Source organism: Haemaphysalis longicornis, unplaced genomic scaffold (assembly GCF_048455015.1).
Source record: "Haemaphysalis longicornis isolate Haplotype H1 unplaced genomic scaffold, Haemaphysalis longicornis Haplotype H1 scaffold_7, whole genome shotgun sequence".
Classification (NCBI taxonomy): domain Eukaryota; kingdom Metazoa; phylum Arthropoda; class Arachnida; order Ixodida; family Ixodidae; genus Haemaphysalis; species Haemaphysalis longicornis.
Window position 1 is genome coordinate 114,942,671 of NW_027526422.1, and position 144,179 is coordinate 115,086,849.

The following is a 144,179-nucleotide window of genomic DNA, read 5'->3' on the forward strand; positions in this document are numbered from 1 at the left end:
CTGGGTGGAGAGAGTGTTGCGAGCCAGTCCATACGCTTTGGTAATCTCTTGTTTGGTGACTGCATGTAAAAAATCCAACACTGGCTCATCACTTCCAATTAGCCGGCCCTATTCGTGGAGCTATTCCTAAATGCTGTGACGCCAGCTTATTCGTGTTTCTGAAAAAAAGTGACTACAAGACTTTATCGACCTGGCAGTGCCTCCGGACAAATTTCTTGAGGTGCAGGGCCTAATTAATATGGCTAGGATTTGAGACAAGCCAGATAAGCAGCTTGCTATCAGTTTGTACGCTACAGAATTAAGGATTCGCCTCCCTACTTCTCGTTTGCATAAAAAGTATTTTCTGTGCACTTTCGCGGCACATTCAGCAGCAGGTTGTCACAATAATACTAGACTGACCTTACTGTGAACTGACCTTATTTGTGAAGGCTGCCAAAAGATAGCCCACAGCACCAAGACCTGCCGATATAGCCCCAGAAAAAGTGTGAGTGCGGTTCGTGCTGTTGTGCGAACGACAGCACAACAAAAAATGGACGATGAAGCATATAAAGACTAAGCCGAAAAAGCACCACCACGTACGACAATGAATCATTTCTACAGAACGCTGATTAATGTGGAGAAATGCCAAGCCCAAGACCGCTGCGTTGAGCGATAGCGGAGCGAATACAGCACTCCTTGGAATGGGCTTTGCACGTGAAGAAGTTCTTACAGAAAAGATGTCACCCGTTATTGCAGTTGACAAAGCCATCATGCGGCTACACGAAGCCATCATAGATAACTCGACATTGTATTAGCCTGGCAAAATAGGATTTAATAGCTAAAGACCTCACATGTATCTTGAAATTGTCGAACTTAAAGGGGGTGTTCCACGTGGAGGCCGTCCAAATGGACTTAAAGGGCGAAAAACCACAAAAATGTTCTAGCATCAGCACGACAGACCCAGCCAAGAGTAATAGTTCGCCGCTCAGAAGCAACCCTGAAGCATAAATATCAGCTGCTATAAAAGAATAGACACAGGGAAGGAGATAAAGGTCGCACTCCAAGTTCCACCCATCTTCATGTAAGCAACAACTTTGCATGGGTTAGCAGGACGGCAGGTAAGGTAGCAATGTTTGAAAAACTGCCATTGACAAGTGGAATTTCTTGAAAACGCAATCCTACAGTTCACGAGTTACAAATTTATGAACTTGACATGCTTCTCCTAAGATGCCTATTCAACTCCAGCTCAGGACGAGAAGCTATGGAAGTGGTCGTACTGCAATATATGCACAGAATCTTCGACATTGGCGCATCAAAAATAGCAGGCCACAGAGGGATAGGTCAAACTATCAGTAGAGTCGCTGAAGAGTTGTTTTGGCCGGGTATTCAAAGCTATATTAGGCAATTCGTAATGCCGTTTTTGGGCTGCTAACGCTGATTACTTTTCGCGCACGTTTGAGGCGGAACAGGCAATGCCATGGACGGGTGCGACGTAATCACTGAATATTGGTAACCTGTGGTCTATTTTTTAATTGATAGACAGGTCTTTCTTTCTCGGGGAACCGGCGGATTAACCTTTGAATACTTTTAGTCGCTTCTACAGCTTGCGTCTTATTCATTGAGCCACCAGATGGGATTCAAACTAAATAGCTTAAATTTTGTGCTTGAATAGTTGGAATAAAATACTGGTGGCACCTATGTAATGACACCATGTTAGCTAGGGCTTAGTTTGTATGCATGTTCTATGACATTTAATTACAAGTACTGTATTGGGTGAAGAAACTAAAAGCAAGATATGCTACACTAGCCACCCAAGTACGTTTTTTTCGATTCCCCGCAGCTACTATTACTAATAGCGTGACAGTGCATTCACACACAAAAAAGGAAAGCTTGAAGTCACCACAAACATTTGGAAGCAAAAAGCCCACCTACGAATCAATAATCATGCACCAATTAGATATCCTAAGAAAATATACAAATAAATATTTATTTCTCATAGTTGTCACGTGAGGAATTATGGTAAGGGGGTATTGAGCAGTAGAGAGATGGACGCAGGAAAGCCGTTGACGGGTTTACCAAAACACACATTTTAATACACACTTGGAGAACCCCTAAGGCAAACCACAAAAGAAATTCCACACAATTGATAAACACTCAAACTCCAAACTACAGATCACAAAATACCATTCAAATTCAAACCCAGAAAATTCTACAATGAAGTTCTACAGAAGTAGTCCATAGAAACTTATTACATCATGTCCCAGTTGATGTCTGTCCCACTACGACTCCTTAGTTGTGTCCTACGACTATGTCCATATTATACTAGCCTACCGCGGTCGTCAGGGCTAACGTGCCGCGCGTGTTGGCTGGCCGCGACTCGGTGGTAGCCGTCCTCGTCTCACTCCGGTGCCGGCGTCGGATGCGCGCGGTCGTTCCTTGAACGGCGTGGGCTCCGCACGTCCCGACGTGTTTCCTCGGTGGCTACTCATCGGTAGCCGCTGCCGCTGGAAGTCCAGGTAGGTCTCGGCGCGAACGCAGCCCTTCAGGGCCGTCGACGCGAAGGCCGACGGAGCGTGGACGTTGGCCGTCGGTGCCCGACCGCCGCCACTGGGGCCACGAAGACACAGGTTCGTGGTGCGCCTAGGATGCTGCAGCCGATGAGAAGTCGGCCCGCTACCACCCAGGCTGGGTAGGCATAGTCTGTGGCCTGGCCGCGTCCCCATGGCTCGTTCCCCGCGTACTTTTTCCGCCTTCTGGTATCGTGCCTTCCCCCTTCACATTGTGCGCCCGGTCTTTAACCCCACTGGGCTTGATCGCGGCATATTCTAATTGGCTCTTTGCCTTTCCGTGTCCATATTAGATGCGGCGCATCTCTTGCTCTGAGGCATGTCCCTCCTGCGTCGTCGGCGTCTGTCCGCACGCCACCTGCGCATGCGCGACTCTCCTCCGTTTGTCTCTCCCACAGCTGTGCGCAACATTCCACTCCGGCGCATTAGCATAACGACAGCTGGCGCGCTTGGTTGGCGAGCGCTTCGCTGCGTTAACGCTGCGTTAACAGGTGCTCCGGTGCGCATGTGCGCGCATGCGCGACTCTCTTCAGCGGTCTCCTTTCCTTCAAGCGCTGTGAATATAAAGCGGGTATCGCTCCGCGACGGTTCAGTCAGCGCTCGCTCTCGTTCTTCTGGAACGTCGACGATGAAACCAAGATTCGACCACTGCTGTGGCAAGTGGTCACTGTGCACTTTACTGACCATCACGTCATCATTCTTAAATGTAATCAAGAGCTGGGTGGTGGTCGCTAAAACACGTGTACTCTATCATTTCGCGTATGCATGCGCCGCATCACACCAGGGTTCCCTCGCGGGGAGATGGGGGTAATTTTTGTTATCAAGCCACTTGCCTCCTGCATGGCGTTCTCTGATTGGCTGACCAGTGCGCTACGATATTTGGCCATGATGCCTCGGTGTTTAGACGCGGCGTTCGTTTATTGGTGCGTTTCTGGAGCGCACTTCAAATTTTTGTTTCTTTGTTCTTGTTTTTCTTTTATCTCTCGGAAGGTTTTGATGCTTCCCCTCCTCCTGGGTGCCATCGATACAAGACACTAGTGACGAGACAATGTTACCAAATTACCAGATAATTAATGCGAACAGCAACAGTTGTATTTGTTACTTATCTCTGTTGAGCTTCCAACCAAGAAAGATGGTCACATTCTTCGGCCAAGCTTATGCATCTTCGCCCTACGCCCAAAAATGTGTCGCTTGTACACGTGTTCCGAAGAGCTTAAAAGATAGATCTTGCACTAATCTACATATATAACTAGGCACCTCGTTGACCCCGCACGGGGCACCTTGAGTATTTATGGTGACGGTGAGCAGCGACACCGCGGACCCCGAGCTCCCAAACATAAGCCGTGTCCAACCGTGGCGAGGTGTTGAAAGGTGAAGGGTAGAAGCCGTAAACGGTGGCCGTCGGAGCCTTGGTCAAGCTCCGGCCGATGGGCTCCTTGCCTGTCTACCAGGCAGGGAGCTCCGGGACCTTTTTGACTACCAGGGTAAGGTCAAAGGAGAAAGTACCCCCGTCTCCGTGTTTTCCAATGTATCATATGCAATTTTCAACCCCCCCATCCCAAACGTGATCGGTCCCTGAAAAGGGGCCGCACCAAATTATCTTTTCCTCCTTTGTCTTCAATCTCCATTCCAAAGGCAGATAATTTCTCGCGCTTGCTGGTAATGGAATCCATGAATAAATCAAAACCCATCCCTTCCCAGTCTTTCTTTCTCATTTCCAAGTTTCTTGAAAGCCTTGTAGGCAAATCGTGCAAGGCTTTTTTAAAAAGCTCACAACCACAGAAGTCCTAATTGAAGTCCAAAACAAACAACAATCCTGTAACCACTTGAAGCAAACGCGCATGGTCGATGTTGACATCAAGATCACGCCCCATCGCAGTCTAAGTAGCTGCCAGGGCGTCATCTCTGATAGAGGTCTAATAAATGAGACTGAAGCAGATCTGCTCGACGGCCGCAGCGATCAGGCCATGACAGCAGCGCCGCGAAGCCTGCGGTGAACGCAGGCTTCATGAGATGTCTGGTCCGTCCCTACGTGCCAAACCCGCGCCGCTGCTTCAAGTGTCAGCGGTTTGGGCACGGCACAACCTCTTGCCGTGGTAAACCGACGTGCGCAAAATGTGCAGCACACGATCACCTAACCGACAAATGCGAATCCGAGAGCTTCACCTGTGCGAACTGCCAGGGACCACACGCTCCCTATTCCAGGAGCTGCGAAAAATTCAAACAAGAAAAACAGATCATTGCCTTGAAAGTAAACGAGAACATCACCTTCCCAGAGGCGCGAAAGAGGTTCGCCTCTTTCCCCCTGGGCAGGTGCGCCAACGCAGCTCGCCGGGGGGCGGAGCGGCGTCTTGTTTCCGCGGGGACCCAGTACCGCGAGTCGGACCTGGTCCCGCTCCCCCCCCCCCCCCTGGGTTTCCTCCGGCGGCCCAACTCGCCTCCGCACCGCTTGAGCCAGCAGCGGCTGTAGTGGCAACCACGTCGGCTGGGGATGCTGCTGCGCCCACTGTCTCCTCCCCTCCACCGGCCCGAAGCATATGCGAGGAGATGGAGCTTGAGGAAACCGCAGCAGTTCCCACCTCCGCCGCACCGCCTGTGCCACCCGGGGCGCTCCTGACGCCCTCGGCGGTCGTGCCCAAAACGAAGGGCACTGCAAAGGGTGCCCAGTCCAAGTCTAGGGGGCCCAGTCCGCTGGGCACCCCTTCCCTTCAGATGACGACCTAGACGTCGAGCCATTCCGGCATGCACCACAGCGGAAGAAACGGGCTCCGGCGTCCAGGTCAGTAGAGAGAATCAAAAAGCCCCTTCCAAGAGTACAAGCCGCGAAAGCCGACACATAAACACACACACATACTCCAGTAGCTCTAAACTTCAATAATGGGAAGAGAAAATATCATGCAATGGAACTGCAGAGGCCTTCTTAAAAATCTTGATGATGTCTATGAGTTACTGCATTCCAACCAGCCAAGTGTGATGTGTCTCCAAGAGACCCATTTAAACCCCAAGCACACAAATTTCTTGAATAGTTACATGGTATTTAGGAGGGATAGAGATGGTGGTGGCACATCCTCAGGCGGTGTGGCCATCATTGCCCGAAAAACCTTGGCGTGCCACCCTGTCCAACTACAGACCATTCTAGAGGCTGTTGTCATTCGAACGATAATTTTTAATAGGCTTATAACACTATGTTCTCTTTACATCCCTCCTGACTTCCAACTATCGAGCACAGATTTCGAGTGTCTGCTAGATCAGTTACCCCAACCTTTCATTCTTTTAGGCGACCTCAACGCACATAACTCTCTTTGGGGCTCTGCTCGCACGGATGCCCGAGGTCGTCTAATTTAGAAATTTTAACATCGTCGGGAGCATGTCTTTTCAACCAAAAAAAGCCAACATATTATAATATAGGACACAACACTTATTCACAGCTTGACTTCGCTTTTGGATCTGCATTTCTCTTTCCATGTCTTGAGTGTGGTGTGGGCACTGATCCATATGGTAGTGACCACTTCCCCACCTCACTAACATATATAGGTAATGGCCCGAGCAGTCCATCTTCCCAAAACAGGTTTAATGAAGCAAGAGCAAACTGGAATATATTTACAGATTCATCTAAACTGCACTACACGTCCATAACACAACTACACGTTGAGCAGGCAACCCAACTACTAACGGCGCACATCCTCGACGCCGCCGAAAAGTCCATTCCCCACGCCTCTGTTGCCCCGCGCAACCAGCGGAGGCCCTGGTGGAATGAGGGCTGTAGGCGGGTGCGAGAGGCCCAGAACAAGGCGTGGGGTATCCTTCGTCGGTACCCCACGTCGAGTAACCTCCTCTTGTTCAAACGGGCCAAGGCGTCTGGAAAACGTGTGGGCCGTGAGGCAAAACGCGATAGTTGGCGTGCATTCATAACATCAATTAACTCCTACAGAGACACATGGAAAGTATGGACACAAATACGCACACCCAAGGGACAGCAAACACACAGCCTGCCTCTGGTCAGCACAACAGGGGATACGCTCGAAGACCAGGCTGACGCACTCGCACAACACTTCCAACACGTTTCCAGTTCAGCACACTAAACAAACACTTTCATTAAACACAAACGCGTGGCCGAAAAGAAGCCTTTACGTGACAATGACAGGTCAGCCACTTCTCTTAACTCTGAGTTCACACTTAATGAGCTGAGGGGTGCTCTGAGCACGTGTAAACCCTCAGCTCCAGGCCCAGACAACATTACATATACAATAATACAGAACTTACACACAGACACTCTTGTAACACTTCTTCACCTTTTCAACAAGATATGGCTTTCGGGGCACATTCCAAAGTCTTGTAGGGATGCCATAGTTGTAGCATTCTTGAAACAAGGAAAGGACTCTTCTTCTCCCGCTAGCTATCGACCCTTTGCCCTGACCAGCTGCCTGAGCAAGCGTCTCGAGAAGATGATAAACCGGAGGCTTGTGCACTTTTTGGAGTACAACAGTCTTTTCGAGAGCTGCCAGGCAGGCTTCAGGGCGGGGAGATCCACAAACAATCAACTTGTGACATTAGAGTCACATATTTAGGATGCCTTCATTCACAAACAGTTCTCTTTAACTGTGTTTTTCGACCTAGAAAAGGCCTATGACACCGCGTAGCGTTATGGGATCCTTACTGATCTGAAAGCATTCGGTGTTTCAGGTAATATGTTTAACACCCTTGCTAGTTATTTGTAGGAGGGAACCTTTCGCGTCAGAGTTGGTTCTGCACTGTCAAAGGTACACGTGCAAGAAAATGGCGTGCCGCAAGGCGGAGTTCTAAGCTGCACTCTCTTCATAGCAAAAATGAACTCTCTTATGAAGGCACTGCCGCCTACAATTTCTTACTCCATGTATGTAGATGACGTGCAGATGTCTTTTAAATCATGTATTATATCAATGTGCGAACGCCAAGTCCAGCTCGGCGTCAAGAAACGTGCCAGCTGGGCAGACAAGAATGGTTTTAAATTGAATCCTGTAAAAAATTCCCCCGCATTTCCCCGAGGGGGAGAATGTGAAAGTGCGAATGCACGGTTGTCGGCCCGCTTGCGGCGCTTGCGCTCGGCCCCCGCAGCCCACCGCCTCGCCGCCTTCTCTTCCATCTCTTCCAGCGGGTTTGTAGTATCACGTGTACACCACGCAGTTATCAAGCCGCTATAACGCCGCTGAGTCGCCAACGCACGCCGCTGACGACGTAGTTTGAATGCGTTAAAGATATAAGGCGCGTTACTCACACTGATATCAGCGTGGCGTCCGTGGCTTAGTTGGTAGAGCGTCGCGCTGCGGCCGCAAAGTCCTCGGATCGAAACCTGGCGCCGGATGCTGTTTCTTTTTTAAATATAGAGGAGCACTGCGGACGCCGCCGCCGCCGCCGCCGCCGGCGGTGGATGGTTTGGGGTCGCTTATAAAGTGCATTCGCACTTAAAAGCTCCTGCGTTGTGTTCTCTAGGAAGCGCGGGGTCCATCCGGACCCAGACATTACTCTTAATGGCGTGTTGCTTCCTGTGAGCAAGGAGCACGAGTTTTTAGGTGTTGTGTTTGACCACAAACTCACATTCATTCCACACATCAAGGAACTTAAACATAAATGTCTAAAACAATGAATATACTTAGGGTTCTCTCCCACCAATCGTATGGTTCCGACAAAGAACTCCTACTACGGCTCTATACTGCTTTGGTTGGGTCTCGTTTAGACTATGGCAGTGTGGTATATGGGTCGGCGACTAAAACAGCGTTGCGAATGCTTGACCGAGTGCTACACTTGGGGCTACGGCTTGCGTCGGGCGCTTTTCGCACTAGCCCTGTCGAGAGTCTGTGTGCCGAGTGTAATAAGTGGAGCCTGAAGAACCAACGGACGTACATGGACTTACTTTATGCTTTTGAAATTTCGTCGCTGAATAATCATCTTTTTTATCCTGTCTTTAACGATACATCAACATCTCTGCTCTTTGTAAATCGCCCATCCGTTCCTCTGCCCTTTTCACTTAGAGTGAGAGAGCGAGCCTCGGATCTCAGTGCTTCGTTTTTAGATGTGTACAGGTCGTCCTTTTCTAACAGCTTACCGCCTTGGCAAGTTCGCCCTGTGTCGTGCGGCCTTTCTTTTATGAGACTTGACAAAAATCGTGTATCACGAGCTGCAATACTGCAACACTTCCTGTCCTTGCAGTTTAAATACACATGTGCAGCATTTTATAGTGACGCCTCTAAAACCTCCACTATGGTGTCGTGTGCTGCTCATGGTCCAAATTTCAATGCAGCCAGAACCATGAGCGTCCACACGACAATTTTTTCAGCAGACGCGTATGGAATTTTACTGATTCTACGACACATTCTTGAAAATCAAATTCCCAATTTCGTCATCTATACAGATTTTTTGAGTGTTATTCGCGCACTGTCATCGCACAAGCCCCCCCCCCCCCCCCCAAAACCACATAGTTAATCTTGTATTCAACAGTACACACAAAACAAAAGTTAGCCTGAATGGGAGTTTCTTGGTTGGAATGCGTCTTTTAAACTCCTCACGACAGACGGCCTGCTCCCACGTGTGGTAGTATGATGGTGGAAAAACTGCCAGTTAACACCGGGGGCCACAAGCCGTCGTAAATAAGCGCATTTACCACGGTTGTACCTCTTCACAAAACGCAGTATCTGGCTGTGATTACTGTGTTTGTCCTAATGGGAGTATTAAAAACTCCCACGCCACCTCCATTTCCTTCTCCTCCTCCTTCAACCCTTCCTCCTCTACGCGTCCTTACAAAATGGCTGCCAGTTGGTGTCGTGTGTCGTGTGAGCTCCAGCGTCCCCGAAAATGTATTGCCGGTGTGAACTTGCGGCCGGACGAACGGATGTGAAGTGCTTCCCAACAACCGAAGCTCGTTGCGAACATTGTGGAACCAGCCTGGACTGACGTGCGACGGACTGCAACGTCGCCTCCGTGTCACCGACCTTCGAGCCGACGGAATACGCCAGCGAGCCGACGCGAGGCCTAAATGCAGTGATCGCTGAGAGTGGCTCGTTAAAAACAACGCGGTTGTGCCTCTGCGAGGTGGTTGAAGGTAAGATTTTCACATTTTTTATTGTACGCAACATTTTGGGAGACTTGTGCCCCTTCTAGCGTCAAATAAACTCAACGTGTTTCCCGCGCCACTGCACGGGCGATTCTCCGCCACTGGAGGTGAGCGTTGTGCGTGAAAGGCGGCACCATGCCCGGAACGTCATTGGGGAGGCCGAACAGTGTGAAAGCAATGCGTATTTGCGCGGGTCTCGAGCAGAACACTCACTCATTTACACTCGCAAGCAGAATGAAAACTGTCCGAACTCTGGACGGCTGTTAGGTGTTTTTGTTAGGCTGTGTCTGTGGCTTACTGGCAAGCGAGGGTGAAGTTGGCCGGTCAAACGTCGCAGGGCTGCCGCTTTTCTTGAGAAATAGGTGTGGTGCCAACCGCGCCTGCTACGAGGAGGGTGACTGCCGCGTGCCGCCGGCGAATAATTGCTTTCACTGGAAAGGGAGAAGGTCGGGGCCCTGTGGGAGCTCTCCGTACGCTAGGCGCGTGTAACTATAACCAGCAAACGCCATTCGAGGGAGCATTCTGTAGAGTGGACAGAGGACTGCTTATTATTAATTTTTTTTTTGAAGGGGGGCACGCGCAGGCGTCACACCGACCGAAATTTTTCCGTAACTTTCGGTGAGGGGAGAGAGGGGCAGTGCGGGGGATAAAACCTGAAGCTCGTTCCCAGAACACTACACGCAAGGAAAAGAGGGAAAGGAAGCATTTTGAGAAGTTGGTCGCCACAAGGGTCGCGCATTTTTTTGAACAGCAGAACACTTCGTTTTGACGAACTAGTGAGCGCAGGTGTCTCGGACAGAAGTGCAATTTTGCGTAGCGTTAAACAAACATTCAGACATTACGGAAAGTTGGACACAAGAGTGACAAGTTCAGCGTCTTTACGGTGCCGTTTCTTTTCTTTTTTTTTCAGGTCAGATGCCCAATATGCTTATGTATTTGTTACCGCAGATTTAAAGCGTTTTGCTATCCCTCTAATGAATGTGATGCTGTGGCTTCCAGAAGAACGTGCCAGGGGGTGCGGCAACGTCAGCGTTTGGGAGGCACGTGCAAGCAAACAGCGCACCGACGACATGCTGACCTCATTGTTTGCAAATGGCTTAAATTTTTTTTGTTGAGGAGTGTTGTAGTAGATAAAGTTCTTACCAAGATACCTTGTGTTCTCGATGTAGGTGTTTTGTTGATTCAGTGTTTTTATTGTCTTATTGACGTGTTCACACGTATATCGTATTCATGTAATTTTTATGCAATAAATTGGCTGTGCAGAAAACAAACTTTTCACGTTTCGCCATTCAACGTTTGAAGCGGAAAAAGACTAGAAATTACGTGGTCCCCAACAAAAAATAAAAATGCGGCCTGTGCCCTTATTAAGAACTCCCAAATGCAGTAATAAATTCCACTGCAGCGCATATATATGAAGCGCACAAAAACACACAAAAAAAACCTCGAATGCAGGTCAACACTGCTCCCAATGCGCCCCCTGAAAACTCCCAGTTGGAGGAAACAATACACTCCCAATGGTACCCCTGGAAACTCCCATTGTAGTGGCAGTAAAATGAAACTCCCATATGCTACTGAAAAAACTGCCGAAATAATGGGAGTAAGGCGAAACTCCCATTGGAAGGAGTTTTGAAAACTCCGAATTGGTACTGAGTTATGACACAAGCCATTTACTCCCATTCCGGCTTATTTGTGTTCTGTGTGTATCATGTCCGTGTATGCACAAAAGCATGAGCTGGTCCTCTGCTGGGTCCCAGGACACGCTGGGATCGCTGGGGACGAGTTGGCAGACGAGAGCTGCTTTACTCAGGAACACTGTAGACATTACAACGATACCCTACACAGACCTCAAGCCACACATAAGGCAACACTTGCGCAGAACATGGCAAACACACTAGGACGAACCGACAGACAACAAACTACATATAATAAAGCCACACTTGGGACGGTACACATCTGACTCACACAACAGACACACGGATGTTGCCTTGGGTAGGCTACGGATAGGGCACACGCATGCAACTCACTCGTATCTGCTGACGGGATCTCCTAGACCCCAGTGCAACAGGTGCGGAGAGGCCCTATCCGTAGTGCACATACTAATAACATGCAAGGCACTTCACACAACACTACACAAACACTTCAGAGAACTCTACAGACAACATATCCCCCTACATCCATCGCTGTTTCTTCAGCGATGGATGTAGGGGGATTCAGCGCTGCGCTAAGACGAGGTACGGAAACAGAATAAAAAAGCGCACTCTGGTTTTCTTTGCGTTTTGTACCTTTTCTTTTTGCACCACTTTTAAACCTTTGCTGTCATAGAAACATGACTAGAAGGGAACCTGTGCAGGTAAAAAAGGTACCAGCCTTCAGTAAACGGATTGGGAAATTGCCCTTTCCGTGTCACAAACACTCTTCTAAGCACAATTCCCATCCCGCCGAATAGTTGGTGGCTAGGCAAATACGCCGCCTTCGAGCTACACAATTGGTACCCGATAGCTACTGGAAATACAAAAATTAGTACTTTCTCCATCAATAATAACCAGAAAGTAGCCCAATTTAATTCACTGGTTATCCACTACTCTCTAGCACTGTTTGCACATAACAAACTTGCCACTCACCTAAAACTTTCTACTAGACCGGCCAGAGGGATTAAAACTCCCAAATTGATCATACGCATGTTTGCAGTTCAGGGTTGTAATCGATACGAGAGGCTTTGGCGATACCAGTTGATCTGAAAAATCTATTGCATAGACCAGTTGGTTTTGTGAGTTTTACGTAAGGGTTATCCGGAAACCATATGTGCCGAAACTATTTCGAATCGCAATTTCTACACAGCACAATTCCTGTAAATAGCGGCTAGCACAATAAACGCGGCAGACAAAGAATGAAGTCAAAGATAAAAGAACAAAGCACTCGCCAATAATACCGACGGAAACAACAGTAAGAAACCCGCATTTAGCTTGCCTATAGAAACGTGGCAGTCCCTATTCGTACGATAAATGTTTCACGAAGGGTACATACTTTTGCGGCCAAGTCACGTTAAATACATTTAAAGTAGCCGTCGCAGGAGTAAGAGGAAACTTCTATACGGGGTTCTATAGTAGATTGATTGATTGATTGATAAATCTTTATTTGCGAGCATGAGGCGCAGTTGTTAGGGTGCCCGCCCGGAGGAGGGCATCCTTAGTGCAGGATACCCTGGCTGCAGCTGGCTGTCCGGGCCCTCGTCACCAGGTCTTGCTGGATCCTGAGGTCCGGGTAGAAGAATAAAGGACACGGCACACATTCGCCCTTCCAGATGCACGTCTAGAGTAAGCAGTTTAGGACTATGGTCTATGTTCGAAGGAGCCATTCTTTTGTATCACAGCCCAAGGTGTGATGCATCTATTGTGCCGCCGATCCCGGCGTTGAACAAGGCGCCTGAGAATAAATCTACGCACCATTTGTAACCACATTTTTAAATATCAGGTTATCATCAACCTGACTACGTTCTCATTTCCCTAAAGCCGACGTCTTTTATAGCACACAAACGATCGCTAACTGTTCACACACTCGGTGCTGCGTCCTCCTTGAAAGTCTCCTGGAGAGCTGAGTTTTCGCCTGCGCTTGATTGTTCAAAGCCTGGTTGTTGCCTTTGGGAGGGGGTCCTGGAGGGAAACGTTTTTAGGTATCCTTACCCCTTTAGCGACGCGCACGTTAGAAGACTCCATCCGCGTATTCACAATCCACTTCCCTAGGGGGTCGCATCATGTTTGACAGCAGACACCTACCCAAACGCAGACTAAATACCTCCGAAGTAAAATAACAAGAGGCACAAGCAACCTCAGGAGGACAAAACAATGCAAAAACATACCGAAGCAAGCCTTTTCTCAGCAAGCCACAGGCAGTTGAAACGCACTTAAAGGATACAAAACCCCAACTTAAAACAAATTGCGTCCAACTCACCCCCCCCCCCCCTCTTATACACTTACGCGAATGTTCAAAACGACTCAAGAAAAGTAGAGGACCCCGGCATAACAGGGACCAAACGACTGAAAAATAAAACACTAGTGCTGGACCTGACCTCAAGGGATAAACCATTTTAATTTTTGTTTATATTGCAGATATGTTCTATAATTTACGTCACGCGTGATAAATATTTTTTGGAAGTATAAAACTATGAAAAAATTAGCTGGCGATTGGGATACTCCCTAAAGCGATGTTTGGGCGCAGCTGTTTCGCTGTTTTGACTGTGTTGAGGCAAGGAGTTTCAGGCGGATATTTTTGTATGTTTGCAGAAGGCGTTTTTGCAGTGGCTGACGAAGCACATTCCCCGGTTGCTTCGCTCATTGTTCCGCACTCAATCGGGGTTCTGGCGTCGGCGGTGCTGGGCCTCCGCTATGGCTGCTCGTTTAGCTGCAGCGGCTGACGAAGTGCACGACCAGTTGCCTCGCTCGTAGTTTAGAGCTCACTGGTAATGGCTCCAGTGCGCTGAGGCATCACTCACTGGTGGGTTCTCTCGACGGCAGCTATGGTGAGCTTCAGCGGTGGCAGCGCGAGGTGCATCTCAGGAAGGGAACATGTACTGCGTCTTAAACGAATGTGCACAGTAATCTCGTGCACGCACCCCTCACGTTATCACCAAACATCGCGCCGTCGAGTGCCTCGTGGTGGCACAGCGTACTTCCCCTCCTCTCCCCCACCGCACACCATCGGAGAGCGCTGGCTTGGGCCGCCACGGCGAAGTGCCCTACCTCCCAATTTCGCTAGACACTCCTCGTCTGTTTCTTTCACTCGTCGTTCTTCCCATCGTTTCACTCGTCGGTCTTCCCACCACTCGCTCGGTCACAACGATGCCGACGCGGTTGAGTTCAGGGACGGGCGCCAAAGAGCTGCGCCCTCAAAATACTGCGCTTGAGGTATTAAAACCTCGTTCGTCTGACTGCTGGCCAGAAATGGATTCTCTATATCACGAGGCCCCCAGGCACTTGTGTTTTGGAACAGGGCGTAATAAACGCGTATATATATGCTCAAACGTGCCCATAGATGGCTTTACGCATCATAGGCCTCCACGGGATATGTAATGTATCCACATTCACGCTCCTTCCTTTCCCTTCTATGTATCCACACCCCTTCCATTTATGCAAACAGGGAACGCTTGAGGCTCGAATGTCCACCGAGGCGAAAGATCCACTGCGATGGAAGGTCAACTCGAGCCTGAATGTTCACCGAGGCGAAAGATCCACCGCGACGAAAGGTCAAATGGAGTCTGAATGCCCATCGAGATTAAAGATCCACAGAGACGAAAGGTCTAACAATAACACATGCTTAGTGTGCTGAATCCAATAAAGCGGATAACGATGGGTTTCCACCAGTTGTGTAAAATTTTACCTCATCAGACGTAACTGGCCGTTTCGACAATTGTGTCAGTTTTATGCATACAGGACTCAGTTTTCAGTCTAGGTAACCTGTTGCACGTGAACGCGTTGTCCCGCGATGTTCGTGTCAATTTCAGCGATATCGTTTGCGGCGGTACACAAAGAGTAGAGCTTCGTTTTCAGTACCGCAGTTCATAAGGGCCTGATCGTTATTTTCCTTACACACTGTGTGGTCGCAGCCCGAAATACACGTCATGATTGGCGTTACGAAATTACATTTCGATTATTACAAACGTGCTAAAAAACAGACTTCCTGCACTTACCATTTGATTTAAATTGAACCAATGATCTATCCTGTTGAGTTGGCCCGCGCACTGCTAAAACGTGACTCAACTTAGCCTTGACGGGAATAAACATGCAGACAAAAGCAGCTCGAAGGTTTCGGAATACATATTTGAATCTGTGCAGCATCGGCGACGAGCACTGTCACTATCTATTTCGCTGCATCGTTTAAAGTAAAGCTGTTTAATATTGTAGAGTTTGAGCGTAATGCATGAGCGGAAAAGTGATCCGAAGACGGAAATCATATTCGAAGTTTTAAAATTCCGTTGACACTGCAAATGTCCGAGTAAAAGCTGGGGTGAATCATTGTGGACAGCCCTGGTAGGAGAAGGAGACCGAACAATTTATGACGCCTAATTTATTTCAACCCGCGAAAAACTCGAGGTACATAGTCATTTTGGCTTTGCTACTTCATCGTTCTGCTGCCTTGTTTTACTTGTTGGGAGAGTGACTGTTGTTGCAGGAGCGAAGACGAACTTTTTATTCACCAGCGCAGTACCATACTCATGCACTCATCTGCCGTATTCTAGAGGTACCATTGTTTCAAAGCAGATTGTTGTATATATCATTCATTGACTATGCGATTTAACGCACCTACACTGCAGAGGCGATGAGGCGCGCCGTAGTGGAGGGCTCCGGGTTAATTTTGACCACTTCGGGATTTTTCACGTGCGCAGAAATCTCGAACAAACGGGCGTTTTCGATTTTCGCCTCCATCGGATAAGCGGCCGCCGCGACCTTCAATCGAGCCCGCATCCTTGGGTTCAGCTCCAGAACGCCTTAGCCACTGAGCCAGCGAAACGGGTGATTGTTATATAAATGCGTTTCTGATATCAACGTTTGGAATGACAGCAATACCATTACACTATTCTGAGCTCCCCGCCGAAGGGTGGCGCCAACTTGTGACTTCATTTCATTTACGGACAATCATTGATCTTCTCTTTGAAAGTAGATCCTATGAAGAGTCACATGAACATTGCACACGCCAAGAAAAAAAAACAAGTTGGAATTTTTAGAGTAGTAAACAACCTAGTGAATCAGGGTTCAAAAGTCCTAGCCAACCGCTTTATTATCTCTTTAACGTGTGTTTGTGTTTCCATCGCATAGGCTGGCGCAAATAAACAAGGTTTTCATCGCTTATGTCCTCGCTAATGCCACATATAGGTTTTAAAGCCGAAAAGAAGAAAAAATACCAATCCAGTTCTGCTCCGGAAGCACCAAGTGCGGCACTGACGCGAAAGGACGCGAACTCATCTTGCGATCTAATGGTAGACGACCAAGATTGTACAGTTCAGGCATACGCACCTGTGTTCGTGCAAAGGATGTTTTTAAGGAAATACTTTCGTGCACTACGCAACAACCATTGGTCGGAATAAAGTTATTGTAGTTTGTTTTCGGGGAATTTGAACTAGTTTCGGTTTCTCTTCCGCAGTGCAACATGTCATGTCTACCACCGATATATGTGATCGCACATTAGCCATACTTTAGGGGTTACCATGACCCCCTGGCCACATGTTTTTGACTTCAGTCGCAGGCCGGATAAACCTTCCGTCGCCGTTTGTAGCGAGCCAGTATCGTTTTATATTATTGACGTAACACGCTTCGCGGTGAGCTACACATACTTAAGCGATGGTTGCGCTTCTAGAAAATCTAGAGACATAAAAAATAGCTCCAATTCATTGTGTGAAGCTGCTTGTAAAGCAAAGCTTCGAACGACACCCCTAACTATTGCCCATGCAGCGTCAGTTAAATTCACACACGTGGCTGAGTGTAACCGAAAACTTTGCCAGCCGTTACCTGGAATTCGCGGGGGCAGCGTCCCGAACGCAGCAGTAGCGTCGGCCACAGCCGTGCTAGAGCGGCGGATGCCGCTGCTATACACCATTTTCCTTGCTTGAAAACCATCTCCCACGGTGGCGCCGCACCGCTGGGGTGAGTCAGCGCTGCAACAGCTCCCCACGGTGGCGCCGCACCGCTGGGGTGAGTAAGCGCTGCAACAGCTCCCCACGGTGGCGCCGCACCAATGGGGTGAGTCAGCGCTGCAACAGCTTCCCACGGTGGCGCCGCACCGCTGGGGGGAGTCAGCGCTGCAACAGCTTCCCACGGTGGCGCCGCACCGCTGGGGTGAGTCAGCGCTGCAGCCATCCCCGCTGTGGCTGTTCTCTGCTGTGTGCCTCTGGCCATTACCTCGTGGTTTCCGATTGTCGGACCCCACGCCTGCGAACAGCGCTGCCTTCCTGGCTCGCTGCGTTGCTCTCGTCCAGTGGGAGCTCGGCTGGTTTCGCCCGGAGGGGGCCTGCATTATGCACGCACAGGAAGGCTCTAAGCACGCCTCTTTAGGCGGTGGCGGTTGTTAAGATTCCGTGCCATCAGCGAAGCTTGTATGGCTGTGGCCTCCTTTGCCAGGTCATCGAAGTCGGAGAACCGCCGGGATCGCACGTACGGCTGGAACCCCGGGTGGCACTGTCTGACGACCCGGAAAACCTTTTCCGCCTCGGGTGCTGCCGGTTCCGCTCGCTCGTACAGGTCCTGCATACAACGCACATATTCGCGAAGGCTTTCACCATCTCCATGTGTCCGTGCGCGAAGTTCGTCTTTGACGCGGTACTCATACCCGGGAGGCAGAAACTACAGCTTAAAGCGCTCCTTGAAGTCCATCATATGCTCAAATGGCTTCTGGTGACGTCTCCAAGCACCGGCTGCCTACCGCAAAGCAACTGGCAAGATCCTGCTTATCAATAAGCACGCTATCTGAAATTGCCATGGCTTGTTGGTAGTCCGACAATTCATAAAGAAAGTCGATAACAGACTTCTTGTCTGTGTAGCCTATGTACGTTGGCATGGCTAAGTTTTACCGCAACGACGCATTGCAGTGACAGCTGCATTGATTAACTTGTGGCGCCCGTTAACTGCACAATGCCTCAGTGTTAAGCCTGCTAGCCTGAAGCGACAACAGTTGCTTTTCAAACTCGGCCTTCGATGCTATGAGTTGGGTCATCAAGTCAAGAATTCGCTTTGTGTTGTCTAACAGCTGTTCAGTCTGTGCAGTACTATACGGGAGAAGTGCGGGGGCATTTCCGCTTAACCGAAAAGCAGCATTCTCGTCCGTCGACATAGTTGTAGCTGCAAAATACTGTCAACCCTACCTGAAATACAGCCTTTCTGACCATCGCAGAAATAGAGAATGCTTCGAAGTGGGCGCGCACGGTTAATCAGCGGTTACACTTTGTCGATAAGCGCGAATTCTGTGGCGAGTCACTCACAGGGTTTGGTGCGCAGCTTTCGGCCGCTCTTTTTTCACGACAGCTTCGTCGTTAAACGTTCGCTTGTGGTAAGCGATTGGAAGCATCCTCCGCTGGCCAAGTGAAGCTCGCAAAGTAGGCACGGCCGGCTTTTGGGGCACTTAATCCGCCGGTCACTGCTGCGTGAAAAAAGGTTAGCGAACCGAACAAAGCATACACACTTCGGAAGCATTCTGCAAGCATTCCCACAAGCAGGTGGCAGTGTAGCTCGTGGGGTGAGTCAAAGCTCGAAGACGATAACAGGAAAAAAAAGAAAGAAATCACGTTGGGCGCCATTGAAGGATCCCCCTTGGAGCGTAAAGAGTTCGCGAGCCAGAACCCGCCCGACGAAGTAACACCGATCCGCATGAGAACGAATCACCGGTTTATTCCGGGAAAACCAAGGCAGGAAAAAACAAACAAAGCAAGTTGGGAGGCAATATAAAAAGAGTACAGCAAGCAAGCACGGAAAGTGCGTAAAGAAAACCTTGCGGCGGTTGAAGCACTGCTTGTCCAGAAAGTTACAGCATGGTGCTGTACACTCACGACGACGTCCTCAGTCACTTGTGCCGACGTCGGGTGAAGAGCGTCCGCCGCGGACGCTGGTTGCTTCTCGCTGTCCGGGCGTCATAGTCGTGGCTCGCGGCCGCCCGCGGCCGCAGCTGCTCTCGCGTGTCCCCCGGTGCGCACTCCCCCCACTCCTCTTGTGAGCGCCGCTTTAAAGCCACTCGGTTGGTTGTGCGCATGCTCCGGGTTTGGTCGCCCTACACGTGTTCGTTGCGGCTCACTGTTCATTGCACACGCGCGCACGGGCACATGACGCACTGACGCCACTATCGGTGTTTGACGGGCACGCACCGCAGTTTAATAACCCTACGCGGGCGCACGTAGAGGCTGCGTCCGTACAACTTATAACTCAAAATGGACTCAAAACTCAAAGTGAACTCGGAACTCAAATGGACTCAAAACTCGAAAGGAACTCAAAACTCAGAATGGACTCAGAACTCACTCGCTCTCAGGCGTACTCGAACTCAGTCAGACTCTAACTCTCTCGTGCTCAGACCCACCATACCGCACTAGCCTCGCGCTCACTCAAACTCAAACTCATGCGTTAGTTTGAGTCACAATGAGTGAGTGACTTGACTCATGAGTGATTCCCCCGACCTCTCGTTACGGTACACATGGGAATGTTTTAATTCGACATAGCTTAATATGTACACCGAAGTGAAACAAACGAGACAAAGCTTCATAAAAAGCGCCACAACAATTAATTTCAACTGCGTTCACTCGAGATCCTGCACTGGCTACTTCTAATCTCTCTTGTGGGCCTATAAAACCCAGCAATACTTTTTTCTCACTTCCCATTTTCTCAACTACCGAAAATATATCTCTGGTTTAATTTATTCACAACATAACTACAAATAACGGAGGCAGAGATAATCAGAAGGATAACAATGAGGTGTAGTGCATTCGGCAGGCATTCTCAGATAACGAATGGCAGCTTATTATTTTCTCTGAAGAAGAAAGTGTATGACAGCTCCATCTTACCAGGCACGTAGCCAGGACTTTTTTTCGGCGGGCTGAGGGAAGGGGGGGGGGGGAGGGGGCGTGGTCGACCAACAGATGGAACGGGGAAATATGTAGGCAAGGCTTCTTGCACGTTGTTTTTCAAACGAAGCTTCAAATACCTGACTTTAACATACGATTTGTGTATGCTGAACGCTAACAGTAAAGCCCACAGTAGATGATGATGGTAATAATTATGATCACCTAAATTCCCGTTGGCCGGTCTATGGGTAGGCCACGGGTGCTTCGTTCGTCCGTAGAGCAGGCAGTTATGTGGGCACGCGCTCGTGAACGTGATCATAAGAGTGCTCCTTACTGACGCGCGGTCCCCGAAGTTCGTCAGGCGGAAGTGGAGGCCCACACTGGGTGTTTACTATCAAGATTCACGTGCTTTATATTTTCCTTTATGAGGGGCGGTAAGGCAATTGCAAACGCTGGAAAAACTATCTGCTTTTTTCAATAAACAGCCTTCTCTCTCTCCTTTAGAAAAGGGACAACTAAGTTTTCTTATCAGCTATGAAGTACAGTCGAGCAGGATTTGAACGTTATCGCCCCAGCATCGAGCGGCCGCGTGCCACTGTCCTACGGTTTGAACCATGAAAATCAACATTTCGCCCTCTTCTCTCCCTTGCTGGCTGTTCTATGTTACAAAAATGGCCCGCACGACTGACTTGCTTTCCTTTGGGTTTCAAGTTTTACATTCATTGTCATCAAGCACACACTTGGTTGCCTTTTATATACGCCGATGAAAACGAGATTTTCATGGAAGATTTGCTAAAGCTGGTGCAATATCCACTTTTGAAATCAGCGGCCAAGCGCCCGGGCTGCGCGTGAGAACCCGCCACTCTGTCTGGGGGCTCAGCACTGTTGACTCTACGCCGCAGCCGTCACCAATTTGTCACGGCGCGCACGGGAAACGTATTGTCTGGCCCACCGAATACCACAGGGATAATCCCCCACTGAGACAGCAGACGGCGCCGCCGGATTCCGAGAATCGTCGATGTGACGCGCGGAGGTGGTGGAATTACAGGCGTCGAAGCGCGCGCCCCGCAAGACACCATTGTAAACGCGCCCCGCACGGCACAGTGCACTGTCACCGCCTTTCGCTCTCACCCCGCGGGGTAGCCCGCACATCCTCCTCCGCGAGCGTGCCGTTGACCCAAAGAAGGCGGCGCTTCATTGAATATTCCATAGCACGCTAAGTGACAGCTGTCTACGTGAATTTGGGCACTCCCTTACGCGTGTACGAACGCTACAGGGGCGTTCCCGATACAGTGTGATCTCCAGGCATTATAAGGGCGAACTTGGCTGTTAGAAATCGTTCTTGTCTGAGCGCCGAGCTGGGCAGTTCCCGGCGGGACAAGGAGTCTCGACCGTTAAAGCTAGGTTGGGATTTGTGAGCCCCCTAGGTTAGAGGTTATATCAGCTTATATATCAGGTTATATCAGGTTATATCAGACAGATAGAGGTTCTGTAAGCTGACAGAATAGAACTAGCGGAGCTCTCGAAGTTATCAATAAGCGTAATACCGCTGACATACGGAAGTAAAATATGGAGAGGATCGAATACGCTGTAAAGAACGGAGGTAGCCTGAAAGCAGTGAAGAGACTTCTTGGCGTGGGGAAAAATCAAATGTATGCACTTAAGGATAACTAAGGCAATGTCACCACAAATAGGGATAAAACAGTCACAGTGTCCGAGGAGTTCTATAGGGATCTCTACAGTGGCCGGGACATCCAGGATAATGCCGAACGAGACAGTAGTTCAGAGGAGATAGATATCCCACCAGTAACGACCGAAGAAGTAAGGAAGGCTTTGAAAGAAATAAAAGGGGGCAAAGCACCTGGTGAGGATCAGATAACAGCAGACCTCTTCAAGGATGGCAGAAAAATTGCACTTGAAAAACTGGCAAACCTGTATATGTAAGGCCTAATGACCGCAATAGTACCGGAATCTTGGAAGAACGCGAACATCATCCTGATCCATAAGAAAGGCGACATGAAGCACTTAAAAATTTACAGGCCGATCAGCTTACTGCAAGTCGTCTACAAGGTACTTACCAAGGTAATCGCTAACCGAATTTCTGCAACCTTAGATTTCAGTCAACCTAAAGAACAAGCAGGGTTCCGTAAAGATTATTCAACAATGAACCATATGCACACGATCAATCAGGCGATAGAGAAGTGCGCTGAGTATACCGAACCCCTATATATAGCCTTCATAGATTATGAGAAAGCATTTGACTCGGTAGAAACCGTAGCAGTCATTCAGGCATTACGGAACCAGGGGATAGATGAGCATTATGTAAGAATACTATAGGATATCTACAATGGGTGTACAGCTACCAACATCCTCCATAGGGAGAGCAGTAAAATACCTATAAGGAAGGGTGTCAGACAAGGAGACACAATCTCTCCAATGTTATTCACAGCATGTTTGCAACAAGTATTGAGAACGATGGATTGGGAACAGGTGGAAGTAAGGGTTAATGGAGAATACCTCAGTAACCTCAGATTTGCTGATAACGTTGCCTTGCTAGGTAACTCGGGGGACGAATTGCAAAGCATGCTTTCTACACTGGGCGAACAGAGTAGAACCGTGGGCCTGAAAATTAATATGCAGAAAATAAAGTAATGATCAATAACCTAGGGACAGCACAGCGGTTTGAGATAGCTGGCGAGGCAGTGGAAGTGGTAAGCGAATGTATCTACTTTGGCCAAGTTGTGACCCCACATCCCAACCATGAGGCAGAGATAATTAGAAGGCTCAGAATGGGGTACGGTGCATACGGCAGACATTCTCAGATAATGAATAGCAGCCAACCATTGTCGAAGAACAAGAAAGTGTATGACAGCTGCATCTTACCAGTACTCACCTACGGGGCAGCAACCTGGAGGCTTACTAAGAGGGTTCAACTTAAATTGAGAACGACTCTGCGGGCAATGGAGCGGAAAATGATAGGTGTAACATTAAGGCACAAGAAGAGAGCGGAGTGGGTCAGGGAGAAAACTGGTGTTAAAGACATATTAGTAGAAATTAAGAAAAAAATGGACGTGGGCAGGGCATGTAATGCGAAGGCAAGAAACCGCTGGTCATTAAGGGTAACAGAGTGGATCCCTAGAGTAGGCAAGCGTTGCAGGGGGCGGCAGAAAGTTAGATGGGCAGATGAGATCAAGAAGTTTGCGGGGATAAGTTGGTCACAGTTGGCACAGGACCGAGGGAATTGGAGAATAATGGCAGAGGCCTTTGCCCTGTAGTGGGCGTAGATAGGCTGGTGATGAGGCTAGAGGTTAAGATCGCGCCGGAGGTTTAGGGTACAGAACCGTACCGGGCAACTAGACGGATGTTGCGGCGAGACGGAGTCTCGGCCGTTGTTTCTCGAGCGGTTTGGGTACTCTCCGAGAATAGGCGACTTAGACGAAGTTCAGGAGCTCGAGTGATTTGTGCGCACTCGGAGCTAGCATCTAGGTGAAGTTTGAAGTTCTTCGTTTTTCTACTTATGTACCCAGTTTTTTTACTGTAAATAGGTGTATATAAACACTTCGTTTTATTTAATCAACCTCAACGCCTCGAGTTCGTCAATTCGACCGCCGTCTCCAATAACTTCAACACCATCGCCCTGCCAGCCTCCTGCCAAATCAACCGGAGCCGGGGCGATTGGGTTCCTGATCGACACCGGACTTCGGGGAAACGAACCACAGCCATCTTTAGTGCTGGTGTTCTGTCTTCTTGATTTGAAAGAGTAGCTTTCCCGCGTTAATCTTCGAATCACAGTGGACTGTACGTGCGGCACATTCGTATATTATGGCGGTGAAGCTGGCAAACGTGCGGCTTCGTCCTTAATTAAGCGCCTTTTTATTATTTTTGTGCTAGTAACGTGAATAGTAGACTTACGCTTAGCGGAACACTTTTTTCAACTGATGTTGAACGTTGAGCTTGTCGCGCGTTTCTTGAATCTCATGCTATTTTTATCCTTTAAATCGAACAGACATGGCTTCAGTGAAATTCCAGGTAAGCAAATACAGGATGCTGATTCTAACCAAGACGGAAATCAATCAAACACAGGAATATTGCCAAAAGAGAAAGCTCCGCAATAAAAAGAATTCCACACTTTTGTTGATGTGGAGGAAATACAAGACGGGCAGAGCAATGCTTTCATACTGCAGGCATTATGGAACTGCAATTATCAATAAAATGAGATGTCGGTAGAAAAATAAACATATCAAGGATTGATAGTTGACTGAACAAAATACATGACACGCTCTGTCATGTTTTTACACTTTGTACCAGTGTAAAGACAAGGAATGACACGCTAAAGCCCAGACCACATGTATGCCTATATGAGGCTTTTCATGCGGTTGTGCCATTTCCCGTTCGTGCTGTTCCGCCAGAGAAACAGCAGGACTGCCTCGACCGGCTCGCGGCAGGTTCCCGGCTCAGCTCGGTGTATCCGCCGCGAAATGCAGCCGGGCTGTATATGTTGACATGTACTGCTTATGGAGCGGTAGCATGGATCAGACATTGACGGAGCCCTTGTTTTCAGCTTTATATGAGCAAGAATGTCCTTAAAACTGCAGGTTCTGCGCCTGTAGGCGACTCCCGGTGGCTCTTCAGGCTATTTAAACCGTACCCCAGCCTCGAACGAAACATTTCAGGGGAGCACGGGCCCGGTGTGTCGTTTCCCCCCCCCCCTGGCTACCCCCCTGCGTCTTACCCGTACTCACCTACGCGACCGAAACTGGGAGACTTACAAAAGGGGTTCAACTAAAATTGAGGATGACTCAGCGGGCAATGAAACGGGAGATGATAGGTATAATATTAAGGCACAAGAAGAGAGCGGAGTGGGTCAGGGAAGGAACGCGTGTTAAGTACATTATAGTAGAAATTAAGAAGGAGAAATTGAGTTGGCAGGCCATGTTATGCGAAGGCAAGATAACCGTTGGTCTGTCTTTCACAAAATCTTTCATCACAACCCCATTTTAAAAAAACAGCTTTTCATCAACCCCTCGTATATTTCATCACATTTGAATCATGGTTTAAAAGTTGGTGTGCCATCTAGTCGAACTAACCTTTATCATGACTTTCATAACACGAACTAGCGGGCACTGGAACCACCTTCCAGCCGCCATCGCCTCCATCACGGAAGTAAACAACGTCAATGACATCACCCATCAAGAAGGGCTTTGAATGTATTGTTTGCAAATTTTTGTTCTCAAATACCACTCCTTTCTGTAATGCCCTCGGGCCCTGAAAGTAAATAAATGAGTTGACATGAAATGAAATGAAATGAAATGAAATGAAAGGGTAACAGAGTAGATCCTTGGAGAAGGCAAGTGTGGCAGGTGTCGGCAGAGTGTGAGTGAGTGAAAAACTTTAACTGAGCTTCAAATGACGATTGGTGCGCGCAGGCACCAGATGGGGTGGTACCCTATTCGCGGGACGCATATGTGTCCAGTAATTCTTCTCCTCGAGCCACCAGCTGTTGCTGAATGGCGAGGTCAGAGCTGGACAGTAAGGTCTCCCATCGCTCGAGCGGGTTAGAATTGGGGGAAGGGAGAAGGGTGTAGGGGAGTGTCTTGCGTTTTTTGCATTTCCAATAATGTGCGCGAGAGTGCAGTCTCCCCGGCAGAACGGTCATGTGTTGTCGTGTTCTGCAGGGTACATTTTGTGCAGAAGCGTCGGGTGTGCGAGCGACCCTGCCTGTAAGCGGCGCAATATCGTCTGCTGCCGTCTGCTTAGTTGCATGTGTGGCTCCGGAAGCCTCGTTCTACTTTCTTTGTATAGGCGGACGATCTCCTTATAACTCGTGACGGGGTGCGGTTGCTCTTCCTTGGTCCGGATGGCTAGTTCTCGGGCATAGTGGTCGCCGGGGACGTTGCCTTCAACGAGCGAGTGAGCCGGGACCCACACGAGCTCGCTGAGTCGTCCCGGTGTTGTGGGATGTTTCTCGAGTATAGTTGCTGCCGCAGAGGGGGCGATCCTCTTCCGATAGCTTCCGTACGCTTTCTTGGAGTCGGTAACCACCGTGCTGACCTCCGGCATGGCTAGGGCCAGCGCTATGGCTACCTCTTCTGCCACGGTCGGGTCCGTAGTCTTCACCGACGCGCAGGTCTTCAGCTCGTCGATGTCCGTTACGGCCACCACGGCCTTTGTTCCGTGTTTTCAGAGTGAGGCGTCCAAGTACCAGACCTGAGGGTCCTCCTCCAGCTTCCGGGCCAGGGCTTTGGCCCGCGCCGTCCGCCTGCCTTCGTGCCGTTCCACTGTCAAGTTGCGCGGTAACAGATTGGTTGTGATGGAGTCACGCCATCCCTGAGGGAGTGGTGCCTCTTCCATCTGTGGTTCAGCCTGCCATCCTATCTTGTGTAGAATGGCTCTTCCGTGTTCTGTCCTGCTCAGACGAACTCTCTGGGTGGACAAGTGTGGTTCGATAAGTTCGTCCGTGGTGTTGAGGGTGCCCATGTCCATCAATCTTTTTGTTGACGATTACATTGGCAGACCCATGGCTATCTTGGTGGCTTTACGCATCGCCGTGTCCAGCGCTTCCCTCTCCGCCTTCGTTAGCCAGGGGTACGGGGCGGAGTAGGTTACGCGGGATACGACGAACGCCTGCACTAGCCGCAGGGTGTCTTCTTCTTTCAGTCCGCGGTTGCGGTTCGCAAATCTACGTATCATGCTTGCGATCTGTTCAGTCGAGTGCTTGATCTTGGTGACGGCGGCCGAGGCTTTTCTGTCTCCCCTGAGTAGCAGGGCCAGGATCTGAATCTGTTCAGTCGGTATGATTTGCGTTCCGTTGATGGTTACGGTTACGCTCGGGGGTGCTTGCTTCTTTGGCCTGCCCGGTTGGGCGATGAGCAGTTCTGACTTCTGCGGGGTGCAGCTCAGGCCGCAAGTCTTGGAGTATCCGTGGACAGTCTCCGCCGCTCTCTGCAGCACTCCTTCCATTCAGGCGTCAGAGCCCGCGCGGTTGGTCCACACCGTGATGTCATCGGCGTATAATACGTGGCTCACACCGTCTATTCGCTCGAGTAACGAGGGTAGGGGAAGGATTGCCAGGTTGAACAGCAGAGGCGACAGGACAGACCCCTGAGGGGTGCCCCTGTCCCCGAGCTCCACGGGTTCTCACTTCTCTTTGCCAATCCTGATCATTGCCGCCCTTTTGGTCAGGAAGTCTTTGATGTAGCCGAACGTACGCCGGCCGCACCCCGTCCTTCCTAGATTTTCCAGCACGGCCGCGTGCGACACGTTATCGAACGCCCCCTTTCAGATCTAGGGCCAGTATCGCTCGCAGTGCTGTTTTCGTTGCTTCCTTCACCACCAGTTCACTGAGCTGGATCATCACGTCTTGCGTGCTTAGATGTTGTGTGAAGCCGTACATCGTGGCCGGCATCTGTCCCGTCTTATCTAGATGAGCTTGCAGCCTCTTGAACACCATGCGCTCGACCACCTTTCCCACGCAGGAGATCCGCAATATCGGACGCATGTTTTCGATCTTGAGCGGTTTGCCGGGCCTCGGTATGAACTTGACTTCGGCCGCTTTGAACTTGACTTCGGTAGCCGCGACTTCTCCCAGGCCTTGTTGATGTGACCCAGCAGTTCTCTTGTCACCACATTGCTCATGTTACCGAGCAATATGTAGGTGATCGTGTTCGTACCGGGAGCACTCCTCTTGTTACCTTCGTCTACTGCGGACCAAAGCTCAGCCGTGGTGAAAGGTTCGTCGAGGTCCGGGTTCTGCTGCCCCGAATACTCGTCAGGGATCGGAAACTAGCCTTTCTCTGTTTTGAAGTACGTCCGTTCCAGGTCGTTCAGCAGGCGCTGTCCGTACCCGTTGAAGGCGTTCAGTGTCTTGATCATATTGCGATTGCCGGCCGTCTTGCTGCCCAGCGGGTCGATGAGATGTCTCAGGAGACACCACGTCTTCCGCGTCGACAGCTTGCCCTGCAGGCCATCACACACGCTGAGCCAGTTTTCACGGCATAGCTTGCTCGAGTACTTCGCTATTTCCTTATTCAACCTCGCTATTCTTTTCACTAACTTCTTATTGTGACGCTGCCGTTCCACCTTCGCGTGAGCGAGTGGCGCGCCGCCCACATGTGCGCGAGGCGGGCGTCCCCTAAGGGTGTTTGCGCAGTCGTCACAATTTCCTTAGTGAACTTGTCGAGCGTTGTCTTTTGCTCGCGGGCCCAATCGGCGTACGTTCGGTTGCTTTTTTCGTCCCGGCCTTGTTCGGTGTCCGAGTCTTCTCTTCATTTGCTTTGTCTTCGGTGTGGTTTCGCATCCTGTCCCAGTCCATTACCCTGACCTTGCCCAGTGTTGCCCGGTAACTCGGTCCTTCAATTTGAATGTAGATAAGGTAGTGGTCGGACCCGAAGTCTTGGGCCTCGCACTGCCAGGACACCGGTGCCGTTCCCCAGAGCCACGATAGGTCCGGCGTGGTGTCTCGGCAGGCGTTGTTGCCTCTCCGGGTGACCGTCCCCGGCTCGTTCAGGAGTACCATGTCTTGGTCTTCCATTACTTGCGCTAATTTTGTCCCTCCCTTGGTTTGATGCTTGTAGCCCCATTTCTGATGAGGAGCGTTAAAGTTGCCGAGTATCAGGAGCGTCCTGTTCCCGGCACTCTTTTTCGCTTCTCGCACCATCTTGTCGAAATCGTACTGTTTTTGCGAGGGTCTGCAGTACGCGCTCTAATAAACATGTTTCCGGCATTGCCAATCGTTCTCGAATGTACCTTCACCAGCGTGTGCTCGCAGCCGCTCTGGGCAGTTATATGCTGCGATGTGGCCACGTTGTTTCGTACAAGCACCGCCGTGCCGCGCTCCGTCGGGTCCGTGTAGGTCACGTACCCCGGCAGGCGCGGTTTGGCGTGCGTTTCTTGCAACGCAATCACGTCTGGTTTCTGGTGTACGCTTTCAATGTAAAGTAATAGTTCACTGTCTTTGTTGCGAATTCCTCGGCAGTTCTATTGGTACACTATCGTGGTGTCTCCCCCCTATTATTCTTTCCGTTATTGGTTCTCTTCATCTTCTTCCGCCGTTTCTAGGCGGCCACGTCTGTTCGCGACCGATGCTTTGAGTCTTTCGTTTCGCTTCTTACGTAGTGAGGCGAGCCAAAGTTAGATGGGCAGATGAGATCAAGGCGTTTGCAGGGATTAATTTGGCCGTAGGTAGCACGTACAGAACCGAGATAATTGGAGAATAATAAGGGAGACCTTGGCCCTGCAATGGGAATAGATAGGCTGGTGATGATGATCATGACAAAGAGCTGGAAATAAATGATTTATGTAGGACAAGGCGGTTAGAAATTTGAGATAGCTGATTTGCTTTATTTATGGCCTTACACAATATTTATGGCCTTACACAATGTATTTCAGAACACTCGATCGCTATCACTCATATTCGTCGCACATCTCTCATCGCTTATATGTTACCGCATCTTTTCGCTCATATTCGTCACTTCCGAGTGGGATACCAGGCCGTGCACAGACACCATCGTAGTTTTCGATGCCAAACATACTCGCTGGGACGCACTCGCAACTTCGGAGGGTATACAGCGACAATCTTGTGCATGAATAGCGGTCTTCTGGGTTACACTGTGGAAGAAAAAGGATTGCGGGGGGAATATTAACATCTCTTGTCAGTATTTTACTTAATTGAGAATTTTTGCAACTGTTGCGCACAAAATACTTTAAAGCGGTGTGTACAGCGAATATTAAAGGTCGCTTCAAACTCATCAATATGCCGGGGAAACCCCCGCTACGCGGCGAAATTAGAAGCAAACATGCATCCCCACAATTTTTTCACGAAAATTATTCCCAAGCTCGATACATGACAAAAAACACTTTTACCATGTCGGGTGCGTGTCGGCACTTTTATAGCCTCTTTTTCACGGCAACGTGGCCCAAGGCAGATTTCGGCGAAAGCAACAGGTATCAGAAATCGACGGTTCAACGAATGCTTTCGCAAGTGATTACTTGAAAAAGGCTTCAAGTTTTCAATGTAAATACTTTTGTTTTAGATTAGACTAAAAGATATACAAACAAAAATGCGAACACTCACTCGCATTTAGCTTTACTAGAGGCGTAATAGAGGCCCATATGTTTCTATTTCTGTTCATAGCGTAGGTAAATATGCTTGAAAACGGACACTGAAACGCATAGAATGCAACCAGATTGTTTGCTTCCCTACAGATATTCCGTGTGTGCTATGCACCATGGCCGGTGGTGTGTGTAGGGTCGGGTTGTCTTAATTCGGTATACGCATTCCTCAATAAAGAGAAAAGGAAAAACCACAAGGTGTCGCGGGCACCTCAACGAACTGTCAATACTAAAACGGAAAGAAAAGGCAAACGCTGCACTGTGATTTATTTACAGTAGTGTAACAGTTTGCACGGCCCGATTGATTTCTAGGCCCATTCGTAACACTTAGGGAGCCCCAGAAAAGTTTAACACATTATACTTGAGATTTTAGTGTTTTTGTTTTGTGTTTTGTGTTTTTAGTGTTTTTTAGTATGCTTAGTGGTTAGCGAATTTTAGTGTTTTTGAGTGGAATATTTAAGGCATTTACGTGATCCACGGTAGCGTTGCTCCTTTGAAAGTCAAATCGATATCCCGTCCTTATTTCCCGCCTATCCTGATTCTTTTCGACGTATTTTTAATATCTGTTGGTTTCATTTCGGTTTATTTTAACATAACCAATCGTACATATACGTTTTATAAGGATACTGTATGGGCCACGGTTACGTGTTCCCGTTGTGTGTAAATTTCTCAAGTGTTTGTTTACCCCCGATATTTTTGGCACATATTTACCATACACCAGAAACGGATTCACCTATTACTTGAAGATAGATGCTACACAAATTTGCCTAAACCATCCAATGGACGCTTCCGGAAAAGTAAATCAGAAAACTGTGTACGTATCCTGTTTAATTTTGTTTCGTTAAGAGATGTGTACAGAACTTTCCCACGAACAAACATAGTCCCATTATAGCTTGTTTCTCGATCTAACTGAAGAAACTAAAGGTTTTCAAGCATTGAGAGGTTCACGCGCTGCAAAACAAGAGAAAAATGTTTTCACGGATGACGCGCGAAACCCCACAACCGTAAGATAGAATAGCATTTATTAGCGGTGAGACAATGGTTGCCCTAAATGAGTCTTTTAAAGCTACACACGCGCACAAGCCTTCTCTTTCTCTTCTTTTTCTGATGAAGTTCACTCCTAGTGCCCCCCCCCCCCACTTGGCAAAGCGGTGGGATATGCGGGTACGGGAGTTCGTGCATGAACGTTCATAGGACGGCTTAAGCCGGACGCCGTAAACCACTTCAATCTTCGGTGCCCCGTGGGAACTCTGGCACAAGGGGAAGTGTTGATCACGATGACAGAGGTTGTAGTGACTAGCGTCGAGATATTGTTGTTGAATTCTGGATCTAGCGAGTTTCAGTGCGTTCCCCGCATGCTTGCATATTAGTTCCGCATCTTCGTGGGCAGAGTAACTCGGCAGTTGAGGCAACTTTGCCTCGAGAGAGGTAGAGAGAGAAACGTTATTTTGAGGAAGTGTATCATGGAGAATCGAAGTCCGAATGGTGGTGGCAGGTAACGGGCTGAAGGTCCGCCCCCTCCTGCACGTCTTCTCCTTGACTTAGGTTGGTGGTCCCGTGTGGCCGTAGGGTGGCGGATTGTGGCGACCTCTTCTGCCCTCTTGACCAGGCGGACCTGCAGGTCCGGGTCGGGGCTGCGAAGCGAGGCCTCCCACCTTTCCTCAGAGGGGATTTCGGAGAAAGCGTCCTGGAGGCATGCCCATGTGATTTCGGCCAGGTTGGCATTGGCGCTACATAAGGAGCACGCCGAGGTTGGATACAGGCTGGGGTGGACATGGGTCATGGTGGCCGGTTTGGGAGAGACTCCCGTCTGGAGTTGGCGCCAGGCGTGGTTTTGCTCTAATGTCAGGTATTTGTCCGCCCGAGGATAGATCCGGTGGGAGAGGAGGTAGTAGGTAGTAGTATCATGAAAACCGATCAGACGGTCCCGCGTGGACCGGGCTCGGTGGCAAGGGGTTCGGCCGAGCCCGGATACTAAATCCTCGGTCTAGATAATGGCCCGCCTCGTTTCCCTCGAGCCAAAAATGCTCGGGGGTCCAGATCAGTTGTACTGGGCATTGGGGTGGCTTCCTGAGCAAACGTTTTAGTGCTGTTGGGGATATGCGTCGAGCGGCAAAATCTTGGAGAGCAGTTACAGAATCTGTAATGATTGTTGCGGGTGGGGGGGTGAGCGAAAGAGCGAGCACAATTGCTGCCTCTCCCGCCGGTTCTCGGATGGGCGTCCCGATTGTTATAAAATCGAGAATGCTGGTGTTGGGTAGTTTTGAACGGCGATTGCAGTGGAAGCCTCCTTGTGTCTGTACTCCGCTGTATCGACGTACATGACTTGCGGATCATTTTCATACTTGTGCAGGGCGTGCGCTCGTTGTTTCCTGCACTTGGAGTGATACGGGGGGTGCATGTTACGGGGAAGCGGTTTGGATCTAATATGAGAGTAAATACTAGGGGTACTGGGGATTGGGGTGGCTTCATGAGCAAACGTTTTAGTGCTGTTGGGGATATGCGTCGAGCGGCAAAATCTTGGAGAGCAGTTACAGAATCTGTAATGATTGTTGCGGGTGGGGGGGTGAGCGAAAGAGCGAGCACAATTGCTGCCTCTCCCGCCGGTTCTCGGATGGGCGTCCCGATTGTTATAAAATCGAGAATGCTGGTGTTGGGTAGTTTTGAACGGCGATTGCGGTGGAAGCCTCCTTGTGTCTGTACTCCGCTGTATCGACGTACATGACTTGCGGATCATTTTCATACTTCTTGTGCAGGGCGTGCGCTCGTTGTTTCCTGCACTTGGAGTGATACGGGGGGTGCATGTTACGGGGAAGCGGCTTGGATCTAATATGAGAGTAAATACTAGGGGTACTGGGGATTGGGGTGGCTTCATGAGCAAACGTTTTAGTGCTGTTGGGGATATGCGTCGAGCGGCAAAATCTTGGAGAGCAGTTACAGAATCTGTAATGATTGTTGCGGGTGGGGGGGTGAGCGAAAGAGCGAGCACAATTGCTGCCTCTCCCGCCGGTTCTCGGATGGGCGTCCCGATTGTTATAAAATCGAGAATGCTGGTGTTGGGTAGTTTTGAACGGCGATTGCGGTGGAAGCCTCCTTGTGTCTGTACTCCGCTGTATCGACGTACATGACTTGCGGATCATTTTCATACTTCTTGTGCAGGGCGTGCGCTCGTTGTTTCCTGCACTTGGAGTGATACGGGGGGTGCACGTTACGGGGAAGCGGTTTGGATCTAATATGAGAGTAAATACTAGGGGTACTGGGGATTGGGGTGGCTTCATGAGCAAACGTTTTAGTGCTGTTGGGGATATGCGTCGAGCGGCAAAATCTTGGAGAGCAGTTACAGAATCTGTAATGATTGTTGCGGGTGGGGGGGTGAGCGAAAGAGCGAGCACAATTGCTGCCTCTCCCGCCGGTTCTCGGATGGGCGTCCCGATTGTTATAAAATCGAGAATGCTGGTGTTGGGTAGTTTTGAACGGCGATTGCGGTGGAAGCCTCCTTGTGTCTGTACTCCGCTGTATCGACGTACATGACTTGCGGATCATTTTCATACTTCTTGTGCAGGGCGTGCGCTCGTTGTTTCCTGCACTTGGAGTGATACGGGGGGTGCATGTTACGGGGAAGCGGTTTGGATCTAATATGAGAGTAAATACTAGGGGTACTGGGGATTGGGGTGGCTTCATGAGCAAACGTTTTAGTGCTGTTGGGGATATGCGTCGAGCGGCAAAATCTTGGAGAGCAGTTACAGAATCTGTAATGATTGTTGCGGGTGGGGGGGTGAGCGAAAGAGCGAGCGCAATTGCTGCCTCTCCCGCCGGTTCTCGGATGGGCGTCCCGATTGTTATAAAATCGAGAATGCTGGTGTTGGGTAGTTTTGAACGGCGATTGCGGTGGAAGCCTCCTTGTGTCTGTACTCCGCTGTATGAACGTACACGACTTGCGGATCATTTTCATACTTCTTGTGCAGGGCGTGCGCTCGTTGTTTCCTGCACTTGGAGTGATACGGGGGGTGCATGTTAAGGGGAAGCGGTTTGGATCTAATATGAGAGTAAATACTAGGGGTACTGGGGATTGGGGTGGCTTCATGAGCAAACGTTTTAGTGCTGTTGGGGATATGTGTCGAGCGGCAAAATCTTGGAGAGCAGTTACAGAATCTGTAATGATTGTTGCGGGTGGGGGGGTGAGCGAAAGAGCGAGCACAATTGCTGCCTCTCCCGCCGGTTCTCGGATGGGCGTCCCGATTGTTATAAAATCGAGAATGCTGGTGTTGGGTAGTTTTGAACGGCGATTGCGGTGGAAGCCTCCTTGTGTCTGTACTCCGCTGTATGGACGTACACGACTTGCGGATCATTTTCATACTTCTTGTGCAGGGCGTGCGCTCGTTGTTTCCTGCACTTGGAGTGATACGGGGGGTGCATGTTAAGGGGAAGCGGTTTGGATCTAATATTAGAGTAAATACTAGGGGTACTGGGGATTGGGGTGGCTTCATGAGCAAACGTTTTAGTGCTGTTGGGGATATGTGTCGAGCGGCAAAATCTTGGAGAGCAGTTATAGAATCTGTAATGATTGTTGCGGGTGGGGGGGTGAGCAAAAGAGCGAGCACAATTGCTGCCTCTCCCGCCGGTTCTCGGATGGGCATCCGGACTGTTATAGAATCGAGAATGCTGGTGTTGGGGTAGTTTTGAACGGCGATTGCGGTGGAAGCCTCCTTGTGTCTGTACTCCGCTGTATGGACGTACACGACTTGCGGATCATTTTCATACTTCTTGTGCAGGGCGCGCGCTCGTTGTTTCCTGCGCTCGGAGTGATACGGGGGGTGCATGGTGCGGGGAAGCGTTTTGGATTTAATATGAGAGTAAATACTAGGGGTACTGGGGATTGGGGTGGCTTCATGAGCAAACGTTTTAGTGCTGTTGGGGATATGTGTCGAGCGGCAAAATCTTGGAGAGCAGTTACAGAATCTGTAATGATTGTTGCGGGTGGGGGGGTGAGCAAAAGAGCGAGCACAATTGCTGCCTCTCCCGCCGGATCTCGGATGGGCGTCCCGATTGTTATAAAATCGAGAATGCTGGTGTTGGGTAGTTTTGAACGGCGATTGCGGTGGAAGCCTCCTTGTGTCTGTACTCCGCTGTATGGACGTACACGACTTGCGGATCATTTTCATACTTCTTGTGCAGGGCGCGCGCTCGTTGTTTCCTGCACTTGGAGTGATACGGGGGGTGTATGTTAAGGGGAAGCGGTTTGGATCTAATATTAGAGTAAATACTAGGGGTACTGGGGATTGGGGTGGCTTCATGAGCAAACGTTTTAGTGCTGTTGGGGATATGTGTCGAGCGGCAAAATCTTGGAGAGCAGTTATAGAATCTGTAATGATTGTTGCGGGTGGGGGGGTGAGCAAAAGAGCGAGCACAATTGCTGCCTCTCCCGCCGGTTCTCGGATGGGCATCCGGACTGTTATAGAATCGAGAATGCTGGTGTTGGGGTAGTTTTGAACGGCGATTGCGGTGGAAGCCTCCTTGTGTCTGTACTCCGCTGTATGGACGTACACGACTTGCGGATCATTTTCATACTTCTTGTGCAGGGCGCGCGCTCGTTGTTTCCTGCGCTCGGAGTGATACGGGGTGTGCATGGTGCGGGGAAGCGTTTTGGATTTAATATGAGAGTAAATACTAGGGGGAACTGTTTTCACGTCCTTATATAGTGTGTGATATCCTCTTCCTAGTTGGCTGAGTGTGTGTCTCCCTGTGGGTGTGGGAGCGAGGCGTTCGTATTGTCCCATTAGGTGGGCTTCAACTAGTTCGCTGGCCTTTCTGTGAAGGCCTAACCCCTGCAGTTTGGCAGTGGACGTGCCGTCTAATGAGAACATCAATTTTGTTGGCTTCAGCAGCACCATTTATTTTAAAGTATAGAATCGAGTAAAGTATTCTGCTCGAGACGAATGCTTGGATTAGGCGAACACTGTTCTGCTCGGTCAAACCTGAGTTTCTATTGCTGACCCTCTTGAGCAGACGAATGGTTTGGTTTACGTGTCGTTGTATTGTTTTATTTATTTTTAATTTTTAATTTAATTTAATTTTTAATTTTTTTAATTTTTTTATTTTTTCTAGTGGATTGTATGTGCAGCACTAGGTCTTCGACGGTCGGGACCTCTGGGATCTCTCTGTCTTCAATGTGGAAATTGCTGCTGGGGTGCATTGCTCTGTTGTGTGCGTACGTCACAAACGAAAGCAACTCGTATAACGTTCGCTGCTCTTTGTCTATGTACAGAGTGATCATATTGTTACGAGGAAGGCGCAAGGAATACTGGTGTATTAGCAGGTATTTACAGGAAAACCAGTCCGAGTGGAAAGAGTCACCAGTCCAGCAAGGTGGCCGCAATACGAGCGAGAGACCAATCCTCGTCTTCCTCTTCGTTCCCTCTCAGCGCTAGGCGCATAGCCGGTATGGCGCAGGCACATTGTCCCACGGTCTCTCAGGTGGCAACCATGAGGTTTCACCACATCATCCTCGCAACACAACCCCCTGGACGAGAAGCACCGTCCCGGTGCTAGGTAGCAGGAAGAGGTGTGGGGGCGTGGTAGGGCTTGAGTCGTGTCACATGGACGATGTCTGATTGACGGCCACTTGGTGAACCCGTTGGAAGTACTGGCGAAATCTCGTAGGTCACATCTGTTACCTGGCGCAAAACACGGTACGGACCGTTGTAGCACCACAGAAGTTTCTCAGACAGGCCCAAACGACGATTGGGTGACCACAACAAAACGAGTGCTCCAGGGGAATAGCTAATACTCCTGTGGCTGCGATCATACCGGATCTTTTGCGACGTTTGGGACGCTGAGAGTTTTGCACGAGCCACTTCGCGTGCGAGATGTGCCCGTGTGATTGCTTCATTAGCGTATTCCGTAGCAACCGGGCAAGAAGGAAGCAATGTGTCCATCGGTAATGTCGGCTCACGTCCGTAAAGAAGATAAAACGGTGAGAATCCAGTCGTGTCATGCCGGGAAGAGTTGTAGGCAAATGTTACATAAGGTAAGGCATTGTCCCAGTCTCGATGGTCAGCTGACACGTACTTCGAAAGCATGTCCGTGAGTGTTCGGTTAAGACGTTCCGTAAGACCATTTGTTTGAGGATGGTAGGCGGTCGAAATCTTATGGGCGGTAGAGCAGGAACGAAGAATGTCGCTGACAACTCGAGACAGAAAGTACCGACCTCAGTCGGTAAGAAGCTGTCGAGGGGCGCCATGCTGGAGAATGACGTCACGGAGTAGAAAATCTGCAACGTCAGTCGCACAGCTTGTCGGAAGGGCACGGGTAATGGCGAAACGCGTGGTGTAATCCGTTGCAACCGCAACCCATTTGTTGCCCGAGGTAGATTCCGGAAAAGGACCTAGTAAGTCGACGCCAACCCGATGGAACGGTTCATTGGGGACGTCTATCGGTTTTAGCAGCCCGGCTGGCGGCACAGGCGGGGTCTTGCGCCGTTGACAGGAGTCACATGCTTGGATGTAGCGGCGCACTGACTTGTACAGACCAGGCCAGTAGAAGCGCCGGCGTGTGCGGTCATAGGTGCGGGTTAAACCAAGGTGACCAGCTGTGGGAACGTCATGGAGCTGCTGTAGTACCGACAACTGCATGTGCTCGGGAACAGCAAGGAGCAAGGCGGGACCATCAGAGCGAAAGTTCCGGCGGTACAGCACGCCATCCTGGAGTAAGAAGGCGTGAAGCGACGGGTCGGAATTTGCAGACTCAATCTGTTCAATTATGCGTCGCAATGAAGGGTCGCGGCGTTGCTCCTGCCCTATGTGCAGGAAATCAGATAAGGCCATGACACACGCGTCGGAATCAAACGTGCACGTATCAGGTGGGTCGACGGGGAGGCGGGAGAGACAGTCGGCATCTTGGTGTAGACGGCCAGACTTGTACTCGACGGAGAAGGTGTATTCTTGAAGGCTTAAAGCCCAGCGGCCCAGACGTCCTGTCGGATCCTTCAACGAGGAAAGCCAGCACAGTGCATGGTGGTCCGTTACAACAGAGAAAGGTCGGCCGTAAAGGTAGGCGCGAAATTTGGCAACTGCCCACACCAAGGCGAGACACTCGCGCTCGGTGATCGAGTAATTTTGCTCGGATGTGGACAGGAGACGACTCGCATAGGCAATAACGCGCTCGCGACCATGTTGTTTTTGTGCTAGAACGGCACCTATGCCGTGGCCACTGGCGTCTGTCCGGACCTCCGTTTGTGCGGATGGGTCGAAATGCCCCAATATAGGGGATGCTGTAAGCAGAGAAACCAAGGTTGAGAATGCTTCTGCTTGATCGGGGCCCCAAGAAAAAGTCGCGTTTTTTCGGAGAAGCTCGGTGAGGGGACGGGCGATAGTGGCGAAGTCCGCTATAAAGCGGCGAAAGTATGAGCACAGGCCGACAAAGCTGCGAACATCTTTAGTCGACTGCGGCTTGGGAAAGTGCTGGACGGCGCGAACTTTCTCAGGATCAGGTCTGACTCCATTGGCGTCAACAAGGTGGCCAAGAATGGTTATTTCGCGGTGCGCAAACCGACATTTCTTCGAGTTTAACTGAAGACCCGCCCGTCGGAACACGTCAAGTACGTCGGCAAGTCGGTGAAGGTGAGTGTCGAAATCGGGGGAAAATACGACGACATCATCTAGGTAACAGAGGCATGTGGACCACTTTAAGCCATGTAATAGGGAGTCCATCATGCGTTCGAATGTGGCGGGCGCATTGCAGAGGCCGAACGGCATGACTTTGAATTGATAGAGGCCATCTGGTGTTACAAAGGCTGTCTTCTCTCGGTCAAGGTCGTCAATCGCAATCTGCCAGTATCCCGATCGGAGGTCGATGGAGGAGAAGTATTTTGCACCATGGAGGCAATCAAGGGCATCATCTATACGGGGCAGAGGGTACACGTCTTTCTTGGTAATCTTGTTTAAGTGGCGGTAATCGACACAAAAACGCCAGCTGCCATCTTTCTTCTTTACTAAGACGACGGTAGAAGCCCAAGGGCTCGAAGAAGGCTCTACTATATCTCGGCGGAGCATGGTGTCCACTTCCTCCTGGATGATTTTACGTTCAGTGTGGGACACGCGGTAAGGCCTTCGGTGAATGGGGCTGGCATCGCCGGTGTTGATGCGATGTTTCACAGCGGTTGCCTTACCGAGTGGACGGTTGTCAAGGTCAAAAATGTCTCGGTAAGAGTATAGGAGATTTAGGAGCTCACCGGCGTGTGCGGGTGGTAAGTCGGTGGAAATCATCGCAGCGTAATGGTGGTCGGGTTTTGGAGTTCGTGATTCGTCGTTCGAATGATGAAGGTTATCATCGATGGTCAGGGCGGCAACGTGGTAGTCTTCGAGAAGGGAAATCGTTGCGAGAGACATGCCCTCGGGTAGGAGCTGCGCAGAGGAGCCGAAGTTGATGAACAGTAGCTCAACGTGGTTGTCAATTATAGTGACCAGGGTGTGAGGCAGCGCCACATTCCGCGTGAGGAACACCTCAACAATGGGCGAAACCTCGTATACGCCGTCTGCAACCGGAGGGCTCGGTGTCAATGGGACATAAGCGGCAGAATGCGGTGGTAACCGGGTGTGGTCCGCGGATACGCACCGTGGCTTCTGCTGAATTTCGTCAATCGCGGCGTCGGAACAGGGTAGCTCAAGATGGAGTAGGCCTTCGGAACAGTCAATTAGGGCAGAGTGGGCGGAAAGGAAATCAAGACCGAGAATAAGGTCATATGGGCATTGGTCCAACACTGTGAATAGAACAACAGTTTGTTGGTCAGCGATGTTGACACGGGCAGCACATACTCCGGCAACCGAAGGCGTACCTCCGTCAGCAACACGCACAGCACAAGAAGGGGCAGGGGTCAGTACTTTACGAAGACGACGACGAAGGGCAGCACTCATAATACAAATTTGCGCACCAGTGTCAATGAGGGCCTTGACGGGCACACCATCTACCTGTACTTCAAGTAAGCTATGTTGAGCCGGTATCGTAAGAAGAGGATTTCGGTCAGGGGTCGAAAATGCAGCGTCACCTCCGGGAGCTGCATTTCTCAGTTTTCCGAGGAGGTGCGTCCGCCCGGAACCGATGACTGGAAACGGCGAGGCTGCGGCGAGCGGGACTGGTGGCGCTGCGGAGACGGAGAACGGCTGAATCGGGAAGCGTGGACGGAAGTTTCGGCATACGGCGACGATTCGGGATTCATGAAGCGGCGAGGTCTGGCGTCGACGGGAGAAGAATCAACAGGGGGCTGTAGGCGCGACGAAAACCAGCGGGACCGGCAGTAACGGGCCACATGACCGACTCGACGGCAGTTAAAGCAAATGGGCCTATCGTCCGCTGTGCGCCATTCAGCGAGGTTTCTTGTCCGAGAGCGAGGAAAGCCGAAATCAGCCCGCGGTTCGGCGAAGGCGGAGTTGGGGCGGACATTGCGGCAATTCGCGGCGCAGGTGGTAGGAATGCCCATGGTCGCAATTTCTTGGCGCACGACGGCCTGAATAAGGGGCAGCATATGCATGCCGCTATCAGGCGCTTGGGTGGAAAGTGCCGGGGCCATTGCCTCCAGCTCCCGACGCACGACCTGAGTAATACTTGGAGTTCGGGTAGGGCTAACCTCAGCCGCCGAAGCAGGGCGTGGGGAAAGGTCCTCACACGACGAAGTCGCGGCAGTGTTGGGGAGGCGGGCGTACTGCGGCGTGATGCGGCGACTTTTTGCCTGCTCGAAGCGACGGCACTCTTTAATTATTGCGTCGACACTCGTGCAGTCCTTGCAGACAAGCAGGTGGAAAGCGTCGTCGGCGATGCCCTTCAACACATTCGCTACTTTGTCGTCTTCAGACATCTGGTTGTCGGCCTTTTGACACAGGGCGAGAACGTCCTGAATGTACGCAACATACGATTCAGTAGACGTTTGCGCACGGGAGGCCAACTTGTTTTTGGCAGCAAGGCGGTTAGCTTCGGGCTGGCCAAAAATGGCGCGGAGCTTCTGCTTGAAGTCGTCCCAGCTTGTTACCGTGGCCTCATTGGTATCGAACCAAGTCTCTGCTGCGCCCCTCAAAGAATAGGCGACGTTCGCCAGCATCAAAGTGTCGTCCCAGCGATTGTGAGAACTAACTCGCTCATACCGGCGGAGCCAGTCTTCAACGTCGAGGCTCTCTGTTCCATTGAACGTACCGGGTTCTCTTGGAGGGGACACGATGACGACCAGTGCCGTGGCAGCCGGTGCTTGAGTCGATGACATGGTCTGTAGACCGATGTGGCGACCGCTACGCAGCTCCGTGTCTGGTGAATTCTACTGATAGGGATCGGACCGCAACCTCCACCACAAGATGTTACGAGGAAGGCGCAAGGAATACTGGTGTATTAGCAGATATTTACAGGAAAACCAGTCCGAGTGGAAAGAGTCACCAGTCCAGCAAGGTGGCCGCAATACGAGCGAGAGACCAATCCTCGTCTTCCTCTTCGTTCCCTCTCAGCGCTAGGCGCATAGCCGGTATGGCGCAGGCACATAGTCCCACGGTCTCTCAGGTGGCAACCATGAGGTTTCACCACATCATCCTCGCAACAATATCTGTCGTTCTCTTATTGAGCCGTTCTGAGTCCATTTGTTTGGGGTTGGATGGAATTACTCAATAGGAGTATTTTCTGAGTCAGCTCGGACGTGAATGTAGAACTCCGGTCAGTGATGACCACTTTAGGAGCACCATGCAGCAAAATAATGCACTAGACGAGAAACTTCGTATTTCACCTCTAGATCCGAATGGGGGGTAGGCGGAGGCAGGAGGACGGGGCTTTAGGCTGCGCATAGCCGGTCAAATAGACCGACGCTACTATAATCTTATAATCCATTGATTTCTTCAGTACGAAACTGAAAGTAGGGGCAAGGATATGTATGCTTGTTAGCCAGGATGGCGTAATCTGTGGATCTATAGGTATAAGAAATATGGCTAGCGGGGAAGGCGGTTTCTTTCGCCTCTGGCGATTCCGGCAGGTTTTTGTGTAGTGATGTACTTACACGGCCGTTGGATGAAAGGCGCAACGTGCGGCCTGCTGCGTGCCTCCAAAGAAGCGTGAGTGCGCCTAGAGCCAAATACTGCCACCGCGGCGCCACCGTTCCGGGACGGCTTGCGGCGAGCGCGGCCCTCGGGACGCCGGCTTTCGGGCCGCTTATTTCGAAGTGTGGGCTTATCATCGGCATTCCGCGCTCCACTTAAGGCATCGACCACCACCAATGTTACGCCTGTTAAAAGACAAACACGATTAGCGGCTGCCGAGCTTCATTTGGTCAAGATGGAAGTTAAATTCCGTTCGCAGCAGCAGCATTACGCGTTGATAATGTGCCTTCTGTGTCGCATTGCTCTGTCGTTGTGTCTTACATCGCCCGGCAGAGATTTACGTTTTGTCTGCAAGCTGCGACTGCAGAGAACATGTCAAAATTCCGGACAAAGACGAACAATGTTTTTGTGACGGTGCTTGTTATTTATGTGTACCAACACTTCTCAATGTTTAAGACATAACCAACTTTTATGTAGGTTTTTCCTCGTGCACTAAATAAAACACGACAATTCGTATTAATCTCACGGCACATATGACTTGGTTACACGTTGTTTAGTTATGAAGTAATACTACTATCACAGCTACGTCGGCCCTTTTTTATTTTCACAATATATATATATATATATATATATATATATATATATATATATATATTGTGAGCATTTGTGTGTAAGCTACGATAGTGCTCGCTTCAAGGACACATGGAAGGTGCCTGCTACTTTCGTGTACAATCCACCTTGCACTCCGTCTGCTTCTCAAGACAATTATCATCACCATGTCACACCTCATCTGTTTCTCATACCCATACACATCATCATTCCTCGGGCTGGTATTCTCGGTTGCCTCTCGGAATAAACGCGCCGTCCCGACTGACTCTGCGACGTCTCTTCTGGGTGACGGCTGCCTTTGACGTCTCCCTCAATATATTTACTGTTGATTTTTATTTATTTATTTATTTATTTATTTATTTATTTATTTATTTATTCAATACTGCACGCTTGAAAGCCCAAGCAGGAGTGGACAAGAAACTACAAAATACAAGAATACTTGAGTCACAATTGCAAGTAACAATACAAGGTACAAAGATAAAAACAAAAAAAACAGGTAGAACAATGCATTTAACAAGGGCAAGGCATCAGCTCAGCACTGTGGCATTTAGGCTAAAATAAGCTTCGAGGCATTCAACAGTAGAAAGTGCAGAAACGGGTAACGAATTCCATTCTTCAATTGTTCAGGGAAAAAATGAAAATTTGAAAATGTTAGTCCTAGCAAAATATGGGGTTAGAGATTTGTCATGGGTGTGACGGGATCTGGATGAGAGTGGATTCACATACAAACTACTATCTAATCCGAAGTTTTTATTAACCAGTTGGTGCAGAAACTTCAAGCGAAGAAATTTGCGCCTCAGTGCGAGGGTTTGGATGTTATTCGTGTTCATTGGTTGAGATACGGAATCAAGGCGGCTATATTTGGAATAGATGAAACGTACAGCTCTTCTTTGGATTTTCTCGAGATTGGTAATGTTAACTTTAGTGTGCGAAGCCCAAACTGTGCAAGCATATTCTAATTTAGGTCTTATGAGGGTTGTGTAGGCCAGGTATTTAACATGAGAGGGAGCATCTTTAAGTTTATGCCTCAGTTGACATAACTTACGGAACGCTGAAGTGCAAATGTTCCTGATATGGGTATTCTAGCTTAAGTTGTTAGTAATTGTAACACCGAGATACTTATATTCATTAACCTCGGCTAAGGGATTGTTGGAAATCATGTAGGAAAACTTGAGGGGGTGAGTTTTATTGGTAAATTCTAAGATAAACTGATTTCTCGTAAGTAATTCTCATACCCCATTGCGTACACCAAGAAATAATACTGTTAAGAGAAGAATTTAGGGCTGTCTGGTCATCTAAAGAGTGGATGTTATTAAACAAAATGCAATCATCGGCAAACAGACGTATTTGTACAGGTTCAGCAACAACATCAACAATATCATTACAATGGATAAGAAAAAGTAGGGGCCCAAGTACGCTACCCTGTGGAACACCAGATGAAACTGGGAGGACATCGGAAAAGTGGTCATTAAATCTCACATACTGCTTACGGTTAGTGAGATAGGGAGAAACCCATGCCACAAGGAAAGGAGGAATGCCAATTATTCGTAGCTTATTAATTAGTTTGTCATGTGGAACGCAGTCGAAGGCCTTACGGAAATCAAGAAAAATGACGTCAACCTGGCCGCGCTTATCTAGACTGGAAGCAATATAGTGAATTACTGTGGATAGTTGAGTGACTGTAGACTGGCATTTTCGGAATCCGTGTTGGAAAGGGGTCAATATTTTGTGCTGGTCCAGGAAATCAGAGATGCAAGTTGCTACAATATGTTAAAGAAGTTTACAGGCTGAAGAGACTATTGAAATAGGCCGATAGTTAGGAATGATAAGAGGATCACCCTTTTATGAACGGCAACAACACGGGCTATCTTGAAGTCAGGAGGCAAGGTAGCTGATCTAAGTGAAGCCTGGAATATGGGAACGAAAAAACTAGCCAAGGTTTCTGCGTAACGCCGAAGGAAGGTGTTAGGTATATTATCGGGATCAGGGGATCATTTTGTTTTCAATCTAAGAAGCATGTTCAGGACACCAGAATAGGAGATAACTTGAGAACTGGAGGAAAACAAAGCGTGCTTATTTTCGACTGGCAGGGAAGAATGTGAAACAACCCTGTGGAAGTAGCTATTGAAGTGGTCAGCAATAACTTTGGGATCGGCGAGGAGGTGACCATTATGCGAAATGTGGCTAACCCTTTTTTTCCGAGCAGCAATGAAACGCCAGAATTTATGTGGGTTATCTTTTGTGAAGCTAGTCAAATTAGTGTTAAAATAGTGCCCTTTTGCATGTTTAATAGCATCTGACAGAGCAGCGCGAATGTCGGTAAGCTTAGGCGAGGTTTTGCATTTGCGACGTAGGCGCTTAGCCTTGCGTTTCAGATGTATAATCGACCTGGTTATCCATGGTGTATACTTCGCAGTTTTTTTAACTTTGCTAGGAATGAAGTGGTTGATGCATTGTAAACAGATATTTTTAAATTCGATTCCAGTTTCTACCTGATATTACTACTTCTTCCCTGTAGCCTCGAAAAAAATTAAGGAGAGCACATGGGATGTCCGGGTACATAAAAAACTTTCAAAAATATCTGGCCAGCTCGGCAAGCTAAATTTTTGCCCGGACTCAAAATAAAAAAGCGAAATTGTACAGAAATTCTAACAATTGCCGAATAATGCGTAAGCATTCAACACCGTTTTTCCATTTCACATTTTCTTTTTTTTCTTTGCTATTTTAAACCAACAATCTACATCTTGAATATCATAATTATTAATTGCTCTAACTGCGTGAATTACGCATTTTTTGTGCAGATACAAGGCCTTACACTTCTTGCATTACGTAGAGATGTACTCAAAAAAGAAAGCTGAGGTAATAATAACATATGTGAAAATTTTCCTACGCTACGAAAATTGATTCGAATTGAAGCGCAGTATGTTCACAGAGCAAAACTATCGCAACGTCTTTAGAGCGCGCTAATTTGAGCACATACTTGTGCTGCTCCAGGAGCCCGACCGCTAGCTTCAGGGAAAAATGCAGATGGGTTGGAAACGGCGCTGAATTAACGGAGGAAATGTACGTAGCGCTAGTTCTCATCGCAAAGTTCAAAAAATGCTTAGCAGCTGGGAGAGTGGACCGTACGCACTGTCTCTTGAACACAGCGCGGCGCATTTATTTTTCTTTCTATACAACCTCGGTCATTAAGTTTTCAGTAGCGTGTTTAATGGCATTGTCGTGCCTGCAAAAAGAAACAACCCGAATCTCTATGCGCGACAAGACATGATCGAGCCAGTATAAGAGTATCAAAATCCTTTTTCAAACATTCTATCGCGTGTCCTCGTTTTATGAGGTGCGCATTCCACCCGGCAAACATTTTTTTTCAAAGAAGTGTGTTTAAGGCAATCTTTAATCCATCGCCGGAAAATATTCATCGCTCTCCCGTGTGTCAGCACCGCGTTTCACAAGAAAAGGTGACATTTTTGAAAGTTCGGACGAATAAATTCCCACCATATACCTGACGCTTGAACTGTAACTAATCAACTTGCGGCTTTAAACTGTGCAACGCGGTTTATGTGCTGTGTGTGAGACGTTTTCAGACAAAGCTAACCCACGGTTATTATCTTTTTGTTGAATATTATCTTTTTTTAACAATGTTGTTGAATATGGGGCATCTTTTTAGATTTTTAGATATAAAATGTATTGCCTATATCTCATTCAAGAATTATTTTAACTTCTGGCTGCTTCAGTCACGGCCGGGTGGTTGGATAGAGTGACAGACTGGCAGACATACATACAGACAGAGAATTTTCGCGGTTGAGTAGCCCAGGAATGCCAACAACATCTTTTAAAACCCGTGCGCTGGCTGTCTCTCAGTCGGCGCAAGCGCTCGCCGACGGGGACCACACCGCTCCGTCCCGAAACCAGTCCCCGAACGCTAGCGCCACTAGGGAGACAAGTGCGGCAAACGTAAACACGGCCACTCACGCCCTCGCCTGTTGAAATGCGGGCGACGCGGCAGGCCGCGCCTTGCGTGTGCTCTCATCCAGCGGCCGTGGTAGTTACGTGGGAAGACGACGTCCGTAACCGTTTTTTTTTTTTCGTATATGTCAGTGTGTCGAAACGAAAAAAATAGCTGTTCGATTATGGTTCGGGTTAGGGTGAATTCATTTCGTTCCGGTTCAGTTCCGGTTCTACAAAATCTCAACCCGAACCGGTTCGCGTACAGTTTCGGAAGCTTGAACCGGTTCGCGAACCAATAGTTTGATTGATTGATTGATTGATTGATTGATTGATTGATTGATTGATTGATTGATTGATTGATTGATTGATTGATTGATTGATTGATTGATTGATTGCGACCAGCCGCGGCGGTCGATACTTTAAGGTGCACTGCTTTACTAATATGTGGCCGTGTCTAACTAAAACCACAAGAATTTGCTCAGCATACCTTTCTCAAGCACTTGCGGTGACGATACCAATTTCCCCGAAACTCGTCAGTGTGGCTCCCGGTGTCATCTCTGTATGTAACTTTGGTGTAGCGTCGACCTCTGATGCGAGTAAGAGTTACATTACCAGCGTATGGATTATCACCGTATGGATTCCATCTGCAACATTGAAGACAATTCAACTGTTTATACAAAACGTGGAAGGTATACAAAACATACAAATTAAGATCTTATTACACCATAGCAAGTGTTTGTATGAAAATGGTGCAATGGGTGTTCATCACAATGATCAAACATTTAATTAAATAATTGATAACTGCACATCATATGGTTGGGAACTCCTCTATATGTAGATAGGTTTTTGCATTTGGCCAATAAACCACTCCAATTCACTGCTTTTTCTTGCTATTGTGTTATAATTGGTAAATAAAAAGCTGTGTGAAGGAAGCGATGACATAAATAAATGAACACTTTTTTTCAAGACAATTTCAGTCAATAAGGCTTTGAGGTGTTTGTTTAAGACTGAAACAAAGACTGTGACTTTCGCACCAAGAAAAACATTTAGGTATTAATTCGCAGAAACATCAGTAACCAAAAGTGGATTTTAACATTGTAAGAACAAACCACCCTTTGTCCTCGGAACGTACTTCTCCATGGTCATAAAGTCACTGGATATTTTTAGAACGATCGTCTTTAAATGCCCTTTGAGAAATATTAAGTCCTTAAAAGAACGGCTTCCCTCAGCAACAGGAGGTCCCAAGAGGTCCCACCGCAGTGCCGCACTACGGGACCTCTTTCTGTAATATCAATCACCATGCACTGTACCTTTGTTATCGATTACAATAAACTGAAAGTGAAACTGAAACTGAAACTGAAACAGGTCATTATTTGTGTGATTGAAAGTATATGTGCTTCTTGTGTAATCTTTCTTATTCGCATCGCCATTCATAGTGCTGATTGTAGGATTCTGCGGACATGCGTTTTTCGAAGTATTAACCCAATTTTGCAGGAGGGCGTGGTTGAATTTTTTAGGTTACAAGTATAAAGTACACTTTATGTTTGAACACTCCACTGAGCTCAGTTGAATTATAATATTCCTGGTTTGCTCCTAGACGCGACAATTTATATTACCAGGGAAAATCACACCACGGACATCGATGCTCTAACTCCTTACTGTTAGCTTTGTCCGTTTTGAAGGTTTTTATTTCGCACAACAATGTAAAAACCCAGATGCACTGAAATCAGAAAAAAGGAGCCCGTTGATTTAAGCACATGAAGGAAATGTCTGTGACGGGACGTATAAATGGTATTCACATCAATGATTACCAGGCGATTTGTTCTCTTGGCAACATTCAAAACCGCCATTACTCTGCCCGCCGGAGCTGTGCAGGCATCCGTCTCTAAAAAAAATAAGTCCTGCCGTTCGTCGTCTGCGCCGTTACCTCCCTATTCCCGGCTTTGGCGTCAGCAGCCACAAACGATAGCAGCGTCATTGTGGGGTGATGCCATACTTTCCCTAGAGAACTCGGCACCACCACCGGAGAATGAAGCTGCGGATGGGAAAAGCAGCACTAAGTCTGAAATGCTTAAGCTGCAGGGCAGTTTCCCGCAAGTGCGGATGCACACACAGGTGCGCCCCCACCTTGCCCACGGATGATTCGTTCAGTACAAACACCAAATTATGCTTCTATAGAAGTTGCCGCGTTCGCCCGCATGCATATCGAAAGAAGGCGGTAGAGAAGCGGCGTACCATTGAGGGCATTTTTTAGCTGTGAGATTAGACGCCTCTGTCGGCAAGCGGCCAAACGGGAGAAGTGGAAGCGCTCTCCCACAGCTGAGCAATCTTTGGGCGATACCAAATCACGGCAGGCAGCTAGCAATCATATGCCGGCTGCTGGCAATTCCGTCACTCGTGTTCTGCGACAGGTAGGCTGTAGGACCTTGCGCGCAGCAGTAGTTAACGTCCAGATAATGCTTTTGAGCTCGGTGGGGCGGCCTTGCGGGCGCCGCCGTACCGGAAACTGCGCGTCCGACTCCCCAAGGCGAAGCACATGGTGGCGGGAATGCGTGCCACCTCAATGAATACAAATTAAAGGACGTGAGTATAAAATAGCGAGGTTTATTTCTACATATAGGAAGAAAATTTGCTTTGGTCCACCATCGTTTTCGTTTCCGTTTTAAATGCAGAGCATTTCTTTAACTCACATGTAGCGTCCGCAGTGCGTCCGCAACAGCTCAGCGCGCAGGTGCGCCCTCTCCCGCACTCATCCTCTCCCGCATCACGCTACCCTCCTCGCTCTCAACAACAGGACCGCACCCCTCCCCCTACACTATATAAAAAAATAATACTTAACGGCGCCCGGTTTCGATCCCACGACCCTGCGGGCGGAACGCAAGGTACATGGTGCTCTTCCTACTGCGCCACAAAGCCGACACAGAATCTAAGGCTACCAACGCGCCTTATATCCTTGACTCAGTCAAACTACGTCAAGAAGCTGCTGATACAACGCATTCACTACCACCGACTCCCCAAACACTAAACGTTAACGCAATACACCCACCCCCTATGCGACGCATTCAGTCGAGTCCCCCTCGCGGGGAGATAGGCCCTTTTTTTATTAACAGTAAGGTACTGGGGTCACGGGCACCCGCCCGGTGGGAGGTGTCCTTCGTCCAGGACCCCTTGGGGTCTACCGGCCTTCCGAGTCCCCCTCGCGAGTCCCCCTCGCGAGGCCCATTTCCCCCTCGAGTTCCCCTCGCGGGGAGATGGGCCCTTTTTGCTACCGATCGCCCGTTGACGCAACCGATGGTGTTGCTCGGACGAACGGACTCCATGGAGTTATGAGCTACGGAAACTCAGCAGGAAAGGGGGGACTCAGCTAGCCCAAGATAGGCGTGACATTTTTTCTCTGGGAGAGGCGTTTGTCCTAGAGTGGACACAACCAGGTTGAAGATGATGATAATGATGGTGATGCTCTACCGTTAATAAACTTCGCGGCTGCGTGCGTCAGAACGGTGCTAGTTACTCCATTTCTTTATACCTGGCCGAGAGTTAGGCAATAAAGTTGGTCACAACGCTAAGTCTAAGGTTAGAAGGGCATGCACTGATATTCGATGGTGTTCACCTTATGTTATTTCTGGTCTGCAGTGTCTTGGGAAGCAATTTTTTACAGCGTCTGAACGCTGAGGCTGATCCGGGAACGCTGCCAACAAGCATGTTTAGGGACGAATTGAAAAATGTCGTTCAGGAAATTCCTAACAACCTCATAAGCGAGTTTTCAAAACCTGGTTCTCCGGCGATCCATTTAAACGGGTTTTGGAATACCTACGAGTGCTCGATTAATGCTCGACAATATTAGCCTTTCCAGAGATGAAGCAGCTAAACCAAATACAGCAACTAAACCAAATACGATCGTCGCTCCCGCAATGTAACACAGACCATCTTTCTCCCTTGAAACCCCAGACAGTGTATAAATGATGAGGGTCTCATGGAAAACCTGCCACAAGGACGCACACTGATGGCGACCTTGGAGAGCGAAGACATGTCCCGCCGTTGCATCTGGTGGAAACCAACCACTGACCGTAAACGCATTTTAAATTTCCATGTTGGTACCACAACAATAACGTTGCGTCAAATTAAAAGTATGTAGTGTAATCAAAAAAGGGCAAAACTCCCAAGTTCAGCCCAGCTAAGAAACAGTCAGTGATACTGAAACTCTGTCAAGCTGTTGGCTGCTAAATCTATTTTCATCATAAATACAATTCCTTGCGTCAACCATGAAGTGTCTCGAGGATGAGACTGGGTCCTTGCCGGCAATGCTCTTCACGGCGTGCTTAGACAGAAAATTGTGATGGCTACTTCGGCGCGTTTTGCATATATTCGATTTTGTTGTACAAAAGATTTCGCACAAAAGGATATTTTTATCACTGCTGAGGGGAAATTACGTTAAACATAGCCGAAAACCGGACGTTTGGCACGGCTGTCTTGCACGGATTAGCGGCTTAATTAATGTTGCTTCTCGCATGGGTATTTTGAGTTTCCCTAATTTGGTACAAAAAGGCCGTGCTGCATGGGGTTTACATACATCTACTCGTGATGACATAATTACTTGGATGCTTCATCTTTTGTGACACATGTGTCAGAACTGAATGCCTGAAAAAACACGAACTGCTTGTCGATATTTTTTTCGTCCTGGTAGTTGGACACCTCATTTGGCTGCAAATCTCTGAAATACACACACTTGACCTTAAGGCAATACAGTTTCTCTGTCTCTTGACATAATAATTATAGTATAGTTCTTTAGATCTTCTTCAGGCTGCCAAATGCAACTATTCTTGAAAATCCCCGGGTGCATTCATACCATATGTGGCTTCTGAAAACTGCCACTGCAAGTCAGGCTTCTCGCTGTTGCGAACGTCGTGAAGTGGGTACCTGTTAACGCGACTGGCAGCTTCAGCCCTAACATGCGCCACAGTGGTGTTCACATCAGCCTTGTTGTCTGACAATTCGCATATTTTTTTGCTATAAAAAACAAGAGGGGGCGGCAAAACCATGTCACACCTCGTCATTTGCAACCGCGAAACATATATTTTCAAACAGAAGCTTTGTATGCCTCACTTTTGGCGATGTAGGTACGCGTAAATTCAAACAATGAGCAAGCGCCTCAATAAAAATAATTGGTTAAGATTACACTAAGTCGCGCACGGCTTTAAGCATACCGAAGCTGGAGGATTTCTTTCACGGAAGGGCACACCATTATGCATTTCATTAGGTATGAAATTGTTTATGTACAGCCTCCCAAATTTTTAACAACATAGCTCGAGCGACGAGTGACTGGTATGTCAGCGACTTATCACGGTGGTCAGTAGCGAAACGTGTGAGAGTACGCACACACGCATAGGGCTATCTGCTGTATAAGTGTCGTCTGATACGCTGTTTCCTTGAGAGTGGTACACCATATGCCACTGTAACTGACTGACTTTGTTCCGCACGCTGCTTAGCTACCTTTGGCGGTAGCTAAAGGTCCTTGCAAGATAAGAAAAGCAGGGGTTGTGTTGCCCTGTGAAGAGCAGCGAACGAGACGACGCTCCCACAACAGATAGTGCTATACGCATGCGCGTACTCTCGCCTATTTTGCCGGTAAACACCGTGATATGGCGATGAAATGGCGATCGGTTGTCGCTCCCGCTATATTATTAAAAATTTGGGAGGCTGTACATGTTCCGCAGTCGCTCTTCACTGTAGTAGCAGCAGCAATCGTCATATCCATCTAGTCGTCGTCTTTCTGGTGCATGACTACCGGCTCCGAATCGTTTTGTCCACAGGTTTTTGTATTTTCACCATAACCACATCGTTTGGTAGTGCTCCCACACGCCGAAATTCTGACCGGTTCTGACCTCTCTGACCAGCAAGCATTGCTGGAGAGAGCGAACTTTGGAAGGCCGGTAGGCCCCAAGGGGTCCTGGCCGAAGGACGCCTCTCACCGGGCGGGTGCCCATGACACCAGTACCTTACTGTTTATAAAAAGTTTATTCCTCCTTCTTCACCGGCTTCACAAACTGGGAGTCTGTAGCTCGAACTGTCTTGTGCCGCCCTCTTGAGGCACTGATGCACGTGAACTGTTTTCTTGGTACTTTTTGTGAGCGCCACGTGCAAGCCTGGACAACACCGGACTCTCTTCGTGAGGCGCATGCTCACGTGTGCGGTAAACGGCGGGATAACTATGACCCGGTTTTCTCATGACGCCTTCCTCCGCAGCCATTAAAGCCAGCAGCAACAGCTTCGCCGTTAAAAAGAGCGCTTCCCGTGGCCGAAGTCCAACCTGGTACCACTTCGGCGCAACGCTGGCGATGAGGCGCACCGTAGTGGAGGGCTCCAGATTCCTTTTTACCCACTTGGGATCTTTAACGTGCCCCTAAATCTCATACGCACGGGCATTTTTGCTTTTCGCCTCCATCAGAAAAGCCGCCAACGTGGCCGGGAATCGAACCTGCGGCCATGTGCTCAGCAGCGTCACGCCTTAGCCACTGAGCCACCGTGGCGGCTAACGTCTTCCTCGACCTCCAAATTGCATGCAAGCTGAGATTCACAATGAAGTCATATGGCACACTCATTTTTTTCTTTTTTTAACCGGGTTAACCGCAGTTGGTCCCGATGAGAGCTGCGGCAGCATAACGTGATAGTCCTGGGTGTTATGAAAACTTTTCACCTGTTACCGCAGTCCGATAGGCCCGCTCAAGCTGCTCCTTGGACGGAGCTCGCCAACCTGCGTCCGCGCTACGCAGTATCTGGAAGCCGAATCAATGCGCCATTCCGACACGGCATTCAATCGAAGCTTCTATACTTCCCTGACGGCGATATGATCAGGCCAAACCCACTGCAGGAAAGCCACGTTTACATATCACGGAAGGAGACAATGGGAGGTGTTTACGCACAAAACACAATACCGTATAGCACTGGGAAACACATTCGCCTTTAACAGGATCCCTGATGATGATGAGCCGTCCATCATTACATTTGGGTCGCTCAGCATTTCCTTTCAGTTCGTTTTGCGGGTGCAGGCTTCGGACTCTGGCTGAGCTAAAGTTGACTTTGGGTTTATACTGCGGCAGTTTGGTTTTTACACTTTCAGAGAGTGGATTTGGACTGTAATTTGGCTTAGCATTCACACTGGAAGCATCAAGTTTTCGTCACCTTTGTATTAATAAAGGCGCTTTGGTTAGTTGGTGTCACTGCAAGTGGGAATATCGTAAATAGGGTTTTTGTCAGTGCTAACTACTAGCATCGTCACAATGCAGGAATATCCACTTCAAGGCAAGATTGAAGTGAAAGATGTCTCCTCTTCACTGTTCAAATTTTCCTTCATTGTAGTTGCCAGTTCCATAAACATTTCTGATGTGGCTATTGAAGTTCCTCGTAGCAGCTTCCACTCAGAGTTCTCTGACAAATTATGAATGGTGAACAGTCGTCTTCACAAAGTTACCTCGCCTCCTTGAGACAACCGAAATCTCTCCACATTAAAGAATATTCTTTCTTGAAGGCCCGGGCAGTGAAGTCAATTAGGGTGATATTCCTTTTACAAAAAGATCAGCGACACTTCGCGAGCAGGCCCATCTGCAAAACGACGTCACCAGCGCAAGCAGGATAAAGCGACAACATTCAGCTGGACCCGATATATTTTCATGGTGGCGGTGGGGACAGAAGTATCGCCGATGAAGTAACCTCTGTTTTTAGACTTGGCAGGTTGGCTTAAATTTAACTGCCTTCTATGTCGATTTTCTATATATTATCACCAGTGCCTCGTCGCTGCATTTGCGGCTGCTCCAGCTATTTTATGTCCGTGGCGTAATGGCAAATTACGCTCGAAGTCTGGTTTGTAACTATTCACTTTCCGATAAGGGTGCTATACGATATGTGTCCAGAGTGACTGTGTCTATCATCTTATATCATGCTCGGACCTTTGAAAGAGCAAAAAAAATAAATGTACCCTCGGTGCCTTGTTTCAGCCAACTGTTGTATCGATTGTATCGAACAACACCAGCATGATTTCTCACTAGAAAGAGTTCTATTACATATAAATGGAAAGCTTAAAGACATGCCGCAAATTATAAGCAACCTTCAGTAACTATTTCAAATGAAGCTTACGGCAAAAAAATGCAGGGAAGCTAGGACTCACGCGCTTGACTTCAATGCCTAACCTGTTGTAGGCGAGCATTGCCGGACCCACAGTTCACTTTCAGTATTGTTGTTTATTTGCATCGACGCGATGCTAGTAATCGTGGTCATATGCATCAAAAAGGTCTTGTTCTTTGCTGCGAATGGTGTTTGCAAAGTCAGCATTGTAGACTTCCACCAGCTGTTCGTCATCGACTCGAGGCAGCGGTGGCGGGATGTGCAAGTCTTCCGGGAAGGATTGGCACACTCGTAGCCATATCTACAATTATCTATAGTGGCTTCTAGAGAATTCCGCAGAAGCGATGACCTCTCTCAAGCAGGGTGTCTTTTCATAGTTAGCTTTAGCGCTGGAGTTTGTTTTGCATGCGCTGTAGTGCATGACGACTGCGCTGGAGTCGATTGGAATAAACTTTATTGAGCCTGCTAGTCGCGCCGGAAGGGTTCCTGACCTAGCTTCTTCGGTTAGTTCGTTGCAATTACACAGCACGTGCGTTAGAGTAGCCATTTCCCTTTGACAGACCCTCCACCTGCTGTTCGGGTAGGCATCGGGGTGTATTCTGTGTAGAAGTACGGGTGTCAGGGGATTACGGTCTGCAGTTGTCTAAAGATTGCAGTCCGGACTGTGTCCATTTTCTCGCCGTGTGGAGAGAGAGTCCTGCGAGCCAGGCCATGCGCTTTGGTGATCTTGTGTTTGGTGATTGCATATAGAAAATTCAGCACTGGCTTATCACTTCCAAATAATCTAAAATTCCAATTAAACGACTTCCAGTTATGGAGAGCCGACTGTATTCGCGGAGCAATTCCTAAATGCTGTGACGCCAGTTTATTCGCGTTTCTGAAAGATAAGTGACTACAGGCTTTTGACGACCTGTTAGTGTCTACTGACAAATTTCTTGAGGTGAACGGCCTAATTTTTCTCGCTAGGATTTGAGACAAGCCAGATAAGCAGCCTTCATCACTTCGAACTACACAGAGTTTAGGATTGGCCTGCCTACTTCTCGAGTGCCTCAAAAGTGTTTCCTGTGCACTCTCGCTGCACATTCTCGAGCAGCTTGCCACGGTAATACTGGAGTGGGCAGAACCGACCAGGTCTGTTATGGCTGCCAAAAGCAGCCCACAGCCCCGAGACCTGACGATATAGCCTCAAGAAAGCTGTGAGTGCGGTTCGTGCGAAGGTGCGAACGACAGCACAACGAAAAAGGGACGACGAAGCGTATAAAGACTAAGTTGAAAAAGCCCCACCATGCACGACAATGAGTTATTTCTACAGAATCCTGACTATTGTGGGTAAATCCCAAGGCAAAGACCGGTGCGTTGAGCGATAGCGGAACGAATACAGTACTTCTTTGAGGGGGCATTGCACGTGATGAAGTTGTCACAGCAATGATGTCACACTTTATTTCAGTTGACAAAACCATCATGCGGTTACCCAGCGCCATCATACAGAACTCAACACTATAGCCTTTTTTACTATACTATAGTTTTTTTTACGCTGTTTCGTCAAGATGATACGTAACCAGTACCAACTCGCCCAAATGTTGATCCTTCTGCACTATAGCCTGGCAAGGTAAGAGTTAAAACCTAAAAACCTCATATGCATCTCGATATTGGGGAACTTCCAAGGTGTTCAAAGTATAGACAGTCAAAATATACTTACAGGGCGAAAAACCACAAACATGTTCCAGCATCACCTCGAAATACCAAGAAAGAGTAATAGTTCACTGCCCACAAGCAACCCTGGAGCATAAATATCAGCTGCTATTAAAAAATATACACAGCGCAGAAGGTAAAGGTAACACTCAAATTCAACCCATCTTCATGTAAGCAACAACTTTGCATAGACTAGCAGGACGGCAGGTGAGATAGCAATGTTCCCAAATCTGCTATCGACAAGTGGAATTTGCATGAAAACATAATCCCACAGTTAGCGAGTTGAAAATTCGGAATAAACTTGACTTCGTTCTCCTAGGATGCCTATAGAACTCCAGCTAAGAACGAGAAGCTATGGAAGTGGTCGTACTGCAATATATACACACAATATTCGGCATTGGCGCATAGAAAAATGGCAGGCCACAGAAGGATAGGTCAAACTATCAGTAAAGTCGCTGAAGAGTTGTTTTGGGCGGGTATTCAAAGCTATTCTCAGCAATACGCAATGCCGTTTTGGGGCTGCTAACGCTGATTTCATTTCGTGTGCAAGTTTGAGGCAGAACAGGCAGCGCCGTGGGCGGGTGCGACGTAATCACTAAATTTTTGGTAACCTGTGGTCCCTTCTTTCATTAATAGCGAAGTATTTTGTCCACGGGGCACCGGCGAATTACCCTTAATAAGTTTAGTGGCTTCTGCAAGTTGCGTCTTATTTATACGGCAGTGTTTTGTGAAAGATTCGCGTGGAATATCACTTTCAGACATTTTACCAGATGTATTGAGACCCCGGATGGGATGCGAAATACATACCTTAAACTTTGTGCCTGAATACTTGGAATAAAATACTAGTGACATCAGTGTAACGACACCATGTTAGCTAGGTCTAAGTTGATATGCGCGTTCTATGAAATTTCATTACAAGTACTGTATTGGGTCAGAAAAAATAAAATCAAGAAATGCTGGACAAGCCACCCCAATAAGTTTTTATTTCGATTCCCCGCAGCTACTATTAGTAATAGCAGAGTCCTTCAATGCCTTTCTGGTCATGAAACTTCGCCATCACGCTATGGGAGAGCTTTGTTCGCTGCTGCGCCGCAGCGCTGGTGTTGATCGAAGGGCAGCCGGGGGCGTGGTCAGAGCGCGTTTGGCAGGGAACGGACCACGGAGTAAGATAAAACAGAAACTCGCCACCTTATCAGCAGTGCGCTTTCGCTTTACGTGTCGTGGGCCGCTTATCATTTCGTGAATGGCGAAAAAATGTGTTCCGAACTGGCATGCTGCTGCAGCGTTCCTGCCTGCTGGTCTGGCTACAGAGCAGCGGCGGCCGCCCGATGCCGTTTGCATGAAAACATAATCCCACAGAGTAATAGTTCCTAAGATCTGCGGTGGCGCCACTCGCGGTAGTCTTTGTCCCCGTACGAAACTTAGCCGGGCGTGTCTTGACCGAAGAAGCATTGAAGGACTCTGGTAATAGCGTGACAGCGAATTCGCACATAAAAAGAAAGCTTCAAGTCACCACGCACATTTGGAATCAGAAAGCCCACCTACGAAACGGAAATTCTAATTAGGGAAAGAAAACGTCACACTTCGCTGCTGTTTCATTCTGGAATTCCTTACCACCAACTGTAAAATCCGCTACGCACTTGTCTCCTTTTAAAGGATTTGTCATAAAGTTCCTTTTAACATAGCAATCTTCAGCACACAAGCATGTTGCTCTGTATTTTGCCTCCTGTTATTATCATAAGTGCTACTATGATTTACATAGTTCCAATTTTTTCCCCGCGTTTGCCCAAACCGTGTTTACTGTATGGTTACCCTACACCCTTTTTGTTCTTGGTTCCTGTCCTTTTGTTTTTGTCTTGCTGTTTTTTTTCTTTTGCTGTCAATTTTGGCTGTTTTTTTTTCGGTGTTCATGCTTTGTATCATTTTTTATCGTTCATCCCGGCCGATGAACTATGTTGATTTGTTTCTCTAGCTGACATTCACTGAACGTCTCTACCCTTGCAACGTTTTTTTTGTATATGTTATTGGCGTTTTCTTTATCAATATTTAGTCGTTTTTGTATGAAATCATTTTAAGAGTGTTTTATTTCTTGCATTCACCTCTGCTGCTACCCTGCATACTGACTGCATTTGTTGCATTTACTTATCGAGGGTCCCGTCGAAGTCCGTAGACTTTGGGACCCTTCTCTGCAAAACATCACCCCTGTATTCTTTTGTTCAAATAATAAACTTCATTTAAATTGATTTCAAACAATATTCATGCACCAACTAGCAATTCTAGAAAATATACAACTAAATATTTTTTTCTCGTTGATGTCACGTCATGGATTACGGTAAGGGGGTCTTGACCAGCCTAGAGAGACGGACGCAGGAAAGCCGTTGACGGGTTTACCAAACCACACATTTAATACACACTCGGAAAAAACCCTAAGGAACCCCCCCCCCCACCCCAGAAATTTCACACAACCGATAAACACACAAAGCCCTATCTAAAAAAATTTCACCATCTTCCAGTAGGCGAACCCTGAGTAGTATGCGAAGCAGCCATGGGGTGGACTCAAGTTCCCATTAGTTTTCAGTTCGATCGTGGCGTTGCAGGAGGAGAATGAGGGAGGCGGAGTGCGCGCGCGTGCGTCATTTATACCTCGGAGCTTCAGTGGCGCCCCCAGCGGAGTATGCAGCGGCTACTGTTACGTCTCTAACCCTAAGCTGCTTCGAACTATAGCGCGCGGAGCCGCAGGTGTCGCCATTCGTTTGCAATCCCGGAGAGAAGAAGAGTTTCGGAGAAGAGATTAGGAATGCTGGAGAGGAGAGGAGCGTCGGAGAGGAGAGGAGGAATGCTTCGCATACTACTCAGGATTCTCCTACGGGAAGATGACGACGGTGTTTGAACGCGAAACTGTGTCGTGATAGATTCTTTGGTTGGCTAATCCCTAGGGGCATCCTTCCACAATCACCTTCAGCGGTGGCTGGCCAGGCATGCACAGTGGGGGTGTGGACGCCGCACAACGACACCCACACAACGGCGGAGAGAACAGGCTCGACGATAGGCTGCTTCGCATCTAATATCACAAAATATCATTGAAATCAAAAACCAGAAGTCTCTACAATAAAGTTTTAAAGAATTAGTTCATATACACTCATTACTTCGACTCCTAGTTGATGTCTTTCCCACTACAACTCCTTAGTTGTGTCCTACGACTATGTCCATATTAGACTAGACAACCGCGGTCGTCAGGGCTGACGTGTCGCCCCCGTTGCGTGGCCGCGACTCGGTGGTAGCCGTTCTCGTCTCGCTTCGGAGCCGGCGTTTGTTGCGCGCGGTAGTTCCTTGGACGGCGTGGGTTCCGCGCGCCCCGACATGTTTCCTCGGTGGCTGATCACCAGTAGCCGCTGCCGCAGGAAATCCAGGTAGGTCTCGGCACGAACGTAGCCCTTCAGGACCGTCGAAGCCAAGGCCGACGGAACGTGCACGTTAGCCGCAGGTTCCCGACCGCCGCCGCTTGGGCCACGCAGACACAGGTTCGTGGTGCGCCTAAGATGCCGCAGCCCATGCGAAGTCCGCCCGCTCCCGCCCAGGCTGAGTAGGCATAGTATGTGGCCTGGCCGCGTCCCCATGGCTCGTTCCTCACGTACTTCTTCCGCCTCCTGCTTTTTGTGCTTCCACCTTCTCCACCTGCCCCTGTGGGCTTGATCGCAGCCCATTCTAGTTGGCTGTTTTCCTTTCCGTGTCCATATGTTATCACGCCACTTTCCTCCTACGTGGCGTTCTCTGATTGGCTAACCAGTGCGCTACCATATTTGGCCACGACGACTCGGTGTTTAGACGCGGCCTTCGTCCATTGGTGCGTTCCAGGCGCGCACTTCAAATTTACGTTTCTTTGCTCTTGTTTTTCTTTTCTCTCTCGGGAGTGGTTTTGATGCTTCCTCTCACCGGGGGTGCTATCGACACATGACAGTAGTGACGAGACAATGTTACCAAATTCCCAGATAATTATGCGAATTGAAACAGTTGTATTTGGTACTTATCTCTACTGAGCTTCCAACCAAAAAAAGACGGTCACATTTCTTCGGCCAAACTGATGCATCTTCACCCTAGGCACAAAAAAGTTTTGCTTGCACTGCCATTCCGAAAAACGTAAAAGATGGATCTTCCACTAATCCATATATATAACTGATTTCTAAGGCACCTCGTTGTGGCAGAAGTGGCAAGAAGCCATAATTCATTCGTGGTATAAAATTGAGCTGTTTTTCAAAGGAATCTTTCGTGTACAATAAGGCAATTATGGGCAGTTTCAGCAGACTCCTGGTTTAGGGGACTCAATACATGACTGTAAAAATTAAAAGCGCTGCGCTAATACGAGGTACGGAAACAGAAGCACTCTGGTTTCCTTTGCGTTTTGTACCTTCTCTTTTTGCACCAATTTTAAACCTTTGCTGTCATATAAACATGACTAGAAGAGAAGCTGTGTAGGTAAAAAAGGTACCAGCCTTCAGTAAACGGATTGGGAAATTCCCCTTTCCGTGTCACAAACACTCTTCTAAGCACAATTCCCATCACGCCGAATAGTTGGTAGCTAGGCAAATACGACGCCATCGAGCTACACAATTGGTGCCCGATAGTTTTGCGAATACAAAAATTAGTACTTTCTCCATCGATGATGACCAGAACGTGGCCCAGTAAATTAACAGGTTATTCACTCATAGCTAGCACTTTTTTGCACATAACAAGCTTGCCACTCACCTATAACATCCAGCTAGACCAGCCAGAACGATTAAAACTCCCAAAATTAGCATACGCATGCTTACGGCTCCGGGTTGTAATCGATGCGGGAGGCCTTGGTGATCCCAGTTGATGTGAAAAATATTTTGCATAGACCAGTTGCTTTTGTGAGTTATACATGAGGATTATCCAGCCATATGTCCCGAAACAATTTTGAATAGCAAGTTTCATAAAGCACAATTCCTGTAAATAGCGGCTAGCACAATAAAAGCGGCAGACAAAGAATGAATACAAAGATATACGAACAAAGCACTCGCCAATAATACGGACGGAAACAACAGTAGGAAACCACATTTAGCTTTCCTATAGTAACGTGGCATTCCCAATTCGTACGATAACTTTTTCGCGAACGCTACATACTTTTGCGCGCCAATCACGTTAAATACATTTATGTAGCCGTCGTAGTAGTAAGAGGGAACTTTTATACGGGGTTCTATAGTAGAACAATAAAGGACACGGCACACATTCGCCCTTCCAGATGCACGTCTAGAGTAAGCAGTTCAGGACTGTGGTCTGTGTTCGAAGCAGCCATTCTTTTGTATCACAGCCAAACGTGTGATGCATGTATTGTCAACCCATCCCGGGGTCGAACAAAGCGCCTGCGAAGAAATCTACGCACCATTTGTAACCACATTTTTGAATATGAGGTTATCATCAATCTGATTACGTTCTCATTTCCCAGAAGCCGGCGTCTTTTTTATAGCACACAAACGATTGCTCACTGTTCACACACTCGGTGCTGCGTCCTCCTTGAAGGTCTCCTGGAGACCTGAGTTTTCGCCTGCGCTTGATTGTTCAAAGCCTGGTTGTTGCCTTTTGGAGGTGGCCCTGGAGGGAAACTTTCTTGGGTATCCTTACCCCCTTAGCCAAGCGCACGTTACAAGGCTCCATCCACGTATTCACAATCCACATCTCTAAGGGGTCGCACCTTCTTAGATCATGTTTCACAGCAGAAACCTACCCTAAAGCAGACAAAATACATCCGAAGTAAATTAACAAGAAGCGCAAGTAACCTCAGGAGGACAAAACAACCACACAAAACAATGCGAAAACATACCCAAGCTAGCCTTTTCTCAGCAAGTCACAGACAGTTGAAGCGCACTTAAAGGGTACAAAACCCAAACTTAAAAAACATTGTGCTCAACACCCCCCCCCCCTCGTATACACTTACGCGAATGTTCAAAACGACTCAAGAAAAGTAGCCGAAACCGGCATAACAGGGACCAAATGGCTGAAAAATAGAACACCAGAGCTGGACCTGACCTCAAGAGATAAACCAATGAAATTTTTGTTTATAATGCAGAGATGTTCTATAAATTCACATCAGGCGTGATAACAAAAATATTGGCAGTAAAAAACTATGAAAAAATTGGCTCGCGATTAGGGTACCCTAAAGCAATATTTAAGCTCAGCTGTTTCGCTGGTTTGTATGTGTTAAGGTAAACAGTTTCACACGGATATTTTTGTACTGTTACAGAAGACGTTTTTGCAGTGGCTGACGAAGCACATGCTCCGGTTGCTTCGCTCATTGTTCAGCACTCAGTCGGGGTCCTGGCATCGGCGGTGCTGGGCCTCCGCTATGGCAGCTCCTTTAGCTGCAGCGGCTGACGAAGTGCACGACCGGTTGCCTCGGTCGTAGTTTAGAGCTCCCTTTTAATGGCTCCAGTGCACTGAGACATCACGAACTGGTGGGTTCTCTCGACGGCAGCTATAGTGACCCTCAGCGGCGGCGGCGCAACGTGCGTCTTAGGTAGGGAACGTGAACTGAGTCCTAAGCGAACGCGCATCGTAATAAAGCTCACGCACCCCTCACTTTATCACCACGCTTCGCGCCGTCGAGTGCCTCGTGGTGGCACACCATACTACCCGTACCCTCCCCCATCACACACATTTTTGAGAGCTCTAGCTAGGGCCGCCACAGCAAAGTGCTCTCCCCTCCCAATTTCGCAACACACTCCTCGTCTGCTTTCTTTCACTCGTCGTTCTTCCCATCGTTTCACTCGTCGGTCTTCCCATCACTCGCTCGGTCACGACGATGCCAACGCGGCTGAGTTCAGGAACGGGCGCCAAAGAGCTGCGCCCTAAAAATACTGCGCTTGAGGGATTGAAATCTTGTTCGTCCGAATGCTGGCCAGAAACGGATCCTCTACATCACAAGGCCATCAGGCACTTGTTGGTTAGAACAGGGCGTAATAAACGCGTAGATATATGTTCAAACATGCCCATAGACGGCGTTACGCATCATAGGCCTCCACGGGATATGTAATGTATCCACATTCACGCTCCTTGCCTTCCCTTCCTATGTATTCACACCCCTTCCATTTATGCAAATAGGGAACGCTTGAGGCCCGAATGTCCACCGAGACAAAAGATCCACCGAGGCGAAAGATCCACTGCGATGGAAGGTAAAATCGAGCCTGAATATCCACCGAGACAAAAGATCCACCGCGACGGAAGGGCAAATGGAGCCTGAATGCCTATCGAGATTGAAGATCCACTGAGACGAAATGTCTAACAATAAAACAAGTTTAGTGTGCTCAATCGGGTAAAGCGTATAGCGATGGGTTTCAACCAGTTGTGTAGAATTTTGCCTCATCAGACGTAACTGACCGTTTTGACAATTGTGTGAGTCTTATGCATACAGGAATCAGTTTTGAGTCTATGTAACCTGCTGCACGTGAGCGTGTTCTCCCGCGATGTTCAGGTCAAGTTCAGCGATATCGTTTGCGGCTGTAACAAACAATAATACTTCCTTTTCAGTACCGTCGTCCATGACAGCCTGATTGTTGGTTTCATCACACACAGCGTGGTCGCATCCCGAAATACACGTCTTGATTGGCATTACGAAATTACATTTCGTATATTACCCACTTGCTATCAAAACGGGCTTCCTGCACTTACCATTTGATTTATAATCAACCTATGATCCATCCTTTCGAGTTAGCCAGCGCACTACTAAAACGTGATTCAACTTAACCTTGACGGGAATAAAAGTGTAGACAAAAGTAGCTCGAAGGGATCGGAACACATATTTCAATCGGTGCAGCATCGGTGATCAGCCCTGTCACTATCTATTTCGCTGCATCTTTTCAAGTAAACCTGTTCAATATTGTAGAGTTTTGGCGTAATGCATGAGCGGAAGGCGAAAAGTGATCCGAGGATGGAAATAATTTTCGAAGTTTTAAAATTCGGTTGACACTGCAAATGTCCGAGTAAAAGATGGGCTGAAATTTTGTGGACAGCCCTGGTAGGAGACGGAGACCGAATAATTTATGACGCCTAATTTATGACGCCTAATGAGGTCGGTATTGTCGATGTATGTACTCATTCGTGCAGCAAGAGAAGCCGACGTTAGTTCCAGTTTGGCTAAAGTGACAGCCTTCAGGGGTGCGATTCTACTCTTGGCTAATAACAGCCGCGCCGTCCTGTGTCCCCCTGTATCTTGAATACAGGCGTAACCAACGACACCGTACGCTCGAGGGCTAGCATCGGTGAAAATGTGCAAACTTGTCGTCGTTATGCGTCCCTGTAGTTTTTCACCCAAGAACCTCGGAACGGAACGTTCGCTGGAGCCTAGAGTCCCTCGCACCATTCCAACCACTTGTGCAATAAGTCATCGGGAAGTTCGTCTTCCCAGTCGAGGTTTTGCTTACACAAATTGTGTAGGAGTATCTTCGCAGTATCCATGAAAGGACTCAAAAAACCAAGCGGGTCGTACACATTTGCAATGGAGTGGAGAACACGTCTTTTTGTTACGGTACGCCCGGTTGAGGTTTTCGGCACAGACTCTAGTTTTGAGCCAGAAGTGTCAGTCATTATATTCCACCGCCATCCAAGTACCTTAGAATTCCATGTAGATGTAAGCGAAACTTCTTTGTTGTCGGCCACGGAATCAGGAAAGGCAGTAGCCCCTTCCCGGTCGTTGGTCATTCACTTCCTTATGTTCATCGATGCACTATTGAAGATCTTCCTTGATTGTTGATACATTTCGATTGCTTCTTGAGTTGAGTGAGCGCCAATAATCAGATCGTTCATATACATAGACTTCATCTAACGCTGAACTGTGGCCGGATCTTCTTCTTGGAGGGATCAAAAATGGTGTCGTAAAGTTGCCATCAGCAGAAACGGACTGGAAGTTCACCGAATGGCACCCTTGACATTCTCCAGACTTCTTGAAGAGGCATTGGGTGACCTGGCTGTGGGCATGTTTCAAACCAGAGGACCTGGACAGCATCTCGGTCTTGTTCACGCAGACTGATCTGACGGAATGCCATTTCCACGTCTCATGTCATGCCAACCTTGTATTCACTAAATCTAAGCAGCAGGGCAATGATGTCTGAATTTAGGTTTAGTCCAACCTCCAGGTTGCCGTTGGGCGATTTAACTATGCTGGCATGAGACGATGCATCACACTCGATTCGAACTTTCGTCGTCTCTCTGTCCTCTCTAATTACGGCGCTGTGTGGGAGGTAGTAGATGTACCGTCCATCTGTTGGTTCCAGTCGGGGAGCTCGTTCGGCTGTTCCTTCTAAAATGTACTGACGAATCGCGTCGTCGTATGCTTGCAGAGATGAAGCACTGGCAGACAGCTTCTTTAGCAACTGGTGAAGCCTCTTTTCAGCCCCCGCGAAGTTCTCAGGAAGGTCAACGTCATACTTCCAAGGTAAGCTCACTTCGTACCACCCTCCTTTAAGTCGAACGCTGTCCTGGAAATCGCTTTCGACGTGATCTATTGGTGAAGCTTGTTCTGTTATACCGATGCTCTCTAGCTCCCAGAACTGCCTCAAAGCGGCTGTAATTTCCGACGTATTTGCTATGAGAACGATGTTGTAGCAGTGGACGACTTCAGCGGGTGCCTGCGTCGGTCCTTGTAGAGTCCAGCCCAGCCGCGTTTCGATAGCTCTCATCCTGTGGCGTACTGTCAATACTTTTCCCGTCACAATTTCCCAGTAATAGTCTGACCCTATAAGTAGGCTGATTGAATCTTCAGCATTACTTTCGTTTGAGATACTTTTAGTGTTGATGCCTCTACTTCGAAGATCCCTTAGCATCTCTTCGTTTGGGTTGGGTATAGGCTGATTGCAGATAGACCCAATCTCCAGCGGTTCTCTGGGAATTGTAGTCTTCTTCGATGAGCAATTGAGAAACACGCGAACCTTCTTAACGTCTCTTGCCTTTCCTTTCCTCCGAACACTCCTAGCGTTAGTGTTTCTTCCCCAAGGAGTTGGCAGCTTAGTTTTCTAGAGACGTCGCTTCGGATGAAACTTCGCTGACTGCCTCCATCGAGCAACATTCTGCAGTTTTCTTCCTTGCCTCTTCCCGAATCCTTTGCTCTCAGTGTTTGGAGTAGTACCACTTGTCCTAGTTGTCGAGATAGCAGGTGGACAGCTGCGGTTGTTACGTTACCGTTCAGTCAATGTAGAACATCAGGATTACACATAGACGAAACGTGTCGTCTTGAACAGCGTCCGCAAACGACTGTTTTCTTGCACTGTCTCGAGACATGTCCTGGAGTTAGGCATCGGAAACAACGGGCAGATTTTGTTAGTTGGGCCCTCTTTTGGTCAATGCTGATTTCTTTCGGTGAGCAAGAAGCTGCATCGTCTGGAGCCGTACAGAACAAACATTTCTTCACGTTATTACTTCCTCCATGTAGAGCTGCCGCAGATTGTAAGTGATCCGCGTCTGATGTGCGACGCAGATCATGCTGTTTCGCTGCTCTCGGGGGGTCTGATCCCTTTGATAATGCTGGCATTACCGCTTCGAGACTTTCGAGCTCTTGGCCGAAAGAGGTCATTAGGTCTTCAAACTTCTTTTCGTGCTTGTTCACTGACTGCGACGAAGGTTCTGCGGTGCCCGCATCGGCCGCATCCCGTTTTATCTTCGATCGCTGGTAATAACGCAGAACGATATCTCGAGGCAGCGACTGAAGCACGGTTTCGTGGAGCATGGAGCAGTACGTCAGCGGATGCGTCCCCAGCGCTTTCATGCTTCTACAGTGCACCTGTGCATTGTCGTACAGCTTGCGTTACTCTGCTAGGTCTTGTTTTGATCATTTTGACAGCAGCATGTCCATTGATGAGGCAAATACTTACATCTGCGAGGAACTTCTTACAGCTGGAAAAGTTGCGATCCCCCCGACATCTGGACGGAATCCCAAGCAACCTAAGCCGTGGTTGAACGATGCGTGTCGTGAATCCCGGAAAAAGCAGAACAACGCTTGGGGTATATTTACACGGTACCCCACCTTAGAGAATTGTCTGAGCTTTAAAGCAGCCCGTGCCGCCGCCCGGAAAATCAGAAAAGTGGCCAACAGGAATTCATGGTAAAGCTTTGTTAGTACAATAAATACTGCGACTCCCACAAAAAAGGTCTGGGACCATTTGCGTAAAATTAAGGGCAACTACAGACGGTTCAGCATACCTCTTTTCTCTACAGACGGTGCGTGCAACTTACTGGAAACAGAAGCAGATGTTTTAGGTGCCCACTTTGCAGAAGTCTTTAGTGATAAAAATTATACAAAAGAATTCCTGGCACATAAAAATAATGATGAAAAGTATAAGATTAAAAACAATAGCAATAATACAGAGGAATATAATAAAGAATTCACTTTGAATGAACTGAAACGATCATTAGCTGAGTGCAAGGCTACCTCCGTCGGCCCCAACCTTATTCACTATGCCTTTCTGCAGCACTTAATTGATGGGTGTTTAGAAGCGATTTTGGAGTTCTTTAACAAAATCTGGAAAACAGCTAGACTGCCTAAAGTGTGGAAAAAGGCTATCGTAATACCATTACTGAAAGACGGCAAGCCCCCACAGTGTCTATCAAGCTACCGACCCATAATATTTACCAGCTATGCAAGACCTTTGAGAAGTTGTTGAATTTTAGGTCGGTTTTTATTCTTGAAAGTTCTGGTCATCTAGATAGGTTTCAATGCGGGTTTTGGCAGTTTAGGTCTACGACTGACCACCCGGTGAGGCTTGAAACCCCGATACGAGATGCCTTTATTAATAATCAGCTCTGCCTAGCCATATTTTTTGATAATGCAAAGGCTTATGATACAGCCTGGCGTTATGGAATTCTCAAGGATTTAGCAGCAATCGGAATCATACGGCGAAAGTTTTCATGTATTGAATATTTTCTCCAGGGGCACGAACTTTCAATGTAAGATTTGGCAATACACTATCCCGTACTTTCAGTCAGGAAAGTGGAGTTCCTCAGGGCAGTGTAGTGAGTGTGACCCTTTTTGCCATCAAGATAAATTCTTTGCCAAAGGTTATTCCCGGCCAGTCATGTCCTTCCTTTATGTGGATGACTTGCAGGTCGCCTTTCGCTCGTGTAACCTCTCGATCTGTGAAAGGCAGGTCCAAACTACAGTAAACCGGTTACAACGATGGGCGGATGAAAATGGTTTTCGTTTTTCTAATGAGAAGTGTGCATGTGTGTGCTTTACGCGAAAACGAGGTATGCATCCCAACCATGATATAAAAATTAGGGATGTACCCGTTCCAGTACACAAGGAGCACAAAATCTTAGGTGTCACATTTGCCTCAAAATTGACATTTGGAGCTGATGTAAAGAAACTCAAAATGACTTGCACGAAAACATTGAACATACTGAAAGTTTTGTCGCACAAGTCATGTGGTGCAGACGGCACATGCATGCTAAGAATTTATGGCCCGGTGGTTCGGTCTCATCTTGACTATGGCTGTATTGTGTATGGGTCAGCCCGCCAGTCTGCCCTCACCTCACTCGATCCAGTACACAATCTGGGCCTCTGACTTGCCACAGGTGCATATCGCACCTCCCCTATCGACAGTCTCTACGTTTAGTGCAATGAATGGCCCCTGGAGTACCGTCGAGCATACTTAAGTGGAGTATATGTCGCCAAGACAGCATGTATAAAGGACCATCCCTGTGCTGGTGAAGTGTTTGAGAGTAGGTGCAAGAAACTGTATGCAAACAGGCCCAGAGCGGTCCGCCCTCTTTCCCTTCGTTTGGAGGAATACATGTATCGCTATTCGTTCAAGATATGCCCGTCGAACCTTCTGAGTTTTTCGAACGCTGTGGCCCCCTGAGACCACAGGGCCGTCGAATGTGATCTGTCTTTGTTAAAATACGACAAAAAGATGTTTCGACACCAACTTCTGCGCCAGGAATTTCACGAACTTAAGCACAAATACCGTAGCTATTGCCACTACTTCACTGATGGCTCAAAAACCTCCTGTCGAGCAGGTTTTGCTGTTTTCAATCCACCGGTAGCAGTAGCAAAGAGGATTCCTGATGAGAGTAGCGTTTTTACTGCGGAAATTCTTGGTATACTCTCAGGTATTGAAGATGTAGTAGCAAAGCCAGTACAAAAACTGGCCATTTTTACAGATTTTTTGAGTGCCATACATGCTGTAATCTCCCTTGTCCCTTCAAAGAATGCAGCTGTAGGTGAGGTAAAAAACCGACTGTGGTGCCATACATTAGCAGGGGTCAGAGTTGTCCTTTGTTGGGTACCAAGCCATATCGGCATCCCAGAAAATGAAACCGGTGATAAAGCAGCATATGAGACCAAGCATCTTGAAATGACAGAGTTAAAGCGTCCCTACCAGGACCTTAGAAATATCATATGAAAGTCAATGAACTTTGACTGGCAGTCTGAATGGGAGAAGCACCAGAAATAAATTACGTCTAGTCAAACCTTACGTATCTGAATGGAAAAGTTGTAGACACCCAGATCGTTTCTTCGAGGTTATTTTGTGCCGGCTGCGTATAGGTCAAACCGTACTGACACATGGCTTCCTGTTGAAAAAGGAACAGGAACCCATTTGCGAGCACTGCGGAGAACCTCTTACTGTACTACATATCCTAATAAGTTGTCCCTACCTAGAAGCAGCCCGCATTAGACATTTCAGAGCTTTATACACCTTTTGTATACCCTTACACCCAATGCGTTTACTTAGTCATGAACCAATGGTACATTTGACTAATGTTTTTGAATTTTTTAGAGACACTGGCTTTTTACACCAGTTTTAGCTACTTCATCTCACGAAACAGTTTTTAAAAATAATCATTTCTATATTTATGATACCTTGAACAAAACTTTTAACTTACATTGATATCTTCTTACCTTGTGTTTGGCGCATTATAACCGAAAGGTTGCTGCGCCATTAAACCTCAACTTCAATTCAATTCAATTCAATTCTGCTACGTCTGACGATGACGACACAGGTTTCAGGTTAATCAAAGCGAGCAAGTGATCTTGTACGATGACTTCACTGTCTCCAAATCGCTTTTGAAGAATTTCTACAGCGTCAGCGCAGCAGGCATCCGTAATCGGTAATCCTGATATAGCAGAAGCCGCCGTTCCTGTTAGTAGGTTCGTCAGGTAGTGGAATTTGTCTGTGTCCTTTAACTCAGGATTCTCATGAATAGAGCTCTAAAACTGGCTACAAAACTTGTGCCAGTTTCTACGATGGCCCTCAAACTTCGTTAGCTCGATTCTCGGTAATTTCGTCCGGATCGGTACAGTCTCAGCAGCGTGGGCTCTAGTCGATGAATTTGAAGGGCGAGACTCACCGGTTGGATGGTTTTAGGAGCGGTAACGAAGCTCTGCCATGATCTTAACGACGCTGTCGTTGAACTTTGTCACGTCGGAGGTCTCTTCCGCGTCGAGTTCCTGTGGGTGTTCGCGGTAGATGTCCTCATCCAGCTTTTGGATCGGCTTGAACATGAATTCGATTCTTTCGAGGTAAATAGCAAAATCCATCGGTGTGGTCAAGCGTCCATCACGTAGGCTGTCTTCGATTTCCTTTAGGACGCCGTTGAGTTTGGCTCGCATTGGGATTCGGCGCCTCGGCATGCGCTCCAGGGAGGTCATCGCGGGTCATCAGTGGCTGGTTCGTGGAAAGCCAAGCAGGCCCTGTCGTAGAGGGTGGTCAGGCCCTGCCTGTCGCTGTCGTTGTATCCCGGGTTTCCAGCACCAGATTGTGGGATTCTTTAGCCACTGAGGACGAAAGAGCCCTTCAGACAAGGGAGAGAGCGATTGAGCGGTCGGAAGGTTTAATGGCGACTTAAAAGAAGACGTAGCGCGAGCGCACGGCGATCGTGCAATGACGACAGGCGTCGATGATGGTGATGTCGTCGGTGCAACGCTCATGATGATAGATTCAACAATAGTTATTTTATTTTATTTTCGGTGAATTTGAACTAGTTTCGGTTTCTGTTTCGCAGTGAAACATCTTTTGTCTTCCACCGATATAGGGGATCGCGCATTAGCCATAGTTTAGGAGTTACCATGACCCCCTGGCCACACGTTTTTGACTTCAGCCATGGGCCGGATAAACCTTCTGTCGCCGTTTCTAGCGAGCAAGTATCATTTCACATAATTGACGTAAGACGCTTCGCGGTATGCTACACATGCTTAAGCGACGGTTGCGCTTGCTGAAAATCTCAAGACAAAAAACAATGGCTTCAATCCATGCTGTGAAGGAGGTTGTAAAGCAAAGCTTTAAACGACACCCCAACTATTGGCCATGCAACGTCAGTTAAATTCACACACGTGGCTCTGGAAAGAGTTAAACCAGAGATTCTGCCAGCCGTTATCTGGAATTAGAGGGGGCAGCGTCGCGAACGCCGCAGCAGCGTCAGCGACGGCCAGGGTTGAGCGGCGGATGCCGTTGCTGTATCCCGGCCGTGAGTCGAGAGAAAGAAAGCGGAGCGGGGCGTCTTTTGAGAGTGGAACCTAGCCATCCTGATGCGCTAGCTTGGAGCTACACCACCGCGCGACACAAGCGCAGACACCAAAACAATTCGGCATATGAGCTATACCGATTTAAGCTTGTTAATTTATAAGTCTGGGAATTACGAGAAAGCTGAGGGAGCTTTTATAATCGCTATTTATGACAACCAGTTGCTCGTGTTGCCTTTTTGTGATACCTTTTAAAGGACAACCGAATTGGTATTCACCAATTTAGAAAACGGAGTCCCATTCGTGGCAAGCAGTGCGTTTCTCTAGCGTTTCTCCAGCGACCAGATATCTGTATGTGATCTCTATATTTTGTTTTCCCGCCCTGGAAACCAACCCCTAACGTATCTTTGCCGTACGACGATATACTTCTGTCGGGTGGACCTACCCCCCATCCTCTCCACCGCCACCGCCTCTGCCACCTTGTGAGTTTGTCGTCCCGCACGCCCCAAGAGAACCGCTGGCTGGTAGGGTTCAAAAGCTTTGCTTTATAAAGAACTAATGTAGGTAATAAGGACCTCAAACAAACTGAATTTTCGATCGTAAACCGTAACACATTTTCACAGGGCGAAGTACCAGACCGGTCTTCTACACAACCACACATTCCGGTTCGACAACACTGCCCGAAAAATCGTGGTAGCTGCTGGTCAAATGTTAGCGGCAGCTAGGGTAAGGCCTACTGCATCAGCGTTATTCAAGCAAAACTCAGCATAACAGCTCAAAGTGCTGCAATCCAACAAGTAAACAGCAATGTCTTATGTGACGGAGGTGGACCTCGACATACATACTTCTTTTTGTGAGCTCCATTGCATGTTCCCGCAGACTAATTTCATGAAGCCCAAAGCGATGGGCATATTCCGTGTCGGTTCAAATCTAAGGGTAAAAGCCCGTTTTTATTGGCAGAACGTGTTTTACTCGCCGATTAGCCGAAGTGGCTGGTCATGATACGGATAAATGCATGTTTGCTACATACGAAAGTGCGGAACAGGGGTCACGCGGTTGACGATCTGCTATGAACAGGAGCACTGGGGTTCAGCCACTGCGTCCACCTCGGCTCGGCCTTCCTTACTGCATAAAACGATACTTGTTAGCTTGAAGGGGTGCAAGAAGGTTTAACCGGCCCACTTTTGCAGCAATCAACATGTGAATAGCGGGTCATGATGATTTCTGAAGCCTCACTAATGCGCGACACAGAAAACGTCAGAAACCATGGATGTATTGCGCGGTGGAATCGAAACCGAAACAAACATAAACCACAGGGCTACATTCTCACAATTTTACTTGAAGGTAACACCACTAATGTTTTTCCTAAAGAAAAATAAAGCTTTGACAAAAACGCAATAGCGTATGCCAAACATTTAAAACGTTAAAAATCGTCCAATAGTATTTCAAAGAGAAATTCCCCTCATGCGAAAAGTTACGGGAAATGTCGAGAAGCATGCACAAATAACATCTCTACATTTCAGTTTTCAACTCGATAAGCTCACGCCATGGAGGAAAGAAAAGGTTAGAAGAGGCCCTGACGTCACATTTGTGAAGCCGAGTCCCGCCATGACTTGAGCCCATGGAGCCCAGCAGTCTATCCCTTCATCCTTTGCTGTCTCCGGTTTGATTTGACTAACATGGCGTCGCCCTACGCTTCCGCTTCGAAGCGAAAACAGCTTCGTCGCTGATTCCTCAGTGCGATATCATGTTCTAAGCTGTTGATTTCGCCTTCAATTTGCCCATTCTAACTCTCGCCCAAAGTTTCAATCGAAAAACGGCCTTCGTTTTTGCGATAGAAGGACGATTTTTCAGCTATTAAGCCTGGCAAAGTAGCGTCTGTCGTCGTCATAGCAACAGGCTCGCGGGGTGGTGAACGCAGACGACGGGAGCATTGTTTGGGGTCGTACAGCACTGCGGTCTTTGCGCGCTACGTCAGAGCAGCGATAAATTTCACTTTACTTCACAACGAAGAAACACAAAGTGAGCAAAGAAGGAAGTGTGGCTTTCGCCAACGCTGAGCGAAGGGGATTTTCCCGGCAGGTCGCCGGCGGCGGCAGCGGCTCGCTCCGCCGATCTCGACGCGACGTAAGCGCCGCTGCGGCCGGGGTACGAGTTAAGGCCGCCTCCGACGGCGGACATTTCAAACTGGCCTAATCTAAAAACGTTTGTCGTAGCGACTGTGCTGGTTTGCAAGCGTAGCGAGGCAGTGACATAACAAGCGCCTTAAAAATTTGTCCGTTCTATTTGCCCATATTTGGCCGCCGTAGTTTTAAAAAGTAAGCAACATTGTCCATGGGCTCAAGCAAATTGACGTAACTTCCTCGACACTTTTCGCAATGCCTTGGGATGCTAGGGGTCTCTCCTGAGTATTCTTTCCTCCATGGCTCACGCAAATTCGCTCAACGTAGTCAAGACCTGGCCTACAGGACTCCTAGACTTTTAACTGCCCAAATATTTCCACAGTGTTTTCAAATCACTTCCGTGTTATTAAAGGGGCCCCCAATTGAATTCTTCAAACTTATGTTGGCATTTGCATTGCATAGACTCATGGTCATCCGGTCGATGAAACAGCATTTAATTTATAATACCCAACCCGCCGCGGTGGCTCAGTAGCTAAGGCGTTGCGCTGCTGAGCACAAGGTCGCGGGTTTGATTCCCGGCCGCGGCGGTTGCTTTTCTGATAGAGGCGAAAAGCAAAAACGCCCGTGTGTACGAGATTTCGGCGCACGTTAAAGATCCCCAGGTGGTCAAAATTAATCCGGAGCCCTCCACTACGGCGCGCCTCATCGCCTGCGTTGTGTCGGCGCGTTAAACCCTACAATCAATCAATCAATTTATAATACCCAAAAGAAGAAAATATTACCATTTGGCATTAGCGCCAGCCGTAACCACTACAGCACTAACGTCTTGCGATGAGATTGGACGATCCCAAAGGTTTCAAACTTTTTGTAGAATCTGTTCTATGTCAATGTAATTTTTAGAAAACAAATTTAGTACTTTGGCAGCAACAACAAATGTAGTTGTCGCTTATTTTTGGAGAGTTGTTCAAACTAGTTTCGGTTTTAGTTCTCCAAAACATGCTTCTCTACAACGTTACGTCTGGTTGGCTGACGTTGTCGGTTTCATGATAAGTGAGATAGGACTGCCAGCCCCGCCTGGAACCGTAACTAGCGTAGGCGTGCGCAGTGACGGCACGCCCTCCGCACCATTGTAGATGTTCAACTGCCAGGCACTTGTCCATCAACTTCGGAGCTTGCCTGTCTCTGTCTTCTACGGCGGCAAACACAACAAGCGACTGTGTTTGCCGAGCATGCGACTACGCATGGCGCGTAGAACAAACGTCACTGCGTAGGCGCGGCGCCTTCTTCATTAGAGTATCTTTTCATTCGCCTCAGGGTTCTATCATTGTCCGCCTTTCCATAATCTAGTTGCCACTGCTCGTAACTCCCTATTTGGGCGGGATTTCATGTCTGGCTGCCTTAGTTGTACTTTCCTGTTAGCATCGATTATGTAATTCCGGGGGCGCTTGATGAGCCCGGATGATAGCGGACATCTAGTAGGCACAGAAAAACTGAGAAATAAGACCAAAATTATCCAAATTTGCAGCTCATCGCAACTCTCGTACGAAAAAAACCTCGAAAGAAGAGCAGCAGCGTAGGAGCGCGCCGGTAGTATTCGGCACTTGTGCAACATTTTATGCATTGTCTGCTTCATCAGGATGATGTGTTTATGAATACTAAAGTTTCCGCCAAGACATGTTGCCGGGCTGGAAAAAAAATAATGAACGTAAGCTTTGCCTCGAGTTATTTACGGCATATTCGTAGTCGTATTTGTTGTAAGGTGTAGAGGGGAAGAGAAATACTGTCCGGTAAATGTCTCTTGAGGAGCTGTTGGTTCTGCCCAGAGCCGTGCAATACCTTACATTCCATCTGCCATTGGATAATATTGTGTGCAATCGGAATGTTTCCGGATCGCCTCTGAGCACTGCAGAAACAGAATTTTTTGGCATGTTTAAATACAGAAAAAACGTTTGGTGCTGGTGTGTTTTTATAGGCGGCCGATTAAGAAGTGTGGCACCGCGTACTTATTACAACATGTGCAACGCAATGGCATCATAGACCAGGAGACCAGGGAGCGCCCGTAGGTTGCAACCAGACAAAGCGGTGTTCTCTGGTGCGTCGCTTGTCTCGCAAGCCAAGGGAACGGGCCACTGATGCTGAAGCTGCATCTGATAATGAATATAGCAAGTGGTTGGACAATTAAAATCTCACATAGTTGGTTGTTTCATCTCCCTCTGCCCAATACTTCTTGCGTAGCCTGCAGCATTTCAAATGGCTGATGCCCTAAAATCCTATAAAGTAGTGCGCATGAAAACCGCAACATGTCGGCTTGGCTACAGCTTCCAAATGTGAGCATCACGTTTGTGCGTACGGGTACAGTGTTTTCGTCCTCTGAGATACATTGGCAGAACTTCTCGTTTTACCAGTTCGTAAGGGCATGCAATGCATTGGAAAAGACGCCAGTGTAGCAGACATACAGGGTTTAAACTATTTTAGATACTCTGTAACCATTAGCCCTGCGAACAATTACTGCTCACGAATGGAGCCGCATTGGTTAATCCGGTGTGGTGCTGTGCCCAAGCAGGCGGTTTCTTCACAGGCGAGGTGCATGGCTGCTTTTCTGATGGAGGCAAAAAGCAAAAACGCCCATGCGTCGAGATATCAGCGCACCTTAGCGATACCCATGTAGCGAAATTTATCCATACGCTTTCACTACAGAGCGCTCCATTGGCCAGTGGCAGCTTTCCCCATTAGAACCTGAAATTTCAATATGATATAGCTATTTCACATGCGTAGCAGTCTTAGCTTTGATATATACAAGCGCTTGTATACAACTTTGATATATAAAAGCGCTGCTATGCACCTAATCAACAGGTTCTGCTATGAAACCTTTAACTTGATACCCAAAAGCCCTAGTGGAATCACTTTTAATATTCACTCAGTCCATGACTCACCACAACACTCTCATAACTATAAATGAGAAGCATTTTTATATTTGTCCCACATGATGCCCCTCAACGACACCTTCAATTTGATACCTTATGCACCCTAGCAGGATCATTTGGAGTTTTAATCTAATCTGACTAACCATGACTCTCGTGACTGTAAGCAGGACGCATCATTTATATGTCCCATGTTATTCTCCCAATTGAAACCTTCAATTTGATACCCCACATGCTTTAGCCACCTCTCCTTTATATTTAACCTAATTTATGACTCACCATTACTATTTCATGATTATAACCACGAAGCCTTTTTTTGTTCAACGTGATTCCCCTCATCAAGAACCTAACTTTGATACCCTACACGCCCTAGCGGTGTCATTGCGAACTTTACCCAATATAAGACTCGCCTTGAATATGTCATGAATTTGACCAGGAAGCATTTTTTATTTGCCCAGCATTAGGCACCTCACCGAGACCTCTAATTTGACGCCCACACGCCCTAGCGGCATCAATTTGAATTCTAACTCGATATGGGACTCTCCATGATTATCTCATGAATATAACGAGGAAGCATTTTCGTATTTGTCCCACGTGATTCCCCACATCAAGGCCATCAATTTGATACCAAATACATCCTAGGGGCATCAATTTGAATGTTAACCTAATCAATGGCTATTCATGCCTATTTCATGATAATGCCGTATATACTGCATTTTTGTCCCACGCGATTTCCATCATCGCAACCTTAAATTTGATGCGCCGCACAGCCTAGTGAGGTAATGGTCAATTCCAACCTAATTTATGACCCACCATGGCTATGTCATGATAATTATCCCGAAGCACTTTTGCATTTCTCCCATGTGATTCCCCTTATCGAGACCTTTAATTTGATACTCCACATACCCTACCGTCATCAATGTGAATTTTATCCGGTCTATGTGTAACCATGACTAGGTGGTAATATAACCATAACGCATTTTTTTCTAACTTGATTCCCCTTATCTAGACCTTGAATTTTATTCCCCACACGCCCTCGCGGCATCATTTTGAATGTTAACCCTATCTATGACTCATTGCGACTGTGTGATGAATATACACAGGAAGAATTTTTTTAATTTTTCCCGCGTTATTCTGTTAATCGGGACCTTCAATTTAGAAGGAGAAGAAGGAGAAGAAGAAGAAGAAGAAGAAGATGAGCGTGGTCGCTTGCTTCTAAGCCGCTTGGTTTCTCGCTTTCCTGGTTCAGGTGATCGGCCAACCTTCAGGCAGATTAGCGGTTGTTTGCCGTCATTCTTTTGGTCTTCTTTTCTTCCAGGTTGCTGGTTTCCGCGCCTGGATGTCTTTAGAGTCTCCTGGCCAGGGGAGTTCCCCCTGGGCGGCCTCTATTCGTCCGCAGGACGTGCAATTGGAAGCCCTAAAGCGCAGTGGGGTGGGCAGCATCCCCGTGGCCCTGGTGCCAGTAAGCGGCGGATTCATCCGGCTGAAAAACCCGCGGGCTGTACAGGCGGCACTTCGAGCGGCTACTGAGAAGTTTGAGCACATTACGGAGGTTCGCCCGTTCGGCAAAGGTGGCGTCTTGTGCCGATCGTCAGACGAGACCTGTGTCGGTGACCTCTTGAAATGTACATTGTTTGGCTCTGTTCAGGTGAGTGCATTTATCCCCCCTCACCTTGCTTGCGTGAAGGGCATCGTTCGAGGTGTTGATGTTCAGATGACACCTCAGGAGGTACTAGAGCAGTTTTCAGTAGCGGGAGTCACGTCAGTTTACCGTTGCAGCCGTGCTGTAGAGAAAAACAGGGTGCCAACAGAATCTGTCATCGCTACATTTGTAGGGACCGCATGTCCATCGGAGATTAAAGTATGGCCACTCATTTACCGTGTGGAACCTCTCTCTCCTCGGCCACTTCAGTGCCACAGCTGTTGGCGTTTTGGCCACACATCCAGGGCGTGCAAATCGTCTCCCCGGTGTCGCGCATGCGGTGAGAGCCATTCTGTCGAGCTATGCACTGCCCAAGATGCCAAATGTTGTTTGTGTGGAGCGGCACACCCAGCTGACTATTCTAATTGCCCTGCTAGAGCTCAAGAAGTCCAAGTGGTTGAGGTCATGGGTAAGCGTCGCTGCTCGCGCGGGGATGCTGTTGCCATTGTCAAAGAAAGGACACATGAGTACGCTGGAGTTACTGCCAAACAATCTCCATCACTCGCTGACGCAGCCGTAGTCAGTACCATTGTTGCCGCGGTGGAAAAAGCGGTTGCCAAGATCCAACAGCCTTCCCTCGCTGACCCAGCTTTTGCTTCCGTGGTTGCGGCGGCCGTTGAGAAAAGTGTCACTTCAGTTATCACCCAGTTAACTTCCAGCATAATCGAGTGCGTGTCCCGCACAGTGGTGACTCAGCTGGCGCCATATTTGCAGCCCGCTCCGCTTTCGTGTACCTCTTCTCCCCAAGTGATCCAGCAAGTTTCCACCGCCCCTGAAGGTCCGCTGCTCTCAGCAGCTAATCTTGCCTCGGATTCAGTTAAAGTCTCGTCTACTCTCACTACCTCTGTGCGTGGATCCGAACATCTTACTTACGCTGAGGCTGGTACTTCGTCTGATCGTGGTGCTACGGCCGACACAGACTATTTTCCCCCCCTTTCGCCCTCTTCAGACTCGGACATGGAGCTTCAGACTTGGCCCATGGAGACTGTAAATCAGTCTAGTAAGCGTTCCGGATCACCTAGTACCGAAACCCTGGAAGTGCAGCCAAAAGCAAAATCCAAGAAAGGTAAATCTGTTTCAAAGCCCAAGGGTCAGATATTAGAGGCTGCAGTTGCTGCAGCCGGTCTCTCTGAATCATAGGGGTTCTAAAAGTTATTCAGTGGGATTGTCGCTCTGTTTCGGCAGGCTTTGCAGATTTACTTTGTTTGTGCTCCCAATTTTCCCCAGACGTAATTTTGCTACAGGAAACCTGGCTTAGAAGCAACCAGGAATTTGGTCTTTATAATTACCGCACCTTTCGGCTAGACAGACCAACCCGAGGTGGCGGTCTGTTAAGTTTGATATCTACAAAGTTTGCTCATAACGCGAAGGTGTCCTTCCAACTTCAACGCTCTGACTGTGAAATTTTAGTGCTGGAATTGAAGCTACCTGGTTGCCTCCCTTTTTCATTAGCCAATGTTTACTTTCCCAGTGGCGTCGTTGATTCTGAACCCCTTGATTTGGCTATTGCTTCGGCTGTACCTCCAATTATCTTTGCAGGAGACTTTAATTCCCACCACGTTACTTGGGGCTTCCGGACGGATTCTTGCGGTAATCGCTTGTTGGATTGGATTACAGATAACAACTTAACATGCATAAATTCGGATTCTCCAACCTACTTTAAGGGACAAACGCAATCAGTTTTGGATTTGACTATATCTTCTCGAGGTGTTTCAGTGCCTTCTTGGTCGACCATTGATGGCGGGTCGAGTAGTGACCACATCCCAATAGTTTTTGACATCGGGTGTCCCATCCGTTTAATTAACCGCCAAAGCCGATCTTTTGTCAACTATAAAAGGTTTCAAATCTCTCTGAAGGAGTCCTTGTCCTCTCTGGTCCCACAAAACGAAGCTGAATGTGCGACAGGCCTTTGTTCTGCCCTTTCCACTTCAGCTCAGTCGTCATTATTTGAAGTGATGTCGAAGAAGTCAGTGTCGCCTAGTCCCTGGTGGGACGAAGAGTGTTCGCGCAGCTTTAGACGTAGAAAGGCAGCCTGGAAGAAACTTTGCCAGAACTTATCCCCGCTTAACTGGTGCAACTTCAAATATTTTTCAGCGGTATTCAAACGCGCTGTTTCCAATGCTAAGCAGACTTATGACACAGATAGATCTTTGAGTCTCTCCAAGCCTAACAATAAGCGTGCGCTTTTTCGCTTTCTTCGATCGCGGAAAGCCGTACCCTGTCCAGATAATACAGACTCTGTGGTGCTATCTCCAGGTGAACTCTCAGAGTCCCTAGAGTCCATAGCTGATGGGCTTCAAGCTCGTTTTTCATCTTCCTTAGCGGTGTCCTTTTCCCCGCCAGACGTGGCAGACGACTTCATAGAGGTAACGCTGTCAGAGCTCGCTGATGTCATGACTAAATTGACAGCTGCAGCTCCTGGCCCAGATGGCATTACTACTGAAATGCTGAAATTATTATATAATGAAGCTCCGAATCATTTACTTAACATGATCAATTATTCTATTAGACATGCATGGATCCCCGATGTCTGGCGTCTCGCCAAAATACTTCCTGTACTTAAAGGAGCCATGAAGAGAAAACAAAAGTTTGTTTTATTCGAAAGATTAGGTGTTTCATAGTACCCCAAGCGCTTTCCCGGAAGCAAATGATGCTTTATTCACTGATAAATAAGGCAATTTAAGCCAAAATTTTAAATCTCCCGCTAAAATTGAACATTCCGTGACGTGTACAATGGCGTCATAGAGCCGGTCCATGAAACAGATACTTAGTATGTCGACTCCATATAGCACCCACACGCGGGAGTCGATCGAGACGGCGGCCATTTTAAAAATACTAGTAAAACCTAGTGCACCCGCAGCCCTAGTCATGGAATCGCCTGATCCGGAGAACAAAACTCTCGCCGAGGAGCTCGGGCTTGCATTTAACAACCTCACACCACAATAACGCTCAATGCTTCTAAGTGCACGAGCGGCAAGAGTTGTGGGATAGGCGGTGGACGGGAAAGCGACCATTCCGCGATAGCCACAACAGACGAACGCCCAGCCGTCGGCACCGCTGCCTCGTCAGCCCCGTCGCGACGGACGAATATAGACTGGTACGTATGTGCCGTATTTTGATTACGGTTAATAATAGTTCAATTTCAGTAGCAGTATCACTTATGCCAGTTGGCCGGTGTCGTGTATGGAAAGCCGTTCGCGCGAGCTCTCTGCTTCGACCAGAAAGATACGAGCGTCAATGCGCGGTGTTTACGGCATTTTTTTCCCCAAGGTCAGAGCGATTTGACGAAGTCGGCAACGAGCGCCAGCATGTTCCAGGAGTGAGCTAACGTAAGGGTCCCTGCCGTAACTGAACAAACTGAAGTTTTCAGTGGTTGTAAACTGGAAACGAGCTCGTAACGACAGCAGCAAACCAACACCATTCGAAACTTACGCGACGACTGGCACTATCTCGTCGCTTCTTGCTGTTCCTTACTCCCCTCGTTTCTATTTTTACCTTTGCTGGTTGGCGATATGACGGCCAACCTCCTGTGAAGGGATTACGATACGAAGCAAGGTCGCGGCTGTGCGTGCTGGAACGGTTCGTTGGCCCCGAAGAGCCTCGAACCCGAAAATTCGTCTGCGCGACGGCGAGATGTCGAGCTCGGCCGGCGCGCTAGTTTCGTACGCATTGGCGCACACGCTTGCGAGTTCGTTCGGACCTTCAACCGTTTACTCCACCGTTCTTTGTCATAAAAAGAATGTGCAGTATGTTTCACGGGCATTTAGCTCGCTATGCAAGCTGTAAGCCCTGCCTGACATGCGTTTGCTTTTGCCGGCCTCCGCCAATCGCAGAGCTTAGCCCATGTGACGGCATAGGTTCTGTTGCGGGAAATGAGCTGGTGGGTCGCATGACCATTCCCGTTTTTCCTAATTATGTAGCTTATTTGAGCGAAGTTTGCGTTATAAGTGGTGTCGTTATGGTTCTAACGAGGCAATCTTTCGAATGAACCAAACTTGTGTTTTCTCTTCATGGCTCCTTTAAGAATGCTGGTCAGGGCCTCTTGATTGAAAACATCAGGCCTATCGCGTTGACATCGAACGTGGTTAAATTAGTCGAGCGGATTTTGCAGCAACGCATAATGCAATTGGTGTCTAGTTCTAGAATCTTTAGCCCGAGACAAATTGGTTTCCGCCCTGGGTGTTCCATTTGGAGTGCGCATATTGACCTTGAAAGCCGGATTAAACTAGCCCGTCGCACTAACCAGTTTTCGGCTCTAGTTACCCTAGATGTAGCAAAAGCTTTTGATAGCGTGGAATACCCTGTGTTGTTGTCCCGGTTACAAGTCCTAAACTTCCCAAGGCACATTATAGCTTGGATTTGTGAATTTCTGAAGGACAGGCAGTTCAGTTGTGTTAAATTTAATGTTACTTCCTCACAGCGGCCACAGTCTAGGGGCGTTCCGCAAGGGGCGGTCCTTTCCCCTGTTCTTTTTAACATCCTTGTAAGCGATATTCCGGTGGTTTCTGGTGTCTCCACATATGTATATGCCGACGATGTTGCATTTTTTGCATCAGCTCCTGACATTCAATCACTTCACGCTTTAATGCAGTCATATCTGAACCTCATTGCCTCCTGGTTGGACAGTATTTGTCTCTCTTTGAACGTCAACAAATGTTCCTTATTAGTTTTTCCGATCTCAGGCCCTGTTAACATTACGCTCAGTTACCGGCAGTGCATAATTCCTCAGGTTCCTTCCTTAAAGTACCTTGGGATAATTTACACCAGTGAACTTGACTGGACCCCACATATTGCCCTCATTGAGGCCAAAGGTGCACGTGCTGTTGGGATGTTAAGACGTCTCAGTCATAGAAAGAAAGGAATGCGCAGAGAGACCCTTCTTATGATATACAAGATGTACGTTCGCCCCATTTTAGAGTTTGGGTGCGTGTTATTCGCTGGGTCCGCGGCGTATAAGCTTCATCGTCTGGTTATTCTGGAGCGCCAGGCTCTTCGCTGCTGCTTAGGGTTGCCTAAGAATGCAGCAAATGCAGTTGTCTACTTGGAAGCGCGCGTTCCTCCTCTGCTTAATAGGTTCCGGACACTGACTGTTGAAACTTTTCTGAGAGCTTATAGCTCTGAGGTGAACAGGGAGCAGTTTATCTTTATTGTAGAACCAGGTGCGTTTATGGTGCACCAATGGCCCAAGTCCTCATGTCCACAAAGCACTCTGGTACAGAGCCTCCTTTCTCCGTTGGGTGTAGCAATAAATCAGGTTATTCCATATAGAGACAGGAGTTCTCCTCTTTCTATCAATTTCCAGAACATTTTCCCCAAAAATGCTAAACTTTTACCAGCCCGACTGCTCAATCGTCTTGTCGAAGGTTATTTGATCTCCATGCAGCCAGGTGCTATAATTTATACAGATGCCTCTCAACGAGAAGAAAAATCCGGTATAGGAATATTTTCCCTTTCCCTTAACTGGTCCTTTTCGGTTCGTCTGGTTGATTTTATCCCGATATTCTTCGCGGAATTCCTGGCAATTGTCCTGGCGCTACGAAAGCTGGATGTATCAATTACATCTCCAATCATAATTTCTGATACTTTTTCTGTATGCTTAGCCCTTTCTTCCCCTAAAGACACTCCTCTTCTGCGGACGTTTCGGTCACTCCTGCCACCTCACTTCACTGAAATTAACCTTCTTTGGGTTCCTGGTCATGCGGGGATCACATTCAACGAGACAGCCGACTCTCTAGCAAGGATAGCACTTTCAGGTCCTGTAGTAGACGTTGTAGAGCCGACACCATTAATAACAGCAGCTAGGTACCGTAGGATGCTGAAACTCCGAGAACAGCAAGAATCGGTTTTACTGTCAATAAGTGAATTTAATCATCTTAAATTCTCATGGAAACCTGAATGGTGCCCTTCACGCAACTTAGAGGTGGTTATCACAGCCTTACGTTGTCGAGTACCCCAGTTAAATAGGTACTTGCACAGGTCAAGTCTGGCGCCAACAGCTCTGTGCAGCTATTGCAACGAAGACGAGTCTGTCGAACACTACGTGTTGACATGCCGACGTTTTTCCCGACTGAGACGTCAGTCCCTGGAGGTGCCGCTTTGCAGTTTGGGGATATCACTAACAGGGCCGGCTATACTATCGTTCGGGGCATCCGAAACGGGGTTTTGCCGCCGGGATGTATGCTCTGCTCTCCTGCGCTACATTGAAAATTCTAAACGATTCTCTTTATGATTGCGATTGGTCATCCTCGCTTTAATTTTCCAGTTTTTTTTTTCTTCTCAAAACCAACTGATCTAAATTATCCTTCCTAGGCGTGTCGTGAATTGATAAGAGTACCATTCATTTTTACAATCCTCTGTTGTTTGGCCGATGCCCTGATTGGGTATGCGCCATTAATTATCAGGATCAACAACAACAACAACAAGAAGACTATTTTTCAGCAGACGTTACAATTCCTGCTGAAGGGGCAGGAGCTAAAGGCATTGAGTGCCTGACGAGGGCTCCTGACCCTCTGGAGTTCACAACAGAGGAGTTCACAGCAGAGGACATCTTCAAATCAAATACGCGTGCTTAGCAATAAGATACAGCAATACAGAGAGAAAAAAATAGGTAAGTTAAGAAAAATACAAAAAATCTTACATTTCCAATAATTAGAATCACAGGTTACATAATGTACATAAAACGTTTTTCGTCAATACCTGTTGCCAGCAGATACAATACAACACGAACTGTTTCCTTATTGATTGTTCCTTATGTCTATGAAAAAAATCACGTCTTCACAAAGTACAGTTTAAATTCTTTATAGTGAAACACGCCTAGTGATTGTCATTTCTCACTTTCTTTTCTATAAACATCACCTTGGTTTCAATCTTAAATACGGTTGCACTGGTGCTAAAATTTAAATTTTCGGCTAGGATGTTCAAGACATGTGGTACTTGATAAGTGGCCGATTGTTTGCCGTAATAAGTTCTAGTTTTAGGTGTACGTCTTATTGGACGCCGTACACAGTAATGATCGTTTTCTGCGTCACCATCTACATGTAACTTGTTTTTGTGTACCATATGCAGAAGTCTAAAATTCCCCCGCATTTCCCCGAGGGGGAGAATGTGAAAGTGCGAATGCACGGTTGTCGGCCCGCTTGCGGCGCTTGCGCTCGGCCCCCGCAGCCCACCGCCTCGCCGCCTTCTCTTCCATCTCTTCCATCGGGTTTGTAGTATCACGTGTACACCACGCATTTATCAAGCCGCTATAACGCCGCTGAGTCGCCAACGCACGCCGCTGACGACGTAGTTTGAATGCGTTAAAGATATAAGGCGCGTTACTGACAATATCAGCGTCGCGTCCGTAGCTTATTCGGTAGAGCGTCGGGCTGCGGCCCGCAAAGTCCTCGGATCGAAACCTGGCGCCGGACGCTGTTTCTTCTTTAAAGAGCGCTGCGGACGCCGCCGCCGCCGACGCCGGCGGTGGATGGTTTGGGGTCGCTTATAAAGTGTATTCACACTTAAAATAATACAGCTTGTCAGCTCTAAGTATTGAGTGTTTTGAAAACAAAGGTGAAGTTGGCAGGTCTTGGAATTTCCGTTGAAAATTTTCGAAACATCGTACTATCTTTTTTTTGCAGGACAACAAGCTTATTGTAAATATTTTGTGAGGTTGTTCCACACTCCAAGATTCCGTACGTTAGTTTTGAATAGAATAGAGAACAATACATGTTTCTTTTTAGCCATAGCGGTACTAAGTGTGATATTTTATAAAGGCCTCCGACTGTTCGTGCCAGAGCCGTAACTAAATGCTTTGCGTGTACTGAGCAGTTTAACTGTTCTTGTAACCAAACACCAAGTAACTTTTGCTCATGTACCAGTGCAATAAGATGACCTTCGTATTTGAGATTGATATCATCGTTTAAGGGCTTATTGATTGGGCGGAAAATTATATAGGTTGTTTTTGTGGCATTTAATTGCAGCTTGTTTTGTTGTAACCAGTTTGAAAGATGCACCAGATATTCGTTTATAGATTCCATAAATGTTAAACTGTTTGATGAGAAAAAAAAATTTTCGTGTCATCTGCATATATAATAATATCAGAAGAACCTGGTATTTTAACAATATCATTTATGTACACAAGAAATAATAACGGGCCAAGTAGGGATCCTGGTGGAACACCTTGTTTCAATTTTATTTCGACAGATAATATGTCATTGATGCCAACTATTTGATATCGATCGTACAAGTAGTTTTGCAGAATTTGTAATGCGATCCCATGAATTCCACAACTAGATATTTTTTTACAGCAAATCAAAATGTATTGAATCAAATGCCTTTTGAATATCTAAGAAACGACCGAGTATGTATTTTCTGTTTTCCATATTTACGATTATCATTTCCTTGATATATGCCAGAGCTTGCTCAGTTGACCTATGCTTTTGGAAGCCGTATTGGTTGGTTGCTATTTGGTGCTTGTCGAAAAAAGAAGTGAGTCACTCATGGATTACGCCTTCGAATATTTTAGATAGAGTTGGAAGCACCGATATAGGACGACAGTTGGACAGGTTGTTACGGTCACCACCTTTGAATATAGCAGTGACTTTGGCCATTTTTAAATGTCTGGGAAAAATGCCTGTGGTCAAGGTGAGGTTAATAATGAAGGATAAAACTTCGCATATCAATGGTGATATCAGTTTTAACTCTGCGGGCCCTATTTCATCTACGCCAGATGCTACATTGGTTTTAAGCTTGAGGATTAGGTTTCCGACCTCAACGTTGTCTGTTGGTAACAAAGATGGACTCAGGCACAGGGCGGTTCTCTCTTCACGCGTTGTCTGCGCTAATGCTAGGTCTTTCGTACGAGCCCGCATTTATAAAGTGGGCGTTGAAAGCATCGGCTATTCTCTTTCCTGCAAGAGCTTCATCGTTTACTGTTAATTCTTCGATACATCCACTGCTTCTACTTTTCCCAGTCAGAGCCTTCACTACCTCCCAGAATTTGCGTTCGTTATCGTAGATCCTTTCAAATGTCTTTTGGTAATAATCTTTATTTGCCTTTTTCAGGTCCGACGTCAGCGTATTTCTCTATTTTTTGTACTTCAAAAATGCTGCAGGTTCTCGTGGACGTACAAATTCATGAAATAACTTATTTTTAGATATAATTCTCTCGTAAAGACTGGTGGTTATCCATGGCTTTCGGCAATTTTTTTATGGTCCGGTGGGAGACCCTCTGTAAAGGGAAAGCTGCAGTGTAGCTTGTGCACAAGAACCCGAGAAACGTATCATGTGCATCATCAGGACCGGTTTGGTTATAAACGCAGCTCCAGTCATGCGCTTCTACTAATCTATAAAAGTGTTCCTGGGATTCGGTATTCTTTTTGCGTCCAAGGCGGGTCCGAGTTCGGACTTTACTTTGATTAGGTGCTGACGGAAGAACACAGAATAACGGAAGGTGGTCCCTAAACTCATACGAAATTATTCCGCTTGTAACGCTATCCGAGCTTATATTTGTTGCACAAATCTCAAGGAGAGTGGCACTTAGATTGGAGAGCCGAGAAGGTAAAGTTATATGATTTATAAACCCATAAGCTGCTAGAACTGTCTGAACTTCTTGGCTGGACGGTTCACCGGACTTCATATCGATATTTATGTCGCCAATAATCAGGTAGGGAGCATCGCAGAAAGTGACCGATGCTAGCGTTTTGTCTAAAAACTGTAGAAACTTGGTTTTATGTCCGTGTGGTGGTCTTTACACCAGACTGATTGTGATCTTTCCAAACCGCATCGTCAAGATTTCAATGTCTTCACTGATAAGAGAAAACGTTTCTACTAATTCTTAGTTTAGACTATCTTTAAAATAAATAGCGAGCCCTCCACCTTTCTTTTTTTGTCGACAGAGAAGTTCGAAACGGTAGTCCGGAAAAGAAGGTGCATCGGCTTTATCCCTAATCCAGGTTTCAGAGAAAGCTATTACATCAAAATCTATTGACACTGACTGCAAGAAAATGGTGATGTTATCACCTTTTTTTCTGATACTTTTACAGTTTACATGTAGAATGGAGAACGACACCTTTGTAGATGATATTTTAGAGTTGAATTACGAGACAGTGTAATACGTGCAAGAGTCATTCAAGTGTATCAGAGCGAAATCTAGCAGCAATTGTCATTTTCATGCGACCAATTTAGGTGCAGATTTGGGCCAGGTTCCCTTCATGAGCTATGTGAATCACAGGCGCGTCTTCGCCCTTTCGCACAAGCACCCTTCCATTAGTTGTCCATGGAAATTTCCACCCTACTTCTTTCTTTTTTTTTGAATGGCAGCCGAGAGCAAAGCTTTGTTTTTCTGGTTCAGATGTTCGTTCACAAAGAGCGGCGTTTTTTGCGCCGCAGTTGATACCTTACAAGCCCTAGTCTGCAGGAATTCGAATTTTCCCCCAATCTATTACTCTCCATTTAGTACAATCTCATAATGCGCTCATTATTTCATCTAAACGTGTGTCACCCGGTAATTCAGTTGACACGTAATTTGAAACAGCGGAAAAACAGCCGCCGCCCCCTTTTCCCCCAGGACCTAGCATCTTCCTTTTTGACCCCTAGCCAACCAAACCGTTAATAGAAGCAGGGGAACAACCAGCAAGCAAGCGTCCCCGTGTGCTTTACTCCCACCCTCTCCCACCTTCTTACAGCATACATCTGGAGGAAGAGGTAAGAACCCTTTTTTATGACCGCACCCAGCCGATTATCAGTCACACGCCCAGCCGCTAACATGTGATAGAGAGCAAGTGCTGGGGGTCATGTAAATTCTACAAGAAACTTTCCGCAATTCAGAGCGCATCCCCACCTTCCCCCACCAATCATGCGAATCGCTAATTCTGCCGTACCTGCAGGTAACCTGAATCCCGAACCGAAAGCGCCGCATGGAACATAACAGCCACGCATAGATGCCTCCGGTGACATCGACTTATATGTACTCAGAACTGAAAATGTACTCAAAACATGAAATGTACTCGGAACTCAAAATTAACTCACAACTCAAACGTACTCACACTCAAAATGTACTCAGAACTCAACGTGGACTCAAAACTCAAAGGGAACTCAGAACTCAAAAGGACTCAAAACTCAAAAGGAACTAAAACTCACAATAGAATAAGAACTCACTCGGTCTCAGGCGTAATCAAACTGGGTTAGGCTCGGACTTACTCATGCTCAAACTCACCATGTCGCACTAGCCTCGCGCTCACTAAAACTCAAACTCACGCGTTAGTTTGAGTCCAAATGAGTGAGTGATTGGAATAATGAGTGAGTCTTAAGACCTGTGGTTACCGTACACATGGGAATGTTTTAACTCGACATAGCTTAATATGTATACCGAAGCAAAACGAACGAGACAAAGCTTCATAGGAAACGCAACAAGAGTTCATTTCAACTGCGTTCATTGGAGACCCTACACTCGCCACTTCTAATCTCCTTGTGGGCCTTTAAAACCAAGCAATAATCTTTTCTCACTTCCCATTTCCTCAAGAACCGAAAATACATCCCTGGTTTCATTTAGTCACAACTACAAATAACGGAGGCAGAGATAATCAGAAGGATAAGAACGAGGTGGAGTGCATTCGGCAGGCATTCTCAGATAACAAATGGCAGACTATCATTGCCCCTCAAGAAGAAAGTATATGACAGCTCCATCTTACCAGGTGCGTAGCCAGGAATTTTTTTCGTGGGGGGGGGGGGGGGGGGAACCGCGGTCTACCAACGGATGGAACGGGGAAATATGTAGGCAAGGCTTCTCGCACGTTGTTTTTCAAACGAAGCTTCGAATACCTGACTTGAACATGCAATTTGTGTATGCTGAACGCTAACAGTAAAGCCCACATTAGATGATGATGCTGATGATTATGATGACCTAAACTCCCGTTGGCCGGTCCATCGGTAGGTCACGGGTGCTTCGTTCGTCCGTAGAGCAGGCGGTTATGCGGGCACGCGCTCGTGGACGTGATCATAAGTGTGCTCAGGAGTGGCGCGCGGTCCCCGAAGTTCGTCAGGCGGAAGTGGAGGCCCACACTGGGTGTTTACTCTCAAGATTCGCGTGCTTTAGATTTTCCTTTATGACGGGCGGTAAGGCAATTGCAAACGCCGAAAAGGCTCTCTGCTTTTTTTTCAATAAAGAGCCTTCTCTCTCTCCTTTAGAAAAGGGACTACTAAGTTTTCTTATCAGCTATGAAGTACAGTTTAGCACAATTTGAAGGTTATCGCCCCAGCATCGAGCGGCCGCGCGTGCCCCCGTCCTACGGTTTGAACCATGAAAATCAAGATTTCCCCCTCTTCTCTCCCTTGCTGGCTTTTCTATGTTACAAAAATGGCCCGCACGACTGATATGCCAACCGTTGGGTATATAGCTTTACATTCGTTGTTATGAAGCGCAGACTTTGTTTCCTTTTATTTACGCCGACGATAAAGAAACTGGCATGGAAGATTTGCTAAAGCTGGTGTTCTGTCTGCTTGATTTGAAAGAGTAGCTTTCCCGCGTTAACCTTCGAATCGCATGCAGTGGACTGTACGTTTGGCACATTCGTATATTATGGCGGTAAAGCTAGCAAACGTGCGGCTTCATCCTTAAGTAAGCGCCTTTTTGTTATTCTTTGTGCTAGTAACGTAAATAGTAAACTTACGCTTAGCAGAACACTTTATTGCACTGATGTTAAAAGTTGAGCTTGTCGCACCTTTTTTTAATCTCATGCTATTTCAATCCGTTAAATCGAACAGACATAGCTTCAGTAAAATTCCGGGTAAGCAAATACAGAATGCTGATTCTAACCAAGACGGAAGTCAATCAAACACAGGAATATTGCCAAAAAGAGTAAGCTCCGCAATAAAGAGAATTGTACAGTTTTGTTGATGTGGAGGAAATACAAGATGGGAAGAGCAATGCTTTCGTACAACAGGCATTATTGAACTGCAATAGTCAATTAAATGCGATGTCGGTAAAAAAAATAAACATATCAAGGATTGATAGTTAACTGAACAAAATACAGTGACATGCTCTTTCATGCTATTACACTTTGTACCAGTGTAAAGACAAGAAATGACACGCTAAAGCCCAGACCACATGTATACCTATATGAGGCTTTTCCTGCTGCTCCGCCATTTCCCGGCCGTGCTGTTCTGCCAGCGAAACAGCAGGACTGGCTCGGTCGGCTCGCGGTAGGTTCCCGGTGCAGCTCGGTGTATCCGCTGCGAAATGCATCCGGGCAGTATATGTTGACATGTACTGCATATGGAGCGGGCGCAGGGATCAGGCGTTGACGTAGCCCTTGTTTTCAGCATTACATGAGCAAAAATGTCCTTAAAACTGTAGGTTCTGCGCCTGCAAGCGACTTCCGGTGGTTCTTCAGGCTATTTAAACCGTACCCCAGGCTGGAATGAAACATTTCTGAGGGGCACGGGTCCGGTGTACCCCCCCCCCCCCCCTCTGGCAGCGCTCCTGCGTCTTACCCGTACTCACCTACGTGACCGACACTGGGAGGCTCACAAAATGGGTTCAACTAAAATTGAGGATGACTCCGCATGCAATGGAACGGGAGATGATAGGTATACCATTAAGGCACAAGAAGAGAGCGGAGTGGGTGAGGGAACCAACGCGTGTTAAGTACAATATAGTAGAAATTAAGAAGGAGAAATGGACGTGGGGAGGCCATGTAATGCGAAGGCAAGATAACCATTGGTCACTCTTTCACAAAATGTTTTCATCACAACCATATTTTAAAAGAACAGCTTTTCACAAACCCCTCGTATATTTTGTCCCGTTTGGATCATGATTTAAAAGTTGGTGTGCCATCTAGTCGAACTAATCTTAATCATGGGTTTCATTCCACGAACTAGCAGGGACTGGAACCACCTTCCCGCCGCCATCGCCTCCGTCACGAACGTAAATAACTTGAAGGTCATCAACCATCATGAAGTGCTTGAATGCATTGTTAGCACATTTTTTGTTCTCATATCCCACTCCTTCCTGTAATGCCCCGGGGCCCTGAAAGTAAATACATGAAATGAAATGAACTGAAACGAAGGATTAACAGAGTGGATGCTTAGAGAAGGCAAGCGTGGCAGGGGGCGGCAGAAAGTTAAATGGGAAGATGAGATCAAGACGTTTCCGGGAATTAATTTAGCCGCAGTTAGCACAGGACCGAGATAATTAGAGATTAATAAGAGAGGCATTTGCCCTGCAATGGGCATAGATAGGCTGGTGATGATGATCATGACAAATAACTGGAAATAAATTATTTATCTAGGACAGGGCGGTTCGAAATTCAAATGAGCTGATTTGCTTTATTCATGGCCTTACACAATATTTTTACCACACAATGTATTTCAAAACACTCCCTATCGCTCACATTCGTCGATTATCGCTCATTGCTTATAATATCCTTGCTCATCTGATCGCTCATATTCGTCACTTCCAAGTCGGATATTAGGCCGTGCACAGACACCGTCTTACTTTGCGTCGCCATACCAACTCGATGGGACGCACTCGCAACTTCGGGAGGTATACATCGACAATCTTGTGCATGATTCGGGATCTTCTGGGTTACACTGTGGAAGAAAAAAGATTGTGGGGGGAATATTAACATCCCTTGTCAGTATTTTACTTTATTGAGAATTTTTGCAACTCTTGCGCACAAAATACTTTGAAGCGGTGTGTACAGCGAATATTAAAGGTCGCTACAAACTCATCAATATGCCGGAGAAACCCCCGCTACGCGGCGAAATTGGAAGCAAACATGCATCCCCACGATGTTCTCACGAAAATTAATCCCAAGCCCGATACATAACAAAAAACACTTTTCCCATGTCGGGTGCCTGTCTGCACATTTATAGCCTCCTTTGCATGGCAACATGGCCCAAGGCAGGTTTCGGCGAGCACAACAGGTACCAGAAATCGACGGTCCAACGAATGCTTTCGCAAGTGGTTACTTGAAAAAGGCTTCAAATTTTCAAATTACTTTTTTTTTTAGCTTAGACTAAAAGATATACAAACAAAAATGCGAACACTTTCACTGAAATATAGCCTTACTAGAGGCGTAATAGAGGCCCATATGTTTATATTTCTCTTCATAGCGTAGGTAAAAACGCTGGAAAACGGACATTGAAACGAATAGAATGCATTTGCTTCCCTACAGATATTCCGTGTGTGCTATGCACCACGGCCGGTGGTGTGTGTAGGGTCGGGTTGTCTTAATTCGGTATACGCATTCCTCAATAAAGAGAAAAGGAAAAACCACAAGGTGTCGCGGGCACCTCAACGAACTGTCAATACTACAACGGGAAGAAAAGGCAAACGCTACACTGTGATTTATTTGCACTAGTGTAATAGTTTGACTGATTGATTTGATTTCTAGGCCCATTCGTAACATTTAGGGAGCCTCAGAAAAGTTTACACGTTTAACACATTATACTTGAGACTTCAGTGTTTTTTTGTGTGTTTTGTGTTTTTCGTTTTTTTTTTAGTGTGTTTAGTGCTTCGCGAATTTTAGTGTTTTTGTGTGGAATGTTGAAGGCATTTACGTGATCCTCGGTAGCGTTGCTCCTTTGAAAGTCAAATCGATATCTTGTCCTTATTTCCCGCCTATCCTGATTCCTTTCGACGTATTTTTTAATATCTGTTCGTTTCATTTCGGTTTATTTTAACATAACCAATCGTACATATACGTTTTATAAGGATACTGTATGGGCCACGGTTACGTGTTCCCGTTGTGTGTAAATTTCTGAAGTGTTTGTTTACCCCCGATATTTTTGGCACATATTTACCGTACACCAGTAGCAGTAGTGGCGAAACGGATTCACCTATTACTTGAAGATAGATGCTACACAAATTTCCCTAAACCATCCAATGGACGCTTCCAGAAAAGTATATCAGAACACTGTGTTCGTATCCTGTTTATTTTTGTTTCGTTAAGAGATGTGTACAGAACTTTCCCACGTAACACATAGTCCCATTATAGCTTGTTTCTTGTTTCCCGATCTAACTGAAGAAACTGAAGGTTTTTTAAGCATTGAGAGGTTCACGCGCTGCAAAACAACAGACAAATATTTTCCCGGATTACACGCGAAACCCCACAACCGTAAGGTAGAATAGCGTTTATTAGCGGTGAGACAATGGTGGCCCTAAATGAGTCTCTTAAAGCTACACACGCGCGCAAGCGTTCTCTTTCTCTTCTTTTTTTGATGAAGTTCACTCCTAGCGCCCCCCCCACTTGGCAAGGCAGTGGGATATGCGGGTACGGGAGTTCGTGCATGAACGTTCATAGGACGGCTTAAGCCGTACGCCGTAAACAACTTCAGTCTTCGGTGCCCCGCGGGAACTCTGGCACAAGGGGAAGTGTTGGTCACGATGACAGAGGTTGTAGTGACTAGCGTCGAGATATTGTTGTTGAATTCCGGTTCTAGCGAGTTCCAGTGCGTTCCCCGCATGCTGGCATATTAGTTCCGCATCTTCGTGGGCAGAGTAACTCGGCAGTTGAGGCAACTTTGCCTCGAGAGATGTAGAGAGAAAAACGTTATTTTGAGGAAGTGTATGATGGAGAATCGAAGTCCGAATGGTTGTGGCAGGTAACGGGCTGAAGGTCCGCCCCCTCCTGGACGTCTTCTCCTTGACTTAGGTTGGTGGTCCCGTGGTGGCCATAGGCTGGCGAATTCTGGCCACCTCTTCTGCCCTCTTGACCAGGCGGACCTGCAGGTCCGGGTCGGGGCTGCGAAGCGAGGCCTCCCACCTTTCCTCAGAGGGGATTTCGGGGAAAGCGTCCTGGAGGCATGCCCCCGTGATTTCGGCCAGGTTAGCATTGGCGCCACATAAGGAGCACGCCGAGGTTGGATACAGGCTGGGGTGAACATGGGTCATGGTGGGCGGGTTGGGAGAGACTCCCGTCTGGAGTTGGCGCCAGGCGTGGTTTTGCTGTAATGTCAGGCATTTGTCCGCCCAAGGATAGACCCGGTGGGAGAGGAGGTAGTAGGTAGTAGTATCTTGAAAACCGATCAGACGGTCCCGCGTTGACCGGGCTCTGTGGCAAGGGTAGGGGTTCGGCTGAGCCCGGATAGTAAATCATCGGTCTAGGTAATGGGCCGCCTCGTTTTCCTCGAGCCCAGAATGCTCGGGGATCCAGATCAGTTGTACTGGGGATTGGGGTGGCTTCCTAAGCAAACGTTTTAGTGCTGTTGGGGATATGCGTCCAGCGGCAAAATTTTGGAGAGCAGTTTTAGAATCTGTAATGATTTTTGCGGGTAGGGGGTGAGCGAAAGAGCGAGCGCAATTTCTGCCTCTCCCGCCGGTTCTCGGATGGGCGTCCGGACTGTTATAGAATCGAGAATGCTGGTGTTGGGGTAGTTTTGAACGGCGATTGCGGTAAAAGCCTCCTTGTGTCTGTACTCCGCTGCATCGACGTACGCGACTTTGGGATCATTGTCGTACTTCTTGTGCAGTTCGCGCTCTCGTTGTTTCCTGCGCTCGGAGTGATACGGGGGTGCATGTTGCGGGGAAGCGGTTTGGATCTAATATGAGAGTAAATACTAGGGGGAATTGTTTTCACGTCCTGATATAGTGTGTGATATCCTATTCCTAGTTGGCTGAGTATGTGTCTCCCTGTGGGTGTGCGAGCGAGGCTTTCGTAATGTCCTATTAGGTGGGCTTCGACTAGTTCGCTGGCCTTTCTGTGAAGGCCTAACCCCGGCAGTTTGGCAGTAGACGTGCCGTCTAATGAGGGCATCAATTTTGTTGGCTTCAGCAGCAGCATTTATTTTAAAATATAGAATCGAGTAAAGTATTCTGCTCGAGACGAATGCTTGGATTAGGCGAACACTGTTCTGCTCGGTCAAACCTGAGTTTCTATTGGTGACCCTCTTGAGCAGACCAATAGTTTTGTTTACGTGCCATTGTATTCTTTGGAGAAATTTGTAATTTTTTCTAGTGTATTGTATGTGCAGCCCTAGGTCTTCGATGGCCGGGACCTCTGGGATCTCTCTACCTTCAATATGGAAATCGATGCTGGGGTGTATTGCTGTGTCGTGTGCGAACGTGACAAACAAAGACAACTCGTCTAACGCTCTCTGCTATTTTTCTATGTGCAGCGCGATCATATCTGTCGTTGTCTTATTGAACCGCTCTGGGTCCATTTATTTGGGGATGGCTGGATACTCAATACGAGTATTTTCTGAGTGAGCTCGGACGTGAATGTAGACCTCCGGTGAGTGATGAGCACTTTAGGAGCACCATGCAGCAAAATAATTCACTCGGCGAAAAACTTCGTATTTCACCACTAGATCCGAATGGGGGAAGGGGGGAGGGCTTTAGGCTCCGCAAAGCCGGTCAAATAGACCGACACTCTTATAATCCATCGATTTCTTTAGTATAAAACTGAAAATGGGCAAGGAAATGTATGCTTGCTTGTCAGGATGGCGTAATCGGTGGATCTATAGGTATAAGAAATATAGCTAGCGGTTTAAGGCGGTGTCTTTCGCCTCTGGCGCTTCCGGCCGGTTTTTGTGTAGTGATGCAGTGACTTGGGAAGACGAAGCCCGTAACTGTTTTTTTTTCGTATATGTCAGTCTGTCGAACCAAAAAATATAGCTGTTCGGTTATGGTTCTCTTCGGGTGAATTCATTTCATTCCGGTTCAGTTCCGGTTCGACAAAATCTTAACCCGAACCGGTTCGCGTACAGGTTCGAAAGCTTGAACCGGTTCGCGAACCATTTGATTGATTGATTGATTGATTGATTGATTGATTGATTGATTGATTGATTGATTGATTGATTGATTGATTGATTGATTGATTTCAAGGTTTAACGCGTCGATGCAACGCAGGCGCTGAGGCGCGCCGTAGTAGAGGGCTCCGGAATAATTTTGACCTCCTCGGGATCTTTAATGTGCTCCAAAATTTCGTACACACGGGAATTTGTGCTTTTCGCCTCCATCAGGTTCACGAACCGGTTCGGCGAATTAAGTATAAGCCAACTGTGTAAGAATGTTTTGTAATTTAAAGCGATTATAAAAATGAACACAAATCCGGTGTGTTCAAAGTAGTGCTTTTTCTCCACAAATGTTGGGCAATATTTCAGACAACTGTGACATATAAGGCCCAATGTTAAGAAAAACAGAGGAAGTACTGGTTATTTAGCAGCTACTTTTCCGCCCAGCCAATATCTTCTCCTAGGGGCCACTTAAAGCAACCTCCAAGGGTCATGCTATGTGTGGGGTATACTTTTTCTCGTCTCCTTTTTTTTCGCTGAAATCGGAATCTTCTCTCTGGCATCGCATATTACCCTGAAAACATACACATAGAGTTAGACCTGCGCGGCCACAAGTTCAAGGACGTGTTTAAATACCAGCGGTGTACTTTCTTTCATCACTTGTATCTGGAAATAAAATCGTACGGCAGCCACGTAAAATCTATCGATAAATTTGATTGTTTGGCAACCTAGGTGCATTTTAAAGACGATAGTCTTTCTTGGGCTACTTAAACCCAGAAATATTGGTCTGTCTGTATGTCTGTAAGTCTGTCTGTCTGTCTGTCTGTCCGTCTGTAGCCGTGTTTACATGCATGCGACAAGTAATTTTCTTGCGCATCGCATCCATGTAAACGGGGCTAATGCGCTAAGGAAGCGCGTCGCACTAATGCGCCAGACAGGGGTGGATTGAGATGCGTAAGTCGACTTTCGAAGTGCATGTAAACGCGAGCGCATCGCATTAGGAATTATGTCGACAAGAAAAGTAAGCCCTGCAAACACAGCTTTGCATTTAAAAACGCCTAAATCGAGTGTAAGACGCCAGAAAATGCGAGTCGTGAAACAAGAACAACAACCAGCCGTGCCGGAAGCTTTGGAAGCGCCAGAAACGCTGATTTACCTTCGATGTGCGACACCGTATCGCGCCACCATCGCACAAGGATAATGCGGTACATGTAAACGCTAGCGCATCGCATTACTCGTGATGCGCTTGGAAATGTGACGCGCTGTGTCTGTCTGTGACTCGATTCAGCCACCCGGCCAACGCAAAACAATGCCTGCGCAATAGTCTTATATAGTAAGAGCTAAAAATACCCGTCTATGTCCGGTGTAATGCTCATACATGTCAACATTGTTGAAGAAGAACAAGACATTACGCACATATGAGACAACAAATCAATACAGAAGTGATATTTGCAGTGTTCCTTTATAAAAAATCAAACATGCTTGACTTTTGCCAAATTAAATACTTCATCAACTGCAAAAAAAAATAATTCACTCCGCCGTCGCCTGCTGTCGCCCGCGCCACTACAGCTTCTGGCGCCATTTTAAGAAATCAACCGGCAACAGTTACGCAAGGTTCCACTAGATAGGTTTCACGTTCTGCTTGCAACGGACGTAGAGTAGGGAAACGCGGTTCTATAAACGTTGAAGTAGGGCGCCTCGATGAACGCTCGTCTTCACCGTACGGCAGCGTTCTCATCGAGACACCCGGTTTGGAGCAGTGGAACGCGGGAACTCTAAAATGATTTAAGCAAACATTTGGCGTATTTACCTTGGGAGGAGCGCGACACAAGAGAAACAACATGAGAGGTGAGCGGGAAAGCGAAGGGAGACATTTACTTCGCAAAAGCCGATAAGGACTATCGTCTTTTGGCTGCATTTGCAACGAAAGGAGCAAATGCGCGGCCAATTTTTTTTAGCCGTCAACCTCTCGAGGTGTGAGCGAAAATTATTAGTACTAGGCTTCCCAAAGGCGAGCGCTCGTAATGTACTAATGACGAATAGGTTTTAGACGATGCCAGGCCAGGAGCGCACATTCTTACCGTCTGCAACGAGTAACAAAAGAAGATTTCGTGCGTCCGCATTAAGGCCCCATTCAGGTTTCGCTGTGTAATGTCCCTGATTTGTGCCAGGCTACCTCGGAGAATTTCAGTAGTTTCATCGCTGTATTTGTGACTAGTAGCACCGTGTACTTTTATTTTTGCATGCATTGGTGCGGCGAGATGCTCTTCAGCGCAGTTGTTGAGAGATGTACGGAGCGTCGTCGGTGGTCGTTTCCCGCGCTATACGTACGCCTTGCAACGAGCTATTGGAGTTATTTTTCGGCGCCTTATAGATAGTAGCATTTCCTGGAGTAATTTAGTTTTGCTCTGCTTGCAAGAAGTCGCCAAATTGTGTGGTCGAAACCATGTCGCCTTTCGAGGCAGCCGTTCTGAACTCAGACTACCTGACTGCACTTCGCCTGTGTGGGGGGCATGATTTAAGAGTGCGCATTCCAGTGCACAAACATTGGGCGCCTATCTGCTCAGTTCGAAGCGAATATCTGAAAAACTACAGCCTTCAACTGCCTCTGCCACGTAATGCTTGTCTTGTCTCTGCCGTGCACCTCTCATGTTCTTCTCCTTGCGTTCCCTCCTCCCGCGATAAACCCCAAGCCTGTTCGTTAAAGTCAATTCAAGTTTATCGCGCCCGACTCTGGGCGCCATCTACTGGAACCTGCTGTTACCGTTGCACTCGGGAAACTGCCACGTGGATTACGATCGCGCGACCACTTTTTTGAGAGGGGTGTTAAATATTTTTTTCAACGCGTAATCTTTATAATTGGCAACACAAACATCAAGCTCGCAGTCACTTTCAAATGAAAAAAAAAACATTTAAATTACCATTTGCGCTGTAATTTTTGCATAAAATAGGCCGAAGAGGCCTGAAATACGCCATGTACTGAGCCGAACCAACAACCGGTGGACAATACGGGTAAAAGAGCGGATACTAAGAAATGGGTTTAGGAAAAGGTAAGGCCATAAACCACATGACGGGATAAAATAAAGAAATTCGGGGGTAAACTGTGGACTCTAGCAGCGCAGGACCGGAGCAGCTGGGGTTCAAAGGGAAAGGCTATCGTCCTGCAGTAAACCAGAGTAGGCTCACGACGATGCGGCCTCAAGTTTTTTTTTTTTTTTCCTCAACAATGCTGGCCAGAGGAAAGCATGTTTCCACATACAGTAGTTCGGAAACGTTTTGCTGATGTAAACCTCTCGATGAAGAAGTTTTTAATCCTTTGGCCGAACGTTGGAATCTCGTGACTGACAGACAGACAGACAGACAGAGAGACGTGAAATCAAAATGTTCAAGTTTAATTCTCCACAGAAAGATTATCGTGAAAAACGCTTTAAAATCTTTATAGAGCAGTAAGCGTACCTTACTAGGCACTAACAAAGTCCCCACCATTCAGCGCTTGTCATCAATTTACATAATAACAATCGTAGGACCCCTTGAAACTTCTTATGAGATTTGAATATCAAAGCATGAATGCCCAGGCAAAACCTTCTGGCGGTTTGGTTTCACATCGCGTTGTAGATAGGGCGTTGTATCCCTGCTCAGCAAATATTGCGGCTCTCCCACGTGTACCCACTTCTTGGGAATTGCCTTGAAACATTAGATTAAAAGAAAATAGGGGGAATTACGGAAACCTTTTTTTTATTTTTTTGTGCAACAGAAGACGCGACCCGAGGAGATGGCGCTCAAATTGATGGCTACAACTGCGAAGCACTCCTGCTCACATCTGCACACGAACGATCGTCACCCAGAAACCCCCACCCATCCCTCTGCTCCCATTCCATTCACTTCCAGCTGTGTACAAGAGGCACCGTCAGCCATCTGAACACACTCGTGGTAGCATAACTACCGCCCAGACTTTGTGGCTTTGTTGGTATTACGACGCGACTAGTTTACACTTCCCGCCTGAACATGCTGATCCCATGCTAGCGTAAAGGCAGTAAGTACGAATTTTTCTGCATGAGTAAAGCTGCTTTGTTCAACGAATACCCTGGAAATAATTGATGTGACCCTGTATATAGTTCTGTAAATAAGGGGTTTGTTATTAAAAAAATACCACCGCGGTTCAGTGGCTAAGGCGTTGCGCTGCTGAGCACGACGTCGCGGGCTCAATTCCCGGCCTCGGCGGCCGCTTTTCTGGTGGAGGCGACAAGCAAAAACTTCCGCGTGCACGACATTTCGGCTGACGTCAAGATTCCCAGGAGGTCAAAATTAATTCGTAGCCCTCCACTACGGCTCACCTCATCGCCTTACTTGCGTGGGCTTTGTAAACACTACAATCAATCAATCAATCGATCACACTTCTAAACAAAATTTCTTGAATAGTTCAATTGATAAAGATTATAATAATACAGAAGGGTTGCTGGCAACCGTAGCAAATATAGATCGAAGGATTGAATCTTAAGAAAGAGTAGTAATCATAAAATAGGGTGCACCACTTTAGTGGGTGCACCACCAATATGTGGCCTTGTCTAACTAAAAACATGAAAAACTTTACATAGCATACCTTTCTCAAACACTTGCGGTGACGGTACCAGCTTCCCCGAAACTCGTCAGTGTGCCTCCCGGTGTCATCTCTGTATGTAACTTTGGTGTACCTTTCACCTCCAATGCGAGTAAAAGTTACATTACCAGCGTATGGATTCCATCTGCAACATTGAAGACAATTCAACTGTTTATATAAAACGTGGAAGGTATACAAAACATACAAATTAATATCTTATTACACCATAGCAAGTGTTTGTATGAAACTGGTGCGATGGGTGTTCATCACAATGATCAAACATTTAATTAAATAATTGATAACTGCCCATCGTATGGTTGGGAACTCTTTTAAATGTAGATAGGTTTTTGTATTTGGCCAAACAACCACTCCAATTCCCTGCTTTCTCTTGCTCTTGTGTTATAATTGCTAAATAAAAAGCTGTGTGAAGGAAGCGATGACATAAATAAATGGACACTCATTTTCAAGACAATTTCAGTCAATGAGACTGTGAGAGGCCTTGCCGGCAATGCTCTTCGCGGCGTGCTTAGAGAGAAAATTGTGATGGCTACTTCTGCACGTTTTGCATATACTCGATTTTGTTGTACAAAAGATTTTGGACGAAAGGATATTTTTATTACTGCTAAGGGGAACTTACATTAAAGGAGCCATGAAGAGAAAATACAACTTCGTTTAATTTGAAAGAACTAGGATTCAGTATCTCACTCAGCTTCATTACAGCCACAAAAGATGTTTTTTAATGAAAAAAAAAGCAAGAAGTATTTAAAAACTTTCAAATTTTGCGCCACAGTGACGTGCTATCAGCAAGAATGACGTCATACGGGCCAACAATAAAACATAATTTTCAGTGCGTTAACTGCACGTTGGCCTTCAAGTGATGCGGTCAAATGGAACTAGAGGCCCCATTACAGACGTCCAGTCATGTGTCGTCGCGACAGGTGAGTTAGGCGGCCGCCAATCGCACAAACAAGGTTCAGTGACTTCATAGAAAAGTTGCGGGAAATTGGCTAGGGGGTCGCGACTGCTTCAGACGTTTTCTTTAATATCTCCGTTATTTGTTCGAAGATTGCGATGATATTGGTATCATTGTTATCCGGACCAAGCAGACTTTCTAATAAACCCAACTTGTATTTTGTCTTCATGGCTCCTTTAAATATAGCCGAAAACCGTACGATTGGCACGGCTGTCTAGCACGGATTAGCGGCCTAATTAGTGTTGCTTCTCGCATGGGTATTTTGAGTTTCCCTAAATTGGTACAAAAAGGCCCAGCTGCTTGGAGTTTACATACATATACTAGTGTTGATATATTTAGTTGGATGCTTCATCGTTTGGGAAACATGTGTCAGAACTGAATGGCTGAAAAAACGCGAACTGCTCGTCAATATTTTTTGTGTCCCAGTAGTTGTACACCCCATTTTGCTGCAGGTCTCTGAAGTGCGCGCACTTCACTTTAAGGCAAACCAGTTTCTATGTCTCTTACCATATGAATTACAGTTCTTCAGACCTTCTTCAGGCTGCGAAATGCAGCGATTCTTCAAACTCCCCGCGTGCGGCTTTGTGTGTGGCTTATGGAAACTGCCACTGCACATCAGACTTGTCGCTGTTGCGAACGTCGTGAAGTTGGTACCTGTTAACGTGACTGGCAGCTTCAGCCCTTACATCTGTCACTTTGGATCGCTTCGGCATTGTTGTCTGACAATTTGTATATTTTTGTGCCATAAAAAAAACAAGGGGGGATGGCAAAACCATGTTACACCTCGTTCCTTATAACCGCAAAACATTTAATTTTCAAACAGAAGCTTTGTATGCCTCACTGATGGCGATGTAGGTACGCAAAAATGCAAACAATGATCAAGCTCCTCCATAAAAAGAAATGGTTAAGATTGCACTAATTCGCGCAAGGCTTTAAGCATGCCGAAGCTGGGGATTTCTTTCACTGAAGGACACACCATTAGGCATTTCATTAGGTATGAAATTGTTTATGTATACAGCCTCTCAAATTTTTAACAACATCGTGAGAGCGACGACCGACTGGCATGTCAGCTTCTTATCACGTTGGTCAGTAGTGAAATGTGTGGGAGTACGCGTACACGCATAGTGCTATCTGCTGTATAAGTGTCGTCTGATACGCTGTTTCCTTGAGAGTGGTACACCATATGCCACTGTAACTGACTGACTTTGTTCCGCACACTGCTTAGCTGCATTTTGCGGTAGCTAAAGGTCCTTGCAAGATAAGAAAAGCAGGGGGTGTGTTGCCCTGTGAAGAAGAGCGAAGCAGACGACGCTCCCACAACAGATAGTTCTATGCGCATGCACGTATCCTCGCCTATTTCGCCGGTAAACACCGTCATATGGCGCTGACATGCCGATCGGTTGTCGCTCCCGCTATATTATTAAAAATGTGGGAGGCTGTACATGTTTAGCAGTCGTTCTTCACTGTCCTAGCAGCAGTACTCGTCATATCCATCTAGTCGTCGTCTTTCGGGTGCATGACTACCGGCTCCGAATCGTTTTGTCCACAGGTGTTCGTATTTTTCACCCTAACCACATCGTTTGGTAGTGCTCCCTCACGCCGAGATTTTGACCGGTTCTGACCTCTCTGACCAGCAAACGTTGGTGGAGAGAGCGGACGTCGGAAGGCCGGTAGACCCCAAGGTGTCCTGGACGAAGGACGCCTCTCACCGGGCGGGTGAGCGTGACACCAGTACCTTAGTGTTTATAAAACGTTTATTTCTCCTTCTTCACCAGCTTCGAAAACTGGGAGTCTGTAGCTCGAACTGTCTTGTGCCGCCCTCTTGAGGCACTGTTGCACGGGGACGGTTTTCTTGGTAGTTGTTGCGAGCGCCACGTGCAAGCCTCGAACAACGCCGGACGCTCTTCGTGAGGCGCATGCTCACGTGTGTTGTAAACGGCGGGATAACTATGACCCAGTTTTCTCATGATGCCTCCCACCGCAGCCATTCAAGCCAGCAACAGCAGCTTCGCTGTTAAAAAAAGCGCTTCTCGTGGCCGAAGTCCAACCTGATACCGTGGCGTTATGAAACCGGTGCATACCACATTTTTCAATTCGGAAACTTTTTTCTTGCATTTTTTCGCACATAGTACGCGTCACGGATAGATTCTTCGGCTGACGCAAAAGCAAAATAAACATCCAACGTACGCAGTTCTTCTAGTACAGGTAGCCATTCCTGATCGGGCGTCTGCAACTTGTGCACTTGAACGAGCAAACTAATACTTTTTGCGACGTATTTGCTCACAGTGAGGCCTAAAGGCCAGCGTGGGGCACCGCCTGCATCGACCTCCAAATTGCATGCAAGCTGAGATTCACAATGAGGTCATATGGCACACTCTTTTTTTTCTTTTTGTAACCGTGTTAACCACAGATGGTCTGGATGAGAGCTGCGGGAGCATAACGTGATAGTCTAAGTGTTATGAAAACCTTTTCACCTGTTACCGCAGTCCGATAGGCCAGCAAAAGCTGCTCCTTGGACGGAGATCGCCAACCTGCGTCCGCACTACGCAGTAGCTGGAAGCCGAATCAATGCGCCATTCCGACATGGCATTCAATCGAAGCTTCTATACTTCCCTGACGGCGATATGATTAGGCCAAAACCCACTGCAGGAAAGCCACGTTTACACAATGTGTTTTCACAACGGCACATCAATCATATCACGGAAGGAGACAATGGGAGGTGTTTATGCACAAAACACAATACCGTATAGCTCTGGGAGACACATTCGCCTTTAATGGGATCGCTGAGGATGATGAGCCGTCCATCATTACATTTGGGTCACTCAGCATTTCCTTTCAGTTCGTTGTGCGGGCGCGGGCTTTGGACTCTAGCTGAGTTAAAGTTGACTTTGGCTTTGGACTGCGGCAGTTTGATTTTGTACTTTCAGAGAGTGAATTTGGACTGTAATTTGACTTAGCATGCACACTGGAAGCTTCACGTTTTCGTCACCTGTGTATTAAGAAAGGTGCTTTGATTGGTTGGTGTCACTGCACGTAGGAATATCGTATACAGGGTTTTTGTCAGCGCAAACTACTAACATCGTCACAATGCAGGAATGTCCACTTCAACGCAACATCGAAGTGAGAAATGTCTCCTCTTTGCTGTTCAAATTTTCCTTCATTGTAGTTGCCAGTTCCTTAAATATTTCTGATGTGGCTGTTGAAGTTCCACGTAGCAGATTCCACTCATGATCTTGGGGTGCGCACACAACCCAGCCCTCCCTCCTTTACCCACTTCCCTTCCCCTTCCTGAGCGGTGGGAGAACCTGACGACCAGCGCCAGCTTGGATGCACAGCAACTCCTGGTGTCCAGGGCTGAGACAGTAAGGTCGTCCCATGGTCTCCTGGACTGAGGAGCCACTCCCACATCACCAGGGTCACAATAAAGTTTTTCCTCCTCCTCCTCCACTCAGAGTTCTTTGGCAAATTATGTATGGTCAACGGCCGTCTTCACAACGTTTCTTCGCCCCCTTGAAACAACCGAAATCTCTGTACATTAAGAAATATTCTTTCTTGAAAGCCCGGGCAGGGAAGTCGATCCGTGTGATATCCCTGCTACAAAAGGATCAGCGACACTTCGCAAGCAAGCCCATCTGCAAAATTACGCCACCAGCGCAAGCATGATAAAGTGACATTTAGACGGACCCGATGTATTTTCATGTAGGCGGTGGGGACAGAAGTATCGCCGACGAAGTAACACCTGTTTTTAGACTCGGCAGGTTGGCCTAAATAGAACTGCCCTCTTTATACATTTTCTATATATTGTCACTAGTGCCTCGGTCGCTACATTTGCTGCTCTCCAGCTATTTCATGTATGTGGTGTAATGGCGAATTACGCTCCAAGCCTGATAGTCACTTTCCGTTAAGGGTGCTATGCGATACGTGTCCAGAGTGACTGTGTCTATATTCTTAGATCATGCTCGGGCCTTTCGAAGAGCAAAATAAATTACGCCAATCTTCCCGCGAGGGAACCCTGATGTGATGCGACGCATCGGTGGGTTCAATTGATCGTAACATTGCTTGAGTGTTTACGCTGACGCTGGTATTAGATTGTGTCAGCCCACTCGCTGAAGGAACCGCCGCTTCCATCACGTCTTCATCGGCGGAATCAAGTCAAGCACGGAGTCGTCAAGCAAAGTCACGCGGAGTCGAACGAGAGCGAGCGCTGACTGAACCGCCGCAGCGCGCTACCCGCTTTATATTCACTGCGCCTGAAGGAGAGGACACAGCGGAGGAGAGTCGTGCATGCGCGCACTTGCGCACCCGAGCAGACGCGAGCGGAGCGAAGCGCGTGCGCAGCTGTTGTTGTTATGCTAATGCGACAGAGTGAGAGTGTTGCACACAGCTGTCGGAGAGAACAGGGGAGAGTTGCACATGCGCAGGTGGTGTGCGTTGCTCATGCGCGCACTTGCGCGCGCCGGAGAAGTTGTTAATGCAGCATTACGCAGCGAAGCGCGCCCAAACAAGCGCACCAGCTGTGGTATGCTAATGAGCCGGAGTGAGAGCGTTGCACCCAGCTGTGGGAGAAAAGAACGGAGGAGGGATGCGGACGGACGCCGCGACAACGACGCAGAAGGAACATGCCTCAGAGCAAGAGATGCGTCGCATCTAAAAACTAAACGTACCCTCGGTGCCTTGTTTCAGCCAACTGTAGTACAGATGGTATTGAACAACACTAGCATGATTTCTCACTAGAAAGAGTTCTATTACATATAAATATAAAGCTTAAAGACATGCCGCAGATTATAAGCAACCTTCAGTAACTATTTCAAATGAAGCTAACGACGAAAAAAATTGAGGGAAGCTTATAGAGTTATAGACTTCCACCAGCTCTTCGTCATCGACTCAAGGAAGCAGTGGCGCGATCTGCAAGTCGTCTCGAGAAGGATTGGCACACTCGTAGCCATATCTACAATTATCGATAATAGCTTCTACAGAATTCCGCAGCCGCGATGACCTCTCCCAGGCAGGGTGCCTTTTCATCTTTAGCATTATTGCTGGAGTTTGTTTTACATGCGCGGTAGTGCATGACGACTGCGCTGTAGTCGAATGGAATAAATTTTATTGAGCCGGCAAAACTCACGTACGCGTGCCCGCAAGTAGTCGACTGGGCCTATGTCACCGTCGGGGACACCTCTTGGCTTGGTTTCTTCTCCACCACATCCGGGGTATCGGAAGCCTGTCTCGTTGTCGCAAATTGGGCTTGCTGGACGGCCTAGAAGCCTCAGTTCGTAGGATTTCTGTGCTGCTGCTGCTAGCCGCGGAAAGGTTCCTGACATAGCTTCTTCGGTGAGTTCGTGTAAATTCAACAGCATGTGCGTTAGAGTATCCCTTTCCCTTCGACAGACACTGCACTTGCTGTTCGGGAACGCGTCTGAGTGTATTCTGTGTAGAAGTAGCGGCGTTAGGGGGGTTCCGGTCCTCAGTTCTCTGAAGATTACGGTCTGGGCTCTGTCCATCTTCTTGCTGGGTGGAGAGAGAGTCCTGTGAGCCAGGCCATGCGCTTTGGTGATCTCGTGTTTGGTGATTGCATATAGAAAATTCAGCACTGGCTTATCACTTCCAATTAACCTAAAATTCCAATTAAAAGACTTCCAGTTATGGAGAGCCGACAGTATTCGCGGAGCCATTCCTAAATGCTGCGAAGCCAGTTTATTCGCGTTTCTAAAAAATAAGGGACTACAGGCTTTTGACGACCCGCTAGTGTCTACCGACAAATTTCTTCAGGTGAAAGGCCTAATATTTCTGGCTCGGATTTGAGACAAGCCAGATAAGCAGCCTCCATCGGTTCGAACGCTACAGAGTTAAGGATTCGCCTCTCTACTTTTTGAGGACCTAAAAAGACTTTCCTGTGCACTCTCACGGCACATTCGCGAGCAGGTTGCCACAATAATACTGGATTGGGAAGAACAGACCTGGTTTGGTATGGCTGCCAAAAGATAGCCCACAGCACCAAGACCTGCCGATATAGCCCCAGGAAAAGTGTGAGTGCGGTTCGTCCGCAGTTGCGAACCACAGCACAACGAAAAAGGGGCGACGACGCGTATACAGACTAAGCCGAAAAAGCACCACCATGCACGACAATGAATCATTTCTACAAAATCCAGACTATTGTGGGTAAATCCCAAGGCAAAGACCGGTGCGTTGAGCGATAGCGGAACGAATACAGTACTCCTTTGAAGGGGCATTGCACGTGATGAAATTGTCACAGCAATGATGTCACCCTTTATTTCCGTTGACAAAACCATCATGCGGTTACCCAGCGCGATCATACAGAACTCAACACTATAGCCTGGCAAGGTATGAGTTAAAACCTAAAAACCTCATATGCATCTCGATATTGGGGAACTTCCAAGGTGTTCAAAGTGTAGACAGTCAAAATAGACTTACAGGGCGAAAAACCACAAACATGTTCCAGCATCACCTCGAAATACCCAGAAAGAGTAATAGTTCACTGCCCAGAAGCAACCCTGAAGCATAAATATCAGCTGCTATTAAAAAATATACACAGTGGAGGAGCTAAAGGTCACACTCAAAATACACCCATTTTCATGTTAACAACCACTTTGAATGGGTTAGCAGAATATTAGCTGAGATACCAACCCTTGCAAAACTGCTATCGACAAGTGTAAGTTGCATGAAAACGTAATCCCACAGTTAACGAGTTAAAAATTCAGAATAATTGACTTCTTCCTCCTAGGATGCCTATAGAACTCCAGCTCAGGACGAGAAGCTATGAAACTGGTCGTACTGCAATATATACAAACAATATGCGGCATTGGCGCATACAAAAATAGCACGCCACATAGGGATAGGTAAAACTAGCAGTAGAGTCGCTGAAGAGTTGTTATGGGCCGGTTTTCAAAGCTATTCTCAGCAATACGTAATGCTGTTTTGGGGCTGCTAACGCTGATTTCATTTCGCACGCAAGTTTGAGGCAGAACAGGCAGCGCCGTGGGCGGGTGCGACGTAATCACTAAATTTTGGTAAAGTATGGTCTCTTCTTTCATTAATAGAGAGGGATTTTGCCCACGGGGCAACGGCGAATTATCCTTAATAAGTTTAGTGGCTTCTGCAACTTGCTCTTATTTATACGGCAGTGTTTTGTGAAAGATTCGCGGGGAATATCGCTTTCAGACATTTTACCGGATGTATTGAGACCCCGGATGGGATGCGAAATACATAGCTTAAAATTTGTGCCTGAATACTTGGTATAAAATGCTGGTGACCGTGTAACGACACCATGTTAGTTAGGTATAAGTTTGTATCCGCGTTCTATGAAATTTCATTACAAGTACTGTATCGGGTGAAAAAAATAAAACAAGAAATGCTAGACAATCCACCCAAATACGTTTTTATTTTGATTCCCCGCAGCTACTATTAGTAATAGCAAAGTCCTTCAATGCCTTTCCGGTCATAAAACTTCGCCATCACATTATGGGAGAGCTTCGTTTGCGTCCGCGCCGCGGCGCTGGTGTTGATCGGAGTGGAGACAGGTGCGTGGTCAGAGCACGTTTGGCAGAGAACGGACCATGGAGTAAGATAAAACAGACGCTCGCCACCTTATCAACAGTGCGCTTTCGCTTTACGTGTCGCGGCCGTTCAAATGGCGAAAACATTTGCTGCGAACGGGCATGCTGCTACAGCGTTCCTGCCTGCTGGTCTGGCTTCAGAGCAGCGGTGGCCGCTCGATGCCCTCCGATCTGCGGTGGCGCCACTCGCGGTAGGCTTTGTCCCCGTACGAAACTTGGCCGGGCGTTTCATGACCAAAAAAGCATTGAAGGACTCTGGTAATAGCTTGACAGTGAATTCGCACAAAAAAGGAAAGCTTGAAGTCACCACACACTCTTGGATGCAGTAAGCCCAACTACGAAACGAATATTCTAATTACGGAAAAAAAACGTCACACTTCGATGCTGTTTCATTCTGGAATTCCTTACTACCAACTGTCAAATACGCTACGCACTTGTCTCCTTTTAAAGGATCTGTTAAAAAGTTCCTTTTAATGTAGCGATCTTCACCACACAAGCGTGTTGCTCTGTTTTTTGCCTCCTGTTATTATCATAAGTACTAATATGATTTGCATAGTTCCAATTTTTTCCCAGCGCTTGCCAAACTGTGTTTACTGTATGGTTACCCCCCCCCCTTTTTTTTTCTTGGTTCCTTTCCTTTCGTTTTTGTTGTCTTGCTGTTTTTTTTCTTTTGCTGTCAATTACCCAACTGTTGGCTGTTTTTTTTCGGTGTTCTTGCTTTGTATCATTTTTTATCGTTCATCCCGGCAGATGAACTTTCTTTATTTGTTTGTCTAGCTGACATTCACTGAACCCCTGTAGCCTTGCAACGTTTTTTTGTATATGTTATTGGCGTTTTCTTTATCAATATTTAGTCGTTTTGCATAAATTACATTTACGAGTGTTTTATTTTTTGCATTCACCTATTCTGCTACTCTGCTTATTGACTGCATTCGTTGCATTTACTTATCGAGGGTCCCGTCGCAGTCCCTGGACATTGGGACCCTTATCTGCAAAACATAAGCCCCGGTATTCTTGTGTTGAAATAATAAATTTCCTTTCATTTGATTTGAAACAATAATCATGCACCAACTAGCTATCATAAGAAAATATACAAATAAATATTTATTTCTCGTAGTTGTCACGTCATGGATTACGGGAAGGGGTCTTGACGAGCCTACAGAGACGGACGCAGGAAAGCCATTGACGGGTTCACCAAACCACATATTTATTACACACTTGGAAAAAACCCTAAACAACCCCCCCCCCCCATCAGAAATTTCACACAACCGATAAACACTCAAAGCCCTAATTAAAAAAATTTCACCATCTTCCCGTAGGCGAACCCTTAAAAGTATGCGAAGCAGCCATGGGGTCGATTCAAGTTCCCATTAGTTTTCAGTTCGATCGCAGCGTTGCTTGAGGAGAATGAGGGGGGCGCAGTGCGCGCACGCGCATCATTTATACCTCGGAGCTTCAGTGGCGCCCCCAGCGGAGTATGTAGCGGCTACTGTTACGTCTCTAACCCTAAGCTGGTTCGCACTATAGCGCGCGGAGCCGCAGGTGTTGCCATTCGTTGCGCAATCCCGGAGAGAAGAGGAGCTTCAGAGAAGAGATTAGGAATGCTGGAGAGGACAGGAGCGTCGGAGAGCAGAGGAGGAATGCCTCGCATACTACTCAGGATTCCCCTACGGGAAGATGACGATGGTGGTTGAACGCGAAGCTGTCTCGTGATAGATTCTTTGGTTGGCTAATCCCTAGGGGCATCCTGCCACAATCATCATTAGTGGTGCATGGTCAGGCATGCGCAGTGGGGGTGTGGACGCCCCACAACGGCGCCCACACAACGGCGGAGAGAACAGGCTCGACCATAGGCTGCCCCACATATAAAATCACAAAATATCATTCAAATCAAAACCCAGAAGTCTCTACAATAAAGTTTAAAGAATTAGTTCATATACACTCATTACTTTGACTCCTATTTGATGTCTTTCCCACTACAACTCCTTAGTTGTGTCCTACAACTACGTCCATATTGTGAGCACAGGAGTCATCGTTCTCTCGTAACTGCTAGTCGAGTGGCCAATCCCACCTAGCAACTCATCATCAGTGTGGCGCACGCGAGCACCACACCATCTTCTTCATCTTTCATCCTCGCGCCTTCTGGACCATCGCTTTTCGCAACGGCCTCTCGGCGAGGTTGCGTCGTCATTAAACGCGTCCTTCGAGTCGCCCGTGTCCGAGTCTTGCAATATTACAATAGCCTACCGCGGTCGTCAGGGCTGACGTGTCGCACCCGTTGCGTGGCCGCGACTCGGTGGTAGCCGTTCTCGTCTCGCTTCGGAGCCCGCGTTCGTTGCGCGCGGTCGCTCCTTGGACGGCGTGGGCTTCGCTCGCCCCGACATGTTTTCTCGGTGGCTGATCACCAGTAGCCGCTGCCGCACGAAATCCAGGTAGGTCTCGGCACGAACGTAACCCTTCAGGACCGTCGAATCGAAGGCCGACGGAACGGGCACGTTGGCCGCAGGTTCCCGACCACCGCCGCTTGGGCCACGAAGACACCGGTTCGTGGTGCGCCTAGGATGCCGCAGCTCATGCGAAGTCGGCCCGCTCTCGCCGAGGCTGGGTAGGCATAGTCTATGGCCTGGCCGCGTCCCCATGGCTCGTTCCTCACGTACTTCTTCCACCTCCTGGTTTTGTGCTTCCCCTTCTCATTGTGCGCACGGATTTTAGCCCCTCTGGGCTTGATCGCGGCTCATTCTAATTGGCTCTTTTCCTTTCCGTGTCCATATGTTATCACGCATCTTTCCTCCTACGTGGCGTTCTCTGATTGGCTGAACAGTGCGCTACCATATTTGGCCACGACGACTCGGTGTTTAGACGCGGCCTTCGTCCATTGGTGCGTTCCTGGCGCGCACTTCAAATTTCCGTGTCTTTGTTCTTGATTTTCTTTTCTCTCTCGGGAGGGGTTTTGGGGCTTCCCCTCCCTGTGGGTGCTATCGACACATGACATTAGTGACGAGACAATGTTACCAAAATTACCAGATACTAATTATACGAACTGAAACAGTTGTATTTGTTACTTATCTCCATTGAGCTTCCAACCAAAAAAGACGGTCACATTTCTTCGGCCAAACTAATGCATCGTCACCCTAGGCACAAAACCCTTTTGCTTGCACTGGCATTGCGAAAAACTTAAAAGATAGATCTTCCACTAATCCATATATATATAACTTATTTCTAGGGCCCTTGGTTGCGGCAGAAGTGGCTAGAAGCCATAATTCATTCGTGGTATAAAATTGAGCGGTCTTTCAAAGGAATCTTTCGTGTCCGATGAGGCAATTATGGGCAGTTTCAGCAGACTCCTGGTTTGGGGGAGTCAACAGATGATTGTAAAAATTAAAAGCGCTGCGCTAATACGAGGTACGGAGACTGAAGTACTCTGTTTTCCTTTGCGTTTTGTACCTTCTCTTTTTGCACCGCTTTTAAACATTTGCTGTCGTAGAAACGTGACTTGAAGGGAAGCTGTGTAGGTAAAAAAGGTACCAGCCTTCAGTAAACGGATTGGGAAATTCCCTTTTCTGTGTCACAAACACTTTCCTAAGCACAATTCCCATCACGCCGAATAGTTTGTAGCTAGGCAAGTACGCCGCCTTCGAGCTACACGATTGGTGCCCGATAGCTTTTGCAAATAAAAAAATTAGTAATTTCTCCATCCGTAATAAATACAACATGGCCCAATACAATTAACTGGTTATTCACTCATTTCTAGAACGTTTTTGCACATAACAAACTTGCCACTCACCTATAACATCCAGCTAGACCAGCCAGAAGGATTAAAACTCCCAAAATTAGCAAACGCATGCTTACGGCTCCGGGTTGTATTCGATGCGAAAGGCCTTGGTGATCCCAGTTGACGTGAAAAATCTTTTGCATAGACCAGTTGGTTTTGTGAGTTATACATGAGAATTATCCAGCCATATGTCCCAAAACTTTTTTGAATAGCAAGTTTCATATACCACAATTTCTGTAAATAGCGGCTAGCACAATAAAATCGCCAGACAAAGAATGAATACAAAGATATAAGAACAAAGCACTCGCCAATAATACCGACGGAAACAACAGTAAGAAACCCACATTTAGGTTGCGTAGAGCAACGTGGCAGTCCCTATTCGTACGATAAATTTTTCGCGAACGGTGCATACTGTTGCAGCCAAATCACGTTAGGTACATTTAAAGTAGCCATCGTAGGGGTAAGAGGAAACTTGTATACGGGGATCTCTATTAAAAGGATAAAGAACACAGCACACACTTCGCCCTTCCAGATGCTCGTTTAGAGTAAACCGTTTAGGACTATGGTCCATGTTCGAAGGAGCCATTCTTTTGTATCACAGCCAAAGGTGTGATGCATGTATTGTGCAGCCGATCCCGGGGTCGAACAAAGCGCTTGCGAACAAATCTCCGCAACATTTGTAACCACATTTTTGAATATCAGGTTATCATCAATCTGATTACGTTCTCATTTCCCAGAAGCCGGCGTCTTTTTTATAGCACACAAACGATTGCTGACGGTTCACACACACGGTTCTGCGTCCTCCTTGAAGGTCTCCTGGAAAGCTGAGTTTTCGCCTGCGCTTGATTGTTCAAAGCCTGGTTGTTGCCTTTTGTAGGGGGCCCTGGAGGGAAACTTTCTTAGGTATCCTTACCCCCTTAGCCACGCGCACTTTAAAAGGCTCCATCCGCGTATTCACTATCCACATCCCTAGGGGGTCGAACGTTCTTAGATCATGTTTGACAGCAGAAACCTACCCTAAAGCAGACAAAATACATCCGAAGTAAAATAAAAAGAGGCACTAGTAACCTCAGGAGGACAAAACAACCGCACAATACAATGCTAAAACATCCCGAAGCTAGCCTTTTCTCAGCAAGCCGCAGACAGTTGAAACGCACTTAAAGGGTACAAAAACCTAACTTAAAAAAGTTGTGTCCAACTCACCCCCCTCGTGTATGCTTACGTGAATGTTCAAAACGACTCAAGAAAGGTAGCCGAAGCCGACATGACAGGGACCTAATGACTGAAAAATAGAACACCAGAGCTGGAACTGACCTCAAGGAATCAAACACATTGAAATGTCTGTTTATAATGCAGAGATGTTTAATAAATTTACATCAGGCGTGGTACAAAGTATATATGGAGTAAAAAACTATGAAAAAATTGGCTCCCGATTGGGATACTCCCTAAAGCAATATTTGGGCGCAGCTGTTTCGCTGTTTTGTCTGTGTTGAGGCAAAGAGTTTCAGACGGATATTTTTGTATGGTTACAGAAGACGTTTTTGCAGTTGCTGACGAAGCACATGCCCCGGTTGCTTCGCTCATTGTTCAGCACTCACTCGGGGTTTAGGCATCGGCGTTGCTGGTCCTCCGCTATGGCAGCAAGTTTAGCTGCAGCGGCTGACGAAGCGCACGACCGGTTGCCTCACTCGCAGTTCAGCTCTCACTGCTGATGGCTGCAGTGTGCTGATGCAGCACTCAATCACGGGTTCCCTCGATGGCAGCTGTGGTGAGCCTCAGCGGCGGCGGCGCAACGTGCGTCTTAGGAGGGAACGTGAACTGCGTCCCATACGAACCCGCATCGCAATCAAGCGCATGCACCTCTCAGGTTATTACCAAGCTTCGCGCCGTCCAGTGCTGCCTCGTGGTGGCACACCATAGTACCCCTACCCTCCCCCATCACGCACATTTTGAGAGCTCTAGCTGGGGCCGCCACTGCGAAGTGCTCTCCCCTCCCAATTTCGCTACACACTCCTGGTCTGCTTTCTTTCACTCGTCCTTCTTCCCTTCGTTTCCCTCGTCAGACTTCCCATCGCTCGGCCGGTCACGACGATGCCGACGCGGCTAAGTTCAGGGACGGGCGCCAAAGAGCTGCGCCCTAAAAATACTGCGCTTGAGGGATTAAAACCTCGTTCGTTCAAATGCTGGCCAGAAACGGATCCTCTACATCACAAGTCCATCAGGGACTTGTGGGTTGGAACAGGGCGTAATAAACACGTAGATATGTGTTCAAACATGCCCATAGACGGCGTTGCGCATCATAGGCCTTCACGGGATATGTAATGTATCCACATTCACGCTCCTTCCCTTCCCTTCCTATGTATTCACACCACTTCCATTTATGAAAATAGGGAATGCTTGAGTCGCGAATGTCCACTGCGGCGTAAGATCCACTGCGATGGAAGGTCAAATGGAGCTTGAATACTCATCGAGATTAAAGATCCACTGAGACGAAGGGTCTAACAATAGCACCAGTTTAGTGTGCTCAATCGTATAAAGCGGATAACGATGGGTTTCAACCAGTTGTGTAGAATTTGGCCTCATCAGATGTAGCTGACCGTTTTGACAATTGCGTGAGTCTTATGCATACAGGACTCAGTTTTGACTCTATGTAACCTGTTGCACGTGAGCGTGTTGTCTCGCGATGTTCAGGTCAATTTCAGCGATATCGTTTGCGGCTGTAACAAACAATATAGCTTCGTTTTCAGTACCGCAGTCCATGACGGCCTGATTGTTGGTTTCCTCACACAAAGCGTGGTCGCATCCCAAAATACACGTCATTATTGGCGTTACGAAATTACATTTCGTATATTACCCACATGCTGCAAAAACGCGCTTCCTGTACTTACCATTTGATTTATAATCAACCTATGATCCATCCTTTCGAGTTGGCCGGCGTAGTACTAAAACGGGTTTCAACTTAACCTTGACGGGAATAAACGTGTAGACAAAAGCAGCTCGAAGGTATCGGAACACATATTTGAATCGGTGCAGCATCGGCGACCAACCCTGTAGTTGAATTTCGCCTCTGCCTCTTCTAGGTGACCGTACCAGACGAAATAGTGAGGTTCTTTTGGGGCCCCGGCCGAGATGACGCTCTCGGCTCGCCCTGATGACCGACGTCCGGCGCTTGAACATGGTGAGGGATGAGAACTGCCTTTCTTGCTGGATATTAGGTTTATTTACATTATTTACAATACTCCAAGTATTTACAGCGCGTCAGAATGCCGGTTACTTTAACACTCTGCCCGCAGCAGCCTGTTCGGCCAAGATCTATACTGCTAGATCCCTCTCGACCGACCCGGGACCAAACCCAACACTCCGGTTTTGATACCAAAAACCCCGCCTCCAAGAAGGGGGCGTACAAGAAAGAGAGAAAAACCTTTCAAACAAATAATAGAAACCATTGATTGGCGACAGGAACCAGCCAATCACACATGTGTCCCCACCTGTGGTCACGTGACCAAACCCGCTCTCATATAAACTTATAGTGCGTTTCCAACGCATGCTATTACACCCGACAAGCAAATACAGGACGCCTGCGTCCTAAACTGGACACACCATTACGTTAAGCGGGTGGTATCGGACCAAATGCCAAGCCGACGGCTTCGAGCGGCTAACCTCTTCCCGCGTCCTCGCCTTGGCGCCTTGTCTGCGCGCGCGCCGGGACAAAGAGGGAGTCGTTGCTAATCCCCTCCCAGACTAAAGCGGCGCCGCCGCCCGTCTGAAGAGACCACGGGAAGGGACGCTGCCATCCCAGGCGACCATCATCGAGGCGAACGACCCGTCGACGAAGAGAGCCGGGCGCCGGCTTCGCAAATTCTCAAAAACTTACACCGCGCGCCTCTTCGACACTAAGAGACACACCGTCATTCAGCTTCCTGTCAGCTTTTCATGCCAAATGACCCAGCCACCTCCGACGCGACAGAGGTACTCAGGCTAAGCACTCCCGTACTTTGACACACAAAAGGACGGGAACAACACATGCTCTCCGCGGCTCCGAACCGCTTCCGTGCGGCTACATGAAAGGGACACAGGATCGTAGCTACCAGCGTAGGCGACGCCAATACATGAGCCACCGGCATCCTTCATTAATTACATGCGGAGCCTGAACTTGACACCTCCGCACTAAGAATGTTGTCCGTACAATAGCTGTACGTACAACATTAACTCTCCTGCACGTTATGTCTTACTGCAGAGCCAGAACTAAAAAAAACACACTCAAGCCGTTACGCAAGTACAATACAACGCGAGTACAATACAACATACAATACAAAACAACAATCCAAAATTACCCCGGCACACACCAACCTAACCAGCACAACGCGCCGGCCAACTGCCCCACAAACGGATACAACACGACATGCCTAGTGCCCTGGCCTGACCGTGCTCCCGCACAACAGTACACTCCACACATCCGAACACTGGCCATTACATGTGACATCTCCCATTTACAAAGAACGACATGGTCCCACAACTTCCCAGACCCGCAAAATAAAAGCACTTTTTTTTCAATTGGCGAACATGACCGACCATGCAAAGTGTCTTTTAAGTCACAATCTCAGGCAGGACCCCATACTGTACATTCCTTGGTTTGCCGTGAAATTCCACCACGCAGCAAGGCAGAAGTTCGCTTTAGAAAAGGGGGGGGGGGCGCCACTGGTTCCTCCCACCCCACTCTACCCATTTTCAGTCTCAAGTCTCGATTGGGCATCAGCACACTTATTGAGTGACCCCTTTATATGCGAGAACTATAGGTCATACTTTTGTAGTGCCAGGGCTCAGCGAGTGAGGCGAGCACTAGATGACGTTGACTGCGTCAAATAAGTTAATGGGTTGTGGTCAGTCACCACCTTGACCTTAGAGCCAAAGAGCCAAAGAGCCAGGTGTCAAGACGCCCTAGTGCCCATACCACCGCAAACGCCTCTCGTTCTATCGCTGACCATTTCGCCTGCTGTGGTGTGAGCTTCTTTCTGAGAAAGGCAATTGTTCTTTCCTGCCCGTCGGTTTCCTGTGCTAAGCAGGCACCCGCACCCCTTTCCGACGCATCGGTTGTCAAAACAAAGCCCTTGTCGAGGTGGGGCGCGCTAAGTGTTGGCAGGTCACTGAGGATGCCCCTCACTCTGTCGAAGGCCTGACAGGCCTCCGCGCTCCACGGTAGTATGTTCGGTACACGCCACCTCTGAATAGGCCGGAACGTAGTCTCTGTAGTAATTGAAAAGTCCTAGAGCACTGCGGAGCTCCTTTTTGGTCACCGGCGTCTTCAGGCCGGCTATCGCATTTACTCTTTCAGGGTCCGGTGAGTGCTTGCCCGAACCGTCAACATGGCCGAGGTATTTTACGCTCGGCTGGGCGAACTTACACATATCCGGATTAACGGTCAGTCCAACTGACTCAATGGTCGTTAGCACCGCCTCAAAATGCTTCATATGCGCCTCCCATGTCTCCGAGTACGCTGCCACGTCGTCGATGTACGCGGAGGCATAGCCTTTGTGGGGCCACCGGACTTCATTCATTATCCTCTGAAAGGTGGCAGCCGAGTTACGCAACCCGTAGGGCATGACCCGCCACGCGTACAACCCACTAGTGGTAGCGAAAGCTGTGTACTTCTGTGATGCTGGTTCGACGGCTATGTGCCAGTAGCCTCACGTCATGTCCAGCAGAGTGATATATTTTGCCTTAGCTACATCATACAGCAGCTCTGTCATGTTCCCCATGGGAAAGCTGTCTGCCTCAGTGACGGCGTTTAGTTGGTGGTAATCGATACACATTCGTATCGTACCGTCACTCTTTGACACACAGACGACACGTTGAGCAGCGCTACTTTCTATTGGGTATATCAGCCCCCACTGTCTAAGCTCTTGGACCTGGCGTTCGACCTCTCCTCTCAGTGTTATTGGCACTCGATACGGGTAGGCCTTACAGGGCTTCGCTCCTTCGACGAGAACAATTTTGTGTTCTCCGACATTACATTTCCCGGGCTTCCCCGAGAATGTGGCTTCGTGGCATCGCACTAGGCGAGTGAGCTCTCGCGACTGCCTGGCCGTCAAATGAGAATTTTCCTGCAGCAGAACTGATACGCTACGCTCAGCATTTCTGCTTTCTGGGGTGGTCTCGAATTCTCCGAACTCCTTGTCCGACTCGAACACTACCCCAACGTTTTTCGCGCGGAGGTAGTACCTCCTCAGTCGGTTCGCATGCACCCACTTTTCTGTGTCGTTAGGGAATTGCACAATTTAGCTGTTTGGCCTTATCCTCTGCTAAATCATAGCAGGCCCTAACCACCTCGGCTGCATTTTCCCCACTTGTCCTGTTTCTAGGACTAAAACTTCCTCCCCCACTTCGAAGTCTTTAGGAGGTGCCCTTAGGTTGTACTTTTCGGCGTACGATTGTTGCATCTGTTCCGCCCTTAGGTCGACTACTCGCACCGCTTCTCCCATCCGCTCACGCAACTCTGCCAGATAGTTGACCGCGGATTTGTTGAGCCCTGTCGGTGGCTCCCATGCCACCGTCCAAGCCTTTTAAAGTATGTTTAACGGTTCCTGTGGAACACGCCCGTACGTAAGCACAAACGGTGACACCCCCGCGATCTCGTGAGACAAATCCCGGTAAGCCCAAAGGATACACGGTATAAAGCGAAACCAGTCACGTTCGTGGTCGTACATTACGTGCCTAAGCATGGCCTTAAAAGTTCCATTCCAACACTCCACGAGTCCGTTGCTCTGAGGGTGCTCCGGCGTGGAAAAACGCACTTGTACTCCGAGTCACTCCGATAGCTCCTACGTCAATCCCTCCGCGAAGTTCGAACCCTGATCACAACATACCAACTCGGGAATGCCAAAACGCGAGAAAATGTCGAGCAGTGCTTGACAGGTTGCCTTGGCTGTCAGAGCCCGAAGTGGCATAACCTCCGGCCACCGAGTACACAAGTCGATCACGCATCTATCTATGTCCCTATCTATGTCCCTATCACGTACGTATCTATGTCCCTGGGACGAGGCCGGCTCAAGGGGTCCAATGCAATCTAGGTAAATTACCTGGAACTTGGCAAGTATGGCATGACTGACAGTGCTTTCTAACATCCCCCGCCAGGGTTGGCCAAAAGAAGGCACTGCGAACGTGCTCTTCCGTCTTTTTCTCGGAGAAGTGCCCGCCGATCAGCGCGTCGTGCGCGAGCGTGAGCACTTCCTTACGGCGTGCCTCCGGGTGTAGACGAGTGTAGACGAAAATTTGTATTCACCAGCGCAGTACCATATTCATACACTGAGCTGCCGTAATCTAGAGATACCATTGTTTCAAAGCAGATTGTTGTATATATCATTTATTTAATATGCGATTTAATGCACCTACGCTGCAGAGGCGATCAGGCGTGCCGTAGTGGAGAGCTCCGGATTACTTTTGACTACATGGGCATATTTCACGTGCGCAGAAATCTCGAACAAATGGGCGTTTTTTATTTTCGCTTCCATCGGATAAGCGGCCGCCGCGACCTTCAATAGAACCCACATCCTTGGGTTCAGCCCAAGAGTGCTTTAGCCACTGAGCCAGCGAAACGGGTGATTGTTACACAAATGTGTTTCTGATATCAACGTTTGGAATGACAGCAATGTCATTACACTATTCTGAGCTCCCCACCGAAGGGTCGCACCAACATTTGACTTTATTTCATTTACGGACAATCATTGAACTGCTTGCTGAGAATAGATCTTATGAAGAGTTCCGTGAACATTGCACACGCCAAGAAAAAAAAACAAGTTGAAACAAGTTGAAACAAGAAGAAGCGGAGTGGGTCAGGGAACAAGCGCGTGTTAAGTACAATATAGTAGACATTAAGAAGGATAAATGGGCGTGGGGAGATCATGTAATGCGAAGGCAAGATAACCGTTGGTCACTCTTTCACAAAATCTTTCATCACAACCCCATTTTAAAAGAACAGCTTTTCACAAACGCCTCCTATATTTCGTCCCGTTTGGATCATGATTTAAAAGTTGGTGTGCCATCTAGTCGAACTAATCTTTATCATGACTTTCATTCCACGAACAAGCAGGGACTGGAACCACCTTCCCGCCGCCATCGCCTCGATCACGACCGTAAATAACTTCAAGGTCATCAACCATCATGAAGTGCTTTGAATGCATTGTTTGCACATTTTTTGTTCACAAATCACCCTCCTTCCTGTAATGCCCTAGCGCCCTCAAAGTAAATACATAAAATGAAATGAAATGAAATGAAATGAAATGAAATGAAAGGGCAACAGAATGGATCCTTAGAGAAGTCAAGCGTGGCAGGGGGCGGCAGAAAGATAGATGGGCAGATGAGATCAAGAAGTTTGCGGGGATTAATTTGGTCGCAGTTAGCACAGGACCGGAATAATTGGAGATTAATAAGAGAGGCATTTGCCCTGCAATGGGCATAGATAGGCTGGTGATGATGATCATGACAAATAACTGGAAATAAATGATTTATGTAGGACAAGGCGGTTCGAAATTCCGGTAAGCTGATTTGCTGTATTTATGGCCTTACACAATACTTTTACCACACAATTTATTTCAGAACACTCACTATCGCTCATATGCGTCGCTCATCGCTCATCGCTTGTAATATTCTTTCTCATCTGGTCGCTCATATTCGTAACTTCCAAGTGGGATATGAGGCCGTGCACAGACACCTTCGTACTTTGCGCCACCAAACCAACTCGTTGGGACGCACTCGCAACTTCGGGAGGTATACATCGACAATCTTGTGCATGATTCGGGGTCTTCTGGGTTACACTGTGGAAGAAAAAAGATTTCGGAGGGAATATCAACATCTCTTGTCAGTATTTTACTTTATTGAGAATTTTTCAACTCTCGCGTACAAAATACTTTGAAGCGGTGTGTACAGCGAATATTAAAGGTCGCTACAAACTCATCAATGTGCCAGGGAAACCCCCCCTACGCGTCGAAATTTGAAGCAAACATGCATCCCCACACTTTTTTGACGAAAATAATCCCAAGCCCGGACATGACAAAAAACACTTTTGCCATGTCGGATGCCTGTCTGCACTTTTATAGCCTCCTTTGCATGGCAACATGGCCCAAGGCAGGTTTCGGCGAGCACAACAGGTACCAGAAATCGACGGTCCAATGAATGCTTTCGCAAGTGGTTACTTGAAAAAGGCTTCAAATTTTCAAAGTAATTACTTTTGTTTTAGCTTAGACTAAAAGATATACAAACAAAAATGCGAACACTTTCACTCAAATTTAGCTTTACTAGAGGCGTAATAGAGGCCCATATGTTTCTATTTGTGTTCATAACGTAGGTAAAAACGCTTTAAAACGGACATTGAAACGAATAGAATACAACCAGATTCTTTGCATCCCTACAGATATTCCGTGTGTGCTATGCACCACGGCCGGTGGTGTGTGTAGGGTCGGTTTGTCTTAATTCAGTATACGCATTCCTGAATAAAGAGAAAAGGAAAAACCACAAGGTGTCACGGGCACCTCAACGAACTGTCAATACTAGAACGGAAAGTAAAGGCAAACGCTGCACTGTGATTTATTTGCAGTAGTGTAACAGTTTGCACGGCCGGATTGATTTCTAGGCCCATTCGTAACACTTAGGGAGCCCCAGAAAAGTTTAACACATTATACTTGAGATTTCAGTGTTGTTGTATTGTTTTTTGTGTTTTTCGTCTGTTTAGTGTGTTTAGTGCTTAACGAATTTTAGTGTTTTTGTGTGGAATGATGAAGGTATTTACGTGATCCACGGTAGCGTTGCTCCTTTGAAAGTCAAATCGATATCCTGTTCATATTTCCCGCCTATCTTGATTTTTGATTTTTTTACGTATTTTTATTATCTGTTCGTTTCATTTTTATTTTTATTTATTTATTTCACAATACTGCAGGCCAATGTGCTGGCCCAAGCAGGAGTAGATACATAAAAACATAATTGTAGAAAACAAACGACAACAGTACAAAAGAAACAAAAGATTAAGAAAGAAGGTGACGCTCAAGGTCACCAAGAAACCTATTAGAATGAAAGATGTCACACGGCAAACAATTCCAGTCATCGACAGTTCTAGGAAAAAAACTATATTTAAAAGCATTTGATCGGGAAAAAATTGGGGTTAGAGCATGTTCATGACCATGACGAGTACGTCGTACTGATAGCGGTTTAACACAGTCAGGGAGATCAATTTAGGTTTAGTTTTAACATAACGAATCGTAGAAATACGTTTTATAAAAATACCCTATGGGCTACGATTACGTGTTCCCGGTGTGTGTAAATTTCCAAAGTGTTTCTTTACCCTCTGATATTTTTGGCACATATGTACCATACACCATTAGCACTAGTGGCGAAACTGATTCATCAATTACATGAAGATAGATGCTACACAAATTAGTCTAAACCAGCAAATGGACGCTTCCCGAAAAGTACTTTCAGAAAACTGTGTACGAATCCTGCTTAATTTTTTTTTTCGATAAGATTTCTACAGAACTTTACCAGGAAGAAACATTGTCGCATTATAGCTTGTTTCTCGAGCTAACCGAATAAACTGGGGTTTTTTTAAGCATTAAGAGGTTCACCCGCTGCAAAACAACAGACAAATAGTTTCACAGATGACACGCGAAACCCCGGAAACCGAAAGGTAGAATAGCATTTATTAGCAGTGAGCCAATGGTTGCCCTAAATGAGTCTCTTAAAGCTACACACGCGCACAAGCATTGTCTTTCTGTTCTTGTTTTGATAAATTCACTCAGAGCCCCCCTCCCCCCCCCCCTTGGCAAGGCAGTGGGATATGCGGGAACGGGAGTTCAAGCATTAATGTTCATAGTACGGCTTAACCCGGACGCCGTAAACCACTTCAGTCTTCGGTGCCTCGCGGGAACTCTGGCACAAGGCGAAGTGTTGGTGACGCTGACAGATGTTGTAGTGACTAGCATCGAGAGATTTTGCTTGAATTCTCGTTCTAGCGAGTTTCACTGCGTTCCCCACATGCTGGCATATTAGTTCCGCATCTTCATGGGCAGAGTCACTCGGCTGTTGAGGCAACGTTGGCTCGAGAGAGATCGAGAGAGAAACGTAATTTTGAGGAAGTGTATCATGGAGAATCGAAGTACGAGTGGTGGTGGCAGGTAACGGCTGAATGTCCGCCCCTTCCTGGACGTCTTTTCCTTGACTTAGGTTGGGGGTCCCGTGGTGGCCGTAGGCTCGCGCCTTTTGGCGACCTCTCCTGCTCTCTTGACCAGGCGGGTCCGGTTGGGGGCTGTGAAGCGAGGCCTCCCACCTTTCCTCGGAGGGGATTCGGGGAAAGGGTCCTGGGGGCATGCCCTCCTGATTTGGGCCAGGTTGGCAATGGCGCCACATAAGGAGCACGCCGATGTTGGATACAGGCTGGGGTGGACATGGGTCCTGGTGGTCGGGTTGGCAAAGACTCCCGTCTGGAGTTGACGCCAGGCGTGACTTTGCTCTAATGTCAGGCATTTGTCCGCCCGAGGATAGATCCGGTGGGAGAGGAGGTAGTAGGGCGTAGTATCATGAAAACCGATCAGACGGTCCCGCGCGGACCGGGCTCCGTGGCAAGGGTAGGGGTTCGGCCGAGCCCGGATAGTAAATCCTCGGTCTAGGTAATGGGCCGTCTTGTTTCCCTCGAGCCCAGAATGGTCGGGGGTGCAGATCAGTTATACTGGAGATTGGGGTGGCTTCCTGAGCAAACGTTTGAGCGCTGTTGGGGATATGCTTCCAGCGGCAAAATTTCGGAGAGCCGTTTGAGAATGGCTAATGATTGTTGTGGGTGTGGGGGGGAGGAAAGGGCGAGCGTAATTGCTGCCTCTTCCGCCGGTTCTCGGATAAGCGTCCGGGCTGTTGTAGAATCGAGAATGCTGCTGGTGTTGGGGTTGTTTTGAAAGGCGATTGCGGTGAAAGTCTGCTTGTGTCTGTACTCTGCTGCCTCGACGCAGATGACTTGTGGATCATTTTTATACTTCTTGTGCGTTGCGCGGGCTCGTTGTTTTCTTCGCTCGGAGTGGTACAGGGGGTGCATGTTGCGGGAAAGCGGTTTGGCTATAATATGAGAGTAAATACTCGGGGGAACTGTTTTCACGTTTTGATATAGTGTGTGGTACAATGTTCCTGGTTTTCTGAGTATGTGTCTCCCTATGGGTGTGCGAATGAGGCGTTCGTATTGTCACATTAGGTGGACTTCAACTAGTTTGCTGGCCTTTCTGTGAAGGCCTAACCCTTCCAGTTTAGCAGTGGATGTGCCGGGGGGAAGACGTACGTAGTGCTGCTTTGCAGGCGCGTCTAATGAGGACATCAATTTTGTTGGCTTCAGCAGCACCTTTTATTTTAAAGTATGGAATCGAGTAAAGTATTCCGCTCGTGACGAATGCTTGGATGAGTCAAACAATATTCTTCTCGGTCAAACCTGAGTTTTTAGCGGCGACTCTCTTGAGCAGACCAATGGTTTGGTTTACGTGCCGTTGTATTGTTTAGAGAAATTTGTAATTTTTCCGAGTGGATTGTATGTGCAGCTCTAGGTCTTCGACGGCCGGCCCCTCTGGGATCTCTCTACTTTCAATATGAAAATTGATGCTGGGGTGTAGTGCTGTGTTGTGTGCGAACGTGACAAACGAAAACAACTCGTCTAATGTTATCTGCTCTTTTTCTATGTACAGCGCGATCATATATGTCGTTGTCTTATTGAACCGCTCTGAGTCCATTTATTTGGGGATGCCTGGATACTCAATACAAGTATTTTCTGAGTGCTCTCGGACGGGAATGTAGACCTCCGGTGAGTATTGAGCGCTTTAGGAGCACCATGCACCAAATAATTCAATCGACGAAAAACTTCGTATTTCACCACTAGATCCGAATGAGGGAACGGGGGGGAGGGAGGGGGGCTTTAGGCTCCGCAAAGCCGGTCAAATAGACCAACACTCTTATAATCCATCGATTTCTTGAGTATAAAACTGAAAATGGGCAAGGAAATGTATGCTTGCTTGTCAGGATGGCGTAATCGGTGGATCTATAGGTATAAGAAATATAGCTAGCGGTTTAAGGCTGTGTCTTTCGCCTCTGGCGCTTCCGGCAGGTTTTTGTGTAGTGATTCAGTGACTTGGGAAGACGAAGCCCGTAACTGTTTTTTTTTCGTATATGTCAGTCTGTCCAACCAAAAAATATAGCTGTTCGGTTATGGTTCTGTTCGGGTGAATTCATTTTATTCCGGTTCAGATCCGGTTCGACAAATTCTCAACCCGAACCGGTTCGCGTACAGGTTCGAAAGCTTGAACCGGTTCGCGAACCATTTGATTGATTGATTGATTGATTGATTGATTGATTGATTGATTGATTGATTGATTGATTGATTGATTGATTGATTGATCGATTGATTGATTGATTGATTGATTGATTGATTGATTGATTGATTGATTGATTGATTGATTGATTGATTGATTGATTGATTGATTTCAAGGATTAACGCGTCCATGCAACGCAGGCGATGAGGCGCGCCGTAGTGGAGGGCTCCGGAATAATTTTGACCTCCTCGGGATCTTTAACGTGCTCCGAAATTTCGTACACACGGGCATTTGTGCTTTTCGCCTCCATCAGGTTCACGAACCGGTTCGGCGAATTAAGTATAAGCCAACTGTGTAAGAATGTTTTGTAATTTAAAGCGACCATAAAAATGAACACAAATCCGGTGTGTTCAAAATAGTGCTTTTTCCGAACAAATCTTGGGCAATATTTCAGACAACTGTGACATATAAGGCCCAATGTTAAGAAAAACAGAGGAAGTACTGCTTATTTAGCAGCTACTTTTCCGCCCAGCCAATATCTTCTCCTAGGGACCACTTAAAGGGACCCTGCAACACTTGCCATCGACTACTAGTACTGTATTTTGAAATAAAGTCTATTGTCCCAGAAATCTCCTCCCGCAAGAATTATGAAAATCCGTTCACAATTAACGAAACTACGAGCGATGAGAAATCGCGCATAATCGTTCCCTCTCAACTCGAGCGCGGACAAGGCGACGAAAGCTGCACCCTCTCCCGGAGAGGGGGGCGGCTCGCGGCGTTCTCTTCGGCGGCCTTCGATATATCACATGCCGGGTAGTTTTCTCCTTTTCTCCGCAACGCGGAGGGGCCTATTTCCGGTCTAGTGCCACAAAAAAGCAGGCATGGGTGCCTGCTCACAAGTGCGCGCTCGGGCTCGTAGGGCGTTTTTGAAGCAATAAACGTTTGTAGTAGAGTGGTCCCGTTGAAAGGGAAGTATTGAGCTCATCACTCAAACTCCGCGCGCACTCAAAACACGAAATAAACGGCAAAACTGTACCTACAGATTCAGGCATAGAAGAGGTTCGTACACAGCGATGACGACGACGGAAATGGGAGAATCTAGCCGCGAAGTTGACCAGTGACAGCCGATCGGGCAGCCATGGCCTATGTGACGTCCCTTAGGCCATGCATAATGAGGAGCACTGAAGAGAGAGCGGTTTGTTTTTCCGCGTCTTTCACATTGATTTGCGCGCTCACCGCTTCACGTGCACGTGTAATATTTGGCTCAGGTATTCCTGGCAGTGTAATCTAAACGTCACGCAGGTTTACTTGTACTGCTCAAAGAGTGTTGCTGGGTCCCTTTAAAGCAACCTCCAAGGGTCATGCTATGTGTGGGGTATACTTTTTCCCGTCTTCTTTTTTTTTTCGCTGAAATCGGAATCTTCCCTCTGGCATCGCATATTACCCTGAACACATACACCTAGAGTTAGACCTGCGCGGCCACAAGTTCAAGGACGTGTTTAAATACCAGCGGTGTACTTTCTTTCATCACTTGTATCTGGAAATAAAATCTTACGGCAGCCACGTAAAATCTATCGATAAATTTGATTGTTTGGCAACTTAGGTGAATTTTAAAGACGATAGTCTTTCTTGGGCTGCTTAAACCCAGAAATTTTGGTCTGTCTGTATGTCTGTAAGTCTGTCTATCTGTCTGTCTGTCCGTCTGTAGCCGCGTTTACATGAATGCGACAAGTGGCGCATCGCATCGCATCGCATCAATTTTCTAGCGCATCGCATCCATGTAAACGGGGCTAATGCGCTAAGGAAGCGCGTCGCACTAATGCGCCAGACAGGGGTGGATTGAGACGCGTAAGTCGACTTTCGAAGTGCATGTAAACGCGAGCGCATCGCATTAGGAATTATGTCGACAAGAAAAGTAAGCCCTGCAAACGCAGCTTTGCATTTAAAAACGTCTCAATCGAGTGTAAAACGCCAGAAAATGCGAGTCGTGAAAAAAGAACAACAACCAGCCATGCCGGAAGCTTTGGAAGCGCCAGAAACGCTGATTTACCTTCGATGTGCGACACCGTATGGCGCCACCATTGCACAAGGATAATGCGGTACATGTAAACGCTAGCGCATCGCATTACTCGTGATGCGCTAGGAAATGTGACGCGCTGTGTCTGTCTGCAACTCGATTCAGCCACCCGGCCAAAGCAAAACAATGCCTGCGCAATAGTCTTATATAGTCAGGGCTAAAAATACCCGTCTATGTCCGGTGTAATGCTCATACTTGTCAACATTGTTGAAGAAGAACAAGACATTACGCAAATATGAGACAACAAATCAATACAGAAGGGATATTTGCAGTGTTCCTTTATAAAAAATCAAACACACTTGACTTTTGCGAAATTAAATACTTCATCAACTGCAAAAAAAATAATTCACTCCGCCGTCGCCTGCTGTCGCCCGCGCCACTACAGCTTCTGGCGCCATTTTAAGAAACCAACCGGCAACAGTTACGCAAGATTCCACTAGATAGGTTTCACGTTCTGCTTGCAACGCACGTGGACTAGGGAAACGCGGTTCTATAATCGTTGAAGTAGGGTGCCTCCATGAACGATCGTCTTCACCGTACGGCAGCGTTGGCATCGAGACACCCGGTTTGGAGCAGTGGAACGCGGAAAATTTTAAAATGATTTAAGCAAACATTCGGTGTATTTAACTTGGGAGGAGCGCGAGGAAAGAGGAACAACATGAGAGGTGAGCGGGAAAGTGAAGGGAGGCATTTACTTCGCAAAAGCCGATAGAGACTATCCTCTTTTGACTGCATTTGCAACGAAAGGAGCAGATACGCGGCCAATTTTTTTAGCCGTCAACCTATCGAGGTGTGAGTGAAAATTATTAGTACTAGGCTTCCCAAAGGCGAGTGCTCGTAATGTACTAATCACGAATAGGCTGCAAAGATGCCAGGCCAGAAGCGCACATTCTTGCCGTCTGCAACGAGTAACAAAAGATTTCTTGCGTCCGCATTAAAGCCCCATTCAGGTTTCGCTGTGTGATGTCCATGATTTGTGCCAGGCTCCCTCGGTGAATTTCAGTAGTTTCATCGCTGTACTTTGTGACTTGTAGTATCGTGTACTTTTATTTTTGCATGCAGTGGTGCGGCGAGATGATCTTCAGCACAGTTGTTGAAAGGTGTACGGAGCGTCGTCTGTCGTTTCCCGCGCTATACGTACGCCTTGCAACGAGCTATTGGAGTTATTTTTCGGCGCCTTATAGATAGTAGCATTTCCTGGCGTAATTTAGTTTTGCTCTGCTTGCAAGAAGTCGCCAAATTGTGTGGTCGAAACCATGTCGCCTTTCGAGGCAGCCGTTCTGAACTCAGACTACCTGACTGCACTTCGTCTGTGTGGGGGGCATGATTTAAGAGTGCGCATGCCAGTGCACAAACATTGGGCGCCTATCTGCGCAGTTCGAAGCAAATATCTCAAAAACTATAGCCTTCACCTGCCTCTGCCACGTAATGCCCTTCTTGTCTCTCCCGTGCACCTTTCATGTTCTCCTTGCGTTCCATCCTCCCGCGATAAACCCCAAGCATGTTCGTTAAAGTCAATTCAAGTTTTTCGCGCCCGACTCTGGGCGCCATCTACTGGAACCTGCTGTTACCGTTGCACTCGGGAAACTGCCACGTGGCTTACGATCGCGCGACCATTTTTTTGAGAGGGGCGTTAAATATTTTTTCTCAACGCGTAATCTTTATAATTGGCAACACAAACATCAAGCTCCCAGTGATTTTCAATTGAAAAACAAACATTTGAATTACCGTTTCCGCTGTAATTTTTGCATAAAATATGCCGAAGAGGCCTGAAATACGCCATGTACTTAGCCGAACCGACAACCGGTGGACAATAAGGGTAAAAGAGCGGATACAAAGAAATTGGTTTAGGAAAAGGTTAAGCCACAAACCCCAAGACGGGGTACAATAAAGAAATTCGGGGGTTAACTGTGGACTCTAGCAGCGCATGACAGGAGCAGCTGGGGGTCAAAGGGATAGGCTATCGTCCTGCAGTGGACCAGAGTAGGCTCACGGCGATGAGGCCTGAAGTTTTTTTTTTCCTCAACAATGCTGGCCAGAGCGAAATATCTTTCCACATTCAGTAGTTCGGAAACGTTTCGCTGATGTAAACCTCTCGTTGAAGAAGGTTTTAATCTTTTGGCCGAACGTTGGAATCTCGTGACAGACAGACAGACAGACAGACATACAGACAGACAGACAGATAGACTGACAGAGAGACAGGCAATCAAAATGTTCAAGTTTAATTATCCCAAGAAAGATTATCGTGAAAAACGCTTTAAAATCTTTATAGAGCAGTAAGCATACCTTACTAGGCACTAAGAAAGTCCCGACCAGTCAGCCCTTGTCATGAATTTAAATAATAAGAATCGTAGGACCCCTTGTAACTTCTTATGAGGTTTGAATATCAAAGCATGAATGCCCAGGCAAAATCATCTGGCGGTTTGGTTTCACATCGCGTTGTAAATAGAGCGTTGTATCCCGGCTCAGCAAATATTGCGGCTCTCCAACATGTACCCACTTCTTGGGAATTGCCTCGAAACATTAGTTTAAAAGAAAATAGGGGGAATTACGAAAACATTTTTTTTTTATTTTTTTGTGCAACAGAAGACGCGACCCGAGGAGATGGCGCTCAAATTCATGGCTAGAACTGCGAAGCACTCCTGCTCACACCTGCACACGAACGATCGTCACCCAGAAACCCCCACCCATCCCTCTGCTCCCATTCTATTCACTTCCAGCTGTGTACAAGAGGCACCGTCATCCATCTGAACAAACTCGTGGTAGCATAACTACCGCCAAGAATCTGTGGCTTTGCTGGTATTATGAAGCGACTAGTTTACACTTCCCGCCGGAACATGCTGATCCCATGCTAGCGTAAAGGCCGTAAGCGCGAATTTTTCTGCATGAGTAAACCTGGTTTGTTCAACGAATACCCTGGAAATAATTGATGTGACCATGTATATATTTCTGTAAATAAGGGGTTTGTTATTAAAAAAATACCACCGCGGTTCAGTGGCTAAGGCGTTGCGCTGCTGAGCGCGACGTCGCGGGCGACAAGCATAAACGTCCGCGCGTACGACATTTCGGCTCACGGCAAGATTCCCAGGAGGTCAAAATTAATTCGTAGCCCTCCACTACAGCTCGCCTCATCGCCTTCGTTGCGTGGGCTTTGTAAACCCTACAATCAATCAATCAATCGATCACACTTCTAAACAAAATTTTTTGAATTGTTCAATTGATAAAGTTTATAATAATACAGAAGGGTTGCTGGCAACCTTAGCAAATATAGATCGAAGGATTGAATCTTAAGAAAGCGTATAATCATAAAATGGGGTGCACCACTTTACTAATATGTGGGCTTGTCTAACTAAAAACACGAAAAACTTTACATAGCATACCTTTCTCAAACACTTCCAGTGACGAAACCAGCTTCCCCGAAACTCGTCAGTGTGGCTCCCGGTTTCATCTCTGTATGTAACTTTGGTATACCTTTCACCTCCAATGCGAGTAAGAGTTACATTACCAGCGTATGGATTCCATCTGCAACATTGAAGACAATTCAATTGTTTATATAAAACGTGGAAGGTATACAAAACATACAAATTAAGATCCTATTACACCATAGCAAGTGTTTGTATGAAACTGGTGCAATGGGTGTTCATCACAATGATCAAACATTTAATTAAATAATTGATAACTGCGCATCGTATGGTTGGGAAATCCTGTAAATGTAGTGCATTTGGTCAATAAACCACTCCAATTCACTGCTTTCTCGTGTTCTTGTGTTATAATTGCTAAATAAAAAGCTGTGTGAAGGAAGCGATGACATAAATAAATGAACACTCATTTTCAAGACAATTTCAGTCAATGAGACTGTGATGTGTTTATTTAAGACTGAAACAAAGGCTGTGACTTTCGCACCAAGAAAAACATTTAGGTATTAAATCGCAGAAACATCAGTAACCAAAAGCGGATTTTAACATTGTGAGAACAAACCACCCTTTGTCCTCGGAACGTACTTCTCCATGGTCATAAAGTCACTGGCACCATTTTTAGAAGGATCGTCTTTAAATGCCCTGTGAGAAATAATAAGTCCTTAAAAGAACGGCTTCCCTCAGTAACAGATTATTTTTTGTCTGATTGAAAGTATTTGTGCTGCTTGTGTAATCATTGTTAATCGTATCCCCTTTTTTAGTGCTGATTGTAAGATTCTGCGGACATGCGTTTTCGGAATTATTAACCCAATTGTGCAAGAGGGTGCAGTTGAACTTTTTAGGGGACAAGGAGAAAGTACACTTTATGTTTGAACATCCCACTGAGGCCAGTTGAATTATAATATTCTTGGTTTGCTCCTAGACGGGACAATTTCTATTACCAGGTGTGTGGTCCACTTATGAGATTAGCGGCCGGGCGCCCGGGCTGCGCGTGAGAACCCGCGGCTCTCTCTGGCGACGTAGCACTGCCGACACTGCGCTGCAACCGCCGCCAATTCGTCACGACGTTCACGGGAGACGGATTGTCTGGCCCACCGCATACCTCAAGGATAATCCCCCATTGAGAAAACAAACAGCGCCGCCGGATTCCAGGAACGTCCGCTCGACGCGTGGAGGTGGTGGGATTACCAGCATGTCTCTTTTGTTGTTGAGCCCTGGTCAGCATGACGCACTGTCGCCGTCTTTCGCTTTCACCCCGCGGGGTCGCTCGAACCTGCTCGTCTGCGGGCGTGCTGTTGACCCGAAGGTGCCGGCGCATCAATGAATATTCCGTGGCGTGCCGACTGACAGCTGTCTACGTGAATTTGGGCACGCCCATGCGCGTGTACGAACGCTACAGGGGCGTTCCCGAGAGAGTGTGATCCCGAGGTTTTATAAGACCGAACTTGGCCGTTGGAAATTGTTCTTGTTTGAGCGCTGAGCTGGCAGTTCCCGGCGAGACAAGGAGTCTCGACCGTTAACGCTAGGTTGGGAGTTGTGAGCCCCCTAGTCGAGGTTAAGATCGCGTCGGAGGTTTAGGGTGCAGCGCCGCACCGAGACACTAGACGGATCTTGCGGCGAGACAGGGTCTCGGCCGTTATTTCTCGAGCGGTTTGTGTACGCTCCGAGAATAGGAGAGTTAGACGAAGTTGAGGAGCTCGAGTGATTTGTGAGCACTCGGAGCTAGCGTCTAGCGGAAGTTTGAAGTTTTTCTTTTAAGTGCGAATGCACTTCTTAAGCGAGCCTGAATCGTCCGCCGCCGTCGTCCGCATAGCAACAGCTGTGGGTGGGCGCGCTCCTCGTCTTCCTCCTCGTCTTCCCTAGCAACGGGGGGAGATGGGCGCGCGCTACTCTCCTCCTCCTCTCTCCGCTCAGTGACTGCGGGTGTTGGGCGCCTCCTCTCCACTTCGGGCGGGAGAGCTCTCGCTCGCGTAGCGGGCTCTCCGCATTCCGACGCGTGAGGGCGCTCGTGTAGCCCTCGCCGTAACGGCGGGCGCTACTCTCCTCCTCCTCTCCCCGCTCAGTGACTGCGGGTGTTGGGCGCCTCCTCTCCGCTCCAAGATCACGATATCCACCGTAATCGCGCAATCAACAACCGTGCATTCGCACTTACACACTCTCGCCCTCGGGGAAGTGCGAAGGAATTTTTTTATTATTGATGTACCCAGTTTTCGTACTGTAAATAGCTGTATATAAACTCTTCGCTTCATTTAATCAACCCTAACGCCTTGAGTTCGTCAATTCGACAGCCATCTTCAAGAACTTCAACATCATCGCCCAGCCAGCCTCCTGCCAAATCAACCAGAGCCCGGGCGATTGGGTTCCTTATCGACACCGGACTTCGGGGAAGCGATCTTTACTCAAGGGAAAACCAGACCACGGACATCAATGCCCTTAACTCCTTACTGTTAGCTTTGTCCGTTTATAAGGTTTTCATTTGGCACGACAATGTAAAAAACCAGATGCACTGAAATTAGAAAAAAGGAGCCCGTTGATTTAAGCACATTAAGGAAATCCTGGTGACGGGGGCGTATAAATGGTATTGACATAAATGTTTAGCGGGAAATTTGTTCTCTTGAATAACACTCAAAACCGCCATTACACTGCCCGCCGTGGCTGTGCAGGCATCCGCATCTCGCAGAAAGAAAACAAGCCCTGCCGTTCGTCGTCTGCGCCGTTACCTCCCGATTCTCGGCTGTGGCGTCAACAGCCACGAACGATAGCAGCGTCATTGTGGGGTGACGCCATACTTTCCCTCGAGAACTCGGCACCACCATCAGAGAATGAAGCTGCGGATGGGAAAAATGGCACTAAGTACGAAATGCCTATGCTGCAGGGCAGTTTTCCGCAAGTGCGGATGCAGACACAGGTGCGCCCCCAAGTTGCCCACGGATGATTCGTTCAGCACAAACACCAAATTCTGCTTGTGAAGAAGTTGCCGCGTTCGCGCGCATGCATATCTAGATAAGGCGGTAGAGTAGGGGCGTACCATTGAAGGGCATTTGTTAGCCGTGAGATTAGACGCGTCTGTCGGCAAGTGGCCCAACGGGAGAAGTGGAAGCGCTCGCCCACAGCTGAGCAATCTTTGGGCGATACCAAATCACGGCAGGCAGCTAGCAACCATATGCCGGCAGCTGGCAATTACTTCACTCGTGTTCTGCGACAGGTAGGCTGTAGGACCTTGCGCGCAACAGTAGTTAACGTAGAGATAATGGTTTTGAGCTCGGTGGGGCCGCCTTGTAGGTGCCGCCGTGCCGGAGCCTGCGCGTCCGACTCCCCAAGGCGAAGCACATGGTGGCGGGAATGCGTGCCACGCCAATGAATACAAATTAAAGGACGTGAGTGTAAAATACCAAGGTATATTTCAACATATAACAAGAAAATTTGCTTTGGTCCACCATCGTTTTCGTTTCCGTTTTTGCTACCGATGGCCCGTTGACGCAACCGATGGAGTTGCTGCCAATAGACCAAAGACTCGATGGAGTTATGAGCTACAGAAACTCAGCAGAAAAAGGGGCGACTCAGCTAGCCCTCGATAGGCGTGGCAGTTGTTCTCTGGGAGAGGCGTTTGTCCTAGAGTTGACACAACCAGGTTGAAGATGATGATAAGGATGGTGATGCGCTACCGTCATTTAACTTCGCGGCTTCGTGCGTCAGAACGGTGCTGGTTACTCCATTTCTTTATACCTGGCCGAGAGTTAGGCAAAAAAGTTGGTCACAACGCTAACTCTGAGGTTAGAAGGGCATGCACTGGTATTCGATGGTGTTTACTTATGTTGTTCCTGGTATGCAGTGTCTTGGGAAGCAATTTTTTTACAGCGTCTGAACCCTGAGTAAGATCCGGGAAACCTGCCCAGAAGCGTGTTTAGGGACGAATTGAAGAATTGTCGTTCAGGAAATTCCAAACAACCTCATAAGCGCGTTTTCAAAACCTGGTTCCCCGGCGATCTTTTTAAACGAGTTTTGCAATACCTACGAGGGCTCGATTAATGCTCGACAATATTAGCCTTTCCAGAGATGAAGCAGCTAAACCAAATACAGCAACTAAACCAAATACGATCGTCGCTCCCGCAATGTAACACAGACCACCATCTTTCTCCGTTGAAACCCCAGACAGTGTATAAATGATGAGGTCCTCTTGGAAAACCTGCCACAAGGACGCACATTGATGGCGATCTTGGAGAGCGAAGATCTGTCCCGCCGTTGCATCTGGTGGAAACCAGCCACTGACCGTAAACGCATTTTAAATGTCCATGTTGGTACCACAACAATAACATTGCGTCAAATTAAAAGTCTGTAGTGTAATCAAAGAAGGGCAATACTCCCACGTTTAGCCCAGGTGAGAAATAGTCAGTGTTATTGAAACTCCGTCAAGCTGTTGCCTGCTAAATCTATTTTCACCATAAATACAATTCCTTGCGTCAACCATGAAGTGTCCCAAGGATGAGATTGGGGCCTTGCCGGCAATGCTCTTCACGGCGTGCTTAGAGAGAAAATTGTTATGGATACTTCTGCACGTTTTGCATATATTCGATTTTGTAGTACAAAAGATTTTGGACAAAAGGATATTTTTATCACTTCTAAGGGGAACTTACATTAAATATAGCCGAAAACCGTACGATTGGCACGGCTGTCTAGCACGGATTAGCGGCCTAATTAATGTTGCTTCTCGCATGGGTATTTTGAGTTTCCCTAAATTGGTACAAAAAGGCCGAGCTGCTTGGGGTTTACATACATATACTAGTGATGATATATTTAGTTGGATGCTTCATCGTTTGTGAAACATGTGTCAGAACTGAATGCCTGAAAAAACGCGAACTGCTCGTCAATATTTTTTGTGTCCCAGTAGTTGGACACCCCATTTTGCTGCAGGTCTCTAAAGTGCAGGCACTTCACTTTAAGGCAACACAGTTTCTCTGTCTCTTACCATCTGAATTACGGTTCTTCAGACCTTCTTCGGGCTTCAAAATGCAGCAATTCTTCAAAATCCCCGCGTGCGGCTTTGTGTGTGGCATATGGAAACTACCAGTGCACATCAGACTTGTCGCTGTTGCGAACGTCGTGAAGTGGGTACATGTTAACGCGACTAGCAGCTTCAGCCCTTACATCTGTCACTTTGGATCGCATCGGCATTGTTGCCTGACAATTCATATATTTTTTTGCTATAAAAAACAAGGGGGATGGCAAAACCATGCTACACCTCGTCCCTTGCAACCGCAAAACATTTAATTTTCAAACAGAAGCTTTGTATGCCTCACTGATGGCGATGTAGGTACGATAAAATGCAAACAATGATCAAGCTCCTCAATAGAAAGAATTGGTTAAGATTGCACTAAGTCGCGCAAGGCTTTAAGCATACCGAAGCTGGGGATTTCTTTCACTGAAGGACACACCATTAGGCATTTCATTAGGTATGAAATTGTTAATGTATACAGCCTCCTACATTTTAACAACATAGCGGGAGCGACGACCGACTGGCATGTCAGCTCCTTATCGAGGTGGTCAGTAGTGAAACGTGTGAGAGTACGCGTACACACATAGGGCTATCTCCTGTATAAGTGTCGTCTGATACGCTGTTTCCTTGAGAGTGGTACACCATATGCCACTGTAACTGACTGACTTTGTTCCGCACACTGCTTAGCTGCATTTTGCGGTAGCTGAAGGTCATTGCAAGATAAGAAAAGCAGGGGGTGTGTTGCCCTGTGAAGAAGAGCGAAGCAGACGACGCTCCCACAACAGATAGTTCTATGCGCATACACGTACCCTCGCCTATTTCGCCGGTAAACACCGTCATATGGCGATGCCATGCCGATCGGTTGTCGCTCCCGCTATATTATTAAAACTTTGCGAGGCTGTACATGTTCCGCAGTCGTTCTTCTCTGTGGTAGCAGCAGTACTCGTCATATCCATCTAGTCGTCGTCTTTCTTGTGCGTGACTATGGGCTCCGAATCGTTTTGTCCACAGGTGTTCGTATTTTTCACCCTAACCACATCGTTTGCTAGTGCTCCCACACGCCGAGATTTTGACCGGTTCTGACCTCTCTGACCAGCAAACGTTGGTGGAGAGAGCGAACGTCGGAAGGCCGGTAGACCCCAAGGGGTCCTGGACGAAGGACGCCTCTCACCGGGCGGGTGCCCGTGACACCAGTACCTTAGTGTTTATAAAACGTTTATTCCTCCTTCTTCACCAGCTTCGCAAACTGGGAGTCTGTAGCTCGAACTGTCTTGTGCCGCCCTCTTGAGGCACTGATGCACGGGAACGGTTTTCTTGGTAGTTGTTACGAGCGCCACGTGCTTGCCTCGAACAACTCCGGACTCTCTTCGTGAGGCGCATGCTCACGTGTGTTGTAAACGGCGGGATAACTATGACCCAGTTTTCTCATGATGCCTCCCACCGCAGCCAGCAACAACAGCTTCGCTGTTAAAATAGCGCTTCCCGTGGACGAAGTCGAACCTGGTACCTTCGCGTTATGAAACCGATGCATACCAGATTTTGCCATACGGAAACTTTTTTCTTGCATTTTTTCGCACATAGTACACGTCACGGATAGATTCTTCGGCTGACGCAAAAGCAAAATAAACATCCAACGTACGCAGTTCTTCTAGTACAGGTAGCCATTCCTGATCGGGCGTCTGCAACTTGTGCACTTGAACGAGCAAACTAATACTTTTTGCGACGTATTTGCTCACAGTGAGGCCTGAAGGCCAGCGTGGGGCACCGCCTGCATGGACCTCCAAATTGCATGCAAGCTGAGATTCACAATGAGGTCATAAGGCACACTCTTTTTTTTTTCTTTTTGTAACCGTGTTAACCACAGATGGTCTGGATGAGAGCTGCGGGAGCATAACGTGATAGTCCTCGGTGTTACGAAAACCTTTTCACGTGTTACCGCAGTCCGATAGGCCCACAAAAGCTGCTCCTTGGACGGAGCTCGCCAACCTGCGTCCGCACTACGCAGTAGCTGGAAGCCGAATCAATGCGCCATTCCGACATGGCATTCAATCGAAGCTTCTATACTTCCCTGACGGCGATATGATTAGGCCAAAACCCACTGCAGGAAAGCCACCTTTACACAATGTGTTTTCACAACGGCACCTCAATCATATCACGAAAGGAGACAATGGGAGGTGTTTACGCACAAAACGCAATACCGTATAGCTCTGGGAGACACATTCGCCTTTAACGGGATCGCTGAGGATGAGGAGCCGTCCATCACTACGTTTGGGTCGCTCAGCATTTCCTTTCAGTTCGTTGTGCGGGCGCGGGCTTTGGACTCTGGCTGAGTTAAAGTTGACTTTGGCTTTGAACTGCGGCAGTTTGGATTTTGTACTTTCAAAGAGTGAATTTGGACTTTAATTTGACTTAGCATGCACACTGGAAGCTTCACGTTTTCGTCACCTGTGTATAAGAAAGGTGCTTTGATTAGTTGGTGTCACTGCACGTAGGAATATCGTATACAGGGTTTTTGTCAGCGCGAACTACTAACATCGTCACAATGCAGGAATGTCCACTTCAACGCAACATCGAAGTGAAAAATGTCTCCTCTTTGCTGTTCACATTTTCCTTCATTGTAGTTGCCAGTTCCTTAAATATTTCTGATGTGGCTATTGAAGTTCCACGTAGCAGATTCCACTCAGAGTTCTTTGGCAAATTATGTATGGTCGATGGCCGTCTTCACAAAGTTTCCTCGCCCCCTTGAAACAACCAAAATCTCTGTACATTAAGAAATATTCTTTCTTGAAAGCCCGGGCAGTGAAATCGATCCGTGTGATATCCCTGCTACAAAAGGATCAGCGACACTTCGCCAGCAAGCCCATCTGCAAAATTACGCCACCAGCGCAAGCATGATAAAGCGACAACATTTAGCTGGACCCGATGTATTTTCATGTAGGCGGTGGGGACAGAAGTATCGCCGACGAAGTAACCTCTGTTTTTAGACTCGGCAGGTTGGCCTAAATAGAACTGCCCTCTTTACAGATTTTCTATACATTGTCACCAGTGCCTCGGTGGCTACATTTGCTGCTACTCCAGCTATTTTATTTCCCTGGCGTAATGGCGAATTACGCTCCAAGTCTTGTTTGTAACTAGTCACTTTCCGAAATGGGTGCTATGCGATATGTGTCCAGAGTGACTGTGTCTATCATCTTAGATCATGTTCGGGCCTTTCAAAGAGCAAAATAAATTATGCCAATCTTCCCGCGAGGGAACCCTGATGTGATGCGACGCATCGTGGAGTTCAATTGATCATAACGTTGCTTGAGTGTTTACGCTGACGCTGGTATTGGATTGTGTCAGCCCACTCGCTGAAGGAACCGCCGCTTCCATCACGTCTTCATCGGCAGAATCAAGTCAAGCACGGAGTCGTCAAGCAAAGTCACGCGGAGTCGAACGAGAGCGAGCGCTGACTGAACCGCCGCAGCGCGCTATCCGCTTTATATTCACTGCGCCTGAAGGAGAGGACACAGCGGAGGAGAGTCGCGCATGCGCGCACTTGCGCACCCGAGCAGACGCGAGCGGAGCGAAGCGCGCGCGCAGCTGTTGTTGTTATGCTAATACGACAGAGTGAGAGTGTTGCACACAGCTGTCGGAGAGAAGAAAAGGGGAGAGTTTCACATGCGCAGGTGGTGTGCGTCGCGCATGCGCGCACTTGCGCGCGCCGGAGAAGTTGTTAACGCAGCGTTACGCAGCGAAGCGCGCCCAAACAAGCGCACCAGCTGTGGTATGCTAATGAGCCGGAGTGAGAGTGTTGCACCCAGCTGTGGGAGAAAAGAACGGAGGAGGGATGCGGACGGACGCCGCGACAACGACGCAGGAGGAACATGCCTCAGTGCAAGAGATGCGTCGCATTTAAAAACTAAACTACCCTCGGTGCCTTGTTTCAGCCAACTGTTGTACCGATGGTATTGAACAACTCTAGCATGATTTCTCACTAGAAAGAGTTCTATTACATATAAATATAAAGCTTAAAGACATGCCGCAAATTAAAAGCAACCTTCAGTAACTATTTCAAATGAAGCTAACGACGAAAAAAATTCAGGGAAGCTTATAGCGTTATAGACTTCCACCAGCCCTTCGTCATCGACTCAAGGAAGCAGTGGCGGGATCTGCAAGTCGTCTCGAGAAGGATTGGCACACTCGTAGCCATATCTACAATTATCCATAATAGCTTCTAGAGAATTCCGCAGCCGCGATGACCTCTCCCAGGCAGGGTGTCTTTTCATCTTTAGCATTATAGCTGGAGTTTGTTTTACATGCGCGCTGGTGCATGAGGACTGCGCTGTAGTCGAATGGAATAAATTTTATTGAGCCGGCAAAACTCACGTACGCGTGCACGCAAGTAGCCGACTGGGCCTATGTCACCGTCGGGGACACCTCTTGGCTTGGTTTCTCCTCCACCACATCGGGGGTATCGGCAGCCTGCCTCGTTGTCGCCAATTGGGTATGCCGGACGGCCTAAAAGTCTCTGTTCGTAGGATTTCAGTGCTGCTGCTACTAGCCGCGGAAAGGTTCCTGACATAGCTTCTTCGGTGAGTTCATGTAAATTCCACAGCATGTGCGTTAGAGTATCCCTTTCCCTTCGACAGACACTGCGCTTGCTGTTCGGGAAGGCATCTGGGTGCATTCTGCTTAGAGGTAGCTGCGTTAGGGGGGTTCCGGTCTTCAGTTCTCTGAAGATTACGGTCTGGGCTCTGTCAATCTTCTTGCTATGTGGAGAGAGAGAATCCTGTGAGCCAGGCCATGCGCTTTGGTGAGGTGATCTCGTGTTTGGTGATTGCATTTAGAAAATTCAGCACTGGCTTATCACTTCCAATTAACCTAAAATTCCAACTAAAAGACTTCCAGTTATGGAGAGCCGACAGTATTCGCGGAGCCATTCCTAAATGCTGCGACGCCAGTTTATTCGCGTTTCTAAAAAATAAGGGACTACAGGCTTTTGACGACCTGCCAGTGTCTACCGACAAATTTCTTCAGGTGAACGGCCTAATATTTCTGGCTAGGATTTGAGACAAGCCAGATAAGCAGCCTCCATCAGTTCGAACGCTACAGAGTTAATGATTCGCCTCTCTACTTTTCGAGGACCTAAAAAGAGGTTCCTGTGCACTCTCACGGCACATTCGCGAGCAGGTTGCCACAATAATACTGGAGTGGGAAGAACAGACCTGGTTTGGTATGGCTGCCAAAAGATAGCCCACACCACCAAAACCTGCCGATATAGCCCCAGGAAAAGTGTGAGTGCGGTTCGTGCGCAGTTGCGAACCACAGCGCAACGAAAAAGGGGCGACGAAGCGTATACAGACTAAGCCGAAAAATCACCACCATGCATGACAATGAATCATTTCTACAAAATCCTGATTATTGTGGGTAAATCCCAAGGCAAAGACCGGTGCGTTGAGCGATAGCGGAACGAATGCAGTACTCCTTTGAAGGGGCATTGCACGTGATGAAGTTGTCACAGCAATGATGTCACCCTTTATTTCAGTTGACAAAACCATCATGCGGTTACCGAGCGCCATCATAAGCCTTGCAAGATAAGAGTTAAAACCTAAAAACCTCATATGCATCTCTACATTGGGGAACTTCCAAGGTGTTCAAAGTGTAGACAGTCCAAATAGACTTACAGGGCAAAAAACCACAAACATTTTCCAGCATCAGCTCGAAATACCCAGCAAGAGTAATAGTTCGCCGCCCAGAAGCAACCCTGGAGCATAAATATCAGCTGCTATTAAAAAATATACGCAGCGGAGGAGGTAAAGGTAACACTCAAATTCAACCCATCGTCAT

At 47.5% G+C, this 144,179-nt stretch overlaps 3 long non-coding RNA genes across 4 annotated transcripts; all 3 read right to left on the reverse strand.

Annotated features, from left to right (window-relative positions):
- Positions 1-12,770: 12,770 nt before the first annotated feature.
- On the reverse strand, positions 12,771-19,345 carry LOC144144905 (uncharacterized). Its single transcript, XR_013317371.1, has 4 exons — positions 19,163-19,345; positions 18,599-18,756; positions 17,133-17,864; positions 12,771-12,883 (listed from the first exon to the last, which is right to left on the reverse strand). It is a non-coding gene; the product is annotated as an uncharacterized LOC144144905 (long non-coding RNA).
- A 10,219-nt stretch (positions 19,346-29,564) lies between these two features.
- On the reverse strand, positions 29,565-61,554 carry LOC144144908 (uncharacterized). The gene is made up of 3 exons (XR_013317372.1): positions 61,447-61,554; positions 47,381-47,537; positions 29,565-29,770 (listed from the first exon to the last, which is right to left on the reverse strand). It is a non-coding gene; the product is annotated as an uncharacterized LOC144144908 (long non-coding RNA).
- Positions 61,555-73,220: 11,666 nt separating this feature from the next.
- LOC144144909 (uncharacterized) lies at positions 73,221-115,106 on the reverse strand. Of its 2 annotated transcripts, XR_013317373.1 has the most exons (4): positions 114,555-115,106; positions 102,230-102,371; positions 92,008-92,124; positions 73,221-73,291 (listed from the first exon to the last, which is right to left on the reverse strand). It is a non-coding gene; the product is annotated as an uncharacterized LOC144144909 (long non-coding RNA). The 2 variants fall into 2 exon arrangements; XR_013317374.1 differs by lacking the exons at positions 73,221-73,291; positions 92,008-92,124 and adding an exon at positions 93,219-93,483 and having other exon boundaries at positions 114,555-115,103.
- Positions 115,107-144,179: the final 29,073 nt, after the last annotated feature.